At 43.5% G+C, this 139,885-nt stretch overlaps 10 protein-coding genes and 5 long non-coding RNA genes across 23 annotated transcripts in view; 5 read left to right on the top strand and 10 right to left on the bottom strand.

Moving 5' to 3' along the window:
• Window positions 1-19,587, top strand: part of top2a (DNA topoisomerase II alpha) — a 22,184-nt gene extending 2,597 nt beyond the window's left edge. The window contains exons 3-35 of one of the 2 annotated variants that reach the window (XM_060052114.1): window positions 434-524; window positions 680-743; window positions 1,010-1,155; window positions 1,276-1,373; window positions 1,469-1,681; window positions 1,907-2,080; window positions 2,303-2,404; window positions 2,675-2,812; window positions 4,077-4,215; window positions 4,320-4,477; window positions 4,753-4,878; window positions 5,654-5,764; window positions 6,028-6,133; window positions 6,263-6,372; window positions 7,263-7,355; window positions 7,463-7,577; window positions 7,943-8,064; window positions 8,228-8,376; window positions 8,888-9,119; window positions 9,331-9,465; window positions 9,995-10,195; window positions 11,122-11,317; window positions 11,413-11,501; window positions 11,825-11,971; window positions 12,283-12,366; window positions 12,926-13,126; window positions 14,635-14,734; window positions 14,893-15,048; window positions 16,109-16,279; window positions 16,432-16,563; window positions 17,047-17,174; window positions 17,250-17,375; window positions 19,227-19,587. In XM_060052114.1, coding sequence (XP_059908097.1) covers window positions 434-524; window positions 680-743; window positions 1,010-1,155; window positions 1,276-1,373; window positions 1,469-1,681; window positions 1,907-2,080; window positions 2,303-2,404; window positions 2,675-2,812; window positions 4,077-4,215; window positions 4,320-4,477; window positions 4,753-4,878; window positions 5,654-5,764; window positions 6,028-6,133; window positions 6,263-6,372; window positions 7,263-7,355; window positions 7,463-7,577; window positions 7,943-8,064; window positions 8,228-8,376; window positions 8,888-9,119; window positions 9,331-9,465; window positions 9,995-10,195; window positions 11,122-11,317; window positions 11,413-11,501; window positions 11,825-11,971; window positions 12,283-12,366; window positions 12,926-13,126; window positions 14,635-14,734; window positions 14,893-15,048; window positions 16,109-16,279; window positions 16,432-16,563; window positions 17,047-17,174; window positions 17,250-17,375; window positions 19,227-19,379 — 4,506 coding nt within the window. In that variant the 3' untranslated portion in view covers window positions 19,380-19,587. Of the gene's footprint in view, window positions 1-433; window positions 525-679; window positions 744-1,009; window positions 1,156-1,275; window positions 1,374-1,468; window positions 1,682-1,906; window positions 2,081-2,302; window positions 2,405-2,674; window positions 2,813-4,076; window positions 4,216-4,319; window positions 4,478-4,752; window positions 4,879-5,653; window positions 5,765-6,027; window positions 6,134-6,262; window positions 6,373-7,262; window positions 7,356-7,462; window positions 7,578-7,942; window positions 8,065-8,227; window positions 8,377-8,887; window positions 9,120-9,330; window positions 9,466-9,994; window positions 10,196-11,121; window positions 11,318-11,412; window positions 11,502-11,824; window positions 11,972-12,282; window positions 12,367-12,925; window positions 13,127-14,634; window positions 14,735-14,892; window positions 15,049-16,108; window positions 16,280-16,431; window positions 16,564-17,046; window positions 17,376-19,226 lie in introns of both variants that reach the window. The other variant, XM_060052113.1, reaches the window with a different exon arrangement.
• An 11,489-nt stretch (window positions 19,588-31,076) lies between these two features.
• LOC132457792 (interferon alpha-inducible protein 27-like protein 2A) lies at window positions 31,077-32,440 on the bottom strand. Its single transcript, XM_060052143.1, has 4 exons — window positions 32,312-32,440; window positions 32,153-32,185; window positions 31,831-31,992; window positions 31,077-31,234 (listed from the first exon to the last, which is right to left on the bottom strand). Exons 1-4 carry the CDS (start codon window positions 32,319-32,321, stop codon window positions 31,134-31,136), a joined length of 306 nt encoding a protein of 101 aa, XP_059908126.1. The 5' UTR covers window positions 32,322-32,440; the 3' UTR covers window positions 31,077-31,133.
• Window positions 32,441-35,889: 3,449 nt separating this feature from the next.
• Window positions 35,890-40,058, bottom strand: si:ch211-67f13.7 (uncharacterized protein LOC565426 homolog). 3 transcript variants are annotated; one of them, XM_060052118.1, is made up of 8 exons: window positions 39,509-40,051; window positions 39,315-39,427; window positions 38,240-38,346; window positions 37,963-38,134; window positions 37,750-37,867; window positions 37,251-37,330; window positions 37,071-37,159; window positions 35,890-36,763 (listed from the first exon to the last, which is right to left on the bottom strand). In XM_060052118.1, the coding sequence occupies exons 1-8, from the start codon at window positions 39,974-39,976 to the stop codon at window positions 35,976-35,978; spliced, it is 1,935 nt and encodes a 644-aa protein (XP_059908101.1). In that variant the 5' UTR covers window positions 39,977-40,051; the 3' UTR covers window positions 35,890-35,975. The 3 variants fall into 3 exon arrangements, 2 of the variants coding, with proteins under 2 accessions (XP_059908101.1, XP_059908103.1); XR_009525762.1 differs by lacking the exon at window positions 37,251-37,330 and having other exon boundaries at window positions 36,628-36,763; window positions 39,509-40,058; XM_060052120.1 differs by lacking the exons at window positions 38,240-38,346; window positions 39,509-40,051.
• An 871-nt stretch (window positions 40,059-40,929) lies between these two features.
• LOC132457778 (sodium-dependent lysophosphatidylcholine symporter 1-B-like) lies at window positions 40,930-51,048 on the bottom strand. Its single transcript, XM_060052122.1, has 14 exons — window positions 50,737-51,048; window positions 48,750-48,878; window positions 48,032-48,156; window positions 45,939-46,062; window positions 45,200-45,278; window positions 44,844-45,004; window positions 43,887-43,977; window positions 43,487-43,605; window positions 43,291-43,374; window positions 42,672-42,755; window positions 42,450-42,562; window positions 42,193-42,336; window positions 41,643-41,819; window positions 40,930-41,381 (listed from the first exon to the last, which is right to left on the bottom strand). Exons 1-14 carry the CDS (start codon window positions 50,827-50,829, stop codon window positions 41,330-41,332), a joined length of 1,575 nt encoding a protein of 524 aa, XP_059908105.1. The 5' UTR covers window positions 50,830-51,048; the 3' UTR covers window positions 40,930-41,329.
• A 7,883-nt stretch (window positions 51,049-58,931) lies between these two features.
• Window positions 58,932-62,549, top strand: LOC132457783 (protein L-Myc-1b-like). Its single transcript, XM_060052127.1, has 3 exons — window positions 58,932-59,249; window positions 59,896-60,553; window positions 61,137-62,549. Exons 2-3 carry the CDS (start codon window positions 60,004-60,006, stop codon window positions 61,730-61,732), a joined length of 1,146 nt encoding a protein of 381 aa, XP_059908110.1. The 5' UTR covers window positions 58,932-59,249; window positions 59,896-60,003; the 3' UTR covers window positions 61,733-62,549.
• Window positions 62,550-62,775: 226 nt separating this feature from the next.
• Window positions 62,776-76,960, bottom strand: LOC132457798 (uncharacterized). The gene is made up of 3 exons (XR_009525769.1): window positions 76,446-76,960; window positions 71,692-71,771; window positions 62,776-63,465 (listed from the first exon to the last, which is right to left on the bottom strand). It is a non-coding gene; the product is annotated as an uncharacterized LOC132457798 (long non-coding RNA).
• LOC132457784 (cytosolic 5'-nucleotidase 1A-like) lies at window positions 68,551-81,997 on the top strand. Of its 3 annotated transcripts, XM_060052131.1 has the most exons (8): window positions 68,551-68,851; window positions 69,360-69,487; window positions 72,919-73,082; window positions 74,223-74,390; window positions 74,752-74,881; window positions 76,977-77,099; window positions 77,516-77,700; window positions 79,014-81,997. In XM_060052131.1, exons 3-8 carry the CDS (start codon window positions 72,963-72,965, stop codon window positions 79,386-79,388), a joined length of 1,101 nt encoding a protein of 366 aa, XP_059908114.1. In that variant the 5' UTR covers window positions 68,551-68,851; window positions 69,360-69,487; window positions 72,919-72,962; the 3' UTR covers window positions 79,389-81,997. The 3 variants fall into 3 exon arrangements, with proteins under 3 accessions (XP_059908114.1, XP_059908112.1, XP_059908111.1); XM_060052129.1 differs by lacking the exon at window positions 69,360-69,487; XM_060052128.1 differs by lacking the exons at window positions 68,551-68,851; window positions 69,360-69,487 and having other exon boundaries at window positions 72,240-73,082.
• On the bottom strand, window positions 79,871-91,517 carry LOC132457787 (uncharacterized). Of its 3 annotated transcripts, XM_060052135.1 has the most exons (5): window positions 90,868-91,512; window positions 87,984-88,044; window positions 87,823-87,855; window positions 87,496-87,657; window positions 79,871-82,755 (listed from the first exon to the last, which is right to left on the bottom strand). In XM_060052135.1, the coding sequence occupies exons 1-5, from the start codon at window positions 91,357-91,359 to the stop codon at window positions 82,631-82,633; spliced, it is 873 nt and encodes a 290-aa protein (XP_059908118.1). In that variant the 5' UTR covers window positions 91,360-91,512; the 3' UTR covers window positions 79,871-82,630. The 3 variants fall into 3 exon arrangements, with proteins under 3 accessions (XP_059908118.1, XP_059908119.1, XP_059908120.1); XM_060052136.1 differs by lacking the exon at window positions 87,823-87,855 and having other exon boundaries at window positions 90,868-91,514; XM_060052137.1 differs by lacking the exons at window positions 87,496-87,657; window positions 87,823-87,855; window positions 87,984-88,044 and having other exon boundaries at window positions 90,868-91,517.
• Window positions 91,518-97,894: 6,377 nt separating this feature from the next.
• On the bottom strand, window positions 97,895-99,471 carry LOC132457793 (interferon alpha-inducible protein 27-like protein 2A). Its single transcript, XM_060052144.1, has 4 exons — window positions 99,340-99,471; window positions 99,181-99,213; window positions 98,859-99,020; window positions 97,895-98,266 (listed from the first exon to the last, which is right to left on the bottom strand). Exons 1-4 carry the CDS (start codon window positions 99,347-99,349, stop codon window positions 98,166-98,168), a joined length of 306 nt encoding a protein of 101 aa, XP_059908127.1. The 5' UTR covers window positions 99,350-99,471; the 3' UTR covers window positions 97,895-98,165.
• A 3,350-nt stretch (window positions 99,472-102,821) lies between these two features.
• LOC132457794 (interferon alpha-inducible protein 27-like protein 2A) lies at window positions 102,822-106,506 on the bottom strand. Its single transcript, XM_060052145.1, has 4 exons — window positions 106,383-106,506; window positions 106,221-106,253; window positions 105,941-106,102; window positions 102,822-103,161 (listed from the first exon to the last, which is right to left on the bottom strand). Exons 1-4 carry the CDS (start codon window positions 106,390-106,392, stop codon window positions 103,076-103,078), a joined length of 291 nt encoding a protein of 96 aa, XP_059908128.1. The 5' UTR covers window positions 106,393-106,506; the 3' UTR covers window positions 102,822-103,075.
• Window positions 106,507-111,503: 4,997 nt separating this feature from the next.
• Window positions 111,504-113,279, top strand: LOC132457796 (uncharacterized). The gene is made up of 3 exons (XR_009525767.1): window positions 111,504-111,546; window positions 111,705-111,866; window positions 112,926-113,279. It is a non-coding gene; the product is annotated as an uncharacterized LOC132457796 (long non-coding RNA).
• A 3,790-nt stretch (window positions 113,280-117,069) lies between these two features.
• LOC132457795 (uncharacterized) lies at window positions 117,070-122,962 on the top strand. The gene is made up of 2 exons (XR_009525766.1): window positions 117,070-117,546; window positions 122,609-122,962. It is a non-coding gene; the product is annotated as an uncharacterized LOC132457795 (long non-coding RNA).
• On the bottom strand, window positions 119,425-122,356 carry LOC132457797 (uncharacterized). Its single transcript, XR_009525768.1, has 4 exons — window positions 122,061-122,356; window positions 121,534-121,624; window positions 121,280-121,371; window positions 119,425-121,091 (listed from the first exon to the last, which is right to left on the bottom strand). It is a non-coding gene; the product is annotated as an uncharacterized LOC132457797 (long non-coding RNA).
• Window positions 122,963-129,303: 6,341 nt separating the features above from the next.
• Window positions 129,304-130,299, bottom strand: LOC132457799 (uncharacterized). Its single transcript, XR_009525770.1, has 2 exons — window positions 129,396-130,299; window positions 129,304-129,354 (listed from the first exon to the last, which is right to left on the bottom strand). It is a non-coding gene; the product is annotated as an uncharacterized LOC132457799 (long non-coding RNA).
• Window positions 130,300-131,576: 1,277 nt separating this feature from the next.
• Window positions 131,577-134,366, bottom strand: LOC132457790 (MARCKS-related protein 1-B-like). 2 transcript variants are annotated; one of them, XM_060052141.1, is made up of 3 exons: window positions 134,221-134,366; window positions 133,998-134,095; window positions 131,577-132,971 (listed from the first exon to the last, which is right to left on the bottom strand). In XM_060052141.1, exons 2-3 carry the CDS (start codon window positions 134,079-134,081, stop codon window positions 132,435-132,437), a joined length of 621 nt encoding a protein of 206 aa, XP_059908124.1. In that variant the 5' UTR covers window positions 134,082-134,095; window positions 134,221-134,366; the 3' UTR covers window positions 131,577-132,434. The 2 variants fall into 2 exon arrangements, with proteins under 2 accessions (XP_059908124.1, XP_059908123.1); XM_060052140.1 differs by having other exon boundaries at window positions 133,998-134,299.
• Window positions 134,367-139,885: the final 5,519 nt, after the last annotated feature.

Below are 139,885 nucleotides of genomic sequence, written 5' to 3'. Positions count from 1 at the left end.
TGCAGTATGCCGAAGCCAGAAAGGACACACGCACACACCCATCTTATGCAAAACAATCTGTTTTATCATCAACATTCAGTCACTGCAAAGATTTAAAGAATAGCCTCTTTTCCTAAGTTAGTTTTACTTTTTCGAATTACATTCCGTTTTGTGATACCTAACAAACTTTAATACAATGGATAACACTTTAAATCGTTATTACCAACAAGCAAATTGCAATAATTCGTTGGAAAATGAACCCTGCTGCAACACAGCCTTTGAAGCTTTCAGTGCCACCACCCTTTGGTAATAATATTTAGTTATTGAAGGTGTTAAACCACAAAAGTATAGCAATAATAAAAATGAACAGCATGCATGGGTCAATGGGTTTTATTCTTTAGTTTGACCAGAGTTGCATAGTGGAGGTTTCAAGCAGTTTTCTGTTCTTTCTCAGCAAATGTGGGTGTATGATGAAGATGAGGGACTGAACTCTCGTGATGTCTGCTTCGTACCGGGGCTGTACAAGATCTTTGACGAGATACTTGGTGAGTAAAGGACCTTTTTGGAAATGACATTATAGCTATATCTTCATTTTCTCCTTTGCAGTCAAATTTGCATCTTGCAGTGTAAAAGGAGCTGTATCATTAGTCTTTTATCCAAAGGTCATTTGTTTGGCTGTTTGCTCTTCCTACGTTAACAGTGAACGCCTCGGACAACAAGCAGCGAGACAAGGGCATGTCCATCATCAAGATCAATATTGACCCGTACGTATGAAATCTGAAAACTTTGAAACTACACTACCTGTGGAGATTTACCAAATGGAAATCGTAACAAACCCCACAAATAATACTGTTTAAAGAGTCCCCCATTCAAGTCATTCAGCAGGCTGTTTCATGCAAGTTGCTTGCAGAGAATATTTATTGAATATCTTTTCGCCATGTATGAGCAAGTAGGTGTTGCACATCTAGCTCCAGACTGGACACTATTGTTTGTTGTAGTCATATTTAGATGTTGTTCTTTGGTCTCCCAGTGAGAACAACCTGATCAGTGTGTGGAACAACGGGAAGGGGATCCCTGTGGTGCAGCACAAGGTAGAGAAGGTCTTTGTTCCAGCCCTTATCTTCGGACAGCTCCTCACCTCCAGTAACTACGACGACGACCAGAAGAAAGTAACCGGTACGGTCAATAACAATCCAAGACTCTATAAAAAAAATGATATAGTTTGTTTCAGGACATGAACCACAAGTGGCTAGAAGGAAAAGCAACACATTATCTTCTTTACATCCACTGTTCTAGGTGGACGTAACGGTTACGGAGCTAAGCTCTGCAACATCTTCAGCACCAAGTTCACGGTGGAGACTGCATGCAAGGAGTCCAAAAAGAGTTTCAAGCAGGTATGGAACATTCCCTTGCTTTATTGAAAGCGTCACTTTGCATTGATCACCCATTGTCCCCAAGCTAACTCTGCATTAATGTTTTTGCTCCCCAGTCCTGGTATGACAACATGGGCCGGACCAGTGATTCCACGATCAAGGCCTTTGAGGGCGAAGAGTTCACCTGCATCACCTTCCAGCCTGACCTGGCCAAGTTCAAGATGAGCATGCTGGACAAAGACACGGTGGCCCTCATGACGAGGCGAGCCTACGACATCGCCGGCGCCTCCAAGGGCATCCGCGTTATCCTCAATGGCAAGAAACTGCCCGTGAGTTTACCACCAAACATGATCCTCCTGTCTTCTCAGGCTCTCAGTGGCAACTTTTTTAGGATCAACAGCCTTTGCCAAGTAATGAATTAGTAATAAATTGTTTGAAATCTCACCTTTTATTTTTTAAATAGAACCATGGTCTGCATACTATATCCTAATGTGGTACAACCAAACCCTCCAGATATGTGACATCACTCTCACGTCACACTACCTTCTCCCCAGGTGACCGGGTTCCGCAGCTACGTGAACATGTACCTGAAGGACAAGATGGACGAGGCGGGCCAGCCACTCACCGTGGTCCATGAGGTGGTGAACGACCGCTGGGAGGTGTGCCTCGCCATGAGCGAGAAGGGCTTCCAGCAAGTCAGCTTCGTCAACAGCATCGCGACCACCAAGGTGAGGCTGCTGCTGGGGTCCACACTGAAGGTGGACGTGAAAAATCATAATCGTAGCAGCACCAGGGCCCGAGATCGGCTGATTTGTAACCAGATGAAGTTGCTTGTACCGATGCGTCAGGCGTCTTTATCCTGGGGGTGGGGTCTTGAGATGTAGCAATAGCAGCCTCTTGGGGTCAATGGGATAGATTTGAATCCTGATCTCTCTTCCTCTACCATGCAGGGCGGGAGACATACCGACCATGTGGCCGACCAGGTGGTCTCCAAGCTCATCGACGTGGTGAAGAAGAAGAACAAGGCAGGGGTGGTGGTGAAGCCCTTCCAGGTGAGGACTCCTTTCACCTCTTAAGGCTACATTACATTGCACTCTACATTCAGTCCACCACGAACACGCAGTATGAGGGGGAAAAATAATGTTTAGCACTCAAATGATTAATATAATTGCATTTTTATTTAGATTTTTTACTTTCTTAATGATGTCCTGTCAACCAGCTGGTTCACTGGATGGATACTACCAGCTATCTCAAAAGGCAATCAGTTGAGCTTGTGACTCATTTCAAACCTAACGACCCTTCTCCCCGTGCCCGATGTCCAGGTGAAGAACCACCTGTGGCTGTTTGTCAACTGTCTGATCGAGAACCCCACCTTCGACTCTCAGACCAAGGAGAACATGACCCTGCAGCCGAAGAGCTTCGGCTCCACCTGCTCCCTCAGCGACAAGTTCATCAAGCAGGTACGGAGAACCGCACCCGTCAAGCACATGGGCCATGCACAATGCTTTTACTTAGGCAGGGATCACATTTTACTAGATGGGACAGGAACAATTAAGTATAATAAGTAGGGGTGTACGTACGGTAGGGCTGTGCAATTAATCGAATTTCGATCGCGATATCAATTTTGGGGTCAAACGATCTCCAAACTCGTATAATCGAGTTGAAACGATTAATTTGACATTTTCCATTTTAAAGTAGGCCTAGAGAGTTTATGAAAGTTTATGAAAGAGACGCGCATGCGAAAGCATTCAACGCGGCGAGAGGGAGTACAATCTAACAGGCGTGCTGCATCAGGAAGTATGCCGTTGGCAGGAGGCGGGACATGCCAGTGAACCGCCAATCAGCAGCATCGACTGTTGACACATGTTGGAGTAGACCTACCGCGTGGAATCTAAAGTTTCAGTAACGTTACAGTTTGATGAACGATAACAAGCTCCTATAGCAGACTTTAACTAAGAGTTCTTTAAGGCAGAACTGCCAAGTACATCTTGTATATGTATTTCTGTTTAACAACAATATGATCTTTATTAGCCATGTGTTTGTTATGGCTTTGTGACTTTTAACTTTGCTATGGAGAAATGCTGGGACCGTTGTTCTCTAGACATTAAATAGGTTAAGTTAATTTTGGATACTTATACGTGTTTCTGTGATATTTGATTGTCTTAATATATTGTATTCATGAAATGTTTTATAAAAATCAAATGTTAGATTCAGAATGTTGTGGCAGACAGTACACTTACACACGAAAAAGGTTTTATTTTGGATACTTATAATATACGTGTTTCTATGTCATAATTGATTGTATCAATAAATGCATGTTTTCAAACTCAAAAATAATCGTTTGAATAATCGTGATATCAATATTGACCAAAATAATCGTGATTATGATTTTTCCCATAATCGAGCAGCCCTAACGTACGGTATAGAAAGTACACCGATGTGAATTTGCGCTACGGTATGGATTTTTCGTTACCGTGAAACCGGTGTGACTGGTAGACAGTGTTCTGTGTAACGCGTTGCAAAGTAAGTAAAGCGCTAATACAGTAACGTAACAAATTTTTCTTGTAAAAAGTAAAGTTACGCGCAACTACTGAAAATATGGTAACGAAACGTAGTTCCTTTTTCAATTCGGCGCAAAGTTATTTAATAAAATATATAACTATTATAATTGAACTGGTCCTCATGATTTTAGAGTTGTGATTATCTCCCGTTCCCCCTCCTCAGGCGACAGCATGCGGGGTGGTTGAGAGCATCATGAACTGGGTGAAGTTCAAAGCCCAGACGCAGCTCAACAAGAAGTGCTCCGCTGTCAAGCACTCTAAGATCAAGGGTGTGCCCAAGCTGGACGACGCCAACGACGCCGGTAATTTGGAAGGGCCCAATATTGTTGCGTCGACTTGTGTTGGAATATAATGATAAAAAGCTTTACGCGGATGGACGCTGAATGTCCGACATCGCCCTCTGTAGGTGGGAAGAACTCGTCCGGCTGCACGCTGATCCTCACCGAGGGGGACTCGGCCAAGACGCTGGCCGTGTCCGGGCTGGGAGTGGTTGGCCGGGACCGCTACGGGGTCTTCCCTCTCCGGGGAAAAATGCTCAACGTACGGGAGGCCTCTCACAAACAGGTGAGGAGCGCCGCCCTGCTTCCTCTCTTGATGTACTCCCTATAAGACGGCTGCACATCCTTCATGTCCTGTGAAGCCTGACCGTGATGAGGTGGCATCTCTGGCCATTTTAGCCGTGTGGCCTCTTAGGAATAACATTGAAGTCATTTCAGCATTCAGTCATTTGTTTTAATGATCGAAGTAGTCCTATATATGCCCTGTTGTTCAAAATATAAAGCTTTGCCACTTGTGTCCGACCATGTTATGTTGACCTGGCTCCCCCTCCCCCTCTCCAGATTATGGAGAACGCTGAAATCAACAACATCATCAAGATCCTGGGTCTGCAGTACAGGAAGAACTACAGTGACCCAGAGTCCCTGAAGAGCCTGCGCTACGGAAAGCTCATGATCATGACGGATCAGGTGTGCACACGGCCGCCTCCTCCTACTGTAGTCTGCATAAGGGAACCCCCATGCATCTGGAAACTAATGGGAATGCAGCCTAACTTTAGCTGTTTAGTAAAATGTGCTTCAAGCCAAGATATATATTTAAACAATAAATCACGACAGGCTGTGGTATGTGCTCATTATACCACTGTTAAGGGGCGTTGTTCGGCCCGACGCGCAGCAGAGAGCCGGCGGATGGATGGATGGAAAAAAGGATGTGCTAAATGCATACTCTGCATTCAAGAAATTAATTATGCCAGCAGGGGTGTACATGCCCTGTATGCACACTGTAAGGCAGACATTCATCGGAGGAAAGTGATAACAACAATAGCTACACTAAGTGTAGCTATAATGAACAGCTTCTCCGAAACCCTCTTCCAGAAACCCCCAAATTAGCAGATAAGATCAGGGACAGTGCCAGGCCTACACTGCCAGTACCAGTACCTGTACCTGTGATCGCATATCCAATGCAAAGGTGTGTGTTTGTGTGTGTGTGAAAATAAATTAACTTAGTTTAAAAAGTCACTTTAACTGAGTAACTAATATATTTTTTATCTTTCTTGGCATATAGCATATAGCACAGGCCTTCTCATGATAATAGGATATTATGCCGTCATATTTTTTCCGACTTCGGGTAGCTCTCTTTTTTTGTCATACATGTGTTTGCATCCCTGATTCTAGTTCCACCATTTTCAATGCTCGATTGTAAAGCTCATTGTGATGATGATGTTTTGTGGTCTTCTGCTGACAGGATCAAGATGGCTCCCACATCAAGGGCCTCCTCATTAACTTCATCCACCACAACTGGCCCTCTTTGCTGCACCATCCCTTCTTGGAAGAGTTCATCACACCCATCATCAAGGTACTGATCAACAAATGTACCTTCTGTTGATAACAGCCCCTAGCCCCAGTGAGTGCTCTTACTTTGAATAACTTTTTGATCTGTTATTCAAATGTGTAGCCAACACGGTGCAGGTGCATAACACTGCCTTCTGCTGGTAAAACAATGAACTGACGACATTCTGACTTCATATTGTTCTACGGCAGGACACTCATCTAAACTATAAGATCTTTTTTATGTATATCTTGAGGCTTTCTATTAACTCCTTCTATTTATCCTCTTAGGCCACTCTGAAGAAGACAGTGCTGTCTTTCTACAGTATCCCAGAGTTTGACGAGTGGAAGGACAACCAGCCCAACTACAAATCTTGGAAAGTGAAATACTACAAAGGTTTGTCCCAGACCCCTGTGTGGTAGTAAGACCCAACAAGTAAGCCCTCCGTTCACTCGGAACCTTTCAAAAGAGCGTTGTCGTGTGCGTGTGAAAAGCTTTGCCTAACGTAGTTCTGCGGGTCTCCAGGTTTGGGTACCAGCACGTCGCAGGAAGCCAAGGAGTACTTCTCAGACATGCAGAGACATCGCGTTACCTTCAAGTACAGCGGCCCCGAAGACGACGAAGCGATCACCCTGGTGAGCAGGACCCATCCACCTTCTTGGAAGGCGCCATGTAATTCTTACTGCGTCCCACTATGGTCATGTTCTGTTGTTCAGACGACTGAACAGTAGTGATGGGTCGGTCGCAAACGAATCGGTCAGAAGGCACGAATCCCAAAGGTGAACGACGAGAACTGTTTTTTTTAATTTATTTTTTTACGAATAACAAAATGATGGTCACGTAAATAAAATGTACAAACGAACAGAGCTTCGTTTCCCTGCGACCTTATATGGATTGAGTCTAAAACATTCTCAACGATTCAGTCAATGAGAGTACTACAGCAGGTAGCAATCTCGTTGCCATGGCACATGGGTAAAGAAATGGTAAGGCACCACCACACAAGTTAACCAACGATCGCTGTAGGCTTCAATATTTTGTTCTACATCACAATTGCATGCTTTAATAAGTATTGTTTTTGCCTACCATTACGAGTCTCGTTTGGTCTAGTAGGGAATTCGCACAATGGTGCTTCACTTCTTATTAGGGCTTCTTGGAAGGCACCATTTAATTCTTACTGCGTCCCATTATGTATTAATGATATATAAGCTTAATATTTACACTTAGCCTGGGTAAGTGACGTAACATACCATCAGACTTAACGAACGATTCAAAAAAAAAAGAATCGCGATGGTGACCGGAACTGCAAGAACTGATTCCCTGGAAAATAATCGTTTTGCCCAACCCTACTCAACAGAGACAGGGTCGATACTTGACCAATAATATAGACCGATGCCAGCTTCTTTTTCCATCAAGGCTTGATCATCTGTGTGCTGGATAATAACGCGATCCAGTGTCCCAGAGTATCAAGTATTTGTTCAATTTGTAGTGGAAGATCTGACCGTTGTATCCCTTTCCTGCCCCCCAGGCCTTTAGCAAGAAGAAGGTGGACGAGCGCAAGGTGTGGCTCACCAACTTCATGACGAACCGGCGTCAGCGCAGGGAACACAACCTGCCTGAGGTAGTCTCCAAGCCAACCTCCCTTCTTTCATCTGCCTGTTAATGTCAAATATTATAAAGCATAACGCCCCCACTCTGCCTGAGTAACCTGGGCCCTCTCTCGTGCAGGAGTACCTCTACGGCAAGGCCACCAAGTCCCTGTCCTACAACGATTTTGTCAACAAGGAGCTGGTGCAGTTCTCCAACTCGGACAACGAGCGCTCCCTCGCCTGCCTGGTGGACGGTGAGTCACTGGTCACCGCCGTCGAGGCTTCCAATGGTAGAAATGGAAGTCACTGCCAATAAGGACTGTGTGTGCAAGTTATAAAAGAACAACTAGGCAGAGTAGCTGAAGCAATCGGAAAGGTTAGTCTTATTATATTTATTTTTTACTCTAGAATTAGGGGTAGTAAGGTATACCAATAGATAGTGCATCCAAGTTATCTCCCAAGACTAGCTAAAACAACATGATGGCGAGATGTCCTCTAGAAGAGGTGAGTTTATCCTCTACTGCTATTCTAGAAGACAATGGATTGTGCAGAAGCCAGAGGGCCTGGCTATAAAGGTGTAAAAGGCTCACCCAGTATATTATACATTTCTTCCGTGCAGGCTTTAAGCCGGGCCAGAGGAAGGTGCTGTTCAGCTGCATCAAGAGGAACGACAAGCGGGAGGTGAAGGTAGCCCAGCTGGCCGGCTCGGTGGCAGAGATGTCTGCCTATCACCACGGAGAGGTCAGCACCAGCAGTCCTCAGATCTGTTACTGTTATCGCTTATGGTCAAACATTTGCGTTTGAAAAGACATGCCTGAATTGCCATTCGACATCAAAGTAGTTTTTGTGAGCGTTGTGCCATTGAGGTTTCTACCGTTGCCGACGTTGTTGTTATGTGTCTCAGATCTCTCTGATGATGACCATCGTCGGCCTGGCTCAGAACTTTGTGGGGAGCAACAACTTGAATCTGCTGCAGCCCATGGGTCAGTTCGGCACTCGGCTCAACGGCGGCAAGGACTCTGCCAGTCCTCGATACATCTTCACCATGCTCAGGTCAGTGGCGATTGGGTCAGGGTTCGAAGCACACAGGAGTACAGTTGGAAAGACTGCGCCTACAGATCACAGGCCCCCTTTGTTGCTCCAACATTGTTCAACATACTATTACATACAACGTGGCTCTGGAAATAGGACGACTATAAATCAAATTGGAAATATGTACATTTGGTTTTAGTCAAGTAACGCACCATTCTAGGTCCATTATTTTATCTTAGTAATTTTAACGAGCCTGGTGTAGAGGCTCTGGACAATCTGTACTGGTTATTACACAAATTAATAAATGAGCAACTCTTAGATAAATGAACGATAAATGAAATACTTTTTTGTTTTTATCATGCATCTATATTTATCATGGTGATTATGGGGGATAACGTCATGTCAAGTCATATAACGGTGTTTTAAAATAAACGTAGAATTACATTTGTATATTATTCCAGAACTTATTTTCATGGTCATCATCAGGATAAACCCCTGTTTCTAATCGTCTGACCCTCCCTTCTCCCGGCAGTCCTCTGACCCGGCTGATCTTCCCCCCCGTGGACGACAACCTGCTCAAGTACAACTACGACGACAACCAGCGGGTGGAGCCCGAGTGGTACATCCCCATCCTGCCCATGGTGCTGGTGAACGGCGCGGAGGGCATCGGCACCGGCTGGGCCAGCAAGATCCCCACCTACGACGTCCACGAGATCGTCGGCAACCTGAACCGCATGCTGGATGGCCAGGAGCCCCAGCCCATGGTGGGTGGACCCGGGTCCCGTGGGAAGGTTGTCCGGTGGGAAACGCTACCGGTCAACCAGCTGTTTTAATATGTAGCTAAGAGGTCTTTCTCACAATTGGAGGATGGTGGCAAATCATACCGTGATGCACATTTGAGTCCATACTGTCCAGCCCATGGTTGATATTTAAGGAACAAGTTTCTAATCCACAATAATTGTTTTGCATTGGCAGCTTCCCAGCTTCAAAGGGTTCCGCGGTGGTATCGATCAACTGGAGGCCAACCAGTACCTGATAAGTGGAGAGGTGGCCATCCTCGACTCCACCACCATCGAGATCTCCGAGCTGCCAGTCAAAACCTGGACGCAGGTTAGTCCTTCTGGCGCTTATTCTGCTGCCAGCCCACCAGCACTTCTGCCCTAGTTTAGTTTTAGTTGTTTCTAAAAACAACTGTGTAGTGTAACAGGATCAATTTGATTATTTGAGTGGTAGAGGCAGAATAATCCCTGAACACGGAGCAAACACTGGCTATTTGTTATTATTATAACAATTGTCTTATTGTCTTATTATAACAAAAGGAGTATGTCCACAATCGCCTGCGACCCGATATGCAACAATTATATTATATCACAGATATTATATGAACATTTCTATAGATATAGAACATATTTAATAAGATGCTATTTGGGATGTTTGACTCCCAGTAAGGTTCTGTGGTCAAACCTCAACGTCCGCAGCCAACCTGAAGGCATCCTTGAGCATTTTACCAAGCCTCCACCTGTTTATAATTAAAATGATATTGAAGAAAACACAAAGACACTTTGGATGCGGGCTAGATGACTCAGGGGTCCCCTTTGATCAGAGCTCGTCTCACCACCACACTCCTCCCTTTCCCCAGACCTACAAGGAGAACGTTCTGGAGGCCATGCTGATGGGCACGGACAAGATTCCGGCTCTGATCACAGACTACAAGGAGTACCACACGGACACCACAGTGCGCTTCGTGGTCAAGATGGCGGAGGAGAAGCTGCTGGAGGCCGAGGCGGCCGGCCTCCACAAGGTGTTCAAGCTCCAGAACACGCTCACCTGCCACTCCATGGTGAGGAGGATACACACGCCCACTCCCTCCCACCCTGAAGCTCATCTCAAACAATGTAATATATTTCCAGGACCCTTATGAATCGGGCCTTTTATTCATGATACTATTCAGTATGGCTGCACGATTATTGCCAAAATGATTATCACGATTATTTTGATCAATATCGTTATCACGATTATTCATTGGAAAAAAAATCTTTTGAATTCCTACCACCCCTAGTGGTAGGAGCCACACACTGCTCAGTGGCAAATTGCCGCCAGGCCACGCCCCCCCCCCCCCCTCTCCAGGCTTCGCGCCGCTGTGTGCAGGATGGACTCACGCAGACAGGTGTACAGGGAGCGCTTGGTTTGCTTTGCAGCGGAGGTAGAGCGTATACTGCATGGGCGGGGCTCGTCTCTTTTTTGGTTTTCTTTTTTTTGCGGATGCATTATTTAAAAAAAATATCGTGAGAACACTACGTGTCATCGTGGGACGCCAATATTCTCATCCCGATAAAAATTCGATATATTGTGCAGCCCTACTTTTCAGGCCATGGCCTACAGCAGGAGTATTAAAGTAGACTTAAATTAGTCCACAAATGTAAAATTACTTGTAGTGGACGGCCACAAGACAGACTACAGCGATGGTGTCCTTTCCAAGGTCATGGCTGGGAACGACAGGAGAGTGAAGGGAGAGCTTTTTGGGATGGCCTCAACTGATGATTACAACTCTGCTGGAAGGGATCAGGCTTGTGGGGTTTCCTGTTTGATGCCTGGATCATTCAAATCTTGCAGTGTCTTCACTGTCCAATGTCCTGGACTCGGAGAAGGCTACACGCTCGTGTAGGCCCTAGTTTGTCACGGTCATCTCCTCTTTGGAGAAGCTTTCCTGGATTCACGTCTTCACGTACTTCTCTCAACCAACCCAACCCATGTCTGCGCTGCCAGGTGCTGTTTGACTACGCGGGCAGCCTGCAAAAGTATGAGTCGGTGATGGACATCCTGAGGGAGTTCTTCAAGCTCAGGATGAAGTACTACGGCCTGAGGAAGGAGTGGCTGCTGGGCATGCTGGGCGCAGAGAGTTCCAAGCTCAGCAACCAGGCCCGCTTCATCCTGGAGAAGATCCAGGGCACCCTGGTCATCGGTGCGTCGCCCCTAGCCCCCCATTCCACATTTCTGTTCCCATGAATCATGCTATGGTGGTGCTGTTCTTGAACTCGGTTGTGTTTTGCCCTTCAGAGAACAAGCCCAAGAAGGAGCTGATCTCCATGCTGGCAGAAATGGGCTACGACTCAGACCCGGTCAAGGTCTGGAAGGGCGCTCAGAAGGTAGGACTCCTCCCGCTGTTCCTCACTCTGGGATAGAAATCAAACGCCCCAAGCCAGAAGTTAGAATGCCCACACAGCATAGAAAGTGTGCGTGTGTTACAAATGTTTTTTTGTTTTTTTGTTATTGAGCCGCTATCGTGTGAAGTCCACTGGCCATTCTATAGTCTTTCACTCCCTAAATCACTAAACGCTTGGCACCTGTGAATCATGGGGTGTGTTCCAAAATCATGTCGTGCTGCAGCCTCCTGCCTTTCACCATACCTCCCAGGTGCCAATTGGAATGGAGCCATATCGTTTTGCTAATTCTGTGCTTGTGTGTGCAGACTGAGGAAGAGATAGAAAGCAGAACCGGTGATGAGGAGGAGAAGGAGGACACCACTGGGCCGGACTTCAACTACCTGCTGAGCATGCCCATGTGGTTCCTCACCAAGGAGAAGAAGGAGGAGCTGTGCAGGCAGAGAGACGCCAAGGTCTGTGTCCTTCAGGGCTCTGATGTTGAGCTGCTGCCCGTTTGAGTGGAGCTAAGGGTCCTACATTTAAGTGAATAACCCTAACCCTATTGATAAATGATCTGAAACACAGGAAAGCCTAATGTTGTTTTTTACTTTTTAAATAATTGTTCAAGCTAAACAAAGCATTGTTTGATACTTTCTACTTCATAAATTAATGAAACAGAATGATCAGAACAATCAGAATTTTTCTTCACCAGTAAGGATGGATCCATTGGTTTCTTGCTTCATCATCTCTGGTGCGTCTCTGACCTCAATGTTGTATCCCACAGATGACTGAGCTGAACACGCTCGAGAAGAAGACTGCCCCTGATCTGTGGAGAGAGGACCTTGCTGCCTTCATGGAGGAACTTGAGGTACCCAACCGTCCCCAGAACCCACCCACCTACCCTCCTAGAAGAATCGTTAACCCAGACTTTAAATCATCTCGAACAAGGCCTTCTGCTAAAGTGACGGGCACATCCCTGTTATCTGCCTGTTAAATATTCTACTATTTATACTTTTAAATCGGGGCTCAGGACGTTTGGTAGTGTGCATTGGTACGGAAGTGAAGAACAATGTAGAGTTGTGTCGTTTTTCAAATGATTATCGCTTAATAATGAGAAAGCGTTCACGGTATCTTGTAATAACGAGGAAACTCGTAAGGCATTGCCGTATGGAAAGGGAACATGTTCTGTTTGGGCCAGTTGGTAGAATTCAGGTTACGGTTTTAATGCATAAAAATTATATAGCACCATTTTTTTGTGAAGGCATTTTACAAAGTGATGAAGATCAATAACTAATGAATCTCAATGATGGTCTTTAGGCCGGGGCCATCCTTTGAATGCCTCTCATCCAATGGGATCATTGCCTATGTCTAGCACTGTCCTCTTGTGTGGGGTCCACTGGATGACCTGAGTGTACCTCCTCCCCCAGCGTGTGGAGCAGCGGGAGAAGGAGGAGAGCGCCTCGGTGCCGGTGGTGAAGGGCAAGACGGGCCGGGCCAAGCCGGTGAAGGTGAAGCAGGAGACGATGCCCACGCCGCAGGGCCGCCGCGTCATCCCGCGCATCACCAGCGCCGTCAAGGCCGACGCCAGCCGCAAGGCGGGCGACGCAAAGCGCGTTCGCAAGGTCAAGGTAAGCAGCGCTCCTCCTCCAGTCCCCGCTCCGTCCTCCCCCCCCGACCGTAGACCTCTGGACTGAGGTCACATGGGGGTCTGGGGCGACCTCAGCGCTTTCACCAGAACTGATTTCAGATTGAACGTATTGGTCTGGCTTCTAGCGTGTCTTTATGTATCTTGTGGCGTCGAAGCTGCCCCCTGAAGCGGTCTGAATATTTGACTTAAATAAACATAGCGCCTATTAGGGATGGGCATTTGAAGAAATTTTCTTAATCGAGCATCGCTAGAGTTATCGATCAATTATCGATTAATCATTAACTTTTTTCTATGTTTTTTTTCTAATGTTTTTATCAATGAAATCTTTATTCCAACAATAATGTATGGGCCAAAATTAATACAATACAGTTAACTTGAAGACCTACAACTGTTTAACAGTTTTAAAATAATAAATACAGGCATTATAGGTTATAGGCCTATGCGGCGCTCGTAAAGTCCGAACAATGCGCCTACAGGCGCTCTTAAAGGTTTGGAAACGATTCAACAAGACTAAATCTGTAGCCTATTCCAATTACAATAAGTAGCGAACTTATCGGACAACAATAATCAAACAAAGGCAGTAGGCTAAAAGTGGGCATTAAACTGTATAACTGTTATGAAAAAAAAGGGGGGGGAAAGGCCGACATATAATGCCTGCAGTCGGCGCGCGAAAAAGGCTCGCAACAAAAAGATGAGCCACCCATTTACAAACAATTGCATGAACTAGTCTACCTAAAAGCAATACCTTATTGAACATATATAAGGCTGGACTTGTTGCTAAAATATCACAGTTTTGGCAAAATGTAACGACTCCAAGAGGCACCAAGCGGAGCGAGAGTCAACACATTAAGAAAGAAAAAAGCGACTCACATACGGTGGTGACTGTCGTCCATAGCATACAGTAACTCCAGCCTACATATTTTTGTTTAGGAATATAAGCATGTTAACATGCTCGGGGGTCAGACGCGAACGCAGCCTTGTAACTGTCAGTTCAGCAGCAGAAAACACCCGCTCTGACGGGACCGAAGTTGCGGGGATGCAGAGGTATTGTCGCGCTAACTTTGACAGCCTGGGGAACCTTCTTCCATTCACTTTCCACCAGTCGGCAGGGTTATATTCAATTAAATGCTTCAAGACTCACAGTATGCAACACAACGTCCTTTTGATCGATAACAATATAAATTGATCAACGCATTTCTTAACGATCAATTATCGAGCATCGATTAATTATGCCCATCCCTAGCGCCTATTGACGGTGTTGATGTCCTTGCTGTTGATTTGCTATCCATTCAGTTCACTGGTTGGTTAGAGAGTTGAGGAATGTCTCATCCTTCATCTCATCTAGGCAATCTACTTGGATGTTATTTGATTATGATGATTTATACAACCTCATCTTCTTTAGTCCAGGAGTTTTCTCTTTCGTATTCGGCATTCAAGTCAATGGAGTAAAACGTGTTGTCTTGGTCTCTTTGTTGCTCTGGTTTCCAGACTGAAGTGGCGATGAAGATAGAGTTTGACGGGGAGGAGGAGAACACACTAGAGTCCGTTCCGCTGGCTAAACGAGTCAAGGCCAGTGCCAAGGAGAAGGGTGAGGATTACTGCCGTGTAACTCTGGATGCATTCTATTCATTTAAGAATGACAAACATTATTGTATATTTCCATTTAGAAAAGCCTCCATGTATCCCACCACTGACCTGCTCTTCTGAATGCTATGACATTTAAACCACACAATCTGCCCTCTTCAGCTGCATCCAAGACTGGCAAGCAGACCAAGGCCCCCCCCACCAGGAAGAGCCCCTGGTCCAGCGCGGAGCCGTCTGAGTCCGGCAGCGAGATGGAGGTGTCTGCAGAGACGGACGAGCCTGTGGCCCCAAGGGACATGGTTGAGCGGAAGAGCAAAGGTGAGGCCCCCTAACCTTTTTGGTTTTTAATGTTTTTAAATTATTATTATGGTAAACAGATGATCATCTCTTGATCCCACACCCCAAAAACATACATGATGGCTAACAGCCCCAGATTATCCTGATCGTTGCACTCCTACTTGCCTCCCATGTTTCTTTTTTTTCCGTCAAATATTGTGCTATGTATGTTGTGGTCCAGTGGGTCAGGTTTTTTGTGCCACTGTATGTCCAATCCGCTGAATATCCAATACGATCATTCCAGTGGTTCCCCTATCTGCACCTAGCAGTGGCGGTACGCCGCTGCTAGGTGCCGCCCCTATATGCACTATATGCACTATATGCACTATATGCACTATATGGACTATATGCACTATATGCACTATATGCACTATATGCACTATATGCACTATATGGACTATATGCACTATATGCACTATATGCATATAGGGGCCGCCGCGGCTGTTTTTTTTTTTTGCGCTACGTAAAATAATATAACATTCCGTGCGCTACGGACGCTGGATATGCGCTTCATATCCAGGTCAATTCACACACTAGGGGCTGCATATAGGGGCCGCCACTGCTGAATTTCCTTTTTTTTAACAAGAGGAGAGAGAGCTCCTTCTTATCTCTTTAAAAAACTAATGTTACATTATTTTGCGCTACGGACGCTTCATATTCAGGTCAATTCACACACCTCTTGAGTAAAGCATAAAAACGGAGAGGAGCTTCTGTTAAGTTGGAAATAAATTGGCAGATTCTGAGTTTGCGGTTCAATAGATCCTCAGTTAAACATCGTTGCGACACAATTGAGTGTAATAACCTAAAGAACCAGCTACAACATTGTTTTCATCCAAACGAGCCGTCTTTAGCGAACGGTGAATTGCATTGGCTTCTATGAGCTGTCGGCTCTCAGCCGCGAGCTTAGTCTGCAAAGGGCAAAACTGAAAACGACCACAATGGTAAAATGTCAGGCCTCAGTCTGGCGTTGTCTTACGATATCCGTGTGTACGCAGACGTCATTAATACGATCCGTTTGTCCCCCGACGTGGCTCCACCCCAGCGGCCGTCAAATACAGCCTGTCGGACAGCGAGGACGAGTTTCACGACTGGAAGAAGGCCAGCGCCCCCAAGCCTCGGGTGTTTGAGAGCGACGACGACTCCTACCTGCCCGAGCCCAGCATGGCGGTGAGCGGACCCACGACGGTCAAGGAAGACGAGAGCAAGTCAAGCTGTAAGTGATAAACTCTCTTCTGCACACGTTTTAAACATGGTTCCACTGCTTACTCTGCAGGTAACCATAACGACTATGGTTGCTCTATGTAGGGTAAAGTTAGCTGGCTAACAGCCCCTTTAATCTGTCTTTTCATTGAATGCTCCTTCCAGCTCAGTCTCAGTCTGACAGCTCAAAGCCCCCAGCCAAGTCCAGGGCCAAGACGGCAGCCCCCAAGAAGGCCCCTGCCGCCAAGAAGACCCCCGCCACCAAGAAGGCCCCGGTGGCCAGAAAGAAGACTGCAGGTACAGCCTGCTATACCTCGCTGGGCGTTGCTCTGGATTTTAAGGAGATTTCTTAATTATTCAGCCCGCTCGATTTACAGGCAGTGTTCTCAGAGGAAACCATTACCAGTGTTAATGATTCTTCAGAGGCCGTCTGTGTTTATTCAATGTTTGTATACGTTATCTGAAGATTTTATCGTCTGGTCAATTTTGTAGTCTGCAAAGCTTCAACAGAATGGATATTGGACCTGAACACTGTTTATGGGGAGGATTTGGTTAATTTAAGTGAAATATTAAGTCTACTGGGATTTGAGGCGGTATTCTCAGATGGTTGGTGCACCGTTGCCCTTTTGGTTGTCAATGAGCTAGGTTCAGGAAGTTTTTGAGTTAACAAAAAATTCTAAAGTTTGAAATGAAATTACCTGAATAATCCTTTTATAAAGAGTTTAACAATATGTAAGTTCATCATTAATTGTGGGTCCATTGTGAATCTTTCCCCAACAGACGCAAAACAGCCCTCTATCATGGACGCCCTGACCAAGGCCAAAACGGCATCCAAGACCGCAGCCAAGGCTAAGCTGTCGGCCGACTCCAGCGACGATGAGGCCCCGCCCAAGGCCCTGGCCACCAAGGTGAAGCCCCCTGCAAAGCGCAAGCAGATCAGAGACAGCGACGATGAGGCCCCGCCCAAGGCCCTGGCCACCAAGGTGAAGCCCCCTGCAAAGCGCAAGCAGATCAGAGACAGCGACTCGGAGAGCAACGACTCGGGCAGCGAGTCCGATAACCTCATGGCGCGCATCCGCGGCAAGACCACCACCGCCGCAGCCAGTAAGGTGAGCGTTTGAAGAGAGTACTGGTACCATGCTGTCGTCTGGTTGGTTGAGATGTGTTATTGATATCATACATCACTCAAAGGTATTTAATTTAGAATTATTTTTTTACCGAGCTTCTAGAAATATTCCTCTAACAAATCGGTACTAGGAGGCCTAATCTTTGCTCTAACGTGCATGTCCGGTTTCGTTGTACAGACATGCAAACGGCGCGCTTTTTGGCGCGAGTCGCTTTTTTATCATACATTTTGGGGACCTGTGTGGTTCGTGCAGATCCGAAGAGTTTTTTTGTGGGGGGGGGGGGGGGGGGGGTGCGTCGATCGGTGCGCACGTACAGGTGTCAATATTCCGCAATCTGACTGACTGAGACCCCCCGTGCCTTCGAAGTAAAGAAAAGTGATTCCGGAAATGATTTTGTTATGGGACCAATCACAGCCCTTGCCGTCGCGTCGAAATATTGGATGCGCATGCGCACGGTAGAGCTTAGATCGGGCTCAGAAAATCAAGCCCGACCCCGACCCTCTGCACGTTCTGTCCTGACACATTAACTGTAATTATGAGCCCTAGCCCGATTTCAACCCGACATTTATTTTAACACATATGTAACTTTGTACACATTTGTTACTAGGCCTACACAGCTAAATACATATGTAAGGGATAATGTATAGAACAGTACACCGACGCGCAGCGAAGGCGTCTTGCTTCGCCCTGAAGCAAGGGGCTTATTTTCGAAAATGACCGGCAACGTTCTATACATGATCCCGCTTATTACACGGCTACTTGCCAAAACAAAAAAAATTACTTTACATGGTGCGCCTTTTTACAATTTATTTGTTACCAGCATTCATTCATCATTTTTTCACAATGTCTTGTTTTTAAAAGATTTATGATGACTTTATGCTCTGTAAGGTGACCTTGGGTGGCTTGAAAGGCGCCTCTAAATTAAATGTATTATTATTATTATTATTCGTAGTGTTGATCAGCAGAGCAATAATAAATTGTCCGCAAAGACGGTGACGTCGCTTAGCAACAGAAGACACTGGGGTTAACAAGTCACCGGACTAGCTACCAAAGTGAACGGAGTGTTCCACGGCATTGAGAAGACCTGTGTAATAAAGGCCTATAATATTTCTGTTTATGGCATAGATTTCTCCTCAGAATAGGCCAATAAACCAATGATAAAAATAAATAAAAAAATGCTCGATCAAAGGCCCGGCCAGACCCGGCCCGAGGATAGTGGTGGGAAATATCAGAGAAGGATGCACTTATTGTGCAGCAGGACGCAGGGTGCAAGTGCAGTTGGAAGTGGTCATGGCTAAAATTAGAAGCCACGACTGAGGTGAATACAGTGGAGCATAACTTTCCACTGTCTGACTTTTTCAAAAAAATTGAGAAAAGAGGATGTGCTAAATGCACACACTGCATTAAAGAAATTAATTATGCCAGCAGGGGTGTACATGCCCTGTATGCACACTGTAAGGCAGACATTCATCGGAGGAATGTGACAACAACAATAACTACACAAAGTGTTGCATAGCTTCTCCGAAACCCTCTTCCAGAAACCCCCTAAGCAGCAGATTAGATCAGGGACAGTGCCAGGCCTACACTGCCAGTACCTGTACCTGTGATCGCATATCCAATGCAGAGGTGTGTGTTTGTGTGTGTGTGAAAATAAATTAACTTAGTTTAAAAAGGCACTTTAACTGAGTAACTAATATATTTTTTATCTTTCTAGGCATATAGCATATAGCATAGGCCTTCTCATGATAATAGGATATCATGCCGTCATATTTTTCCGACTTCGGGTAGCTCTCTCTTTTTTTGTCATACATGTGTTTGCATCCCTGGTTGTAGAAAGCCAAGAAGTGGGATGATGACAGCTTCAGGGTATCTGACGAGGAGGATGCCGCTTCGGTTGCCGTGGCAGCGAGAGACAAGCCCTCGCGCACCAAGAAGCCTATGTCATACAAGATGGACTCCGACTCGGATGAAGAATTTGGGTTTTAATGGGGATTCTGAATTTCAAAGTTCTGGTCATATAACCTTGTTTTTTTTTTAAAGATGAAATGGCCTGCAATCAATGTTTTGGCCCCCTTACAAATGTAAAAAAAAAAAAAAGGTTTGTAATGGTTTAATGCTTAATTGTTTTCTGTTTAGTTCTTGTAAATATTTCAGTGGTTGTCTGTTTTACACAATAAATTCATTTATACGGTTAGGACTGGACTTCAAGCATCTTGGATTGCGTGCGCCTCTCCATTCTTCCTCCAGACTGCGGGACCTTGGTTTCCAAATGACCTGCAAAATTTGCTCTCATTATGATAGACGACATTGGACGACTGAGCAACAGACTACTCCCTTTTTTCTTTGGCCTAGGTAAGACGTTCTGACGTTTGTTGTTCATGAGCAGCTTGACAAGAGGAATATGACAAGCCTATGTCCCGGATCCGTCCTTGTGTGATGGCTCTTAATGCAGTAGCTCCAGCCTCAGTCCACTCCTTGTGAAGCTCCCCCACACTATTTGGTAGGACGTATCCCTTTTTTTATGAGACTTAAAACAAGTCAACCATTACCTTAAAACTTATCTTTGCCATGCATTGAAAGGCTTCAATAAATAACTACAAGTTAATTGAAATACTAAAGGGCAGACTTTAATCAGCTTTCCTTAAAGGGACACTTCACCCATTTTCATTAAGCTTTGTATAGTTAGAAACCCAGTCATATTTTTGAATGGTCGTGCATCATTCCCTTATTTTCTGGAGAGACTGAAGAGATCCGTATCGATCTCCAACACTTCCTGTTTAAAATGACGCAATATGAAGAGTTTTGCGTAGAAGTAAATAGGAAGTGTAGAGGGGTTATCGGCCGTCATCAAAACAAAAGGGGTAACACTGTTGTTTTTTTTATGAAACATAAGGGGTAACACTCGTTTTTTTATCGGCCGTCATCGAATAAAACATAAGGGGTAACACTGTTGTTTTTTATCAAATAAAACATAAGGGGTAACACTCGTTTTTTATTGCCCGTCATCAAATAAAACGTAAGGGGTAACAGTCGTTTTTTATCAAATAAAACAAGGGGTAACACTAATTTTTTATCAAATAAAACGTAAGGGGTAACACTGTCGTTTTTTATCAAATAAAACATAAGGGGTAACACAGTCGTTTTTTATCAAATAAAACATAAGGGGTAACACTGTCGTTTTTTATTGCCCGTCATCAAATAAAACGTAAGGGGTAACACTGTCGTTTTTTTAATAGAACATACGGGGTAACACTCGTTTTTTATCAAATAAAACATAAGGGGTAACACTGTTGTTTTTTATCAAATAAAACGTAAGGGGTAACACTCGTTTTTTATCAAATAAAACATAAGGGGTAACACTCGTTTTTTTTGATAAAACAAGGGGTAACACTTGTTTTTTATCAAATAAAACGTAAGGGGTAACACTGTCGTTTTTTAATAAAACATAAGGGGTAACACTGTTGTTTTATATCAAATAAAACATAAGGGGTAACACTGTCGTTTTTTATTTCACGTGGGAAATTAAAACGTAAGCGGTTATATGCGGTATGTGTCTGCATGGCTCAGGAGTTAGAGCGGTGTCTTGTAACTGAAAGGTTGCTAGATCGAACCCCAGCTCCTCCTAGTTGTCAATTGAATTATTGACCGCCATCAAATAAAACGCAAGGGGTAACACTTCCGTTTATTATTGCCCGTCATCAAATAAAACATAAAGGGTAACACTGTCTTTTTTTAATATAACATAAGGGGTAACACTGTCGTTTTTTATCAAATAAAACATAAGGGGTAACACTGTCGTTTTTTATCAAATAAAACATAAGGGGTAACACTCGTTTTTTATTGCCCGTCATCAAATAAAACGTAACGGGTAACACTGTCGTTTTTTATCAAATAAAACATAAGGGGTAACACTGTCGTTTTTTATTGCCCGTCATCAAATAAAACGTAAGGGGTAACACTGTCGTTTTTTTAATAGAACATACGGGGTAACACTGTCGTTTTTTATCAAATAAAACATAAGGGGTAACACTCGTTTTTTATCAAATAAAACATAAGGGGTAACACTCTTTTTTTATCAAATAAAACATAAGGGGTAACACTTGTTTTTTATCAAATAAAACGTAAGGGGTAACACTTGTTTTTTATCAAATAAAACATAAGGGGTAACACTCGTTTTTTTTGATAAAACAAGGGGTAACACTTGTTTTTTATCAAATAAAACGTAAGGGGTAACACTGTCGTTTTTTAATAAAACATAAGGGGTAACACTTGTTTTATATCAAATAAAACATAAGGGGTAACACTGTCGTTTTTTATTTCACGTGGGAAATTAAAACGTAAGCGGTTATATGCGGTATGTGTCTGCATGGCTCAGGAGTTAGAGCGGTGTCTTGTAACTGAAAGGTTGCTAGATCGAACCCCAGCTCCTCCTAGTTGTCTATTGAATTATTGACCGCCATCAAATAAAACGCAAGGGGTAACATTTCCGTATTTTATTGCCCGTCATCAAATAAAACATAAAGGGTAACACTGTCTTTTTTTAATATAACATAAGGGGTAACACTGTCGTTTTTTATCAAATAAAACATAAGGGGTAACACTGTCGTTTTTTATTCCCAGTCATCAAATAAAACGTAAGGGGTAACACTGTCGTTTTTTATCAAATAAAACATAAGGGGTAACACAGTCGTTTTTTATCAAATAAAACATAAGGGGTAACACTGTCGTTTTTTTTCGGCCGTCATAAAAAAAAACATAAGGGGTAACACTGTCGTTTTTTATCAAATAAAACATGAGGGGTAACACTGTCTTTTTTTATCAAATAAAACATAAGGGGTAACACTGTTGTTTTTTATCAAATAAAACGTAAGGGGTAACACTGTTGTTTTTTTATTGCCCGTCATCAAATAAAACATAAGGGGTAACACTCGTTTTTTATCAAATAAAACATAAGGGGTAACACTGTCGTTTTTTTATCGGCCGTCATCAAAAAAAATATAAGGGGTAACACTGTCGTTTTTTATCAAATAAAACATAAGGGGTAACACTGTCGTTTTTTATCAAATAAAACATAAGAGGTAACACTCGTTTTTTATTGCCCGTCATCAAATAAAACGTAACGGGTAACACTGTCGTTTTTTATCAAATAAAACATAAGGGGTAACACTCTCATTTTTTATCAAATAAAACGTAAGGGGTAACACTGTCGTTTTTTATCAAATAAAACATAAGGGGTAACACAGTCGTTTTTTATCAAATAAAACATAAGGGGTAACACTGTCGTTTTTTATTGCCCGTCATCAAATAAAACGTAAGGGGTAACACTGTCGTTTTTTTAATAGAACATACGGGGTAACACTGTCATTTTTTATCAAATAAAACATAAGGGGTAACACTGTCGTTTTTTATCAAATAAAACATAAGGGGTAACACTCTTTTTTTATCAAATAAAACATAAGGGGTAACACTGTTGTTTTTTATCAAATAAAACGTAATGGGTAACACTGTTGTTTTTTTATTGCCCGTCATCAAATAAAACATAAGGGGTAACACTGTCGTTTTTTATCAAATAAAACATAAGGGGTAACACTGTCGTTTTTTATCAAATAAAACATAAGGGGTAACACTCGTTTTTTATTGCCCGTCATCAAATAAAACGTAAGGGGTAACACTGTCGTTTTTTATCAAATAAAACATAAGGGGTAACACTCATTTTTTATCAAATAAAACGTAAGGGGTAACACAGTCGTTTTTTATCAAATAAAACATAAGGGGTAACACTGTCGTTTTTTATTGCCCGTCATCAAATAAAACGTAAGGGGTAACACTGTCGTTTTTTTAATAGAACATACGGGGTAACACTGTCGTTTTTTATCAAATAAAACATAAGGGGTAACACTGTCGTTTTTTATCAAATAAAACATAAGGGGTAACACTCGTTTTTTATCAAATAAAACATAAGAGGTAACACTCGTTTTTTATTGCCCGTCATCAAATAAAACGTAACGGGTAACACTGTCGTTTTTTATCAAATAAAACATAAGGGGTAACACTCTCATTTTTTATCAAATAAAACGTAAGGGGTAACACTGTCGTTTTTTATCAAATAAAACATAAGGGGTAACACAGTCGTTTTTTATCAAATAAAACATAAGGGGTAACACTGTCGTTTTTTATTGCCCGTCATCAAATAAAACGTAAGGGGTAACACTGTCGTTTTTTTAATAGAACATACGGGGTAACACTGTCATTTTTTATCAAATAAAACATAAGGGGTAACACTGTCGTTTTTTATCAAATAAAACATAAGGGGTAACACTCTTTTTTTATCAAATAAAACATAAGGGGTAACACTGTTGTTTTTTATCAAATAAAACGTAATGGGTAACACTGTTGTTTTTTTATTGCCCGTCATCAAATAAAACATAAGGGGTAACACTGTCGTTTTTTATCAAATAAAACATAAGGGGTAACACTGTCGTTTTTTATCAAATAAAACATAAGGGGTAACACTCGTTTTTTATTGCCCGTCATCAAATAAAACGTAAGGGGTAACACTGTCGTTTTTTATCAAATAAAACATAAGGGGTAACACTCATTTTTTATCAAATAAAACGTAAGGGGTAACACAGTCGTTTTTTATCAAATAAAACATAAGGGGTAACACTGTCGTTTTTTATTGCCCGTCATCAAATAAAACGTAAGGGGTAACACTGTCGTTTTTTTAATAGAACATACGGGGTAACACTGTCGTTTTTTATCAAATAAAACATAAGGGGTAACACTGTCGTTTTTTATCAAATAAAACATAAGGGGTAACACTCGTTTTTTATCAAATAAAGCATAAGGGGTAACACTGTCGTTTTTTATCAAATAAAACATAAGGGGTAACACTGTCGTTTTTTATCAAATAAAACATAAGGGGTAACACTGTCGTTTTTTTATCGGCCGTCATCAAATAAAACGTAAGGGGTAACACTGTCGCTTTTTATCAAATAAAACATAAGGGGTAACACTGTCGTTTTTTGTCAAATAAAACGTAAGGGGTAACACTGTCGTTTCTTTATTGCCCGTCATCAAATAAAACGTAAGGGGTAACACTGTTGTTTTTTTATTGCCCGTCATCAAATAAAACGTAAGGGGTAACACTGTCGTTTTTTTAATAAAACATAAGGGGTAACACTGTTGTTTTTTATCAAATAAAACGTAAGGGGTAACAGTGTCGTTTTTTATTGCCCGTCATCTATTGCCCGTCATCAAATAAAACGTAAGGGGTAACACTGTTGTTTTTTTATTGCCCGTCATCAAATAAAACATAAGGGGTAACACTGTCGTTTTTTATCAAATAAAACATAAGGGGTAACACTGTCATTTTTTATCAAATAAAACATAAGGGGTATTACTGTCGTCTTTTATTGCCCGTCATCAAATAAAACGAAAGGGGTAACACTGTTGTTTTTTTAATAAAACATAAGGGGTAACACTGTTGTTTTTTTATTGCCCGTCATCAAATAAAACGTAAGGGGTAACACTGTCGTTTTTTTAATAAAACATAAGGGGTAACACTGTTGTTTTTTATCAAATAAAACGTAAGGGGTAACAGTGTCGTTTTTTATTGCCCGTCATCAAATAAAACGTAAGGGGTAACACTGTCGTTTTTTAATAAAACATAAGGGGTAACACTGTTGTTTTTTATCAAATAAAACATAAGGGGTAACACTGTCGTTTTTTATTCCCAGTCATCAAATAAAACGTAAGGGGTAACACTCGTTTTTTATCAAATAAAACATAAGGGGTAACACTGTCGTTTTTTATCAAATAAAACATAAGGGGTAACACTCGTTTTTTATCGGCCGTCATAAAAAAAAACATAAGGGGTAACACTGTCGTTTTTTATCAAATAAAACATGAGGGGTAACACTGTCTTTTTTTAATCAAATAAAACATAAGGGGTAACACTGTTGTTTTTTATCAAATAAAACGTAAGGGGTAACTGTCGTTTTTTATTCCCAGTCATCAAATAAAACGTAAGGGGTAACACTGTTGTTTTTTTATTGCCCGTCATCAAATAAAACATAAGGGGTAACACTGTCGTTTTTTATGAAAGAAAACATAAGGGGTAACACTGTCGTTTTTTATCAAATAAAACATAAGGGGTAACACTGTCGTTTTTTATCAAATAAAACATAAGGGGTAACACTCGTTTTTTATTGCCCGTCATCAAATAAAACGTAAGGGGTAACACTGTCGTTTTTTATCAAATAAAACATAAGGGGTAACACTCATTTTTTATCAAATAAAACGTAAGGGGTAACACAGTCGTTTTTTATCAAATAAAACATAAGGGGTAACACTGTCGTTTTTTATTGCCCGTCATCAAATAAAACGTAAGGGGTAACACTGTCGTTTTTTTAATAGAACATACGGGGTAACACTGTCGTTTTTTATCAAATAAAACATAAGGGGTAACACTGTCGTTTTTTATCAAATAAAACATAAGGGGTAACACTCGTTTTTTATCAAATAAAGCATAAGGGGTAACACTGTCGTTTTTTATCAAATAAAACATAAGGGGTAACACTGTCGTTTTTTATCAAATAAAACATAAGGGGTAACACTGTCGTTTTTTTATCGGCCGTCATCAAATAAAACGTAAGGGGTAACACTGTCGCTTTTTATCAAATAAAACATAAGGGGTAACACTGTCGTTTTTTGTCAAATAAAACGTAAGGGGTAACACTGTCGTTTCTTTATTGCCCGTCATCAAATAAAACGTAAGGGGTAACACTGTTGTTTTTTTATTGCCCGTCATCAAATAAAACGTAAGGGGTAACACTGTCGTTTTTTTAATAAAACATAAGGGGTAACACTGTTGTTTTTTATCAAATAAAACGTAAGGGGTAACAGTGTCGTTTTTTATTGCCCGTCATCTATTGCCCGTCATCAAATAAAACGTAAGGGGTAACACTGTTGTTTTTTTATTGCCCGTCATCAAATAAAACATAAGGGGTAACACTGTCGTTTTTTATCAAATAAAACATAAGGGGTAACACTGTCATTTTTTATCAAATAAAACATAAGGGGTATTACTGTCGTCTTTTATTGCCCGTCATCAAATAAAACGAAAGGGGTAACACTGTTGTTTTTTTAATAAAACATAAGGGGTAACACTGTTGTTTTTTTATTGCCCGTCATCAAATAAAACGTAAGGGGTAACACTGTCGTTTTTTTAATAAAACATAAGGGGTAACACTGTTGTTTTTTATCAAATAAAACGTAAGGGGTAACAGTGTCGTTTTTTATTGCCCGTCATCAAATAAAACGTAAGGGGTAACACTGTCGTTTTTTAATAAAACATAAGGGGTAACACTGTTGTTTTTTATCAAATAAAACATAAGGGGTAACACTGTCGTTTTTTATTCCCAGTCATCAAATAAAACGTAAGGGGTAACACTTGTTTTTTATCAAATAAAACATAAGGGGTAACACTGTCGTTTTTTATCAAATAAAACATAAGGGGTAACACTCGTTTTTTATCGGCCGTCATAAAAAAAAACATAAGGGGTAACACTGTCGTTTTTTATCAAATAAAACATGAGGGGTAACACTGTCTTTTTTTATCAAATAAAACATAAGGGGTAACACTGTTGTTTTTTATCAAATAAAACGTAAGGGGTAACAGTGTCGTTTTTTATTCCCAGTCATCAAATAAAACGTAAGGGGTAACACTGTTGTTTTTTTATTGCCCGTCATCAAATAAAACATAAGGGGTAACACTGTCGTTTTTTATGAAAGAAAACATAAGGGGTAACACTGTCGTTTTTCATCAAATAAAACATAAGGGGTATTACTGTCGTCTTTTATTGCCCGTCATCAAATAAAAAGAAAGGGGTAACACTGTTGTTTTTTTAATAAAACATAAGGGGTAACACTGTCGTTTTTTATCAAATAAAACATAAGGGGTAACACTCGTTTTTTTATCGGCCGTCATAAAAAAAAATATAAGGGGTAACACTGTCGTTTTTTATCAAATAAAACATAAGGGGTAACACAGTCGTTTTTTATCAAATAAAACATAAGGGGTAACACTGTCGTTTTTTATTGCCCGTCATCAAATAAAACGTAAGGGGTAACACTGTCGTTTTTTATCAAATAAAACATAAGGGGTAACACTGTCATTTTTTATCAAATAAAACATAAGGGGTAACACTGTCGTTTTTTATTGCCTGTCATCAAATAAAACGTAAGGGGTAACACTAGTTTTTTATCAAATAAAACATAAGGGGTAACACAGTCGTTTTTTATCCAATAAAACATAAGGGGTAACACTCGTTTTTTATTGCCCGTCATCAAATAAAACGTAAGGGGTAACACTGTCGTTTTTTAAATAGAACATACCGGGTAACACTGTCGTTTTTTATCAAATAAAACATAAGGGGTAACACTGTCTTTTTTTATCAAATAAAACATAAGGGGTAACACTGTCGTTTTTTATCAAATAAAACATAAGGGGTAACACTGTCGTTTTTTTGATAAAACATAAGGGGTAACACTGTTGTTTTTTATCAAATAAAACGTAAGGGGTAACAGTGTCGTTTTTTATTGCCCGTCATCAAATAAAACATAAGGGGTAACACTGTCGTTTTTTATTGCCCGTCATCAAATAAAACGTAAGGGGTAACACTGTCGTTTTTTATCAAATAAAACATAAGGGGTAACACTGTCATTTTTTATCAAATAAAACATAAGGGGTAACACTGTCGTTTTTTATTGCCTGTCATCAAATAAAACGTAAGGGGTAACACTAGTTTTTTATCAAATAAAACATAAGGGGTAACACAGTCGTTTTTTATCCAATAAAACATAAGGGGTAACACTCGTTTTTTATTGCCCGTCATCAAATAAAACGTAAGGGGTAACACTGTCGTTTTTTAAATAGAACATACCGGGTAACACTGTCGTTTTTTATCAAATAAAACATAAGGGGTAACACTGTCTTTTTTTATCAAATAAAACATAAGGGGTAACACTGTCGTTTTTTATCAAATAAAACATAAGGGGTAACACTGTCGTTTTTTTGATAAAACATAAGGGGTAACACTGTTGTTTTTTATCAAATAAAACGTAAGGGGTAACAGTGTCGTTTTTTATTGCCCGTCATCAAATAAAACGTAAGGGGTAAGACTGTCGTTTTTTATTTCACGTCGGAAATTAAAACGTAAGCGGTTATGTGTGGCATGTGTCTGCATGGCTCAGGAGTTAGAGCCGTGTCTTGTAACTTAAAGGTTGCTAGATCGAACCCCAGCTCCTCCTAGTTGGCAATTGAATTATTGTCCCCCATCAAATAAAACGCAATGGGTAACACTTCCGCTTTTTATTGCCCGTCATCAAATAAAACATAAAGGGTAACACTGTCTTTTTTTAATATAACATAAGGGGTAACACTGTCGTTTTTTATCAAATAAAACATAAGGGGTAACACTGTCGTTTTTTATTTCCCAGTCATCATATAAAACGTAAGGGGTAACACTGTCGTTTTTTTAATATAACATAAGGGGTAACACTGTCGTTTTTTATTCCCAGTCATCATGTAAAACATAAGGGGTAACACTGTCGTTTTTTTATTGCCCGTCATCAAATAAACGTAAGGGGTAACACTGTCGTTTTTTATCAAATAAAACATAAGGGGTAACACTGTCGTTTTTTATCAAATAAAACATAAGGGGTAACACTGTCGTTTTTTATCAAATAAAGCATAAGGGGTAACACTGTCGTTTTTTATCAAATAAAACATAAGGGGTAACACTGTCGTTTTTTATCAAATAAAACATAAGGGGTAACACTGTCGTTTTTTTATCGGCCGTCATCAAATAAAACATAAGGGGTAACACTGTCGCTTTTTAACAAATAAAACATAAGGGGTAACACTGTCGTTTTTTATCAAATAAAACATAAGGGGTAACACTGTCGTTTTTTATCAAATAAAACGTAAGGGGTAACACTGTCGTTTTTTATTGCCCGTCATCAAATAAAACGTAAGGGGTAACACTGTCGTTTTTTAATAAAACATAAGGGGTAACACTGTCGTTTTTTAATAAAACATAAGGGGTAACACTGTTGTTTTATATCAAATAAAACATAAGGGGTAACACTGTCGTTTTTTATTTCACGTCAGAAATTAAAACGTAAGCGGTTATGTGAGGTATGTGTCCGCATGGCTCAGGAGTTAGAGCGGTGTCTTGTATCTTAAAGGTTGCTAGATCGAACCCCAGCTCCTCCTAGTTGGCAATTGAATTATTGCCCGCCATCAAATAAAACGCAAGGGCTAACACTTCCGTTTTTTATTGCCCGTCATCAAATTAAACATAAAGGGTAACACTGTCTTTTTTTAATATAACATAAGGGGTAACACTGTCGTTTTTTATCATATAAAACATGACGGCCGATAAAAAAACTCGTTTTTTTATCGGCCGTCATCAAAAAAAACATAAGGGGTCTGTCGTTTTTTATTTCCCAGTCATCATATAAAACGTAAGGGGTAACACTGTCGTTTTTTTAATAAAACATAAGGGGTAACACTGTCGTTTTTTATTCCCAGTCATCATATAAAACATAAGGGGTAACACTGTCGTTTTTTATTCCCAGTCATCATATAAAACATAAGGGGTAACACTGTCGTTTTTTTATTGCCCGTCATCAAATAAACGTAAGGGGTAACACTGTCGTTTTTTATCAAATAAAACATAAGGGGTAACACTGTCGTTTTTTTTATCGGCCGTCATCAAATAAAACGTAAGGGGTAACACCAGGGCCGTTGCACCAAATCCTGGGCCCCTATACAAGAGGTACTGATGCCCCCCCCCCCCCCCCCTAATTCCCCATACCAGCCCCTTGCGCTGAATTGTTGACGGCGGGGGGGGGGGTAGAGAACAATTGTTGACGGGGGGGAGGGGGGGGGGCGACGTGGCCGTGTACGACTCCGCACACTATGGGCTGGTGGATAATTGAATTATTATTATTTATTTTTTATTGCCATGGGCCCCCCCTCTGCCTTGGGCCCCCCCACAACTGCCTCACTTTCCCCCGCAGTCCGTCGGCCCTGCTTATACAATAAACAAATCATGTAAAACAAAACCCCTTTCATTTTAAAATAATAGTATGCAAATATGTTGAATAGGCCTCCATATTTGTTATACTTTTAAAATGTTCCTATATAGCCTATTTTATAGCTTACACACTGATATTTTAAAACAGGAATGCGAAATGTGAAATGCGAAATGCATCCTGGGATATTTAACGGTCCCAAGTCCACACCATGGACATATTGGGCTAGCGGCTAGCCCCACCAGGAAGAAAAATAATCTCTGTTCACTTCAACAGAGAAACACTCTGAGCATGCTCATTTCAATGTTTCCAGTCCAATACACATTGCATTGGGGGGCTGGTGGGGCTAGAGCCCCTCTTGCACCTCCAGACGAACTCAGCCGGAAGAAGCAAGCCAGGGTCGACTAAAAATTAAATAAAAGCGCCAAACTTGTTATTTTATAGTACTTTCTGGGGATATTATTTTTTAAATATATATATATATATATATAAATATATATATATTCTATTTTTTATATATATATTTTTTTTCTTTTTCATTTTCTTTTCTTTTTTTCTTGTGAGAGTAGCGACTTGCCCTTAATGACTAGTCGCCGACCGGGGACATTTAGAATTGTCGGTCCTCCTCATTTAGCATTAAGTTGCAGCTGATTCTAGAGCCTCTTTCAGAGCCAGTGCAGCTGCTGCTCCTCCAGTAGCAGTTGCAGCAGTAGCCACTGCCCCCAGACCAGCCGCACCTACAACCAAGAGAGACATAATTACGAAGGGACACCAAAAAACAACTTGTTTGCCTTGCTTATTAATATATTCTATAGTCCCGCCCAAAAAAGAAACAAATGTACAGACAAAATCTGAGCTATTATCAAAAAGATCCTGCATTGTGTTGAATGGTTTGGGGTTGTGATGATCTGTAGTAGTACCTCTCTGCCTGCGGTCTGACCTAATGACCTAACTGTATGCCCAATGGGCAGAAAGAGCCGGGATAGCCTGGTGCTATGGGGCACCCGTGCTAAAGAATTTAAAGTCTGCTGCTTTGTCATTCTCTCGCCACTCGGTTGGTTTGTACTCTTTGTGCCAGGTTATCTTGAGTCAGAGCTGCTAGTTAGACCTCACCTCAACATGCATGCACCATATACTCCACACACCCACACTGCTTCACTTCTGATGACCCACGTTCATTCTTTAATGTTACTGGTTGTTTTTTGGTAACTTAAGAAGGAAATAAATATCCTATGTAAAGTTGTTTGCGTGAACTCCCTTTTATAGACCCCATAGGCAAATGAAAATATGTGTGGGTGGGTTCGTTTTGAGCCGCTGCATATTATCGGCCTACCTGCTGCCTGCAACACGGCCACTGTGGTGCCCGCTGCCACCGCCCCTCCGTTCGCTACGGCAGCTGCTGACATCATGCCTGCAGCCATTGACCCAGCGGTGATTCCTGCCGCGGTGAAGCCAGCGGCGCCCAGAAGTACAGGGGCAGCGAGCACGGCAACACCTCGTAACAGATGAGCAGAAAAAACACACTGAGCAACATGATCATAATGTGGCTATGAAATTAGAAATCATATTATTGGATATATCCAACCTAATTTAGCGACTTGCAAGCAAATTATTTTACAGGTTTCACACCGCAACAACTTCCAGAGATCGCTTACCAGCACCTACTGTACCAACGACTGCTGCGCATACTAAAAGAAAGAGAAAAATAAGCATTTTAGATGCGTATATCTAAGTGTAGGTCTATCAAACATATTGCATTCTAAACACTTAAACACTTGTTAACTTTGAAACAATGTTAAGGGCAAGCTACTTACGGTAATCCATGATGCAGAGTGAGAGATGCCTCGGATTCGTTCTCCGTTTGCCTTTTATTTGGGTAAATCGGTGGGGAAACGAAAGCTATTTATCCAATGAACGCCTTGTTTCACTAGAAAGCAGAGCAAAGTGCTCTACTCCGATGCCACCTGGCGGTCATTCATTATATAGCTTTCGTTTCTCGATAAACAAAGCATTGATAGATTGCGTTTACATATCTTAAATAAAAATCAGTTCCGAGTAGTTTCTTGCATGGTTTCATTTAAAATAAGTCGGAACAATTAACCTAGATCCCTAGCTTGATTGGAGATGAGTTCATTTCGGTAGAAGGTTAGAGATAAGTTTAGGTATTAAGTTAGAGATGGTGAAGTTGATCATGGTTAAGGTACTGTCTAGTAGGCAGGAGGTTATAGGTTATATGGTTCAGTTTAGGTAGTAGGTTAGGGAAGGTAAAGGTAAAGGTATAACGTTAAGATGGTTCACTCAAAGGGCTAGTTTTAAATCAAACATTTTTTAGCTTTTCCAAAATGTATCTCTGTACAACAAATACAATGATCCCAGTATTATGGTTTCAGATGCCAACTCTTTCCCTGCTTTTCCCAGGGGCCATTGAAAGGATTCCTGGAGGCTTTGGGGAAACTGCAGAAGAAGTTCTATGCCAAAGGCCAGCGGATGGACTGTCCTATTCACACTTACTTGGTGACGGCTCTGGGCGGCTAGCGGAGCTGGGTGTTGTAATGTAACCAAAATAACTTTCATTCAACTAACCTATGGGTTGTCAAACTAAACAAATTGCCAGTGTGGGGTTATTCAACTTAAAAGTGTTTCAAAGTGCTCAATTGATGAGACAGCATACTAAAACATCCCCTTCCATTTCTTCTTATTAAACACCCAGAAGCCTCATCTGAACCACATATGAATGTCCATAACAAGATAAAGCATTAGGAAATTAAAGGTAACCAGTCCAGGTGTTTATTGTTATAGCAAAGGTGTTCAAACTACCCGGCTCTATTCTTGCTGTGTTCAGGACAACTCTGAAATTCAGCCACAATATGCTGAACTCTCCCTCCGGCCTGGAATTTAACATTTTAAAGCATTGCTCCCTTCCTTAAATATTAAATAAATGATCCAAAACAATGAATATGCTGTAATGTTTTCATTGAATTTTGTTTAGATGGCTGCATTGTAAGCATATGCAATGAGAAATAAAGAATTAACTACCAATTTTCTATAGAACCAATGCCCAGCCAACTCGTCCCATGAAGCAACAGTCTAAACTTGCCTGGAATGACCAATCAGTAGAAAATCAATCTCAAGGGCCCAAAATAAAAGGACAAAATATTTATAGATTATCATCACATGCAATGTTGACTTGGAAAGCTTTATTACTTTATAGTAAATATCCTCAGGTGGATGATGAGTTTTGTGTGGAGTTTGGGAGCCATGTATCCTCATGTAATTTATCAAGGTCCTTGATAAAGGTCCTAAACATTCTCTATTTCTGTACAAGACACTGCATGGACGTGACTCACTTGTCTTGTTATTATCAAGAATGTTTTTGTCTCTGATGGGCGTTTAGTGTTGTTTTTTTTAACCGCGTGTACGTGCTGGAAAATTTCCACTTTCCAAATTTCCAATTTCCACATTAGAGATTGTTTAATTTATTTATTTGGTTACAGATCAGTTCATTAGGTTAGAGATGGTGAAGTTTAGGTTGTTTAATTTATTTATTTGGTTACAGATCAGTTCATTAGGTTAGAGATGGTGAAGTTTAGGTATCGTTTCCACATACGTACATTCTCGTATGCGATCCAACCGTCTCCGACCGAAAGTCCATTCATTCCTATGTGATTCTCCGTAATGTCCGTTTTTCCTCCGAGACTGGCTGTTGATAAAACTGAAGTACAATGGCGGAGGGTACTAGATCTGACATAGAAGATGGCACCATGCAAAAGTTCACCATTTCGAAAGAAATACAAACGAGGACTACCGTATTTTCCGCACTATAAGGCCCACCTGATTATAAAGCGCACCTTCAATGAATGGCCTATTTTAGAACTGTTTTCATATAGGGCGCAGTCGCGCACCGGATTATAAAGCGCATAGAATAGAAGATACTGCAGTCAAACGTTTGACTGGGGTTGCGTTATGGATCGACTAGATGGAGCTGTGCTAAACGGAATGTCAACAAAATAGTCAGATAAAGTCAAACTGTATTAAGCGTTCTGACAACTCCGTTCACTCACATGGTAACGTTGTTCAAACGTTAATGTGCATATTAACAATATCTCCCAGCCTTGTTCAGTTGTAAACACGTAAACCGTCTGATACCGCTAATTCAAACGTTAGTGCATAACTCAACATTGTTCAGTTCACGTACAGCTCACTTTTTCAGTTCATTCCCCGTCCACGAATCCCTCGAATTATTTTTCTTCAGTGTCCGAATTTAACAGTTGGGCGAGTACGGCATCCAACATGCCCGGCTCCCTATCGTCATTATCCGAGTCGGTGTCGCTGCTGTTGCCTGGCAGTTCAGTGATTATTCCTGCCTTCGTGAAAGCTTGGACCACAGTTGAGACTGATATATCAGCCCAGGCATCCACGATCCATTGGCAGATAGTGGCGTAAGTCACCCGGCGCTGTCTCCCCGTCTTGGTGAACGTGTGTTCGCCTTCTAAGTCCCCGTCCACATGAAGCCGATTTTTTGGTGAAACCGCAAAGTCTTGTCCGTTCGGCCGACCGTCCAGACGGAGCCAGCGACGGTGCCCGAAACCGCACATTTCTGAAACCACCCTCGGAGGTGGTTTCAAATCTATCCGGACCTATGCGGTTTCGTGTTAGGATTCGTTAACGATTCATGGCATTAGCCCCCCACCAGCTGGGGGACGTCAGAGTTGCGTTACATTTTTTATTTATTTTATTTGTATTATTTTTGTAGTTTTAAATAAAGCCCCTTGATAAATGTAATTACTAACTGTACATTAAAAAGTATTTCTGCTCAATTTAAAAGGTTGAATCTCCTCGTGACTGAATGTTTGTATACAGCGCGCAGGCTTGATGCGCTCCACTTTTTTCTGTGGAGAACCAGCGCCTTCAATATTTACTACAGCGTTTCTACAGCTCGATGCGGTTTCGAAATTACTCCGTCTTTACGGAGATATCCCTGAACCGCATAAAACGAAATCGGATCGTTTTCGTTTTCACCAAATAATACTCTTCACTAGAAATGTTGTGTGAAATGATTTTCAAGCAGTCTTGCGGTATCAGCTTCGTAGATGGAACAGCGAGGTGTCCGATAGGCGGAGATCTAGACCAGCGGGAGTGGCCAGCGAAGCTGTGCATCGTGGTGCATGGTGGGAGTTGTTGTCGTCAATCCACAAGCGCAAAAAGTCACTTTCTGCCTTTTCTCGGTCAAGACGGCACCAAATTAGAATTTTATTTTATTATTCGACTACATATAGGACCCAATTTCAATACATATTCATGCCTCCACCGGTGAAATGCTCCTTTAACCAAAGCACTGGTTATCCTTTTTGATTTAAATTAATGTAAGGCCGACAGTCGAGTGATGCCATAAACAAGTTAAATGACTGCATTTGTGTTATTTTTTTATTGAAATAGATCGGTAGAAGCAAAATAACAGTGAAGAATTATTTACCAACACTACTTCCATGTGAAATACCAAGTCATTTCCTTATCCCTACCAACGTCCGCCTCTACCAATCCATCACCCTGTGCAGCTTTGTCATTTCCCCGTTCAACGTCTGACCCATACCCTTCAACCTCTTCACGTCTCCCTCCATGCCTCTCTCTTCCCCCCTCTTCCTCATGTCCATCATCAGCCCAGGGTTTGGAGGGCGTCTCCCTCGAAGCCACAGTGACATGTGACTCCACCACCTTCTTTTTCTTCAGCAGACCGAGCCCCAGCCTATCACCAGAGAACTTGTGTGCCTTATCTTCCTCCTTCGTCACTGACCAATCCATGGATCCCGACTTGTCGCTCTCCTCCGTCTCTAGTAGGTCTTCTTCGTCTCCGTACGGCAGGACTCCATCTTCCCCAAACTCGTCCAAATCCCAGAGGCCAGACGTTTCCCCATCCCAATCCTTTGTGATCAGTCCCCAGCCAAAGCCCAGTTGGTTCAACCGACCGATGGCTGTGGCACCGTGAACCCAAACACTACTGTCTCCCTCATGCTCGTCGTCTAGCTCATAATCTTCCAGGCTTCGCTGGTCTTCTTTGCCACTGGTTTCAGACAAATCCCTGGTATTGAGCAGATTTTGGGGATTCCCCTGCTCATTGACTGGTTGATTCATTTTGGTCTCAAAGGCCGAGATGTCTTCTAGCTCCCCCTCCGCAGTAGGTCTAATCAGAGGGGGAACGGCGGATGGAAAATGGTCCTCTGAGCGGGGCGACTGAGTTGAGACCCGTATTGGTCCACTGTTGGCGGAGCCTAAAGAAACATGGTTAGATCAGCAGGGATGTCAATGCTATTGGCCTCAATATCGTCCACACCGTGCAACTACAAATGTGAAGCTCATTGTGTGAAGGGAAGGAACCAAAGCACTGCAATCAGACCACAAGGACAAGCTGTGTTCAATGACTTTATGATTGACTTGTTGGTTTTGTTCCTGAAGCCTGATGACTGATTATAAAACAAAGATATGCAACAAAATGCGAGAAGGAGACTACTTGTTAATGAATGTCAATTATTTTCAATAAAAATAATTAAGAAAATTAGACAATAAGAAATTGCTTACCTTCAAACATCGCCCGTTTAGATTTAGATGTCAGACATTGTGATTCACAACAATCACATATGTAGTCATCACCAGAGAGGGCTCTCCACCTATAAAGACAGACTTGTGCTCATCACATTTGCAAAAGCTGAAATTAACATTACTCACTGGTACAGTATTTTTCTATATAAAGAAAAACACCTGTTGTCTTCGTAAGTGCAAGCTTTGTATACAGCACTTGAGCCTTCTGATGACACATGTAATACACACTGGATCTGCACCTAAAAGGTGAAGAAATCCATGTTCTTACTGCCAGGTCGAATGGAGAAACAATAACCATGCCAATATACAAGTCATTATCATGATGTCTTTCATGGTGGATTGTGAACATAATGTCTCATGTCTGCGTTTGAATGCAAAATCCCATGTTGAAATACGACTAAGGTTACTGGCGTCACAATAAAGTGATATGCAATTGCGGATCAAAACGTTGCATGAAATGTGATGAAAATTATCGAGTATAATAAATGTAGATCCCATGTAACTATATAACATTAGCCACCATGAATTGTACGTTAATGGAACCATCTAAAAAACACAGAAAGCAGAGAAACAAGGATACGCAACTTCTAAAAGGATGTTGGCTTTTTTGACAGCCGATATTGAAACATTCTTGGCTTTTGAGAACAGATGGTTCTACCTGAGTTTTGGGGTCAGCGGTGAACTGAAAGGCACGGAAGGAGAACCGAACTGTCTGGTCGTCCTGGGAGGAGACAAACTGAGAGCTCCCTGGGTCTTTCTGGCTCCCCGACATACACCTGAGGATGCCCACCCAGAGGAACCCCCCTACATACGTGAGTCCATGGCAAAGGTGCTTACATTGTGAGGAACAACTTCCATCCCCAATACATACCCAAAGTTATCAATGAGAGTGTATCTGAGGGGAGACGCAGAGCTGTATGGCGTGGCAAAGCAGCTGCTGATGTACACCTTTCCGCCTGCTGGCAGCTGGGAGGCAGACACCTGGAGATTTACCGTCTGCCCAAGAAGGTAGATCTTGGACTTGGCAGGCATGTTCCATGCATCTGAAATGGATAAAAGCACAATTGTAGCATACCAATCCAATTCCCCACAAACATAAAAAATGGTTAGCACTTCATTCAAATGTTATTCAATACACGTCTGCATACCGTCCATTAACTGGATTTGGAATTCGGCAAGGCGCCCCCTTAGCTTTTTAAGACTAATAGCAGTTTGCCAGGTAGGGCGCACAGCCAACTGATAGACGTGGTGGTACCTGTGCAAGAATTAGTAAAATAATATACAATTATTATGATACATTTATGTTATTAATGTAATCATGAGGGGTCATTACTGTAAATACCACGATGTTCTTGCTCATTGAAGACCCACTTGTGTGGGTTCCTCATTTGAGTCTTTCAGAAGTGATTAGTAGGAGTTAGCTGGTGGCTATGAATCATTAGGAAGTCAGTTATATTATACAGGCCATCTATAAGACCTTAAACATTTAATTTTTAAAGATTAGCAAAAATGTTCAATCCAACTCATACACGTCATACTATTCTATTGATTGTGTCAGCACTTCCTGTGACCCCAATGCAACACAGGAAACTCAAAGCAGGGTTCCGACCCCAAGGTTGGTCATTAAAGGTCATGTTGTCATCACTATTGAATTTAAAAAAATAAGCTTTTAAACATTATTTGATAGACAATCGTCTGTGCTGCTATCAATGTACTCCCAAGTGCAATTATACATTTCTTGTCATACAACACACTTGTATATGATTATTTTTATTCACCAATTGTATTGTTCCATTTTATTGGAATGCAGGTTTTGAATGTCGTGGGAAGTGATTTGTCTTTAGGCTAACATTCATTCTTTCTATGCTTTTTTAAGTTTCGGAATTAGCTGATAGATATGATGATGCCATTATTTCAATTGATAACTTATTCCACAATAACTTTAATAATAACCTAAAAAATACTTTATTAGGTGGGAAAATGGGGGTGCAATCGAAGTAAACAATGCGATTTATAGATAGCCTAGTAAACTGCAAATAACCAACCTGTAGAACTTTGAGGGAATAACGAATTAAACAGCGTCACCTTGCGGTAAAGGTTGGCCGTGGACGCTCCAACACAACTTCACTATGCGTATTAATCACCATAAAACTGGGTGTCATGACCCCTCGTAATAATAGCCAATTGTCTCATGCAAAGTGTTAAAACCCCAATCCGTCTCACCTTGGATAACGACACTCGATGTTTACAGCGAATGAATGCGTGCTGCCTTTGCGCCTCTTTGGAGACGGCATATAGCGGAGCAGGTATTTATACACGATATACTCGAGGGACATCTGTTGGAAGGATAATGATTCTTGATATTGAGACTGAATAAGATAACTTAAATAAGCAAAATAAAAAAGCTACTACATTACCTCACGTTGGACGTCGCACTCCGTTATCCGGTAGGTGAAGAGAAGGACGCCGTAAGGTCCGAGGGCGCCATTGCTCTTGCACGTCCTCCCCAACCTCAGCTCCTCGGCGTTTGCGCCATGTCCGTAAAATACATTTTTGACCCGCACGACGAAATCCGAATTAGAACAGGTCACAGAAACATCTGGTAGGTACGCGAAATGAGGTTGACTCCTTGTCCCGTGGCCCCCAGCACCCTGCGATCTAGATATTAGCTCTAGTTCGGTGCCCGACGATACCGTCTCGCTGTGAGTGGTGAGCACATGTACGGGCTGTGTGGCGGTCTCTGTCTGTTGTGTTTTTGATTTGAAAATCGTTTTCCGTCTGGATGGACGGCGTGTGGACGGGGAATCATATTTTCCTGCTACATAGTTACCTATACAAAGGGAAAATACACTCCATAAAATGTAAAAATTCCACTTTGTTTTCATCGCAAGAGTCTGATTTCCTACGTCCCTGTGGATATGCGCGCGCGTCAGACAAACGATCACAGGTGCGCTGATAATTTGTGGCGCGAAACGAAACGCTCACGCACCGTTCACCCATAGATGGTTTGGTTGTATTTTATTAGTTTCCATTTGGTTAGCCACTCGTTCACATCTTTGAACATGAATATGTTCAATATTTTGTTGATGGAAAGTTCGAAAGTTGACGTTGTTTAATCATATTAATGTCTTAAGGTAGGATGCTCCTGCCCTGTAGGCTAGGTAGGACAACTCGCCAAAGAAATACAGAATAAAATACAACTCTTAAGGAGTATTTGTAGTAGGCTATGTCTGTCGCTGCTGCCCTGTAGCCTATAGAACTACTTACCAAAACAATAGCGGGACCCGTATTCATGTTGGTTTATTGAGGACTTTAGTTATCTGTGTACGCATAATTTAAATAATCCACATATTGGATAACGAAGACTTGTATAATTTAGAAACCAATCAACCACTGTACAAACCTCAGAAGAAATGCAATGTACCAATTGACCAATTTTGCATAAACAATATTATGTAATAGCAGCAAAGAAACAGACAACTAAAAAAATACATTGATTAAAATAAATGAAGACATCTATATAGAATAAAATTGGGAATTGCATCAACTGACCATCTTCATGTACATCATTCAGACAATATGATTATGTTATGTATATTACTACAAGCACTACTGTCACCAATCTATAATATCAATATAGCCCTAATCCCTTAAATGATTGTTTTTGAATAAATATTAAAAGCATTGTTCCTCCCATGGGAAGGTTACATTGTTTTTCTCTGAAAGAAATTGCACATGTACCTCTGTATTCATAGAAAGTACATTATCATCACAATTCTTAAAAAATACAACATTTAAATTAACAAAAATCTCATTGCAACTAATGGAGCCAAACGTATTCTTTAAAATAAAAGTATTTATTGACCAAGATTACTCAAACCCAATGGTTGAAGTTACAAGGCCTGTTTCACGAATTCTAGGCCTACTCATTGTACCTTTAGTCACTTAATGTGAGCAGAAATTCTCCATCACTGATGGCTCCAATTCTCCACTAACAAGACAAAGAATAACTGTATTTCTGTCAAAGCTTCTTTCAACATTAAACCACGTTGTGCACTGCACTCGAAGGCTAGCCGTGACCAGGCGTCCGTAGGAAGGCTGACCACAGTGTGGTCTGTGGTCTCTCCACTCGTAGTCCAGCTACACTGAAAACCCACAAGGCCCGTCCAGTCTCCCAGGTGGTCTTGTGCTTCATCATGCAAATACGCAGGACGACGTTAGCGTCCCGTCTGAACCGCCTACACAACGCTTCCGAGTGCTGTAGTTTCGGACTCAGAGTCTTCAGTGTCCCTGTTTAAGGATGGGAGAGGGACAAGAATGAGACGCAAAAGTTAAAAGATGTGCAATGCATTGACCTTCATGGAAATAAGGCATGCTTAGAAATGTTATGAGTTCAAGTCTACAATTAAGGATGTCAGAACAAAGCATCAATCGGGATCTGTGTGTATGCCTGCTATTGGCTCATGAGACCACCAAAGCTAATGTTTGTTTATTAACACAAACAGGCCACACGTTTGTCCTGTCATGTTGTGAAGGAATAGCCTCACTCACAGCAGCTCCTGCAGCAGCTTGCGATTACTCTTCCTCTTTTCCTCATCAATGGGGTAGGTCTTCAATATCAACAGTCCGATGGCTATGAGAGCCACAGGGACCGGAGAGACCAGCACCTTTAGAGTTAAGATGACCGACTCGGGTTGGTAGCAGCCCCTGGACACATACCCGGCAAAGCTGCTCAACAATGTGGAAACACGGAGAGGGGAGGGGGGCAAAAGAGTAAGTACAGTTGGTTATGAGAAAAGGGTTATGTTATTTTAAAGCCACATGACCACTGGCTCCTGCTCTGGATGGTAACCTCCTACATACAGCAATGATCAAATGGGCTCAAATGATCACTAACTCAGGACCTTTGTATTTGCTAAGTTGCTACATTGTAGAAGCAGTAACTGTTGAACCAAAGTCAGAAAAGGGAATTTGTGAATCATGTTGACGACTAGGCAAGACAGATGGAATGAATAAAAGTGGTCGACAATGCGATTATTAATGCACTTATATTTTAGTGACCGCAGTGTTGCCCGTTGCAAAGTAAAAAACAATAACTTACTCCAGGCTGAGCGTGGAGATGCCCAGCGACACGCCCGATGCGAACTTAGTGAAGAAGACATAAAAGGAGAAGAAGATGGCCTCGTAGCCCCGGATGTCTGGGTTCTTCAACTTGAAGTCGTCCACGACATCTGGGAGCATCGACCTGCGGCGACAGACACGACTTACCTAACAAAACTAGCCATGAAATCAGTTGGAGGACCAAGTGGTCACCGTGGTAACAAAACCAGCCACGCCCTAAGGTCTGTCCATGCTCACCACGGCAGGAGAAAAGCTACTGCCACGCTGGCGCCGGTCGCCACGGAGACCATATAGGAAATCACCAGATTGCTCTTGATGCACACCATCAGGATCATGAAGGGAACCGCCCACTGTTGGGGAGAGAGGGGGGGAGCACAATGAGTCGGGTACGGGGGAACCCTATCCACAAAGATCACCTCTTTGAAAGGAGGCAATTTGAATTCTGTGGTCGCGTCTCACCGTGATGCCCAAGTACACCGCCGTCTTCTTTCCGAAGCGGGTCAAGAACCACTGCCAAAACGGAATGGAGATGGTGCCCGAGAGCTGTGGAGGAAGCACATGGTAGCATGAGTTAATGATTCTGCAGTTTAAGCAGAGATCAGTGTACTATAAAGGCTGCTTTTACAGAAAACTCTAAAACTGCATTCTTTAATGAGCAGATATATTTATTGGGGCAAAAAGTTAGTATTGGCAAAACCGGTTCTAATTTTTTATTTTGAGGCGGCAGGGGGTGTTGTCGCAGCTAAATGTAACTAATAAAGTAACTTGTAATCTAACTTAGTTACTTTTAAAATCAAGCAATTAGTAAAGTAACTATGTTACTATTTTAAGGAGTAACTAGTAATCAGTAATCTGATTACTTTTTCAAGGTAACTGCCAACACTGTGTATCATTGTCTCTTCTACAATAAACCGGCTGTCAAAACCACCACCCTGCGTCCTTGTGTTTGAAGAAGCCAAGAAGAAACAGCTAGGTGGAGTGTGGCATGGACTTTGCTACAATGAATACATATTTTTTGTTTTACAATTCCGAAATAGATATCTTGACAAAGTCTGTAAACATGATTGATCACACTCACCATAATGACTAAGAGAATATTCTGGAAGTCGTCTCTGTGGTCCAGTGCGTATGTGAGGAAAAGGGCAAAGTTTCCCTCCATTAGCTGTGCCAACAGAGAAAAAATAAAACCATTAACGCGACTCAATGAACACTTGAAGTTTGTGATTGATAATTCACTGTATGACATAAAGTTGGATCAGATCAGAATGTTGTACCATGAAGGCGAGGGAGATGAAGAGGAAGCCCAGGACTAGTTTGACATATGGTCCGTGCCCCATCACCAATCTCAGGCCTTGGCAGAAGGTTATTGGTTTGGCCTTCTTTTGACTAATATCTGGAGATACACACGGTACACACAACCATGGTGGAGTAGAACAGAGGGGTAATGAGTTCCCAGGGACCCAGATTATGTGCTGAGCATTCCAGCAATTCCTGCTATGATGTCTGCAAAGCAATTCATGAAGGATACGTATTCAGAAACAATGTCTCTCTGTGGAATTCCTTCAGAGGGAGATTTTAATGAGGTAACGACCTCTAAGGATAACAGCCGGATCTGAGAGATGTTGAAAAATGTGTGCTCTTTTGTAACGACCATGGATGCAACTAGATTCTCACCTTTCTGCTCCTTGACCCCCACGAACAAGATGGTGGCACAGAGCACGTAGATGGCACAGATGACTCCGGAAGCTATCATGTACGCCTCTTTCTTTCAATGGGAAGACACAGAGGAAGCATTAGCTTATTGCAACTAGTGAAGTACTACTCTTAGTAGGGGTGTGCCAAATAATCGTCATGACGATGCATCGCGATTCTAATTTTCACGATCTACTGCATCGATTGTTGACGCCAAGAATCGATTCTTAATTTAAAAAAATGAATAATTAATTTTTTTTATTTTTTATTTTTTATATAGTTTTATAAAGCCTATTCACTTTTTGTGGCATCAGTTTGTCCTCTTATGTTTATGAAATGATATTGTTGTTATAATGGCAGCTACTTCCAAAAGGGGAAATGTTTGAATGTTTTCATTTCATTGGTTTAAAGGACCACTGAGGCCATGTAAACGGCACTGATTATCCTTATTTTGTTATTTTAAGTTTTATAGATCCTTAGCACTTCTTGTCAGTGTATCCAGTAATAGTCGTTTCAATAAATACAGCTATGTATGAATTGAGTTGCTTTGAGTTATCAATTGAACACACTATCCAGATCATACTCAGCCACTGGTAATGGCTTAATTTTTTTTTAACAGTGTTCAGTGAAAATTCGCAATGCATCGCAATGCATCGCAATGCATCGCAATAATTCAAGTATCGCGATGCATCGTGATAGAATCGCATCGTGGCATGTGAATCGTGATACGAATCGAATCGTGACTTCTTTGGCAATACCCACCCCTAACTCTTAGTATAGTAATATACAATTTAATAAAGAACATTACACTGATGGAGTATAAGGAGTTGTTTTTTTACAAAAAATGATCTTATTAATACAAATGAAATTGCAGAATGTCAATCTCAGTGGACCTGCATTTTAATGTTTTTGTTAAATAATGATGCATGGGGGTCTCACCGTGTCGTCCAGTGAGCGAGTTACGTTCCTCAGCGGCTGGGTTCCGTTGCCATCGCGATCCAAATCGTACTCTGTGGGGATGCAGGGGGTGGTGGCCCCGCCTACGATCTGGCCCTGGATGGCCGTACCGACCACCGAACCCAGCACTTCCACGGTCATTCCTGGGTGCGAGGATGGAGAAGAGGTGATAGGAGAGGGGAGTCAATGCGGATATGTCAGAAAATGGTAGGCTCTATCAGAGGCCCTGTTTGTATCTCTGTAATGGTAGAGACTTAATTTCTTATATGGTAATGTAGAAATGTACAAACCTGTACAATTGTGTGTGCGTGTTTGTGTGCGTGTGTACCAAGACTTACGGTAGGCAGTGGCCGAGTCTCTTTCCTTCTGATCGTCACTGATGAACATGGTGAAGGAGGAGTAGGGCACGTGGAAGCACTGTGAACCCACAGAGTAACACAGTGAGCCCTCGTGGTGTACTGGTGTGCGTGTAGAATACAGGTGTCATGAGGTCAGTGCATCTGAGAATTGCTCGTTCGCATTTTCAAGTAGGATGTTGTTTCTCAACAAAAGCAATATCTTACTACATTCGTTATGCAAAAAGTTGTGGTTTGTTGCCTCCGTATTGGCTTGCTGTGTATACATATTGTACACGATTATTGCATCAGTTGTTGATACAATAATCGACAAAGACAATATTTTATTACATTCGCTGTGCAGAAAGTTGTGGTTTGTTGCCTCTGTATTGGCTTGCTGGGCATAAATATTGCATATGAATATTTAATCAGTTCTTCAATGTATCCATTTCTACCCATTTCTATCCAATGCACACCTTTCATGAGATGAAATGTATGCAACATCACTATATATATATATATTCATATATTCACATACATGTTGTGTTTCTATCCAAATGGACACCTTTCATGAGACAAAATGAAAGTAACATCACTATACATATATAGTCATAACATCCCACGTTGAACGGTGCCACCCCTGTGTCTGCTGCGCTACACGTTGAACGGTGCCACCCCTGTGTCTGCTGCGCTACACGATAGCCTTTCTCCAGATTCCCTTCTGGCCCGCGGCGGTACTGACCGTCTGCAGCGACTGGAAGAAACAGTAGAAGACCAGGTACCAGAGGACCTTCCCCTGCTCCACCGCAGGAACGTACCAGATCAGGAAGTAGCACGTCACCGCAAAGGGCGTGGATAGGAGGACCCTGGGGAGGTAGCGGTCACGGGTCAGACCGGACGTCAGACATGTGCATGGCATAAGGACTGGGTTTCATGTGGGGTGAAACCCACTTACAGATACAGGTTACTTTATGGATTCAGTGAGGAAATGTTTTTATTGCAATATATGCAATGGTCATTGTTCATAAAGATCCTCATTGGTTGATTATCTTGATGTTTTATCTTTAGTTTATCAGGAATCCTCTCACTCCTCTTCATTTGAAACCAACAAACTGCAATCCCTGGTTTATATTATCTTTTCATTCATGTCAAACTATATGGATTTTCCCCGTGTGATAGAAGCAGCTGCATATCTTGGACTCACTCTTGGATGTAGCAGATTGATGAAAGCTTTTATAGTCAAGTTGTTGAATTATTCATTCATATTCTAACCTCCAATCTTTTTTTAGGGTTCTCTATTAATTAACTTTAGTAAATGCAGCAATAAGTATTGACTAAAAACACTTAAATAATGGTCTCGTAATCATTTACTAATGGTGTTCAATTTTACTAATGGTGTTCATGTTAACTAAGGTATTCATTTAGACATTTAAAAGTTTAACCTAACCCATCGCTAATGATATATAATAATGCTTATTACTGTATTAACTAATGTTAATGGTTATATAACGTTCCCTTATTGTAAAGTGTTGCCAAAAGGTTTTCTTGTGGTCTGTGAAATACTGGTTATGAGGAGAGACGTCTGTCTATCTCTCATGGCTGATGGAATCAGGTTAACTGAAACTGAAATTGAGGTCACATTGCATTTTGTAGGGCTGGGGTTCACACACAGTCGCAATTCATTGCGACAAAGACATCTCATGCAGTATTATAGTTTGCAGTTGTTCTGTACAGCAGATACCCCATCCTCTTTCTAACCATTATCTTTATAATTTACATTTAATCAATGTAGGATCTTGTGCAAATTTCACCCCTTCCCCACCTGCGTGCTCTGAGACTCCCTCACAATCTTCTCTCCTAGGCACTGCACCATTTGCCATTCGAGCCAGCCTCATTGGTCCAAAACGGTGGTGTGTTGCGGCTGGACCAATGGCAGCTGGAGAAGCTCGGTTTTCCCCCCGACCCCTAAATCACGTGCAGCTTTACGCATAACCAGCCTTCTTACGCGGATGCTGAGGTGACTCAGTCAGTATTTGTTGCGGATCATAGAATGTTACATTTGCATACTGAACATTCTCTGTTTGACTGGCTGTACTCTTCCTGTTCATGAAGTATAGATAGCTACTATATAGCATGCAATAAATGGCATGCACTACATAGACCCTGGCTACTTCCTTCACTATGTGTGTGTCCTCATATAATGCAGAGGTTAGGATGAATTGCCCTCTCAATATTGCAGCTAAACATTAAATCACATTTAATCACCAATGTGCTATATAACAGTTCTATTCAAACAGGCACTGTAAGTCTGAGGTATCCACGTTGGTTGAAGGTAGCAGAGGAAGAAAGTATTCCACTCGTCCTCCATGTGAAATGCCATGCTGAGTTAAAATGCAAAGTGCGTCAGAAGAAGGCCCTTTTAAGGAACCTTTTCTGTCATCTTCCCTTTCAAAGCATCAACAGTTCAAATAATTCTTTCGCTGATAAAATATGATTTTGTAATTACAGTTGTATTTCTTAATTGTAAAAGCACAATGAAGAAGAAATAAGAAATCATACATAGTACAATGACGATGGAAAACTGCTTGAGTGTCCCTGTCGCACACCGTTGTTTCTTCTTTTTGTCATAGACATATATAAACGCTAAATATGATACTTCCCCCCAATCACTAGGGGAAGTAGAGCCAATCTATGGCTCATCTTCCAGCAAACTCCTGTCACTGTTACTCCCAGAGAAAGAAAACAATATATATTGTTTGTGTGTGTGCATGTGTGTGTGTGTGTGTGTGTCTGTGTGTGCACGCGTGCGTGGGTTTCAGGTGTCAGGTCCCCTACCAGGGCATCATGCGACCGAGGCGGGTCCACTTGGTGCGGCTCACCAGGAACCCCACGCAGGGGTCGGTCACTGCATCCCAGGCCCGGCCCACGAACAGGATGATGGACGCGTAGAAGGGATCCAGCTAACCACGGGGAAGAAGGACCAGAGACAGATCAACACCCTGATGTGGAACAGCCAAAGGCATGAAATGTGTCCCTGAATGTTCAGTGGAGGACAGATGGGAGACTGAGTTGTCCTCCACGAAGGGCTCAATGGGAGGAATATCGAGATAAGGAGAATACCAAATACATGAGAATTTCACATTTCTACCTTCTCGGCGCACCAGGTTCAGGGAACAAATAATGCAGTGAGATCATGCTCAGAGCTGAGTGAGGTGACTTCATTGGCTTGTTCTCCGTTGCAGTGAATCCTGCTAATTGGACACACTGACTAATTGAGCGTTAAATCCAAACAATAGGGGTTTGTGGGACTACATGCCAAGCACTGTTAAATGAATACCACCAATCTCAAAGGGGTGGAGTGAGTATATGGGTGCACCCCCTGGAATATCATTGATATATAGCTGATAACAATATGATAGTTATTTAAATTGCTTATCTTCACTCAAAAATCTGATAATCTTGCTTATCTGGGTATTATCTGTAATATACTTTTTTTCTTTTTAATTCTCTTCTCTTGTGGCTCTGATGACATGGGTTGAAACTCCCGCCTCACCTGTGCCACATCCAGTAGGTAGATCTGCAGGAAGAAGCCCAGGGCGCTGCCAGTGATCTGGTAGGGTGCGCCACCGACGGCGTAGCACAGCTTGCTGCAGACGGACAGAGGTTTCCTCCGCTCCTTCGTCTGCGAGGTAGGCCAAAAAAAGAGACCCAAGATGCTTCACACGCACCGAACCCTGTGACTCACCGGTTCAGTAGGGTCTCAATGTGCACGGACTGCATTTCTACCTGAAGGGGGTTTCATAAGCGATGGTGCTTTATAGGATTATGATATGATCATGTTGTCCCTTCCGACACACAGATTTGCTGACACACACACACACACACATGCTGACACACACACACACACACACACACACACTGATGCACACACAGACACACACACACACACACACACACACACACACACACACACACACACACACACACACACACACACACACACACACACACACACACACACACACACACACACACACACACACACACAGCCTCTTCTCCACTTTCCTACGGAGTCAATTCTTGTTTGGCCGCCTGCCCATCTGGCCTCTGGTATCCAGAGTCAGCCTCCCTACTATCAAACACTTGGCCTCATTCATAGCATTAAACCTCCACCTGTTACAACCAGGGACCAAGTTGGCCGGCTCTTCTCACCCCACATGTAAAAATGTCAGATTAGACTCAAATCCCCTACAGCTGTGGAGTCTACGACCGGGCCTTTGCTGCAGCTTAGAAAGTGGTTTGAGGGTTTTAAATGACTTGAGTTAACACACACACATGCCAATGCACTTTTTCCCGACACTCACTCACCCACTCACTCACCCACTCAAACACTCACACACACACGCATATGCACACATGCATTAAGGCCGGCCCATGGATGGATGGATGGATGGATGGATGGATGGATGGATGGATGAACAGAGGGATGAAGGGATCATCACGGGATGGTAAGACTTGAGCTGACAGTAGTGATAGTAAGAGCATCCTGAGCGGTAGCATCCTGGTCCTTAGTGTCTTTTGCCTGTATAACTGCAGGCATACCACCACCCACCCAGGGGGCATTTTTTATTTCTAGTAATTAATGTCGTAAGTTACTTGAAATTGGCTGGACAAAACGTTTGACTGAAGAAAAGTGGAGGCTCACTGTCAACCCTTTCAGAAGACGCAAAATGGTTTATTCCACCAAAACACTACCTCAGCTAATCGTGTGTTGAGTCACTGCTATGGCTGGAGCGCTAATTTGCAACAAAATAGTCATGTCTGTCCCCAAGAAAGGGAAATCAGGGTCACAAAAAGGAAAAGACTGCAAGCTGAGGGAAACAACTAACTGATTTCTTTCAAAAGAAAGGTGAGCTCAAAGGTTTAAGAATGGTTTAAACTGATTTCAGCAGTTTTTTAGATTAAAGGCTGTGAGCAAGGAATCTAGCTTGGAGCATAATAGCATTGTGTAACATAAAATAATCAATAGCATATATTAATCAGCATTAGACCTACAATGTCATGACCTATATAGCAAATAAATAAAATCTCTAGCAAATAAATAAAATACCTAGTAAAGGTTAACATCATGAATAAAAATAAAGATGTGTGAGATAGATGGATCAAGAGAGAAAGGGGGCCCACGGCGACTGCTTTTGTATAGGGCCAAGAATTATGTGGTAGGCTACACCCCTGCTCACACCTTCTCACACAAGCACCTGAGTCTGCGTATTCGCGCGTTCAGGGAATCACCGTGGCATGGTGATTCCCGACACAGCAGAAAATCTAGAGCATCTAAATAAAACGTCCAATGCATACGTAGGCTATAACAGGCTAATATAGAACCGGGCAGCGATTAGCCCTAAACGTTTAAATTGTTTAAGTCGCTAAAAGCTGTCGGGATGTGCGTAAACGCCGGTTTGAAATGAATGAAACGTCCTAATAATGCAATCATGTATTCCTCCCAATCACGTTTCCCATAGCTGTAGTAGTTATCTTACCTTCTTTTCAATTTTGACTCCATCTGCACTTAATGGTTTTACTGGTAATAAACTTGTCGCCGAATACTGCTCTGCACCATCCCCTCTTGCCATTGCCTTGACGAATGTGGATGAAAATGCTCGGAAGACAAATAGCACATTGAAGATAAATGTGCTTGTGCGGTCTGTTAAGGGCGTCTTATTCCTCTGCTCGGCTTGTCAAACGGGTCCCCCCCTCCTGTATCATTCATCCACGCTGCTTGGGTTTGAACCCTTAGCCTACTACGCTTCTGACGTGATTTCAACGTCATACCTGACGACCGCTGACGACTCGACGTAGGTCCAAGCATCCACACATCCTCATGTTGCCTACTCTCATCAGTGCTGCTGTCATGGTTCTGTTCTGATATTTATCAAGGTAAGACATACAATTATGGTTGCCGTTTATAATTTTTAATAATTTACAAAAAAAAGTCGATCAGGTGCGGCTACATATACATTTTTACTGCTGTTTCTCACATAATAGGTAGACCTATTCATATGACAGTGAGGGACCTATTACGCCTAACCTTAGTTTACCCCCATAATTTTATTAAAAGGATGTTATCTCATTAAACAATATTGATTTAGTCCATTAATTTAGTACCTTTTGGAGATTTAATGGGATCAATTATAATTGATTAGTATTCGGCTTTTGTCCAAATGTTATTATTCTAAATAACACTTGAAACATATAAGAAAAACAAGATTTTTTCTTTTGTTTAAATATAATACAACATAAAACGAAAACAACATAGCCACATAAATCGCGTTATGTGGCTTTACTTATGTGACACAAGTTGTCACATGTCGGCGTGTATGTAGGGTATACAATTCAGAGCAAGCAGCAAAAATATAAAAATGTACCTGCATAAGTCGATCTCCACTGGAATGCAAATGTCAGTTATACATGGTGTGGCAAAAGCAGACAATCCCTCCCTGCTGAGGGACACACAAATATTGGCCTACACAGTTAAAATTAATCCATCTGATCCATCCGCTCCCACTGTCCCAATAGGAACTAATGGTCTGCCTCTCCCAGTTGATGTCCTAACTATTGGGTAGACACCAGCTATTATTGAGGTGGTTAGATGAGTGGTTGGAGAACACAAATCCCTGGGTCTTTTGCTTGACCTTATCCTTCGGTAAATAAAAAAGTACCAATGAAGGAACAAACATTCAGATTTGATAAAAAAAATATTTGACATAGGCCTAGAACTTTACGTTGCCAACACAACAGAAGAGTCGTGTCACGTCAGTGATTACAATAGTTTATTCATTGGTTTTAGATACAGAACGTTGTGTGTGCATTTTTGTCAACTGTCCAGAAGGGGGAGCCAAAAGGTTACCTAGGTCAAGCTCAACCTGCTACTAATTAACAAGACGATCTAAGTTGGACCTCTTTCCGTGCGGTCTATATTAACCACACAGGAAGAGTTAATTGAGAGGGCATCAAATTAGTAATACCTGGCATTTTGTTGGACGAGCGTCCGACACACAAGCCCCATGAAATCGATTGTCTTGTGAAATTAGCTTACGATTCGTCATTTTTTTTCCAAAACAAGACTATTTTATGCAAAACATACTTTTTTAGTAAGCCTGGCAACCTTCTTACCTCTTGTAGATTGTGATTCATTTTCTCGTGGTGAACACTAGAGTTCAGCTTCTAACTCTAAAGCCCCAACCCATCATTGTACTTTACAAGGCTGTACGACAGATGGTGTAGATGGCGTGTAGATGGTGTGTAGATGGTGTGTAGATGGTGTGTAGATGGTGTATAGATGGTGTATAGATGGTGTATGGCAGGGATGGGCAACTTTCATGATAAAGAGGGCCACATTTTTCATCATAACCATCGGAGGGCCACATGACTGCACACTTCAACTAAACGTGAGCTGAGAGAAGCTACACAATTTTGAATTTGGTAGATATGATTTCCTGTATTCTGGTGCATTTTGGGGATGGCCACTACCTAAAAAATCATCCAGAATCATAACCTATGTCATCTCATCTCATTTTCGACCGCTTATCCGGGGGGAGCAGCTCAAGCAGGGGGCCCCAGACTTCCCTTTCCCGGGCCACATTGACCAGCTCTGACGGGGGGATCCCGAGGCGTTCCCAGGCCAGTGTTGAGATATAATCTCTCCACCTAGTCCTGGGTCTTCCCCGAGGTCTCCTCCCCACTGGACGTGCCTGAAACACCTCCCAAGGAAGGCGCCCAGTGGGCATCCTTACCAGATGCCCGAACCACCTCAGCTGACTCCTTTCTAAGTAAAGGAGCAGCGGCTCTAATCCGAGTTCCTCACGGATGGCTGAGCTTCTCACCCTATCCCTAAGGGAGACACCAGCCACCCTTCTGAGAAAACTCATCTCGGCCGCTTGTACCCGCGATCTCGTCCTTTCGGTCATCACCCAGCCCTCATGACCATAGGTGAGGATAGGAACGAAGATCGACCGGTAGATCGAGAGCTTTGCCTTGCGGCTCAGCTCTCTTTTCGTTACAACGGTGCGGTAAAGCGAACGCAATACCGCCCCCGCTGCTCCGATTCTCCGGCCAATCTCACGCTCCATAGTACCCTCACTCGCGAACAAGACCCCGAGGTACTTGAACTCCTTCACTTGGGCTAAGGACTCATTTCCTACCCGGAGTAAGCAATCCACCGGTTTCCTGCTAAGAGTCATGGCCTCAGATTTAGCGGTGCTGATCCTCATCCCAGCCGATTCACACTCGGCCGCCAGCCGATCCAGTGAGTGCTGAAGGTCACAGGCCGATGATCCAATGAGGACCACATCATCTGCAAAAAGCAGTGACGAGATCCTCAGACCACCGAACTGCAACCCCTCCCCACCACGACTACGCCTCGATATCCTGTCCATGTATATCACAAACAGGATTGGTGACAAGGCGCAGCCCTGGCGGAGGCCAGCACCCACTGAGAACGAAACTGACTGGCTGCCGAGAACACGAACACAGCTCTCGCTTTGGGAGTACAAAGATTGGATGGCCCTGAGGATAGACCCCCTTACCCCATACTCCCGCAGCACCTCCCACAGTTTCTCCCGGGGGACCCGGTCATACGCCTTCTCCAGATCCACAAAACACATGTAGACCGGATGGGCATACTCCCAGGCCCCCTCCAGGATCCTTGCGAGAGTGAAGAGCTGGTCCGTAGTTCCACGTCCGGGGCGAAAACCGCATTGTTCCTCTTCAATCTGAGGTTCGACGATCGGCCGAACCCTCCTTTCCAGCACCTTGGAGTAGACTTTACCAGGGAGGCTGAGAAGTGTGATACCCCGGTAATTGGCACACACTCTCTGGTCCCCCTTTTTGAACAGGGGAACCACCACCCCGGTTTGCCACTCCTTTGGCACTGTACCCGACTCCCACGCGATGTTGAATAGGCGTGTCAACCATGACAGCCCCTCAACACCCAGAGCCTTTAGCATTTCTGGCTGGATCTCATCAATCCCTGGGGCTTTGTCACTGCGGAGATGTTTGACTACCTCAGTGACCTCCACCAGGGACCATAACCTATGTACGGTATGTTAATTGAACCAACATACATTCATTTCATGTTTTCCATGCTCAAACAGCCACATGAATGGTCAGTATTTGTATCAGTGCAAAGGGCTCACATACATCATCATTCAATGAAGTCAAAAAACTGAAAAACAGTGGCCCAACATTAAGTGCAACAACTCAATGAACTCAAACCCAACAAGCAGTTGTAGTAGTTGTAGTGGCGATTTAAGTGGATATCTTTAATGACTGATATCGCTTCTAAGCAAACTAGACGCATGGGTTTGCCTTAGAATTCTATGAATTCTTCTCATCTTTCTTGACCGAGTTTTCTGTAACTCGATCAATTATTATTATTCTTTTTTTTTTCTTTTTTTTTTATGTGTGGGCCGCACTGAGTGAGGATGCGGGCCGCATGCGGGCCGCAGGCCGCCAGTTGCCCATCCCTGGTGTATGGTGTATAGATGGTGTATAGATGGTGTGTAGATGGTGTATAGATGGTGTGTAGATGGTGTGTAGATGGTGTGTAGATGGTGTGTAGATGGTGTGTAGATGGTGTGTAGATGGTGTGTAGATGGTGTATAGATGGTGTGTAGATGGTGTATAGATGGTGTGTAGATGGTGTATAGATGGTTGATGGTGTGTAGATGGTGTGTAGATGGTGTGTAGATGGTGTGTAGAGGGTGTGTAGAGGGTGTGTAGATGGTGTGTAGATGGTGTGTAGATGGTAGATGGTGTGTAGATGGTGTGTAGAGGGTGTGTAGAGGGTGTGTAGAGGGTGTGTAGAGGGTGTGTAGATGGTGTGTAGAGGGTGTGTAGATGGTGTGTAGAGGGTGTGTAGAGGGTGTGTAGAGGGTGTGTAGATGGTGTGTAGAGGGTGTGTAGATGGTGTGTAGATGGTGTGTAGATGGTGTGTAGAGGGTGTGTAGAGGGTGTGTAGATGGTGTGTAGATGGTGTGTAGAGGGTGTGTAGATGGTGTGTAGAGGGTGTGTAGATGGTGTGTAGAGGGTGTGTAGAGGGTGTGTAGATGGTGTGTAGAGGGTGTGTAGATGGTGTGTAGAGGGTGTGTAGAGGGTGTGTAGATGGTGTGTAGAGGGTGTGTAGATGGTGTGTAGAGGGTGTGTAGAGGGTGTGTAGAGGGTGTGTAGATGGTGTGTAGAGGGTGTGTAGATGGTGTGTAGATGGTGTGTAGATGGTGTGTAGATGGTGTGTAGAGGGTGTGTAGATGGTGTGTAGAGGGTGTGTAGATGGTGTGTAGAGGGTGTGTAGATGGTGTGTAGAGGGTGTGTAGATGGTGTGTAGAGGGTGTGTAGAGGGTGTGTAGATGGTGTGTAGAGGGTGTGTAGAGGGTGTGTAGATGGTGTGTAGAGGGTGTGTAGATGGTTGATGGTGTGTAGATGGTGTATAGAGGGTGTGTAGATGGTGTGTAGATGGTGTGTAGATGGTGTGTAGAGGGTGTGTAGATGGTGTGTAGATGGTGTGTAGATGGTGTGTAGATGGTGTGTAGAGGGTGTGTAGGTGTATAGATGGTGCAGCCGCCAGGGCCACTGGCAGAGAGGTGCCCGTCAGGAAGGAGCCTTGTACGGTAATGGGTCCTGAGTTGGCCTAGGCCTGCACATGAGGTTCAAGAGAATATGGGGTCTGAGGAGCGGCAGCCTGGGAAGTACTCTCCTGTTTTGTTTTCCAAAAGGGTACTCCCGCCACACTTTCAGTTTGGAATTAATCAACATGATATTTGCTCTGTTGAATTGCTTTGTTGACTTATTTTACCCAATAGTTTGCGTTCCTGGGCCTTCTGGTGTTACATGCACCAGTATAAAACTTGCAGGATGAACATAAGACTATGGTTGCTTGTCACATTGTTGGTCTGTTTGGTTGGGGCTGCTCTTGCATTTTCGTTGTTGTAGTTATTTCTTCTTTCCATCGCTTTCATACGCACACAGCTGTTCACCAATCGGACACCAGGTGGCAGCCTCGTTCAGAAACAATATCTGCTGCAGTGTGGTAAGAAGATGTTGTACTATTTCGGGTTTACCACTTACATGTTTTAACTAAACTGATCTTTCATCACATGTTCAACCCACACACACACACACACACACACACACACACACACACACACACACACACACACACACACACACACACACAGTGCAGAATTTAAAGTGGTAAAAGTAAAAGCTTTGTGTACAGAAGGTAATTATAAAATTACCATCCGTACTAATATCAACACTAACCGCAGAAATCGGCATGACAAAAGCGCAAAGGTGCAACATTGATAAACACAAACGCTGTTTGTCACAGCAAAATATTTGCAACCTGCTGCCTACAATGGTCAGGCCTTCTGAGGGCGTGTCACATATGCTGTTGACCATCCCCGGGGAGCCATTAAGGTTTTCAATGAGTTGTATTCCCTTCCCTTTCTCTGTCCTCCGCACTTCCCTCATCGTAGCATATGAGCACCATGCCTTTTGAAATGTGCCTCGTAAAGAATAAAATATGTCCAGACTGGCTGGAGAAAAGGGCAGAGGTCAGGAGATCGATGACCCCTGTGTCACAGAGGCCGTGTGGGATAGGAGTGTTGGCTGACCACTGCAATCAACCGTGAGGATGATTCCACTCAGTACCTCCAAGTCAAAGTATTGCCCCCCCCCCCCTAGAACACTCACACACACACAGTCACACAAACAAATTCCTCCAGTCACAGATTCCCCAGGGTGACTGAGTGGGATGTTAATGTCCGCTGCATGAGTGCCCCCCGTTAATACCTCCTGGCCGCATCCCCTGTTTTACCGATGTCTTTCTCCCACCTCACTCATATGCTACTCTAACAATGGCAGACAAAGCAGGGTACTTGAATTTAAGATGGAGATGACTTGGGGAGCAGGCTATTGTTGGTGTAAAAGCATTGTTACCGCAACAATGATATTCCCGGTGGGAGAGGTTCAGGGTTTTCAGTCCTCCTGAAGGTCCTCATCTAAATTTTATGGGGCCAAAAGTTTTTCTTTTTGTTCCTACTGGTCAGGATGGAGGCATTTGTGAACGTGGCAGATTTCAGGGTGGCCTGTGGTGGTTGGTAAACCGTGCAAGGTGGCCGGTGTAGGCACTGCTTTGTCCCATTAAACAACCTCCCATTGAACAGATGAATTATTTTCAGTTCTACGCCGTCATCCAAGACAGCCGACATCAGTGTATGTATAGACCTTCTTACTCCTGCTCCAGGAACTATAATGAAATAGTAGGGAAAAGTTAAATCCATTTAAAACCAAATTATAGTTTAGATCAGGTATGCATGAAGGTGCATTTCAGATTCAGGGCTGACACCTGACTCAGTGGGACAGCTTGATGGTTAAAGTCTTCTAGCCGCAATAAGAATAATATATGCCCCACAAAACAACAAAAATTAAGGCCAAAATAAACCGATATAGGCCGAAATACAAAAACACAGGGCGAAAAAAAACACTATATTGGACCTTCGACAAAAAACACAGTACCAAATAAAACAAGTTTGTCCAAACTACAAAAACACAAGTCGAAATTAACCGATATAGATCCAACTACAAAAAAAACACAGGCCAAAATAAAACAATTGAGTCCAAACTACAAGAACAAAGGCTGAAGTAGAAAAATGAGCTCTCTCCAGTATGAAGCAACACAGTCAGACATGCCACGGGCCAGAGGTGTGTTCAACCTCAGACGCCATCGGCAACAACAGCTGTTTATCAATAATCAGCTCGCCGCTCTCGCTCTGCGTCCCTGAGAAGCTTCCAGAAGGGCTACACTGATCGATGTCCTTCGGGGGTTTGGCCGGGGGGGGGGGGGTTGCTCTTCGTCTTGGTCTGCCCTTGCCTCTTCTAGGAGTCGTTGGCGAACTTTGACCTCTGACCCGCATCCTGGCCCGGTCGCCTGTCCACACCAGACAATGCGGCATCAAATTAGTTTACACCTCCACTTAATCATTGCCTGGTGCAATATGGCCGCAGCGTGTGTATGTTTAAACCATGTCTGCCTGGAGGTGGACCTTTACAAAGGTCAAGGATGCCTTTACCTCAAGCTGTTTTATATCCAGAAGTGCTTGGACCCAATAAAGATGTCCGTAAAATTATATAATTTCGTTAGGGGGATCCCTGCTGGGTACACACTCCTGCAGCACAATGAGGCCTTGTCACGTTAAGGAGACAAAGAAGAATGGACTAGACACCGTTTTACTTGTATGTCCATAGACCAGCAGATGTGGAGAACCAAACTCCTGGGTGTCACTGGGCGTCTTGTGGAGCGATCATATTATCTCTTATTCACAGATCTGTCTTTCAGGATTCACTACAACACAGACCACTGTGGTTTATGTAAGTTCAGTCATTTATAAAATATGCATATTTGACTGTCATAAAAAAACAATTTTCCTTTGCAAAAAACAATCCAGCTTTTATGAATTAATGTATGAATTCATTCATTCAGTAAAATTCATTCTAAACAAATTCTGGCTTGCAGACATGGTGATGTAGGGAAACCAAGGTTTAATTTAATTGTCACCACGGATTTCCACCAGACTATTTTGGTCGCGTTTTATTTTCTTCTCAAACCCTAGTCATTCCAGTCGAGAAAAAAGAACCGTCAATGACTTTAAAAGGCTGGGCAGGACTGAGCACATCCCCCGCCTTTTATGTAAATGCCCAGGCTTACCCGGATCAACCGCTGCAGATATTTTCGAGGCTCCTCCCTCAGTTTTATCATCATATAACAGGATATATCAGTGGCGCGAAAAACGCACTGTGTGGCTGTGACCGACAGAGTTGCAGGCTGGAAAGCGTTTGAATAAATAAGTGGTTTTAAATCGTTCCACCCTCACACCCAGAGCTAAGTCGCCGTTCGGCACCGGGTGTTTTCCGGATCCCTAACTGTGGAGTTTGCCTTTCCTGGAGGAATTTTCCATCTCCTCAATTACGCATTGTGGTTTGAGGATAACCTACTAGGGTGAGCAGCGCTTCCTGTTTTGAACGGTTTTAACTAATTACAGCATACAAAGTTTCTACCGAGGATGTGTAGACGTGCACTCCGGGTATCTGGGAAATACTCCTGGTTTAAAAAGTCGTCTTTTGGGGCTAATTTGCGTCGGAAGTCTGTTATTTGGGAAAGCGTGTGTAACAAAGCGAGACCCTATATCCCCGGTTCCCATGTCAGCTCGGAGCCGTCTGTACAAAGGGCATTTAAACATTACAAAGAGCATTTACACATTTCAACGGGGATTTAAACATCACTTGGCGCATTTAAACCACCAAGGTAGGTGATAACCAGGTCATATAGTAGGCCTACTGTAAGCGATAAACAATAATAGTAGAAATGGTAGAGAAACGCTCCGAGTTCGCTACCATTAGTAGCCTACTATTGTGTTGCAGTGCTGTACGACGTGCTCACCATCTGCCTTGATGGTGGTTGCCTTGCTGCAGAGAGCGGTCATCCGCAACATGCAATCAATTATTAACACTGTCCTATTTAGACAACGTGGGCTAGGAGGATGTAGGGTTCTGGAGGGGTTGCATGGCGCTTTTTACATAGGAGCCCACATCTAAAGTGAATGCGCAGGTCTGTTGACGCTGATTGCGGCTGTTTTGTCATGCAGGTGGTGTGCGGTCTCGAATGCAAACTACTTGTAGTATCGTCGCTCATCGGGATACAGGAGTTGACGCCAGGTGGTAGCCTCTGCAAACTGAAGGACTTTTGGGAAAAGATGGAGTTCGACTGTTATCAACCGTATTTTTTCGAAGATTTCGACACCAAGGAAGACTTTTACAAGTCCACCGCTCCCAGCGAGGATATATGGAAAAAGTTCGAGCTGCTGCCCACCCCTCCCATGTCGCCCACCCGGACGCTCGGTGGTGCGGCCATGCTCGTTTCCCCGGGCGACAAACTCAGCTGGCTTTCCAAGTTCCTGGGCCAGGACGACGAGTACGAAGGACAGTTCATCCCGGACACGGAGGAGCTCTTTGGCAACCTCAGCTCCATCATTATCCAGGACTGCATGTGGAGTAGCTTCTCTGCAAGGGGCCAGCTGGAGAAGGTCAATAACGACCGACTGTCGGCCATCCAGAATCGAGGACTACTCCCCGCGCCCCAGATCACGGGGAGGGCCACTAAAGCGCAGTGCGCCTCACCTGATGCGTCACTGGCCACTGCCTTGGCGACAGACTGTGTTGACCCCGCGGCGGTTCTCACAATCCCAACAAACAGCTTGAGGAAACCGGCTTCGTCGGGCTCAGAGTCTCGGACGGATTCCTCGGGTAAGAACCCCCCACAACCAATTCTTGACTATTGCATGTACCCATCTAGTGTATTGGAGGACACAGAACATATCTAAAGTAAAATAAATGTGGACACTGCACACATCAGCATATATACCCCGGTGTTAAACACTGCGCCCGTATCGCAGTTATACTTGATGTGTTATTATTAGAATGATAGTGCGGTAGAAGAAGGGCGGGGTGATGGGTGTTCTTGGTGATGTATTGCTCTCTAGGAGGAACTCATGAAGGCCAAATTAGCACTTGCCAATTTACATAAGATAGGTGGATCTTGTGTTAATTGTTGAGTATTGGCCATTCTACCTGACCACATATCTACGTCTTTATTTCTGAATTAGCATGGGTGTCAATGGCCCTATACGCATATCTTGATTGTTATTCCACTTAAAAGCAGTTGAACCATTAACATTTTTCCTTTAGTGAAGAATGTCAAGGGTTGCTGCTTGCAATCTTACGGTTATTTTGCCAGTGGCAACTGACGCCTCAGCACCACTTTACTGTTTGAAATGTTTAATATTGTGAATATGAAGACCTAACCATTTTATCTGTGATTGCTGCCCAGACGATGACGAGGAGGAGATTGACGTCGTTACCGTGGAGAGCAAGCAGAACCGCGGGCGTGTAGCGAGGACGCAAAAACCCGAGACCCTCACGGTCCGTGCAGACCCCTGTCCCGCCCGCTTCCACCTGTCCGTCCACCAGCAGCAACACGACTACGCCGCGCCCTCCCCGGACAGTGACGCGGAGCTGGACGACGAGGATGAAGATGATGATGATGATGACGACGGCGAGGAAGAGGACGACGAAGAGCCCCAAAGGAAGCGCAGTTGCATGGAGTCCTCCTCTGCGTCCCTGGCCGGTTCCTCCTCGGACACGCCCGGCAGCTCGGACAACGAGGACGTGGACCGCCGGCGGAACCACAACTTCCTGGAGCGTAAGCGGCGCAACGACCTGCGCTCGCGCTTCATGGCGCTGCGCGACCAGGTCCCGGGACTGGTGGAGTCCGCCAAGACCCCCAAGGTGGCCATCCTTACCCAGGCCACGGAGTACCTGGACCAGCTGCACCAGCGCGAGAAGCAGCAGGCCCAGGAGAAGAAGAGGCTGAAGGGGCGGCAGCAGCAGCTGCTCCGCAGGCTGGTGGACCTGCGGCGCACGTGAGACCCAAAGAGGACCGAGAGGAGCCAAGGACTTTAGTGTTTGTTTGATACTTTGGGGGGGGGGATCCTATGACTACTTGCCTTGTGTACAAAGCATTGGACTTTAGTTTGACAAAGTGTGTGTGTGTGTGTGTGTGTGTGTGTGTGTGTGTGTGTGTGTGTGTGTGTGTGTGTGTGTGTGTGTGTGTGTGTGTGTGTGTGTGTGTGTGTGTGTGTGTGTGTGTGTGTGTGTGTGTGTGTGTGTGTGTTGGATATATAGCTATGACCAATGTTTATTCCCGGTATGCTCTGTATAGTTGCTCAAAGAACCTATTTTGAAAAGAAAATATCTTCATAATTCACCTGTGCGTTAGTGTGAATATCTATGTACCCTATAGTGTCTGTGTGTGTCCAAACTTAATTTTCCTTGATGAAATGACTCTGCATTTCTTATTGCACACTTGGATTGGAGTTAAGTGTAAAAGCCATCGTCATGTACATAAGAATGAACGGGTGATTCTGATTTAGTTAATTGTTCAAATCTCTTCTTTTTTTTTTTTACTCACGTTTGTCTGTAATTAGTTCATTACTCCCTGGGAAGGAGGCAAAATCAAAACTTGTAAATTAACTTTGTTCCCTATATACCATGCCGACTGGCACGTAGAGCTTCTATTTTGTTAAGAAAATGTAAACGGGGGCAAAAAGAATTAAGTGGCACTATTGTACTTTATACACAAGTCACTTTGTGAAATTCCGAATGCTTTTTCTCCTGTTTGATTTCGACGCATACTCATATCGCCAGCTCATATTGCATTAAATTTTGATACATTTGCATATAATATTTTGTATTCATCTTTCTATTGTGTGTTGGAGTATTACACTCTCAAGGTCTGTTTGTATGTGTGAGCCATACAGGCTTTCAATTCACATGACGAGTTGTATTTAATACATAATTTATTAGCGCACTCTATTCCCCCACAAGAACCCAACAACTCTTGTGAAAGTGAACTTGTCTCGCTCCAGCGGGCCGTATGTAAAATGAGCCCAGGATAAGAGTGAGCCCGACCTTCAGCTGCGCCCTTGAAGTGTACGAGCGGTACCTCAAGAGGATCCTCCCATCTGCAGCTGCTGCAGCAGCATGCTTGGGTACCTGATGTTCCTTGAACTAGGTTACACTGACACGCACACAGGGCGAGGCATCTTTAGAACAGTCCTTTGGTAACGGGAAGGACTGGGATCACGCAAGTGCCATTGGATGCGTCGACCATCGTGAGTTATATGGTTTAACTCTGCTAAAGTTGTTTTAAAATAGAAGCAGGGAGTTGTGAAGTTGTCAAAGCTACTCACTTTGTTATATATAGAATTACAAATTACATATTTATTGATCGAATTGAAAAATATTAAACATTTGAGGCGTCTTTAAAAAAACACCAAACCTAATGACCGCGAGGGCATTCGTTGAAACGGCCCCATCTGTGAATGTACAACGGTGAGATATAGCACTGATGGGGTAAAGTCAGACCGCAGAGCTGGATGCAGGTAACTCGATTATCTGTTCTGCATTTTTGTTTCACTGAGGAACTCGTTTTCAACGATACAAAAGTGGTCTAGAAAGCTCCTCTTGTGGGCGTGGAGCTGATGGTTCTGTTATTGGAGTGCTTTGACGCAACTTGAACTGGAACTGCTTGCTTACCTGTTGAGGCGACCCCTCGCAGACGCCTCCAGAATCCAGGCCTCATCCGACTCGATCCACGGCTGTTGGAACAATAAACACAAAGACCCATTTTATTCAAAAACAGCCAGATAGAATTGCCAGACACACCCTGAACCACAAACTGTCTCACACCTTACCACCCTTTGTTGTGACTGGCATGGCCGTGGTGTCGTACTTTTATTTTCCGCCACGACTGGGGACAATTCCACCCCCCAGGACATTCTTCCCGCCTGTGAAATTCCCTTTGGATGTGTACTTTTTGATCTCAGGAGGATACGTGGCACACACATCGCACCAGACCCGCATTTAACACGTGTCACCCCCCCCCCGAGTTCAATATAGCAGCCGCACAATGCCTCTTGTCGTGTGCAAGGGGACACCTGCACCACTTCTGTTAACCAAAGCATCTACTGCATGTCTAGGTCTCAAGGCCCAGGAGAACATTCTGTAACGGCGGTTTATTCTCCACATCAGGTATTACAGGCCTGACCTAGATAGTACAGGACCGACTACAAAGTTTGTTTTTGTATGGCAGTTGAGGTGACAGTAAAAGGAGGAGATAAGAGCGATGACTTTGTGATCGGGGCAGGTGCTTGGCTTATCCTGCTGCTAATATGCAGATCTAGGAAGTGAGAGCGGCCCTGCTTATCAGATATAAGTCCTCCCCCCGCGGATCAGATAGCAAAAGCCTGCTCGGTTTCCTTTTCCCTAACCCGACCAGATATTTTAAGCATTACACTACTTCCGTGTGCGCTCTCCAAGAATGGTGGAGAGAAAGTTCTAGGTGTCTTGTAGGAATGCAGTGCTTTCTGAAAAGGTCTCAAGATGCCTTTCGTTTATTGTGATTATAAGTGTTTCCACATATAATCTCTACATATAATGATACAATGACTCACAATCCTATGAGGATCGGTTTGGAATTCATCAATGTGTGTGGATGGGCTTTGTTTCTCTGACTCCTCCATGCCAAGCGCACCAGGGGTTAACTACTGGTTGACTCAAGTTTCCTCTAACACCCCCTGAAAAAGAGAAAGAACATGGGATCTCTTCCTCAAGGAAGCGTGATGTAAGGGGATCCCTTTGTGCTCGCGAGGTGTGCCGGTGTGTTTCAGGGCAGGCTGACAGTTGAACTCGTCCGACTCGTCCGACCTGATTTTCTGCTCCAGGGGCCTACGCAGCGCCTACGCAAGGCCCCGCTCCACCACACATGTGTGATCAATTTTACACACATGTGCAGCCTGTGTGTGGCTGCTGTTTGCTCCGTGCTACACTACCAAAGAAGAAAAGTGTTTCATTCACTCACATCTGCGGTTCATTTTCCATGTTTTTTTTCTTTGTCATGGCCCCAGACCATGTGTGAGTGGGGGTGTGGTGTGTGCTACCTCCTCAAAGAGGCCTCCGCTGTATGTTCCCATGCTTGAGAGTGTATGATGGCTTTACGGCCGGGCTAAGCCTAAGTGTGTGATCAGGGTGGGACTGTGGCAAATCGATTACTCGGCTGGCTTGTGTTGTACCCGCTAGCCGTTTCTCCGTCTCCCTGCATATCTCTCTTCTCCCTGCCTTTATCACTCTCACTCCCTCTCTCCGTCTCTCTCTCTCCCCCTATCTCCCCCCCTCCCCCTCCCGCTCTTTGATTCATTCATTTTCCTCTCACTTGTTCACACGCTAGTTCTTGTCAGCAGTTGCAGCATTGATCGCCCGCCAGCGATTATTTGTCTTCCTTATTACCTCTGTGTTACACGATAGACAATAAGTGCAGCGCGGTGGAGCGAATGAGCTGAGCCAACGGTTTGATCCATTCACTTTGACACTCCATGCTTGGTAGATCAGAGCTCAATGAGTACACAAGATGATAGGAAACCTGCTGCCTTTGTCTGTCTATTGTCTGTCTGTGTATTTTTCATGAGACGCTGAAAAACATAACAATCCCAATGAAGCACTAATAAGAAACGTAAAAGTCGGTGGGGAGAATGTCATTCTATTTCACAGATAACCAGATTCATGTCCAAGGTCACTCAATGATCAGTTTGTACGGAGTGTGCATGTATGTGACATGTTAAACGAACGAGGTTGCCCTTGAGCAAATACAGGAGCTACGTTCCTTGATGACATGCATGATGTGAACATATGAACCAACCAAAAAGCCTCACCGGACCCAGCCATTACTCTTATGCTTCTTTGTCTTTCAACTACCTATAAGATTGGTGTGTGTGTGTGTGTGCGTGCGTGTGCATGTTCCGTTCAAAACACTTCAGCCAAAGTGTTATGAACTGCAATATTGTAATTGCCCCATAACTCATACCTCTTGAGCAACCTAGTGTGGGAAAAAACAAGTGCATCCTTGTTCTTGAAAATGTACGAGGACCCTTTCGCAATTGGACAATTCCTGGCTGTCACTGCGATCATCATTGTCCTATCCTAATGCTGAACAAACATTGGCTCGAGAGAGGTTGAGCAATTTCTCTAAAGCCATTTGAGCTGGTAGCTAGTGCTGCAGTGGTGTTAAAAGTACACACTGTACCAAAGTGCAAAGCTACACTTCTAGTTCTCCTAGAGACGGCATTCCTCCACGCTAGAGTCCCACTCCCGTCTCCGTCTTTTACACAGTTAACGTCTGTCGTGCGCGATAAGCACCAAAGGATGCACCAAGGGCCTGTCTTTTCTGTGTGTTACTGTTCAATCGGTCTTGATGTAAGGAAGTGCAATGATGCAAAACCTAAAAATAATCAATCATTTAATTCTGTTTGTACACAATGAACCGGCGATTCGGACTGAAAACCTGCAGCACTGTATCGACTGCTGCCGTATACGTTTAGGTGTGTTATGTAACTGTCGGAGCTGCAGAAGGAATGCAGGGTGGTCTCTCATCGGCTCCTGACTCTCACTTATTTTTAACAATCCTCCGTTCCATAATGCAACTGTCAAGTGGCTGACAGTCAGCAAAAGGAGTAACAACCAGCAAGCATTCACACACACCCAACACACTTACACACTTACACACACACACACTAAAACACACTCCGACAAACGTATGGAAACATTCCGTGATTGCAGTGCTCCATCTCCCTGACCACTGGCCTACGTTTCGGCTGAGGTGTGGACTCAGCTAGTGTCTATCTGACCTTAATGAGGCTCTAGACATAGACCTATTTGTGCATGTGTGCTTGTGTGTGGGGGAGTAGCTTGTATCTTGTAGTCTTACACACACACTCAAACACACAAACCAATGGGGAGTGGCACTGTGGCCACATCATGGACATGCAAGTCATGCAAGTGTGGACCAGATGACTTATTCTGCTTGGTGACCTCTCGCTCTCTTGCTCCTCTTCCTATTATCGCTCTATCATAATCTCTATTATCGATTCGTAGTCCCTTCTTTGACAATCCCCCCCCCCCCCCCCCCTACTCCGGCACCTTATAAATGCTCCAGTGTCTTTTGCCCTTCCCTCAGGTGCTTATCTCTGCCATTCCCTGATGTAGGTCACTCCGCTTAGATCATTCCCGCTCCTGCCTGAACCCCCGCCCCCCCGTTCTCAGGCCGGTGTTACATAACACCAATGATTCAGTCGGAACGCACTGTACTCTCTGTCTGCATATGGCTACAGCAGACTGCTGGCCCTCCGCAGCCCGACCGAGTAGAGACGCATAGGGCATCGCTGCACACCAACACATGGGCCTCACTAAGGACAGAGAAGGGCGGCGTTTCATGACGTTTGCTGTGGTCTGTTGACCTCCGCTGAACGGCCCTCGGTCATCCCCGGGCGCCACCCCCGCACCAGTCGGTCAGTAGGATCAACGGAGACGCGCTCCTCGTCGTCGGGGCGGTAGGAGTTAGCGTCGCTGCGTGTCAGGACGCGGCCGCGTCTCGCCTTGACGGAGGCCCCCTTCGACTCGCCTGACTAATCTGGCAGCTAATCCTAATCCCGTTAGCGTAAACACCGCTGCCATCTGTGCCCAGCACACACACACACCGCGACGGTGATTACAATGAATGAACCCGTCAAACCCCCCTCCTAGCGGCTGTGCACTGTGAGCAGTGCGGGGCTGGGGCTGACCCGGGTCCAACGAATGCGCGAGTCATGCTAAGTGCATACAGACGGCTGGAGCGGTTGACTCCAAGCCGGGAGGTACTCCATGTCCAAGGGTCTGTCTTCTTGAGGCAGCGTCTGTGGTGAGCGTCTGTGGTGAGCGTCTGTGGTGCTTGGTTTGTATTTAAAGACTGTAACAAATTAGTTTTAATACGCTTTTACACTTTATATTTCCAAAATGGTATGGTAGCCATGGTAATGATCCATTAAGTGCAGCAATACTGGACAACAAAGTGGGGGTAACAGGGCCTCCACACTACAGCCGCTGTGTTGCCCTCACCCTGGCAACCCGGCATGCACACGCACGCAGGCACGCAGGCACGCAGGCACGCACGCACGCACGCACGCACGCACGCACGCACGCACGCACGCACGCACGCACGCACGCACGCACGCACGCACACACAGAACGGGTGAGGCAGGTTAAGACGGTTTGCGTCAATACAAGATTCATGAGAGTGACTGCACCGCTGCCCTTAATTCATAGTGTTTTAGCACATCAAACCCCATTTGATAATAAAGCGAGTAAAGGGCACGTATGCATTGAAAAGCCCCAGCGTCGTTTGATCCGTGAATCTGTCCAAACCTGTTGCCCAGAGCAGCGCACCGCGCTCCGCCTGAGTAAACCCGTGCTTTGTCAGCGAGCAGATGTTCCATTGTTTCGCTCGTGCTCCACAGTATAAGGTTGCACCGGTTGAAGTTGAGACACTTGCTGCATCTTTTGAATTTGCTCCCATTGAGGCCCTACTCCCCCCCCCCCCAATCCCTCCCCTAACACAACCATCCCCCATTGCCACAGTGACCTAAACCCTGCCTCCCCCGCACTCTCCACACGCCCCTCAAGCTACCCAGCGGGGCATTGCCCCTCCCCCCTCAATAGTTAGGGTTACCACTCCTGAAGAGATCTCCCCCCCCTCCCCCTCACAGCTGAGCGGGACAACAATGTTGACGCCCACCCCCCCGCAGACCCAACTGTTTTACAGCACTGCCGGACCACCATTCCCACACAACTTTCCCATATGACGTAACCGGGCCGGAGCAACCCGCCGCATATCTGTGTCCCACACAAGCCTCCCATTATCCAAACACAGATCGCTGCTTGTGTTTTGGAAAAGCCGCTTGCTGGTTGCATTCCCTTTCCTCTGCCCGGCTCCGTGGCGGAAGTACATTAATCAAGCGTCTCTTTGTGGTGGCTAATGTATTTCACAAGACGAGGGGGAAGGATGCATCCTCCGTGGTGGAGATACGGCGATGTAACGCTGGAGGAGATGGAACAGCAGCTGTCCGTCTCGCCGAGAGTCATCGTTTGCTCTGGAGACGCCTAAAACTCATCTGCTAAGTAAACTTCTAAATCTTTAGCAGTGCAACCCCTCCCCTCCCCCCCCCCCCCCCCCCCCCCCCGACTCCCCCACACACAAGCACACACACACACTAATTCAATGGCTAAGTCCTTTGACTAATTACCAGTGTGTGTGTGTGAATCGGAATAAGCATACAAATGTTTTCCTGTCAATACACATCAAGTGCTTCTGCCTGCTCTCTGTGAATCGCACATAGGCCCCACACATCACATCAGCTCTTTCACATCCTTGAATGTATAGCATGCAGATGCCATTGTCTTTGTACTGTGTGTGTGTGTGAGAGTGTGTGCCCCCTTCTCCGGTCACAAGTCTCTCTTTTCAGCCCACATCTGAATGTGGCTGCTGTTATAGATCAGGGCCTCAGATCTGTAGACCGGCCAGCACCACCACTGTGGCTGCTAGGGAGTTTATGCAATAATCGATGCCCTTGTCTCTCCCTCTTTCTCGCTATGTGTGTTCCTGTGTGTGTGTGTGCGCATGAGCAAGAGACAGACAACGAGAGAGCAGAGGGAGGGAGGGAGAGAGGGAGGCACGGGCGGCATAGACTTCCTGTTTTTACATTGGACTCATTGGCAGCAGGAAATAAGGAAAGCACTGCTTTGTTCTATGTCGAGGTAACATTCTCCCGGAGAAAAGGATTCCAGCAACTACCTACTCACTAAACAACAAACCACACTATAGAGGTTACACATGCTATAACCATAAGATTAAGTGTAGGGGCACCAGGTACAGCTCTCGCTATGTATAGTATGTTCATGGCCTTCAGTCTATAGGATCATTCTAGTCATGGGCAAAACCCCACCCCTGTTGATGTGTCCATTTTCTCCTTCAGCTAGGGAGGGAGTACTCAAACCCACAGCATGGCTGCTGTTTATTTTGGCAGTTGAGAATGGCGCCGCTTGGGTTCACTGATCAGAAGGCGTGTTTATTACCTTACGGGGCTTCTGATTGGGTGCAATCCACCTGACAAGAGGCTTTTCTCGTTCTAGCATTGCCCCTCCTATTAATCGGATAAAGTAATTCATGTAGTGTGCCTTGTGTTTGCCTTTGACCCAGAATGACCTGTGTATCAGTCATTTTGTTATATCAAATTCATTCATTTAATTAATTTGATATCATAGTACTTTATTGTCAGGAAAACCTGTGTGGTCACTCAGTAGAATAACCATATTTAAAATGGTTCTGTTTAGGCCTTTTACTGCAGAGATAAATTTGCTTTTATTTTTGCAATAATAAACAGAGCCGAAAAAGTTGGTCCGAAATCTACTGCAAGTGAAGAACAAAGAGACCGGCAACCGCTAGGCCAGCCTTTCCCCTCTGAAGGTCTGACTGAGGTTGTAATAGTCATCTGCATTGCCTCTACCCTCCAGCCGGCATGTGTGTGTGTGTGTGTGTGTGTGTGTGTGTGTGTGTGTGTGTGTGTGTGTGTGTGTGTGTGTGTGTGTGTGTGTGTGTGTGTGTGTGTGTGTGTGTGTGTGTGTGTGTGTGTGTGTGTGTGTGTGGGGGGGGTCCTTCTTTGTTCCGTCCCTCGGCACTCATGACTGCTTTTGTCCCCACCCCCTGTCTACCAGAAAGCTTTATCTCTCTTGCTGTCTCGCGCCAAAACGGGGCGTGTGTGTGTGTGTTTGGTGTGGGTGGGGCGGCTGTTCTATAATCTTTCCCCTTCTTCTCCTATTCCTTCCCTTCCTCATTTCGGCGCCTTCCCGCAGGTTTCTAAAAGCAGTCCAATGACAGCAGGCAAGCGGTATTTGTAGAAAGCCTCTTTGAGTCTGAGTCTAGCCACTGCAGTCTCCCTCCGGCGCGCTCTCTCTCTCTCTCTCTCTCTCCCTCTCTCTCTCTCTCTCCCTCCATTGCTCTCTGGCTATTTCCCGCCACTCTGGGTGCATAGGGGAGGAGCCATTGGCTGCATAAAGAAAGACAGGCTGTCTCGCGCCAAATGCCGGCGTTATTCAAATCAGCTCAGTGGGTGCGGCCCAACTGCCTGTGTTCCTATTAACCCATTCAGTGCCCGGGGCTGTTTGGAACGCACACAAAGGAAACGTACGGTTGAGGCCTTTTGCTAGATAAGGTCCGACCATAACCAAAAGGCATGAGGCAAACTATTATGAGTAGAAATATGAGTCCTATGACTCAATCCTAGATTTGTTTGGGATTCTAACAATCACCGTTCAGTTTAATAACATGCATTAATTTTCGGTGACACAAGCGAGTGTTGTTGTAGCCTTCTTCAAAACCCCTTTTTGTTAATGACACAATTGCTTCAAAATGCAGAGTTTCAAAATAACTTCCCTTTCAAAACTGTCAATTTGTTTCACATCCTCAATGTTTTCTGTCAGGATGCCTTCTTATATACTGAACGTCAAGCTTTATCTATCATCTAGTGAACTCTAGTGGCCATGGATGGATGTGACTGCCATAAAATGCGTTTAAAACAAATTATGCGGCAATATTTACATTTTGTTTCCAAACTAATAAAACCCAACCACTGAATCCACATACTTTAAAAATGATGTTGAGTAGTTTGAAAGCAAAGCATATATTCACTCTATAGTGGAAGTCTTATAGGATATATCTAATACAACCAAGCTAATACCACAAACAAGCTTATAGCAATAGTGCGGTGATATAAAATATCACCGCACACATTCTCCAGGGAGCCTACAGGAAATTCTGGTTGCAAGGACATTGAAGGTGACCATGTCCCCTGCTTCAGATTGACATCTAAAAATGTTTTCCAGCATGTTCCTAGTTTGGATGTGATGGTATTCAGATGTGTAATTTGAAAATGTTGAGTTATTTTATGGCTGATATGACAAACCTTTGTCAGATGCAATGGCGCCCTCTGGGTGTGAACTGAAGGAGCCGGGGTCCCTTCATGATCCTCTCCCCTCACTCCACCTAAACACATTTTGATATCAGTATATCAGAATTATATATTAAGATGTTGGTCATTATTGCCATGTGAATTCTAATAATATTGGCAATTGTTCTTTCAGGATATATATATTATATTAATATATTAATTAACATGTATCTATCATGTTAATCCAAACTTTTTCATTTCATTACCCGAAATGTAATTTAATAACTATTTAATACTGCTAGCTTTCAATATGCTTACCGTCCCCTGACTAAATATGATAATATGATGCGGGGGCGGTACTGGGTGTCTGCATGATTGTTTTTTATTGTGGCTATAGTAGAGGAGAAAGACTATAAGTGGTTTAGCTATCAGCATCCCAGTTGTAGCTGAAGGATATGCATCACCTAGACGACCAATAACTGCCTGTCTTCATGAAGAGCATCCATTATATCATTACTCAGTCATGTCGCTCAAAGGGAAAGCTTAACTTGATCTCGTCCCTACGCGCCGGTCTGATTGATAGGGAGGGGGAGGGCTCTTGGAATATCAACCAATCAGATCAGAGGTAACCCGAGCAACCCCCGCCTCCCCCCGTTGCTTGGCAACAGAGGTGGCTGATCCGAAATTCAATCGGTGGAGTGGAGGCTGTAAGTGCACGGATGAAGAGACATATTACAACATCATCATGATGACTAAAGTGGGTATAGTCAATGACCGTGAAAGCAGTCCATTTCCACACAGCGGCAAACCTGCCTCACATGTCACGACTTTGACAATGTGTCCGACTGTCCTCATGCAGGAACTGGGCAAGGTTAAGAAAAGGGGGAAGAGCCACAGAATGCCTAGAAGTCATTAAAAAAGGATGAGAGTGTGGGAGACACAGAGCACATCGGAGTGAGAAGAAACACACACAGAAAAACACCAGATATGAGTCGTATCTCCCCCTCCGAAGCTCCCCGTCTTAATGACATCCATCATCTCTCCCGCTCCCAACCCTCCCTGCTCAGGGGAAAGTGCTGAATGGTTCTGCTAGAGCGGTTTCCTGGTTCTCTGCTCAGTGCACCACTGGGGAACCTATCGATGAGCGGATCAGAACCGGTATCACCGGCCCTGTCAAGAGAGAGCAGGGAGGAGAGAGAGCGGGAGAGAGTGTGCGATTGTGAATGCGTGTGTGGTTGTCAGTGTGTTATATGAGGAGAAGCTGAGGAGGACGCAGGAGAGGAAGGATGAGCTTCAACAATGATCCCAGGCAGACGGTCGCAGAACGGGGGTTGGTGAGAAACGGGAACAGTACCACAGTCCAGAATGCATCCAAGCCTTCAACTCCCACTCGGAAACCAAAATCAGTAAGTGTATCATTTGCTTCTTTAACATAGGCTGTCAGGACCGAATAAATCTAAAGAACGCACTTAAGAATTGTTGTTTGTTTTCCTATCCTAGTACATGCGGAAGTATTTAGAAAACAACACTAGCCTACAAAAAATGTTATGTTTCAGAAACTGTTCAATAAAATGATGATTCATTTAACATCATAGGCCTATAGGTAGGTGTATTTCCCCAGTCAGGAGATTATCACCAACACATTTAGTCCAGTCAAGTGTCTTGGAGGCAGCAGCAGCACACAGGTTTTGGATTAATTAGATTAATCGTGGTGGTGGCCGAGTGGCGCACCATTTAAGCAAAACTATTATTGAAATAAAGAAAAATTACATCCATTTTGGATTAATGACTAGCACACTGACCACTCAAACAGTCCAGGGCGACTTTTAGCATTGCAAACCAGGAAAACCGATGCAAGCATTTCTGCAGTCTGCAACATTCAGTTTCCCTGGGATGGCAACTTCTACGGAGAGGATGCTTAGAAACTTTTCCATTCTATTTTTGCGACCTATACATTCATACCAACCTCTCGGGCGATCACAATAACAATAGTTTTCATATGCAGCACAAGATAACAGCCTGCATGTGTGAACAACAATAGACTCCTAAAAAAAACACGAACATCCCCTCTGTGGGAGTGTGTGTGGATGATGGCGGGTTTAAGCAGCCTCACCTTGCCCGAGTCAGACCGATTGGACTCTTGGTCTGGGTGAGGCTCCACACTGGCAACATGGAGCACCAGCTCATGTATCATCGGCTACAAACGTTAACACTAAACCGGTCTTCCAACACCACCACCACCCTGCATCCTTGTTATGGAGGAGCCTAATAAAAAACCCTAGGGTGGAGCATGGCAGCCACCTCGGTGGCTTGTAGCATCGACACATGGTTCCAAACATATACAGGGTCCGCTACAAGCAGTGCGCTTCATGCCGGCGGTGCTGGGTCCAGCAGCTTCAAACGCCTCAAACTATTCAGGCAGCGACGGATCCGTCAGCCAATCAGATCGCGTTACCCATACGTCAGACAAGCCCTCCGTCCTCCGTCGACGGACATGTACTATGTGAACGCGTTGTGACCCGCCTCTCTGTATCCAACCTCCCAAGCCCAAGCCGGAGAACGCGGTCACCATCGCCGTGTCCCCCAGGGTGCTCTTCCACATGGAGGAGGAGCAGCAGGTCTACGAGACGCAGGGGATGGAGGACTACATCCGGTTCCAGAAGGAGCACGAGACGGAGCCCTTGAGCCCCGGACCCGCCTTCTCATTCGTCAAGGTCCGTTAAAGTAGCCCACAGACGGCATGTGTGCTGCACACCCCTCCGCTACCCCGGGGGAGGGTCACATGTACCCTATCCAGCACCCCCCCCCCCCCTCTTCTCATGCAAAACCACAAACCCTGTTTGTCGGCTGAAGGTTGGTGGTACTGGGTAGTGGGACTTCAGGTGACTCATATAGACCCATAAAGCTCTTGCAGCCTTCAACTCGGAATTAATGACGGAATAAATACCATAATGCTACATAAATAAGAGTCTACATTGACTGACACAACGAACCCCCACATAGACACTAGGACCGAGCTATGCACCTAACGTCTCCCATACGGATTCGTGTTTTGTTTCTGGGTGTCGCCGGCAGGCTCTGGAGGCGGTGAACGTTCGCCTGAGGGAGCTCTACCCCGACAGTGAGGAGCTCTTCGACGTGGTGCTCATGACCAGCAACCACGCCCACGTCGGCTTGAGACTCATCAACACCATCAACCATCACCGTGAGTGACCGATTGACAGATACACTGAAAAGAGTGAAGATTCTCTATCGAACACGTGGGTGACAAATTAAGGTCTATATGGTTCTGTGTGAGGTGCAACAAGGCATTAAGGCAGAAGCATGGTTCTGGTTACAGCTGTCTGAACATCCGACAATAGATCAAATATTATCGATGTTACGCAGGCACACACAAGGCTGCCTGGGGAGGTCCTGGTAGACGAGGGAGCAGCGAGCACCGTGGTGGAGTTAGTTTGATGTTGGATCTTCGACAGATATTCAGATATTCATTTCGGCTTCATCAGCAGTTCCTGCTGTGCTTTCACTGTCTTGGCAGAAAAAACAATACGACACCCATATTATCCAATTTATTTCCTATGGAAAATGGCTTTTTGTTCAATAGCTTCCGAGTTATGGGACCCAGACACCCCAGATCAATGCAGACCTGTCCTGCTATCTGGTACTAACCAGAAACACCTCATTAAAAATTTATATTTTGCACCTCCTATTTTATTTGAATTTTTTAAGAATCCCATTCATTTCCTATGGAGAACCGCTTTTCGCTCAATAGCTTCCGAGTTATGGGATCTAGATACGCCAGACCTGTCCTTCTATGTGTTACTAAAAATGTAGATAAAATAGGAGGTGTACAATATGAATTTTTAGCGAGGCGTGTCTTGTTAGTACCACATAGCAGGACAGGTCTGCATTGGTCTGGGGTGTCTGGGTCCCATAACTCGGAAGCTATTGAGCAAAAAGCCTTTTTCCATAGGAAATGAATGGGATCCATAAAAAATTTAAATCAAATAGGAGGTACAAAATATGCATTTTTCGTGAGGTGTGTCTTGTTAGTACCACATACCAGGACAGGTCCGCATTAATCTGTGTCTGGGTCCCATAACTCGGATGCTATTGAGCAAAAAGCAATTTTCCATAGGAAATTAATGGGATAATTTATTAATTGTCCCTATAAAACAAGGCAGTAGGAGCAAATGGGTGTCGTATTGTTTTCTGCCAACACAGTGAAAGTAAAGCAGGAACTGCTGATGAAGCCGAAATGAATATCCAAATATCTGTTGAATGTCCAACATCAAACTAACTTCACCACGGTGCAGCGAGTTTTGTTATGGCGCTTGCTAGCTGGAGTCCTCCATTGCCACAGTGGGGCTGACCCCATGACCCACTGCCAAACACACACACACGCTCTGCAAAAAGCAAAGAGGATAGGCTATAATAAGTCAACAAGCCACTTCTACATTGAAGTGAAGCGAACACCAGGGGCGCTATGGAACATAGAAAGAAGAGTGAAAGGATGGTTGACCACTAGTCCTCCTCATGTAGGCCGACATTTATTGTTGGCGACTGTGCCACGACGGTTTGCAACCATGACTCGTGTAAAGCGCTGTCGCCTTGGTGCTGCCCCAGCCGATCGTAGGCCTATCTGATAAAACATGCCAAAGCACACATCAACTAAACTATCCCCGTAGCCGGTGGGTAGACGCGCTAAAACGTCCTGTCCGGACACCAGCGTGCTTGGACAAAGTGTCTGTCAAAGGTTGAAATCAAACCTTGGTTGTAGACTGGCCAAATAGTTTTGTTAAAATCATCTTCTGAATCCTCCATCTTGTCAAACTTGGTTTCTTTCCGACGAGAACGGACGAGAATCGCCGTAAAATAACAGGAAACCCTGCGTAACTCCGCCGCAAAGTAGGCTATGTTTTGCCTAGAAGATTCCTAACTGAGTGAAATTATCTCCCCTCATCTTATTGGCTGATGTTATGTGGTACACCCCGCAGAGATTTCTGATATTTCTATATTATGCTCTCTAAGTTTGGTCATTTATTAGACGTTCAGCCCTAGCACTGCGTAACTCCCGGGACTCTGATGGCGTTAAATGTTAATATTACAACATGGATTAACTATTTAGTTATGGTACATTGGTACATTCCACAAATACCTACATCAATATGCAGTTTCTCTAATATATTTCAACATTGTAGTTGATATATGGTAAAAGAGCAGTGATTCAAGCTTATGAACTCCTGACAAAAGCATTTCATTTTTGGTTTGCTTCATGTGTTTTTTTTTTTTTTTTTTAGAGTTGTTCATTGAGCGCTTCTGCATGACTGGAGGAAACAGTCCTATTGGCTACCTAAAGGCCTATCACACCAACCTATACCTGTCAGCCGACTCAACCAAAGTTAGAGAGGCACTGGAGGAAGGTACGTTAGTATGAATGAACTGTCGGGGGGGGGGGGGGGGGGGGGTGTGTCATTGACAACTATTGACAATTCAACTTAGTGTCGTTGATGTGTAGTTCTCTTAGCTGGACTTTTAATTGTAAAGCATAATAGCGCCAGCAAATGGCCCCAAGCGAGCCGTACCTTCGAAAAACTTTTATGCATAAGCTACAACGCCCGTTTTCATTACACAACACGTCGAATTAAAAGTAATTGAGTACAATGATCTCATCAATGTTTCAGAAAGACGTTGAGTCATGTGGATTTATGGATTATCCAATTTAATTGGCAACATTTTCATGCCCCTGTGGAGTTTTAGGTCCCAGTTGGCTTTTTAGCAAAGAGTTGATCTGATCAACTGGACAAATCTGTGTGAATGTTCCGCGCCTCTCCACCAGGGATCGCTGCGGCTACCATGTTCGCGCCGGAGAAGATGACTGAGGTGTCGGAGGCCCAGCTGCGCGTGGCCTTCGACGGAGACGCGGTCCTCTTCTCCGACGAGTCCGAGCGGATCTTCAAGGCCCACGGACTCGACAAGTTCTTTGAGCACGAGAAGGCCCATGAAAACAAGCCACTGGACCATGTATGGCCCGAGGAATATATTCAGTACCTTTTTATTAATAATGAAAATGTACTGCAAGATTTAACATGAGATTACTCACCGCTGTTGAACCTAGAACAATGAACCTAGAGCCTTGAAGTTAGTTAACATAAAAAAAGTCTTTAGTGCACATTTCAAAAGCAACATTTTTGCATTGTGAGCGAAGTTGGCCTAGGACGGCAGTACATCTCATGAATAATTCTTAAGAAGATTTGACATGACACCTCGCTGGTTTAATCCAAGTTAATGAAAATGTTGACACTGCTGGTGATGACCACTGAATAGCGCGTACGATTTTGGTTCGATTCCTATCTCTTTTTCCAATGCAATTTGTTACAATCAAGTTAGGTTAAGGTCTAAATTAAAAAATTGGAAATGGTTAGATAAGGTATTGATTAGAGATTTGTTAAGTGTAGGTATACGGTTAGACATGGTTACGTTTAGGTAGTCAATTGAAGACGGTTTAGTAAAAGACAAAAGTATGTTAGAGGTGGTTCAGTTAAAGGGTAGTTTTAAATAAAATATTTTGCCATTTATTAAAGGAGACATATGATGGTGTTTCCTCAACAAGTAAACATAGTATTTCAGTTCCAGAAAACATGTTTTTGAAGCTGTTTGATGGAAAAGCTTTTAGGAAGAAAAACTCACCTACTGCTATTCCCCTCTGTTTCAGTCCCTTCAGAATGCGCTGTTTCTGGCGTCTGTAGCTTTAATGCAAATGAGCTGAACCACAGCATGGAGGTGAAGGGATTGCTGCCATTTGCGGACTCCTGGAGCTCTATATCTATATAATATTATATAATATTATAGATGGGTGTTTATATAATAATATATCTAAAATATCACGGCCAAAAGCTATGTTATCATTCGATATTATCAGCAGTCCGGCAGCTCCGGCGGGGGGAGCTCGGCGGCAGTCCGGCAGAGAAAGGAATTCCCCCCGCCGGAGCTGCTCGTCCGCTGGCCCACAAAATCTTAGCTATCGGAGTGGGGAAGTGGGAGGCAATATTCAATTGTGCCCCTTTCGTACGTAGGAGGGGTCGCCGAAACTGACTCGCTCGTTTTTTACCGTAGGCGGGGTACTTTCAGAAATGTATTTCTCACTCAAATAATAGTACAGACCATTTTCAAAGTTTGTATGTGTGTGGGAGCACCAGAGACCGAAAACAACACCCAAAATCCCAGGGAAAGTGTCGTTTTCATAATATGTCCCCTTTAAATACATCTGTACAACGAATATAGATTGATCCGAGTATTATGGTTTCAGGCGCCTACTCTTTCCCTGCTTTTCCCAGGGGCCGTTGAAGGGATTCCTGGAGGCTTTGGGGAAGCTGCAGAAGAAGTTCTATGCCAAAGGCCAGCGGATGGACTGTCCTATTCGCACTTACTTGGTGACGGCTCGCAGTGCAGCCAGTTCAGGGACCCGGGCTCTAAACACTCTTCGATCGTGGGGCCTGGAGATCGACGAGGCTCTTTTCCTGGCCGGGGCCCCAAAAGGGCCGATGCTGGAGAAAATTCGGCCCCACATATTTTTTGATGATCAGATGTTCCACGTGGAGGGAGCAGCAGAGCTGGGGACAGTTGCATGTCACGTGCCCTACGGCATCGCTCAGAGAGTGGGCCCCAAAAAGCAGGTTAAGGACACAGAGACCCCTATGGCAGCCATTTAGTGTGGAATTAAGAGGAAGTCGTTTTCCTATGTTCCTATTTATTTAAAACATGAATGATAATCGTACATGGACTGGATAAGGCAGTAATGATGTTCTTTGACTAGCTATTTGAACCATACTCAACATGCTTATATAGTAACAGTATACTTTCTGCATCCATCCATTTTGATTAAATGAAAATGATTTAAAACCCATTTAAAAATGTTTTTCTCTCCAACCACTATGTGGCGTCTCACCAGGTCTTAATTGCAATGGTGAAAAATTTCAGAGGAAAAAAGTTCCAGCAGTGTCATTACCTTCGACAAGTATGGTTGTCTAATGCTCCAACTGACCCATAACAAAAAACATTATGGTCGTTTAAGTATAAAATTCTGATGACATTGTCAGTGTTTAATCATCGAATGCACTGAAGGTCGATAACATAGTGTCATATTCAATTCTCAGGACATGGCCAAAAAAGATAGAAAATATTATTTTAGGCAAGGCAAGGCAACTTTATTTATATAGCACTATTCACAAGGCAGACTCAAATTGCTTCACATATAAATATTGTCATACAATACAATAATAGATAAGTAATGTATAAATACAAGACAGAATAACCAATAATTGTTGATTGCCAAAAGAAAACAGCTTTTTAATTTGGATGTCAAACAGGTGGTCTGCACCTTAACTCAAGCACAGGGGTGGATTACTGGATTACAAAAAACTGGATTACAGCCATAAATTATACTTGCTCATTTTATATCAATCAATGTGTCGATTCAACTAACCTCACGTTACTAAGGTGAAAAATTTTAGCCGACTTTTAGACAAGACGTCTTGTCATGGAAATGTTTACCAATACCTGAGAACAAGCTCTGTAGATCTTTCAGTGCGTACGTTTGCTGTCATGGATATGCAAAGCATAAGGCTGTTTGGGAGGGTAAAGCAGATTCATTTAAATTACCCCCTTGATTGCAACAGCACATTACGATGTAGGAGAGTGTTCGTTTCCGCACCAAATAAGTTATTTTCATGTTTTAAAATGCATTTGTAGTGTGTGAGGATGGGGTGTGTGAGGATGATGTGTCAGTATGATTAGACTCTGGGGGCAGGTGAGCCCTGCACACCTGTTGCGCATTGAGCAATCAGTGTGCCCATGTTAAACCAGCCATCGCCACACACACTCAGGAAGGTCTCTTACATCGCGACACGGAACAGTAGGTCCGGAATCATTGTCTGCAAACTGTTACACTAAACCGGTTTTCCATCATAATCCTGTGCCCTTACCTGGAGGTGCCCAGAAGTCAGCTAGGTGGTGTGTAGCATTGTCTTTGTTACAGCATTATAGCATAAGGGATCTAACTATCCAGCTCTACTCTTGCTGTGTTCAAGACAAGCCAGAAATTGAGCCACTATACGCCTTACTTCATTAAGGCCTGGTATTTAACCTTTTCAAATTGCATGACCACCGACTTTCCATCTTCTCGTCCATAACCATAGCAGACCTCTCAAATACTCGCCACCATGAAATCCTCCACCTCCCCCCTGGACCCCATGCCCTCTGAACTTGTCAAAGCCTGTTTCACCTCTCTTGCCCCACAGACACCATCAACTCCTCCCTAAACTTTGGCCCCGTTCCCCCACCTCTTAAGCTTGCTGCCATCACCCCCTCCTTAAAAAACCTGGCCTTGACTCAGACGACACCAACAACTTCATACCCATCTCCAACCTCACATTCCTCTCAAAATGACTGGAAAGAGGCGTCGCAACACAACTCAAGCAATACCTCCTCTCCAATAACCTGTACGAAACATTCCAATCCGGCTTCCGTTCCCACCACAGTACTGAAACAGCCCTACTTAAAGTCACCAACGACTTCTTACTCTCCTCTGACTCCGGCTCCCTCACTATTCTCCTCCTCCTCAACCTCAGTGCTGCCTTTGACACCGTCAATCACTCCATCCTCCTCAGCCGTCTGCAATCCATTGGCATCACTGACTCCTTGCCCTCTCCTGGTTCACCTCCTAACTGTCTGAAAGATTCCAATACATCTCCATCAACAACCACAAGTCCCACACCATCCCTGTCTCACACGGAGTCCCCCAAGGCTCAGTGCTTGGCCCAATCCTCTTCATCCTCTACATGCTCCCACTAGGTCACATCATCCGCCTCCCAAGGTCTTCAATTTCAATGTAACGCCAACGATACCCAACTGTACATCACCACCACAGCCATTACTCCTGCCATCCTCTCCACTCAACAACTGTCTCACTGACATCAAAACCTGGATGAACCACAACTTCCTCAAACTCAACGGAAATAAAACTGAAATGATCATCTTTGGCCCAAAATCCATCCTCCCCACCTCCCAGAACTTCTCACTTTGCATCGATGGTCACTCTGTCACTCCCTCCCCCCTGGTCAGAAACCTCAGCATCATCATGGACCCCACGCTCTCCTTCAAGTCCCACACAAACAATGTCAGAAAAACATCCTTCTTCCACCTCCGCAACATTGCACGCCTTCGACCCACTCTCACATCCTCAGCTGCCGGAACACTAATCCACGCCTTCATCACCTGCAGACTCGACTATTGGAATAGCATTCTATATGGCCTCCCCTCCCCTATTCTTCAAAAACTGCAATATGTACAAAACTCTGCAGCCCGACTACTTACTCACTCGCCCCTCCAGAGAACACATCACTCCCATCCTCCGTCAACTTCATTGGCTTCCCATAAAACAACGCATCAATTTCAAGATCCTCCCCACCACCTTCAAAGCGCTAAACAACTTTGCGCCCTCATACATAACAGATCTCCTCCATCGCCATTCGCCACACCCCCACTCGCCGCTGATGCCAACCTTCTCACCCCAATCAACAGGACCCAGTACCGCACCCTGGGGGACAGAGCCTTCGCCATCGCCGCCCCTAGCCTCTTCAGGACCACCTACAACATCTGACAAATCATCCTCTGCCATCTTCCACCCTCTCTCTCTCTTAATATGTTGTCTATTGTTGTGGTGATGTTTTTTTTTTTTTTTTTTTTTAATGGGATATAGTTTAGATGGCTACATTAATCTTGTTAGCATCAAGCAATTCTGTTTAACAAGGTCAACTGACACATAAAATGATAGTCACTCACTCCATTCTGTTATCAAGGATTGTTAATGCACATGGGGAAACTTGATGAATTACTTGTACACAATTCACCCAAAAAATTCAATGCTGTTTAGCCTAATGCAAATAAGTAAAGCTTAATTAACATTGTTTGTTTGTACAAGTGATTTTATACCATTTATAGCTCCTTTCAGAGCCAGTGCAGCTGCTCCCCCAACACTAGCAACTGCAGCAGTAGCAGCTGTTCCCAGACCAGCCGCACCTACAACCAAGAGAGACAAAATTATAAAGAGACACCCAAAAACGACTGGTTTGCATTGCCTATTATTCCATTATTGTCCCACCAAAAAGGAAGTAAAAAACATACAAAATATGAATATACGATTGACGTATACCGCTGCGCTGGTATACATCAATCGAGGCCCGCAAACGCGAGCCCAGCCCCCACTACCTGTAGCGCTCTAGTCTAGAATGTTTACTGCAGCAGCCTCATACTGTTTATCACCTGAAGTAGCCTAGGTTTTTCAGCTAACTTTTTGTTAGCTAAAAAAAAAAGGCTAAACGGAAGGTGGACATTGAGAACAGGGTTTTTCAAGAGAGGTGGGAGGCTGAATACATGTTCACCGATATGACGGGCAAACCCATCTGTCTTGTGTGCGGGGCAGATGTGGCCGTCACGAAAGAGTACAATTTAAGACGGCACTATGAAACGAGACATCAAGACAAGTACAAGGATATGAACATTCAACAGAAGCTACAGAAGGTAGTGGAGTTGAAACGAAGTTTGGTGTCACAGCAGATTATGTTTGTTAAAGCCAAAATACAAAGTGATGCTGCTGTAAAGGCTAGTTTCATTGTGGTGGATGAGATTGCTAAATCCGCCCGGCCCTTTACCGAGGGAGAATTTCTAAAAAACTGCTTGTTAAAAGTTTGCGATGTCGTGTGCCAAGATGAAAGACAAGCCTTTTTAAACGTCAGTCTGAGCAGAAACACTGTTGTTGATCATGCATGTGAGCTCTCCACCAATTTACAACAACAGCTGACGGAACAGGGGATTCATCGCATACTCCCTCGCTGTGGATGAGAGCACTGACACATCAGATACGGCCCAGCTGTCAATCTTCATCCGCCGAGTTGACTCGAGCCTGCGCGTTACAGAGGAACTTTTAGGACTGAAATCAATGCATGGCACAACTACCGGGAAGGATCTCTTTGATGAGGTGTGCAAATGTGTGAATGAAATGGGTCTGCCTTGGGATAAACTTGTGGGACTAACAACGGATGTCGCGCCTGCGATGTGCAGTCAAAAGAATGGATTGGTGGGCAGGATTTGGGAGTAGATGCTGGAGGTGAACGGCGCAGGTGAGCTGACAGCGTATCACTGCATCATACACCAGGAATCGTTGTGTGGCAAAGCTTTGAAAATGGATCACGCAATGAGAACTGTAACACAAGCAGTTAATTTCATTAGAGCCAAAGGTTTAAATCACCGTCAATTCAAGTCTTTTCTGGTGGAGATTGGTTCGGAATATGGTGATGTGGTCTATCACACAGAGGTGCGGTGGCTAAGCCGGGGGAGGGTGCTGAACAGATGTTTCGAGTTGCGTGAGGACATATGTCAGTTCATGGAAATCAAAGGGAAAGACACAACAGAGCTCCGGGACATAGGGTTTTGGTGTGAATGGGCGTTTCTGTGTGACATTACAAGCCATCTCAATGCGCTCAACCTGCAGCTTCAAGGGCGGGATCATGTGATCACTGACATGCACGCTGCGGTGAAGGCATTTAAACCCAAGCTGCGCCTGTGGGAGATGCAAATCCTGCGAGAAAACCTGGGCCAATTCCAGTGCTGCCAAACTATGAAAGAGCAGGTCATGGTGTTCCCAAGTGCACAATTTGCTGAAAAGCTCGGCATACTTAGCGCCGACTTCACACGCCGATTTGCCGACTTTGAAGCCCAAAAGAGTAGGTTTGAACTAGGGGTGTGACCGGGTACACGTGTACACGTGTAACCGGTTAGTAAATCATAACCATTTAGGAAAAATCAGTAAACGAAAACCGAAAAAAATAAATAATAATTTTATCAAAAATAACACATAGGCTACTATTTATTTAGCGATTAATAAAGCTATATAATATAATAGTATATAATATAATATTTGTATATATAATATCACAGCCAAAAGCTCTGTGCGCCTCCGGATGGCCGTAGCGCGGGTTGCTCTCATAGGGATTGGGCTTCTCGGGGCTTGTTTACAGGCGTTGCTATGTTTCCGGTCTTGTGTGTTCCAACGGTTTATTAGGTAGGCCTATCTAATAAATCTGTCTATTCAATACTTCATTCACTGCCTCTTCCGTGGTCATTACAATATTATGAATATACTGCGTATATTAATATGAACATATCTCAAATTATCCCACAATACATGTCCTCATATTTTCTGCGTGGGCCGATATGAATATACTGCGGGTCCTCCGACGTCTCTCCCTCTTCCACAAAAGGTAACAGGACACCGACGCTGTGCGTCGGTGTCCTGTTCGCCCTGTCTGTGCTTATTTTCCCGATAATGACCGGCGTTCTATACATTAACCCTTAGCCTACATATATATTTAGCAGAGTAGGCCTAAGTAACAAATGTGTACAAAGTTACACATGCATGAAACCGGGCTTGGGCTCATAATTACAGTTGAATCTCAATCCTTTGCTCGCTTCAAAATCTCAGCCCTGACCCTCGCTGTTGCGCGTTCACGCGCCGTGGAGCCGTGTCCCAATACCAGTTTAAAGGTAGCTTAAGGGGTCGGGGGAGGGCTAACATCCCCTCAAAATTGAGATTTTCGATGGGCACCCTCAAAGCGCTTCAGTTCTGACTTGCTCCCACAATACCTTGTGAGAAAACGGAAAATCAAGAAATATCCTAGACAAGATGGAGGGCGAAAAGATGCGACAGGATTGGAAAAACACAAATGTAAGTGTTTTCTCTGTAATTAACTATTAATTATTTTATTGATTATACTCTGCAGCCCAGCCGCGGTCTTCGAAGCCCGGCCGCGGACTCTCGGAAGATCGCGAAAGTCCGATCACGGGCTCTGCAGCCCGGCCGTCAGACTTTCGCGGGCCGCCCGACCCCGGTTCTCGGGGTCGGGCTGGATATCATGTCCGGGCTGGATATCATGTCGTATGATATCCAGATCTTCCATGTTCTAGTGACTCCAGGTTAAAAATAAGCTTTATACTAATATATTATATTATATTAGTAACATTCTATAAGTAATATTATATATACTAATATATTATATTATATTAGTAATATTACATGGTTAATCTATGTAATTTTTGGCAGTACTATATTGTGTACATAGCTATTATATATTGTACGTAACATATGGCCATATCACCCAGTTCTGGCATATAATTCCTAATTCCTTCTTATTCGTTTTCTTTCAGGACATCGCTGAGTCCACTGCCACCAGCCCCCCCACCTCTCCCTCATGCTCCTCCACCCCAGGCACCTCTTCCACCACCCCAGACACCCCTTCCAAGAGGAGAGTGCCAGGGAGCAGGCGAGGCATGAGGAGAGCGAGGCAAAGTTGGCGGAATGGTGGAGAAGATGTGATTCTCCACCATTCTCTCAAAAGCTGAGAGAGGGTGTGTGTGTGTGTATTTTTAGGTGTGCGGTTCAGTGTTTCTTGTGGGTCTGGTTATCTGCTAGGGGGCACGGGGAGGCCATGATGACGTCACAGGGTAGGGTTGTCCCATTTTTTGTAACCGTTTTTTTTTTGTAACTTTTTGTTTTTTGTAACCGTTTTTTTTTGTAAGTGTTCACACCCCTAGTTTGAACTGCTCAGTAATCCGTTTGCAGTTGACGTGGAAAGCGCACCAACCAACCCTCAAATGGAGCTGATCGAACTCCAATGTAGCGACACACTCAAGTCGAAGTATGACTCTGTTGGTGCTGCACAGTTTCCACGTTTCATCCCTGACACAATGCCCAAGCTGTGTGCTCAAGTTGCTCAAATGGTCTCTGTTTGGTAGCACATACCTATGTGAACAACTTTTCTCTGTAATGAAGTTGAACAAACCAACACACAGGAGTTGTCTCACTGATGAACATCTTCACTCAATCCTGAGGATTTCCTCAGCGCAGAGCCTGACCCCAAACATTGAGGAACTTGCGCCGAAGAAGAGATTCAGGCACCAGGGCAAATCACAGTGCAGTAAACTGAGCTTTAATGTAGCATAGGTTTCCTTTTTGCACTTTTGTATAAATTTGGATTTTAATTGAGGCATGTAAAATTAGTGTATTTTTTATTTTATTTTTAAATTTGATCTGAGTTAGATTCCTTGTTTCAGATTACATATCTATTTATATGTGTAAAACTAAGGCTGAGTTCATGTTTAGGCCTACAAATGAATAGCTAATAAGCCTAAGCTTTAGGCCACTTTCAGATTCAATATGGGTAAAACTTAAGTTCATAATAAATATTGAACATGTCCGGCCCTCGACTTGGACCCAGTTTTTTATTTCGGCCCACTGGGTATTTGAGTTTGACAGGCCTGTTGTAGATTGTAGGTGATATGGTGCACCGGTGCTAAATTATTTAAAGTCTGCTGGTTTGTCATTCTTATGCTCTCCTGTTGGTTTGCGCTACCCTTTGTTCCAGGTTACCTTCAGTCAGAGCTGTTGGTAGTTTGACCTCACCTGGACACGCATGCACCATATACTCCACACACAGCAGAGCTGTTGGTAGTTTGACCTCAACTGGACACGCATGCACCATATACTCCACACACTGCAGAGCTGTTGGTAGTTTGACCTCACCTGGACACGCATGCTGATGACCAACGTTCATTCTTTAATGTTACTGGTTGATTTTTGGTTACTTAAGAAGGAAATAAATATCTTTTTAAAGTTGTTAGTGTGAACTCCCTTTCATAGACCCAATAGGCTAATGATAATCAGTTAGGTGCGTCTGTTTTGAGTCGCCACACATATAGGCCTACCTAGTGACTGCAACACGGCCACTGTGGAGCCCGCGGCCACCGCACCTCCGTTCGCTGCGGCAGCTGCAGACATCATGCCTGCAGCCATTGACCCAGCGGTGATTCCGGCCGCGGTGAAGCCAGCGGCCCCCAGAACGAAAGGGGCAGCGACCACGGCACCACCTCGTAACAGATAAGCAGACAAGCATACTTGACAACATGATAATTACATGGAAGGATTTCAACACAAAGCATATCCGATATCAAAACGATTTGATTTAGGCCTACAAGCAAATTGTTTGACGGGCTTTATTTTAAACAGGGCAATGACTTCCAGAGATTGCTTACCAGCACCAAGTGTACCAACGACTGCGGCAGTTACTAAAAAAGGACAAAAACAATATTATTAATAATATTATAATTTTAAAGTTGTATTTCTCTTTCGTATAGGTCTATTCGAAACGCTGAATAAACCCTTCTACCAAAAATGTTAAAGAGAAGATACTTACGCAGACCCATGTTACGGCTGTCTACAAGTTTTTTTTTATTGGGGGTTGAGGGGGGGGTGGACTGGGGAAAGAGATAAATGGGAAACGGAAATACATAAGTACAACACAGCAAAGCGTTTGTCACACGTATACAGTGAAATGAAAAAGGGACTACTGCCACCTGGCGGTTGTTCATTATTTATCGAGGTAGGTTACCATGAGGAAAATAGAGCAGAGCCACTTGTGTGTCCGATTTCCCTTGAATCCTGTTTAAAATTCTGCTTAAAACATATTTATCTGCCAGCAGATTTTGAAAACACACAACTCAAATGGTCCTACCCCCTCTCCTTCAACGCTGACTCTGATTCCACCCATTCCAAGTACATGGACGCGCAATCATGCACGAGCGCGAACACAGATGCGCGAGAGCGAGCCAGGCTAGCTAGGTTGGAGTTTAGGGTTGTCTCCTAGTGCTAGGTCCAAATGTGGATTAGCTAGTTAGCTAGCTCCAGTAGCTACCGCAGGATAACAACAAACAGAACCTTACTCTGGGTCACGAGCTTTGAGTACTTGCACGTGCACAAAGGGGTCACTCGTGGGGAGCGGGGGAGGGGGAGTGCAGTACGACCGTTTGATTGACGTACTTATTGTCCAACAATGCCACTCGGTGGTTCTGAAAATCATTGGCTGGAGTTTTTCGAGCCCTGCCCGTTCCACAGATGATTGACTTATTTAATTTTCATGTCAGGCTACTTCTAACTCAGTGGCTGCAAGTGGGTTATGATAAGGATTTCAAGTAATTTTTAAGTAAAAATACACCGTCAGAGCCAGGGCGTCAGACTGGGCTGTTCTCAGCACACCACAAAGAAATTAAGAGGGTTCAAGTTCCAGTCCCCAAATTCAGTTGAACCACTACCTGGACATTTGTGATGGACAGAGCTGCCTTCAGTTTTGGGCCTATTCACATAATGGTTTTGGAATGTTTTGATTAGTTTGAGTTAGGGCTGGGCAATATATCGAATATATGCGATGTATCGCGAGATGTTCTCCAGGGGATATATAAAATGCCCCAGTCACGAACATCGAATACAAATTGGCACGTAAACTGTTTATTTTTGCCGCCGCCGGCATACTCATTGTGCGTTCACACCAAAAGCGACGGGGTGAAAAAATCCCATATAAAGTGAACGTAGACGCGTATCGGGCGAATTCTTCGCGAGAGAAAACCGGCAACAAGTTTTGATTTGTCGCGCCACACTTTCGCCATGCACAGGCGAGCGCGTTCACAAGGATTTGTGGCGCGACAAATTCGTTCGAGTTGAAATGTATTTTAATTTCTCGGGATGACAGCCAATCAGCGTTCAACAGCGTGGCCACTGAGTGACATGTCTAACGTAAACAGCCAATCAGCGTTCAACCGTCAAACTCAGTGCAGTGCAGTCCGGGGTGAACTGCAGCATGGAGGAGAAAGTGATTGTTGCCGTTTGCGACTCCCGGAGCACTATATATAATAGTATATAATATAATATAATTGTATAATATCACGGCCAAAAGCTCTGTGCGCCTCCGACGTCTCTCCCTCTTCCACAAAAGGTAAAGACATGCAATGGCACAAACACACTCACTCCCCCCGCCCGTTGCGAGTCCGCGAGATTCTCATGGACGCGCGTGTGTGACGTAGTCTGGACGGCGCGATGCTGTAGGTGTGTGTACCTCTGACCGGTGAGTGAGAACAGCCAGAGAGAGAAAAAAGGATGGAAACTGAGGATTTGGTTTTGAAAAAGAATAGCATTGGATCCGTTGTCTGGCAGTGTATATATAATAATTATTATGCAAACATTTAATAAATAATTAACGGTTTGAATAAATGCGAGATATTCATTTTGGCCCATATCGCCCAGCCCTAGCCCTAGTAGGCTACATGCATGCATGTTGAACATTTATTCAATCATTTCATTGACCAACAATATCCCGTCACACTTGGTATGGGCCGAGTTGTTCGGCGCCGAACTTAAAGGAGAAAGAGGGTGTGTGTGTGTGTGTGTGGGGGGGGGGGGGTCTTGAAGTCTATAACCCAAGCAACCATGTAAATCCTTCCACTGTCAAACATATTGGGCTCGAATTTGCGCCCTCTGTCTGACGTATATTGGGTCATGCCATTCGATGTGGGGCCACTCATATATCCCCCTACATTTCCGAAAATAGACTTGACCTGTTTGGCAGAGCAATCCGCGTGTCTGGCAGAGCAATGGGCGTGTTTGGCAAGTGGCTCCGGCTGCAGATAGACCTAGGTCACTAACCTTTGAACTCCAATCCACGAGGCTGTAGCGCCCTCTAGTGGCTAACATAGAAATAGCCATATCAACTCACAACACATCTCCCCCCTTAGTTAGTTTGCCCAACAGGCTTATAACAAACATAATGATGCCACTTCTTTAACACAAGTCAAGTGTAATAACAATTGGAAATCGTTGCAATGTTTAAACACAATTACATCATTTATTGCTTTACAACTGTATTATTTTCCGTATTTCTTATAACCAATATTGTCTCTCACACCCCTCACTTTCCTCCTTTTTTTTAAGAGGGTGTTGTTGCATTAAACCGGAAAATAAAAATGTCAACATGATACACATTCACAACAAAGGAGATAAACGTCTCTACTTTGAAACATAGTCCTTGAACCGGACAGTTTCCTTAACCTCTTTCCCTGCGAAGGTTCTCCTTGGAGAAAACCGCGGGTTGATGGGTACTACTGTAGATGGAGTGTCAAGGGGCAACAAGAGACGTGGAACCCGTGTCACAAGAAGAGTCATGGTTTAGGTCATTAGTCCCTTGTGCCACCTGTAGCATGCCTCTTCTCAAACGGCTTAAATTGCTTGAATTTGCGTGTGACTGCACTTACTTGACGAGTCATGCTGATTGCTTTTTCCAGAGTTAAATCCGATTCCAGTTGAAGCTTCTGCGACAATTCGCTATCGAGTATTCCAACGACGATGCGATCTCTTATGTGTTCATCCTTTGCTATTCCAAAGTCACAGTATTCAGCCAGTTCATAAAGACGTCTCACGAACGCCTCCACACTCTCCCCCTGTAGCTGGGAACGTCTGTGGAAACACGCACGTTCGTGGATGGTGTTCCGCTTCGGCACAAAATGCACGTCGAACTTGTTAATTACCTTATTGTAGTAATCATCCTCATCGTCTCCGAACGTGAACGTGTTGAATATCGGTTCTGCATCTTTGCCCATAGCATACAGAAGAACGTTTACTTGCACATTGTCGTCTTCTAGGTTGAGTTTTGATGCAATCCGACAAAGAGAGAAACGCTGTCTCCAGGCCGGCCATGCCGCGGGCTGGGTGAAGTCGAACGGGTCCAGCGCGTGAAACTTCGCCATTTTGCCGCTCCAAACGTGTCCTCTCAGGCCCGTCCACACGAAGCCGATTTCATGGCGAAACCGCAAAGGTCTTGTACGGTTCGGCCTTCCGTCCACACGAAGCCGGCGAATCCGCTGACCGAAACCGCAAACTTCTGAAACCACCCTCGGAGGTGGTTTCAAATCTATCCGGTTTCGTGTGGACGACTGAAACCGAAAACCATGACGTCATCGCCCCACCCCTCGACCTCCTAGCCAATGGCTCTTAAACCCGCGGAGTCAGGCTGCATCCGAATACCTAGTACATACTATTTCTGTCTAGTGTCTACCAGAGCTGGTGGTAGACATTTGGTAAGTCATTTTTTTGGAATAATAATAATACATTTACAGTTATTTGTTACTCCGTGAAAAAGACGATTGAAGTTAATTTTTCCTTTTTTATTGAACACACACACACACACACACACACACACACACACACACACACACACACACACATAAAAAGCCGCTGTTGGTGGTGTCGGGTCAGCCATCTCTTCTTCGTTTGTTACCGGGACTCTCTAAATCGACGCCACTTCGACCTGGGCGGGACTTTACGTCCTACGTCACTCGGGTGTGCATGTGTGCGCGTAGCAGTCACTCGCGATGGGTGTGCATGTGAGAAAGGTTTTGGCTTTTAGTGTCTATGGGTTGGTAATAACGGTTCTGATGATTTTTCTGATGGAAAAGTGGTCTTTTATTTCCATAATCTTTGTTCAGTGAACGCATAAACCCGTTTGTTAGTTAGCAGTTAAACAAAATGCGATCTCTTTGTTTACAGTTACCAACGACCAACGTTTAAAGACTGATGATTGGGGGTTCGATTCCCTAGTGATGCAAGGTTTTTTCTTTCATTTTGGACTGCACACACATCGCGAGTGAAGGATACTCGCACAATGTACACACATCACTGTCTTTACAATTTCTAGGCAACCGAAGTTTGAAGATTGTCAAGTGGTTAACTCTTGAACTAAGACCTGATGGGTTAGTGGTCAGAGAACAACTCATTGACGCGGGGAGAAGGGGTTCGATTCCTTAATGAAGCTAGCTTTTTTCTTTCATATTGGACTGGATGTTTGTATGCCATTTTGCGTAACTTGTAGTTTATGATGAAGAAATGTTACTGGAGTTAATGTTAGGGTAACGGTAAGGGTAAGACACAAAGTGTTTTTGCAACACAATATTTCTTGCAATAACAAAGTTCAAAGTTTTGATGACTCCAGTAGGAAACTTAAGATACCTAGAGAAATGCCTGAGTGCTCACAAAACATCAACAAGTCAGCAGTGTGGTACAGGGTGATCATTTCTGATATACAGTACAAAAGCTGAAACTATTAGCCAGGAGTGGGAAATATGCAGACGCAGACGTGGGAAGCAATAAGACACACCAACACACAGTTGCCTGTTGCAAAGTGGTTCAGAGCTTAATATAAATAGTTAGGGTTAGCTGGTATGGCGTTATCTGGTATGGCTACTCTAATGTTAGCTTAGTTCGTGTTGTTTCGTCACGTCATTTGTAGAAATATAGCCTATCATCACAGACTGTAGGAATGTCACCCACCCTCCATCGCGTACGACACTGACGCTCGAGTTCGTGCACAGATCCCTGAGACAAACGGCTACGCGCACACATGCACACCCATAGCGAGTGACGTAGGACGTAAAGTCCCGCCCAGGTCGAAGTGGCGTCGATTTAGAGAGTCCCTTTGTTACCAGACTCCGGTTGAATTGTGGGATAGCGTAGTGTGGTCCGTGGTTCACTTGTTTTTTTTTAGTCACGCCCCTTCCGGTAGGGCTCATGGGACCTATGAGATCGAAAAATATGAATGGGTGTCAATGGAGAGAAAATAATTATTTTCTGGTCCCGGTCTTTATATGCCCTGGATTACACATATGTTGTTTATGGATTTAAAGGATAATTTTTCATGCAAAGAGTTCGACCGTTTATTGTGCAATTGTTCAGATAAAGGCTGTAGAGAAAACACAACGAGAAAGACTACACGGCTCGTATGTGACGTCACGCTCCCTGCGACTGGCGTGGAGAAGACGACAATCTTCCCATCGGCATAACTGAAACTCTGCACGTGCCCCGACTTATAATGGTTTTCACCTCTTTCGATGCTTTTATCCTCCCCTTGGAAAAAGCGGTGAAGTGGGGCAGAGAGATCGCCATCTCTGTGCCGAGTTCCAAGGGCGGGTGTGGTGACGTATATCATATGCGTCGAGAGCAGCGAAGAGCTGTAGTTCACAAAGCGGCCTCACATAAAACCTAAAATTATCAAACTTCTTCACGAACATTTTTAGTTTTCTTTGCATGAAAAATTATCATTTAAATCCACAAACAACATATGTGTAATCCAGGGCATATAAAGACTGGGACCAGAAAATAATTATTTTCTCTCCATTGACACCCATTCATTTTTTTCGATCTCATAGGTCCCATGAGCCCTACCGGAAGGGGCGTGACTTCGCCACTATTATGTCCATGGGTAACATACAGGAGCGATTTGCTTCCGCGGTATGTGGCCAGGACACGTGACCTAGTCCGTGACGTATCGGATGCAGAAATATAGAACTGATACCGTAATGCACCGCTTCTTTGTCTTTGGATCTTTTGAATAAATGGATCAATACATGATGAATCACAATGATCGCAAGCAGAGGACCGTGAGAGTTATTGAGCAGCAGATGAACCAGTCCAAAAATCGGACACGTTAACGGAGCACTGAACTAGGCCATCTCGGATGCCATTTGTTTCACGAGGACTCCTTTCAGCTGCACACCCCTCTTCCCCAGCGAGATAACGGCTAATAAAACGCTTGAGGTGATGTTTTGAAAAGAAAAAACTTAAATTTTTTTAGGACATGGCATGAAGGTAATTATGAGCCTTTGATTGATATCCAGACATTTTTTGAGGAGACACAATCCTGTTCCCTACTTGTATTGGAGTGGACGGCGATATCTACTTCTGGGCCGCCTGAAATGACGGACCCCCGTCCACAGCCAGCTTAAACAGCTGCAATACCAGGCTTGGCCTCTGAGCACTGGTGGATTGCGGAAGTATGCGCCTATCCTGGGGGCCTGGTTCTGCAGCATATCATGTCCCTTGTTGGGTTGCTAAGCCATTATTTATTGAGAATCTAGTTCGCCATCGTAGAAGAGCTGTTTGTTTGTGTTGTTAGTGGTTCGGGGGGCAGCCTTTATGCGCATGCTCGCCTCTTCTTCTGGATTTGTGTACCAGAAGCAGCGCCCCTTATGGGCCTGGAATGTTTACTACAGCGTTTCTACAGATCTATCCGGTTTCGCTTGGCTTCGTCTTTACGGAGATACTTCTAAACCGGATAGATCGAAACCGTAACGGTTTCGCCCCTTTCATACTGAGCTACATCATGTGACTCCAACAGGTAGGTAACTAACCTGTGAACTCCCATCCACGAAGCTATAGCGCCCTCTAGTGGCTAACATAGAAATAGCCATATCAACTAGAGTGGGACCAAAAAGCAGTACCCCATGGCAGCCATGTGGGATCTCGGTAGCATTGGGAAATTAAGAGGTAACAAGTCGTTTTCTTGTTACGTTTGTTTTTTTTGGACTTTGTTGCATTGGAACACAGAAAATAATCCACTTAATATGTTGATGTCTTTTATTTGAACATATTGCGCTAATATGGTAGGATATCTGTCATAACCCGGCTCAAAGGCGATGACAAAAACGGGAGAGACGGTGCATTACCAATATAAAATAAAGGTTTATTTCCATACAAAACATAACTTAACAAAACCGCCAACGAAAACCCCAAAAGGTGTGGACGCCTGCAAGGAGGGCCAATGAGTAGCGCCCACAACAGGCAATCAGCTGCTCTTTTATTCGGCTGGAGCACCGGTCCCAGGTGCTCCAGATCCAGCTGATGTCATCAGCTGATCACCTTAATGAAGATAGGTAGTCAATAAGTAGGCGGGGTCGTCACACCCCCCCCCATAAAGTCGGTGTACCAAAGGGAACACCGGCACATATTAACCAAATTGACCTGAAATTATCCTCCCCAAAAATAAATTAATTCAAAGACAAGACAAATCTAAGAAAGAAAACACATTCCACCCTGGCCATGTCATGCTCCTTTTCCACCTGACCTCAGCAACCCTGGTACCTGGAGAAGCAAATTAAGAGAACAGACAGAAGAACACAACACAAACAGCATGAAATGGCACCACTAGTCACATTCACTCATGGCAAAGGAGCACTTGACAGCGCGTCGGCAATGACATTATCCACCCCTTTGATATGCCAAATATCAAGATCATATCCCTGCAGAAACTAAACCCATCTCATCAACCCCTGATTCGGACACCGCAATGACCTTAAAAAGGTCAGAGGATTATGATCTGTGTAAACCACAAGGGCCGCACCTCCTCCCACATACCGACCAACTCATCTCCATACCAACCAACTCATCTCCATACCAACCAACTCATCTCCATACCAACCAACTCATCTCCATACCAACCAACTCATCTCCATACCGACCAACTCATCTCCATACCGACCAACTCATCTCCATACCAACCAACTCATCTCCATACCAACCAACTCATCTCCATACCGACCAACTCATCTCCATACCGACCAACTCATCTCCATACCAACCAACTCATCTCCATACCGACCAACCATCCCTTTTCCATACCAACCAACTCTTCACAATACCTGGTGCCTAGCCTTTAATGCAGGGCAATCTGCCTTCCAATGTCCCTCCTCGTGACAATAGTTACAGCTTCTACTGCTGTCAAAACTGCTCCGTGAGTGAGACTCTGATCTAAGCATGCCAGACTTCCCGGAACGCATCTGGTCAGCCGCCGCAACACCTCGCCTGTTTCCACCCCAGCCAGAATCATTGCGGCCGGGTGTGCGCTCTCACATCGCCCTTATGGAGCAGCACGTACTCATCTGCTGACACAGCCGCTTCTGCAGCAGAGGCAACCTTCCGTTCACTAATGTAGGTCGCAATCAAACCAGGTAGCGTATTCTTAAACTGCTCCAAAATTACTAACTCACACAACTCATCAAAAGTAGATATATCAAGCGCAGCCAACCAACGTTTAAAATGGGTAGTTAAATCCCGAACAAATTCAACATAGGTCTGGCCACTTTCCCTTTCCCAAGCCCGAAAACGTTGGCGATATGCTTCAGGCACAAGCTCATAAGCCTTCAGCACTGCAGATTTTATTTTAACGTAACTACTGCCATCAGCCGCGCTCATAGACGAATATGCCCCCTGCGCGGCTGCGCCTTACCCGTGAGGACGCACTGGAGCAGCAGAGCACAGTCCTCATCAGACCAACCCCTCGCCGCGGAAACACGCTCAAAAACGCTTCACATTCAGCCATCTCAAAACCACCCACTAGGACCAAGCAAAACACACCGTTATGCCCGAACCGGACCAGCAAGACAGCGAAGTGTCCCCGTGCGCACTAAGAGGATGCCAGTTTGGAGTTTCCCCGCTAACTAAACATCAACCCCCTAACTAAACTCCCGGCTAGTCTTCATGCAGCGGGCAGTGGCGGGTACTTATGCACTAGAGACCGCTGACCCGGGGAAGCGACTAGCAAGCCAGCAACTCCCCCGAAATCACGGACATGCTCCCAAGACAATGCTTTAACCACTATGCCGCCACAACACTACCACGACCCCCGCAACGAACCCAAAGGCGAACGCCGCTATGCCTACCAGGGAAAACTCCGCACCGCACTAAGACCCACACGCTGAGGACAACACTTGTCAACCGGCTTTTGTTAATGGCATAAATTAAATGAGCGACCCAGATACTCACCCTGATCCGTCAGCCCATATGCACCATGAACTCTCCCCTTAATTACGGAAAAACACTCGCAAAATGAGCAACAACCGTTTTACCCTTAAGGCAAACAAACAAAGGCAAAACAAAATCTACACTCAACTATTGCGCAAACCGAATGGACGTGCCCCCATTTGTCATAACCCGGCTCAAAGGCGATGACAAAAACGGGAGAGACGGTGCATTACCAATATAAAATAAAGGTTTATTTCCATACAAAACATAACTTAACAAAACCGCCAACGAAAACCCCAAAAGGTGTGGACGCCTGCAAGGAGGGCCAATGAGTAGCACCCACAACAGGCAATCAGCTGCTCTTTTATTCGGCTGGAGCACCGGTCCCAGGTGCTCCAGATCCAGCTGATGTCATCAGCTGATCACCTTAATGAAGATAGGTAGTCAATAAGTAGGCGGGGTCGTCACATATCTCTTCTGCATTTTCAATTTGAACAGGCATAGCCATAAACTGTACTTGCTCATTTTATATAAATCAGTGAGTCGGTTCTTAACTATCTTACCGTTACCTACTGAGGGGAACATTTTTATTTTCCGAGTTGTTTTTTTACTTGCAAAGTAAGCCACTATATGCTTTACTTCCTTCGGGCCTGGTGTTGAACCTTTTAAAGCATTGTTGCTCTTCTTAAATACTGAACAAATGAGCCATGATGTATATGCACATTCCTTTTTTAATGGGATTTAGTTCAGATGGCTACATTTTGTTAGCATAAAGAAATCAGAATTATGTTTTAACAAGGTCAAATTCTTAAGATGGTAGTCAATCGCCCCATTCTGTTATCAAGGATTTTTAAAGCAAATGGGGAAACTTGAAGAATTACTGGTAGGCTACACAATGCAGCCAAGAATTCTGTTGTGAAGCCCATTGCAAATAACTAAAACCTAATTAAGAAATCTGCTTGACAAGAGGGGAGCATATCAATTAAGTTGCAGCTGATTCTAGAGCCTCTTTCAGAGCCAGTGCAGCTGCTGCTCCTGCACGAGCAGTTGCAGCAGTAGCCACTGCCCCCAGACCAGCCGCACCTACAACCAAGAGAGACATCATTATGAAGGGACACAAAAAAACGACTTGTTGGCTTTGCTTATTATTATATTCTATAGTCCCCGCCCAAAAAATAAACAACAACATCTGAGCTATTATCAAAAAGATCCTGCATTGTGTTGAATGGTTTGAGGTTGTGATGATCTGTAGTAGTACCTCTCTGCCTGTGGTCTGACCTAATGACCTTATGGTATGCCCAATGGGCAGAAAGAGCCGGGATAGCCTGGTGCTATGGGGCACCCGTGCTAAAGAATGTAAAGTCTGCTGCTTTGTCATTCTCTCGCCACTCGGTTGGTTTGTGCTACTCTTTGTGCCAGGTTATCTTGAGTCAGAGCTGCTGGTTAGACCTCACCTCAACATGCATGCAACATATACTCCACACACCCACACTGCTTCACTTCTGATGACCCACGTTCATTCTTTAATGTTACTGGTTGTTTTTTGGTAACTTAAGAAGGAAATAAATATCCTTTGTAAAGTTGTTTGCGTGAACTCCCTTTTTATAGATCCCATAGGCAAATGAAAATATGTGTGGGTGGGTTCGTTTTGAGCCGCTGCATATTATCGGCCTACCTGCTGCCTGCAACACGGCCACTGTAGTGCCCGCTGCCACCGCCCCTCCGTTCGCTCCGGCAGCTGCTGACATCATGCCTGCAGCCATTGACCCAGCGGTGATTCCTGCCGCGGTGAAGCCAGCGGCGCCCAGAAGTACAGGGGCAGCGAGCACGGCAACACCTCGTAACAGATGAGCAGAAAAAACACACTGAGCAACATGATCATAATGTGGCTATGAAATTAGAAATCATATTATTGGATATATCCAACCTAATTTAGCGACTTGCAAGCAAATTATTGTACAGGTTTCACACCGCAACAACTTCCAGAGATCGCTTACCAGCACCTACTGTACAAACGGCTGCTGCGCTTACTAAAAGAAAGAGAAAAATAAGCATTTTAGATGCGTATATCTAAGTGTAGGTCTATCAAACATATTGCATTCTAAACACTTAAACACTTGTTAACTTTGAAACGATGTTAAGGGCAAGCTACTTACGGTAATCCATGATGCAGAGTGAGAGATGCCTCGGATTCGTTCTCCGTTTGCCTTTTATTTGGGTAAATTGGTGGGGAAACGAAAGCTATTTATCCAATGAACGCCTGGTTTCACTAGACAGCAGAGCAAAGTGCTCTAATCTGATGCCACCTGGCGGTCATTCATTATATAGCTTTCGTTTCTCGATAAACAAAGAATCAGATAGATTTACACAGTGGTGGCGCCAGGGGGGGGCTAGGGGCAGTGGCGGCGCCAGAGATTTTTTTCTGGTGGTGCTATGGGGGTGCTCGGCGTTTTACTGAGGGTGCTATGAAATTAGGGTGATAGCATATGAGTCTCATTTTTCTCTACTACAACACCTCCCCACCATATCGTCACATATGTTTACACGTTTGCTCTCTAACGGGTCTTTGGGGTACATAAAAAGCGCCATTCAAATCGATCGTATTATTATTGTCATTAGGCTACTTCTGACGGACGCGCACAAAGCCGCGTTCATCTCCGACGGTCAAAATGGATGCAGCATGTTATAGATAACGTAATCCCAAATACTTCACTTACTTCAGTGTGTGGATTAAAGTTTGCGCCAGATGACTACCAGGTCACCACTACCATGAGCGACAAATTAAACTAAACATACCAAGTTCAATACACTTCTAACTAAAGACGGCAGATTAGAATGTCAGATAGAATTAACTTAAACAGGCAAAGAGTCAGAAATGCTTTCAAAAAGAGTATATTATTTTAGGTCACAATCAAAACATGAATGAAACCAAACAGGCACTCAAAACCACAATAATAAGAGATCATAAAGTGTATCAAAAAGTGCACACAAAACTATGCTTAAAAATCCTTAAGAAAAACCAAAATCCAGGCAAGCCAGCAGATCAGGTGTCAGTTTCCACCTAAACAAGAACAATGTGACAGTAAAACACGACGCTGAAGTTGGCATCCGATTCGCAGCATCCGATTCGGCAGCTGGTCCACTTTAAATCGGTCCTGATTGAAAACCACTACACCTAGACTCTTCAAATCTGGACTAAATTTTCACAGTGAGGCTATACATTATATAAAACATAGTTACAGATTTGTGAAACCTTTTTTCTATTTGTGAAAATGCAATACAGGCTCATTTTAATGCTTTTTAGGGGTCCAGACTGCATTAGAACGGGTCCTGATTGAAAACCACTACACCTAGACTCTTCAAATCTGAACTAAATGATCACAGTGAGGCTATACATTATGTAAAACATAGTTTCAGATTTGTGAAACCTTTACCCTATTTGTGAAAATGCAATAAAGGCACATTTTAATGCTTTTTAGGGGTCCAGACCGCATTAGAACTGATCCTGATTAAAAACCACTACACCTAGACTCTTCAAATCTGGACTAAATTATCACAGTGAGGCTATACATTATGTAAAACATATTTTCAGATTTCTGAAACCTTTACCCTATTTGTGAAAATGCAATACAGGCTCATTTAGGGGTCCAGACCGCATTGCATTTTCACAAATAGGGTAAAGGTTTCAAAAATCTGAAACTATGTTTTACATAATGTATAGCCTCACTGTGATAATGTAGTCCAGATTTGAAGAGTATAGGTGTAGTGGTTTTCAATCAGGACCGATTTGAAGATTCGAAGTGGTTTTCAAGCCGAATCAGATGCTGCGAATCGGATGCCAACTTCAGCGTCGTCAGAAAAACACATTGTAAACCCAATTGCAAAAACCCAGCAGAATGCAACAGACAACACGGGAAAATCTTTCACTTACCTACGTCTTCATAACAGGACAATGCGCCTTTTGTTGTGGTTGAGAGCGAAGGCATCTATGATCCTGTCGATGTCCAAGGCCCGTGCTCGCAGAGGGTTAATCGCCAGAAGTGCAAGGTCACTGGTTCGGCCATCCCCACTGCTATTCCTCAGGTAGCTCTTCAAGCGACGCAGACAAGAAAAACTGCGCTCGCAGCTCGCAGATGTTACAGGCAGGGTCAGAGATATGGAGATCAGTTTGTAGAGGTCCACGAAGGCGTCTTTGTAAGGCCGCATAAGGTATAGGAAGGGATAGGCGTTCATGCTTAAGTCACCCAGGGTGCTAGCATCATGGCTAGCAGCGCCCTCAGTAGAGGTGAAGGGTTGACTTGGACCAGGACGTTCCTCTTCTTCTACATCAGAATCAGAATCCACTACCTCTTGCATTTTTTCTTCCTCTTGAACGTCTTCTTCAACTCGAGGAATTTTTCGGATCAAATACCGATCTATTTTCGTGATTTTGTGAACGCTTGACTTAAAATTGACCGATCGCCAGGATTACTGTTACTTAGCCTACTACTCATTGAACAATCACGTTCACGCACGCAACGTGTCTATGTCGTGCTACGTGAACAATCTGTTTATTTCAATCTGTTATTTTCTTTTGTGATTAAAATATTATTATCACACAATACATTTTTTTAAGAACTCAGAATGAAATTAAATAACAATAATAAATAAACCATTATTTTCTTGGGGGTGCTATGGGGGTGCTATGGCCAATCTAGGGGGTGCTCTAGCACCCCCTAAGAAATAAAAATCAGTTACGAGTAGTTTCTTGCATGGTTTCATTTAAAATAAGTCGGAACAATTAACCTAGATCCCTAGCTTGATTGGAGATGAGTTCATTTCGGTATAAGGTTAGGAAAAGTTTAGGTATTAAGTTAGAGATGGTGAAGTTGATCATGGTTACGGTACTGTCTAGTAGGCAGTAGGTTATATATGGTTCAGTTTAGGTAGTAGGTTAGGGAAGGTAAAGGTAAAGGTATAACGTTAAGATGGTTCACTTAAAGGGCTAGTTTTAAATAAAACCTTTTTTAGCTTTTCCAAAATGTATCTCTGTACAACAAATACAATGATCCAAGTATTATGGTTTCAGGCGCCTACTCTTTCCCTGCTTTTCCCAGGGGCCATTGAAAGGATTCCTGGAGGCTTTGGGGAAACTGCAGAAGAAGTTCTATGCCAAAGGCCAGCGGATGGACTGTCCTATTCACACTTACTTGGTGACGGCTCTGGGCGGCTATAGCGGAGCTGGGTGTTGTAATGTAACCAAAATAACTTTCATTCAACTAACCTTTTGGTTGTCAAACTAAACAAATTGCCAGTGTGGGGTTATTCAATTAAAAGTGTTTCAAAGTGCTCAATTGATGAGACAGCACACTAAAACATCCCCTTCCATCTTTTCTTATTGAACACTCAGAAGCCTCATCTGACCCACATAAAATGAAAGTCCATAACAAGATAAAGCATTAGGAAATTAAAGGTAACCAGTCCAGGTGTTTATTGTTATAGCAAAGGTGTTCAAACTACCCAGCTCTATTCTTGCTGTGTTCAGGACAACTCTGAAATTCAGCCACAATATGCTGAACTCTCCCTCCGGCCTGGAATTTAACATTTTAAAGCATTGCTCCCTTCCTTAAATATTAAATAAATGATCCAAAACAATGAATATGCTGTAATGTTTTTATTGAATTTTGTTTTGATGGCTGCATTGTAAGCATAAGCAATGAGAAATAAATTTGGCTTCAGAATTTTGTTTAACAAGGTCAACTGACATATTTAAAATGATACACCAGCCCCATTCCAATGTTAGCAAGGATTGCTAAGAGAAATGGGGAAGAAAATGTTTTTAAAGGCCTTTGTGTAATGTAGCCTAATACAAAAAATGAATGAAAGATTCGCTTGGACAAGTTCCGGCTGTCGTTAGATGAGAAAAGCCAGTAGAGCTGCCGTCGCTCCTCCTGCACTAGCAGTTGCAGCAGTCGCAGCTGTGCCCAGACCAGCCGCACCTACAACCAAGAGAAACATAACAATTCTGAAAAAACAACTATTATTTGTATTTTCTATACATTTAGAAATTCAATTATTGTCCCGCCAAAAATATAATTAATCTACAAAATCTGAGCTACCATTATGAAAAAGATCCTGCTATGAGTTCAATGGTTCAAACTTTGAACCATTGAACTCTCTGTACCTCTCTGCCTGGGGTCTACCTGACCGTTTGGCCAATGGGCAGACGGAGGCGGGATATCCAGGTGATAGTAAGGTGAGATAGTCAGGATGGTGAGAATGACAAACAGATTTTAAATAGTTTTAGCACAGGTGCAAAAGCACCATACCTTGGCACAGTTGCAAGTATAAAAGTCTGCTGGTTTGTCATTCTCTCTCCACTCGGTTGGTTTGTGCTACTCTTTGTGCCAGGTAACATACAGTCAGACCTGCGATTAGCTTGACCTCACCTCAACATGATGCATGCACCATATACTCCACACACATTGCTTCCCTACTGATGATCCACGTTAATTTGGTGAGTGCTGCATGCAGAGCTCAACTATTGTTCTTAGTTATATTATTTTTCTTCCTTCTTCTTTATTACTCTCTAAATATTTTGGGACCTATCTTCTGCCACAATTTTTTACCTAGGGAGTCCATTCCAATTTTTGGATATTCTGATTAGCTTGGATTCCTTTCAGATTTTTTAAATATTCTAAACTTAAAATTTAAATTTAAAATATAATTTTTTACAGTGGAAGTCAATGTCGTCCACCCATTCTCTGAAACTTTAAAGGTCATAGCATGATAATCTCACTTTATGAGGTTTTCTAACATTAATATAAGTTCCCTTAGCCTGCCTATCGTCCCCCATTGGCTAAAACTTGCGTTCGGTGTAAAACGAGCACTAGGTATCGTGCTCGCCTTTGGAAAAATGGAAACTCAGGCGAGCTGATTTGGAATGTGTCCCCATGTCATCATAAGGGGCCAAGTTACCTCCCCTTTCTCTGCCTTGCCCGCCCAGAGAATTTGGCCTGCCAATGAGACAATGAGCTACGACCGTGCGAGGACCACGTGTGTGTGTGTGTGTGTGTGTGTGTGTGTGTGTGTGTGTGTGTGTGTGTGTGTGTGTGTGTGTGTGTGTGTGTGTGTGTGTGTGTGTGTGTGTGTGTGTGTGCACACACTGTAATGCAAGTGTTGTACACTTCTTTGTTATTTGGATAACCGTTCTGCGGTTAGTGTTATGACGCATAACACGTCGGTTCTTTGATGTCTCTGGTATTTCCCCGGTTGAGAATTCCTTCTCAACCATGGCTGAGATAACCCCAACTACAGTCTCGTTGTGGAAATACCAGAGAAGTTATGCGCCATAACACCACCAGCAGAACGGTTATCCAAATAACAAAAAATTTTACAACACTTGCGTTACAGTCTGTGTAATCACACGCACGCACGCACGCACGCACGCACGCACACACGCACACACACACACACGTGGCGCTCGCACGGTCGTAGCTCATTGTCACATTGACGGGCCCAATTCTCTGGGCGGGCAAGGCAGAGAAAGGGGAGGTAACTTGGCCCCTTATGACGACATATGGGGCCACAGTCCAAACCAGCACGCCTGAGCTTCCATTTTTTCAAAGGCGAACAGGATACCTAGCGCTTGTTTTACACCGAACGCAAGTTTTAGCCACTGGGGGACGATAGGCAGGCTGGAGGAACTCATATTAATGTTAGGTAACCTCATAAAGTGAGATTTTCATGCCATGGGACCTTTAATCACGTTAGGCTGGAAAAATTAGCATTTGGTGGGTACACGATTTGGGCTGGTTTTGAAAAAAACTGGTGGGATTATTATAATATTTATTGCCAACAACAATCAATACCAATAGATGAAGTTGACGTTTCGATTTTACCCCATAACGTTAGTATTAAGGAGTGGGAGATGGGCACCTAGTCCAAAAGTAATTAGGGGCGAGGGAGGGCCATCAGACCTGTCACTCAAACCTCTGATGTGATTCATAATGTATTAGGGGAGCTTGGGAGGATTGTACATAGTTCTCTGGTTTAGGTTATTTAAATTCTTTTTTTTTTCTATTTCAAATGGAAGTTCTTCAAAATGTAAGATCATTTTGTGCTTTACTACCGGTACTTACACAGTTGACTTATTTTAGCCCATGTACCAAACATACATTTTCTGTGGCAATTAGGTTGCATTCTTAATTGTGCTCACCATTGCTCTTTTACATGTGTGTTCTTTACACCTTGTGAGGTTTGTGTGTGAGAGATAGATGAAAGGTTTCTTGTTTACCACACGCCATATTAGTTGGTCTGGAAATTACCAATCCGATCTGGCAACACTGTCTACAAAAACGATATGGCATATAAAATCGGAGACTCAAATTAGTCTAAAGGTATGAGCCTTTTCATTTTGTGAGCCTATTTCGATTAACTGGCTGTGAATCCCAAGTAACCACACACACACACACACACACACACACACACACACACACACACACACACACACACACACACACACACACACACACACACACACACACACACACACACACACACACACACACACACACACACACACACACTACTGACGCACCCACATTGCTTCACTTCTGATGACCCACGTTCATTCTTTAATGCTACTGGTTGTTTTTTGGTAACTTAAGAAGGAAATAAATATCCTATGTAAAGTTGTTTGTGTGAACTATAGATCCCATATGCGAATGATAATGTTTAGGTTTATTTGTTTTGAGTCTCTAGACATTATCGGCCTACCTGCTGCCTGCAGCACGGCCACTGTCGTGCCCGCTGCCACAGCCCCTCCGTTCGCTACGGCAGCTGCTGACATCATGCCTGCAGCCCATGACCCAGCGGTGATTCCGACCGCGGTGAATCCAACGGCCCCCAGAACGAAAGGGGCAGCGACCACGGCACCACCTCGCAACAAATCAGCAGACAAACACACTTAGCTACATGATAATTATATGGCTACGGATTTGAACACGTAGGATATGAATACTATTTTAAGACTCAATAACTTCGAAAGATGGCTTACCAGCACCAAGTGTACCAACGATTGCTGCGGTTACTAAACAAAAGAAGACAAAAACAATCTTTAGCTTTGTATTACTCTTAAGTATAGGGCTAGTACCAAACATATTCCATTCAAAACCCTGAACAAACATTTCTACCCAAATGTTAAAGACAAGCTACTTACAAAGACCCATCTTGCAGAGAAATGACGAGGACGCAATCTCTTTCCCCTTTATATGGGGAGGCAGGGTGTGAGAAGGGAGAAAGAGGAAACGAAAGCTATACCAGAGAATGTCTAATATGAGGAGAACTGGCACTCGCGGGTTAGTTCCGGGTTTCTGGACTGGTTGCAGTAATAATCTTTGACCACGCGGGGCGCTCGTAGGCGAGTCCAGAATGAATGGGAGCCAACGGGGTTTTATCCTCAGAATCCACTTTTCTCACGATGTAATTTTTTGTCAAGTAATTTTAAAGTTGCTATCAAAGGGTGGGGCTAAGATAATAAACTCAGCTGAATATTGCATTTTTTAAGGTCACGTATCTGTTCTAAAAAGGCGTTAAAAACATGCGATGACGTCACACACTGTAATACTGTCAGAGGTACTACTTTACGGCAGTTTCTAAAGCACTTCCCTTGTCCCGCAACGTTAACACCAGCTGTTGGAGGTAAGGCTTTTTTTTTGCCCTAGTTACAGAGTTTTAGTGAGCTAATGTAAAAAAAAGAAATGCGCGAATGTTTTACATATGTATGTTACTTACAGAGAGTGTTTTTTCTAATCCTCACTAGTGCCGATGATAAAGCTTTTTTTTTTGTAACGATTATGAGCCATTTCTTTCTCCTAAAATAGAAACCTGGATTAGAATCATAATTTTAAGACTGCATCAATTTAGTTTACATCAGTAAACAATCTGCTAGAGAGCAGTGTTCTGTTGTTCTCCTCATGCCTCTTCCTTTCTTGATCTCTACAGTCGGACCTTGATGCTGTGACAACGGACAAGTCTTCTTCCTCTGTCCTTTTCCCCTACCTCTGTTCAGTATGTTCAGTGTTGTTAAATCATTTATCTTTTTTTTTATTAGTTACTGTTCTTATTGTGTTCTTGTTAGTGTGATGTTTGAATAAACTTGCCTGTTGCAATGTTGGTATAATGTTTGTATAATTACTGTTATACAACTGTTACTGTTTCAATGTGATCCAGACCATATTTCTCATTTAACAAACATGTGTAGCTTATAATGTGTTGCATGGCAGAGCAATTACGGTATATTCAATGGCTTAAAACAAACCCACCTGTAAAGATCAGTGAATGCATAGAAATCAATGACAAGTGGTGTAGATGTGTTTTCCCTCTGTGCAAGGTCATTAGCCCAAGTCCTACAAAAAAATAACGACTGTAATAGCAGATGTTGAAGTTGTTAAATCGTTAACTAACCATTTGTATGGAACAATCGGTTAAGGTAAGTTAAGTGCTTGAGTCTCGACACTTTAGAGAATGTCTAGCGCGCAACTTGAATAAGCCATGTGCGATATTACCCGGGCTCCAGCGCAACTTTCATTACCAGGTGAAGCCTCAGGTAGCCTAGGACCATTCATACAGGAGCAAGCAAGAACGTTACCTTTTTCTGTCCTTGGTAAACGAAAAGACGGACAATCCGTTTCCAATGTAAGTGCAGTTTATCATTGCACATTTACGAGGCATTTCTTTTTTAAACTATCTTTATTTTCGAAAAATAGACAATGACAGATTAAATGATATTGAGCGGGATATTGACTGTATTATTTAAGGTGGTCATACCGTACCTACCATGTATATAACACATTGAACATTGAACGAAAGAAATTGAAGAAATTCCATTTATGCCCATGTAGCCTACTTTCACCATACTATCTAAAAAATAAAGGACCTGCAGGAAAATATAAATACAGTACTCAAAAATTGAGTTAACACGTTTCTGATTGCTCTTCAGCTTCAGATGCCGTAAGAGGGGTCTCTCTCTGGTCGTAATCAGTCGCAAATCCGTCCCTGACCAATCAGCATTCATTAGCAGAATGCTAGCGTGTATGGCCAACAACGGCCCAAACTGTAAGAAATCGAAAGGACATAAGTACTCACTCATTTGACTTTTGAACCATAATCTATATTGAACTTGCGGAATCTACAATAAAATTTGCGATATTTCAACGACAAGCAGGTGAAAGAGGCATAATTAGCCGTTTAGCCCCATAGACTCCCATTCAATCTGGACTCGCCCGCGATCACCCCTAGTGGGTGTCTCATGGAACTACAACCAAAATCGGTACAATGGGGCGTATAGGGAGTGCCCAGGCTCTTCGTAGACGGGCTCTGGCTATACCAAAGGAGCGCATGGTTTAACTGGATATGCACAACATAGCAAAACGCTCTACCCTGGTGCCACCAGGCGGTCATTCATTATATTGCTTTCAAGGAAATGGAGCAGAGCCACTTTTGTGTCCCTTGACTACGTAACCTTAAATCCTGTTCATGCTTAAAATATAAGATGACTTCAGAGACATACAGATAAAGAAAGCATACAGGTTTCTGAGAATGTTGGTGTGATAAGTAAAAAACATAAATTGCGTTTATCTATTATATCAATCTATAAAATCGGTTTCAAGTAGATTCTTACATGGTAGCATTTCAAATAAATCAGGGACTTTAAGCAAAGCATTCTTTGCTTGTGCAGACAGTGGAAAGATGAATAATTGAAATGAACTGTAGGCCTACCTATTTTTTCTTACAGAACTAATGCAGAGCAAACGTGTGCAAATTACTAATCTTTTTAAATCAATTGCAAGGGCATGAAATAAAATAACAAAATATATAAAATATATATTAAGAATCCCATATGGAAAACAGCTTTTTGCTCAATAGCTTCCAAGTTATGGGACCCAGACACCCCTTATTGACGTACATCATTTAAAAATTGGCATCATAATAATGTTAAAGGCCAGGGAAAAAAGATAGGTCTTTAAATTAAGACTTAAAACTACTGATAGTACAGGAGGGTTTTATATGAATAGGGAGGTAATTCCAGAGGCAGGGGGCCGCAAAGACCATGGGTTTTTACAAGTTATATTTGGGTTCTAGGCAGGGCCGGCGCTGACCTTTTCGGTGCCCTAGGCGACTCGACATTAAATTGCGAGCGGGGGAGGGGGGGGGGGGGTCCTGCGTACTACGGTGTGGGTTTCAGTGCGCCCTAACATTTAGTCCCCTTCTCTGTTCCATTTGGGAACATGTTTGGTTTCATTTCGCTTGTCTCGTATATTTTTATTAATTAATTAAGGGCGCCACCAGAGGGCGCCACCAACACATTTGCCGCCCTAGGGGCCGTGTCCACCAAAAGCCTTTTTAAAAGGCAGAGCGCCTGTCTGCAATGCATTCTCTATGGCAGGACGCGCATGCAGTGCGCCTTTTAAAAAGCCTGCCGGGGCGCGGAGTTGAAAACAGTTGAACTTTTGAAGAAAAGCGTTTTTCGAACGACCAACCAAAATCGAGGAGGAGGCAAGGCTAAAAGTATCAACTGATGACGCGTATTAATGACGTAAACGAAAAACGCTCCGTGCGCCTTTTGCGCGGCGCGCACAAACGCGTTGAAAGCAGTGCACGGAGCGCTCCGCCTTTTAAAAAGGCTTTTGGTGGACACGGCCCCCTTGGCGGTCGCCTAGGTCACCCATGCCAAGCACCGGCCCTGGTTCTAGGGATATTGTAGACATATTTATTGCATAAAAAGTCAATTGTTAGGGCCCGATTTCTCTAATATAAAGGAAATTACAAGCCAGACCCATATCGGTAAGATATTGGGTCTGGTCTCGTACGGTGGCAGTGTTGGCTGGATAAACGGTTGTCCTTCAAGTTCCTTCTGCACGCAATAGGATAGCGCTAAAACCAATCAGAGAAACGAAGGTGACGTAGTCAGAGCAACAGAACTTTCCATGGGGAAGTGTTGCGAAGGGTGGATTGAGAGAATGGAGTCCAACGACGAAACTTTTACTGTATCCGGTCGGCAAAATATAATACATCTTTCTTTTCCAGGAAAGACTTCAGTGCAGTTCTTTGTTCATTTCTCAAAGAAAATGATGACTTCAAGTCTTGAAGAGTCGCGGCCAAAGCGACTAAAAAATTCATGTAATTATTTTATTTGCAGACAACAAGAAAGACTACTGGGGGCAGTTCATTTCAACATCAACATAAGTTAGCCTCTTTTTTTTCACATGTGAATTGGAATTCAAGTGGCCTAAAATATTCCCGTTGGCCAAGTCCGACCTAAGTGATTCTCACTGTTGGCGATAACCTGATTGAAATCATTATGACAAGAACGTATGGATCAAAGAGCGCTTGGTTTTTGTCAACCTTCGGAAAATTATAGTTTCACACTAGAGACGCCAGAGGTCAGCAATACCCGCCGTCGCGCAATGACGTCGTTTAGGAAGAGTGGAGTCAAATTCATTTTAAACAGTGCAGTCTTTACCTATGTTCGAAAGGAAGCACCTTTCATCTCTCCTTGACCCGATGACGTTTTCCTCAAAGGTTAAGGAAAGGAGGCATAAAGGTTAGGAGATTTTACCATTCGTAGAGGCCCCAGGTTCATTTGGTCGGATAAATTGCCATGGTTACTTAGCGGAGATTCCCTCAAGTCACATTGATGGAACGCAACTCTAGCTTCAAGTTGCGAGGCCAAGCAAAATAAGCCCGGCTTTGCCTTTAGCTTGGTTAATGGAATACCGCAGGCTAGGGAGCCCCTGGTCTAGAGTTACTTACCACAGCTTGATAATGGGCACTGAGAGAAAACCCTCAAGACATTTCATGGTAAATAGATCAGAGTGAAGCCAAATAAACACGTAAAGAGTGGAAATTTACCAGCACCTGCACACGGTCAAAACAAACAATGCATAGTTAACACTTAACTGAACTCCCATCAAAGACAAAACCATTTTTGATCGTATCAATCACGCATAGGAATGCATGTTGTTGTTACAATGTGAGTGAGGTCCATGCACTCCGTACAGAAGTAGAGAATGCCGTTAGCCTGGTCCTACCCGACTCTCTTACTTAATTTAATTTGTACTGAAGTAGTACTTAGGTACTCAGGCGGGCGGAGCCAGGCTACCCTCCTCCCCATAAAAAGGGAAAACGGATGTCCTGGACATCACTGCAACATGGGTCTCAGTAAGTAGCTTGTCTTTTACATTTTCGGTAAAAATGTTTATTCGGGGTTTCAAATGGAAGATGTTTGGGTACTAGCCCTATACTTAAAAGTAATACAAATCTAAAGATTGTTTTTGTCTTTTCCTTAGTAATCGCAGCAATAGTTGGAACGCTCGGAGCTGGTAAGCCATCTCTCGAAATTGTTGCGTCTTAAAACAAAACATGAAAAATAATTAGCTTGTAAATCAAATTAAAATAGTTTTTATCGCCTACGTGTTCAAATCCTTAGCCATATAATGATCATGTTGCTAAGTGTTGATGTCTGCTGATCTGTTACGAGGTGGAGCCGTGGTCGCTGCCCCTTTTGTTCTGGGGGCCGTTGGATTCACCGCGGCCGGAATCACGGTGGGCTCATATGCTGCAGGCATGATGTCTGCAGCTGCCGTAGCGAACGGAGGGGCGGTGGCAGCGGGCACTACAGTGGCCGTGTTGCAGGCAGCAGGTAGGCCGATAATGTCTAGACGCAAAACAAATAAACCTAAACATTATCATTCACATATGGGGTCTATAAAAGGGAGTTCACACAAACAACTTTACATAGGATATTTATTTCCTTCTTAAAGGACAATTGTGGGACCTTGTGCAGAAGTTTATATGCGGTTGTGAGAAAAAATAGTTTCAATTAGCAACTAACACGGATGGAAACCATATATTGCGCCGATATTTATTTTTTTAACTTCATGAATGCCACTAACCACTCGATTACTTGCACATTTTTGAAAACGAACGTTTAGGGTTGCTGGGTTGACAGGTTTGTGTATGCACACAGACAACCATTGTGAAGAAGGCAGGAGCGATTCAAAATGAGCCAAATACCCGAGAAAGGACTAGTAGTTCAAATTTCGGTGTCACCCACTCTATTTCATCCTAAACAAACCAGAAAGGGGGCTCAATGTTCAAAATACCGGAATTGTCCTTGTCCAAAAAACAACCAGTACCATTAAAGAATGAACGTGGGTCATCAGAAGTGAAGCAGTGTGGATGTGTGGAGCATATGGTGAATGGTTTGGTCAAACTACCAGCAGCTCTGACTGAATGTAACCTGGCACAAAGAGTATAGAACAAACCAACCGAGAGGAGAGAGAATGACGTACCAGCAGACTTACATACTTTGGCACATGCACCTGTGCCAAAGTATGTGTGGTTTTGGACCTGTGCCAAAGTATTTAAAGTCTGTTTGTCATTCTCCCCATCCTGACTATCTCACCTGACTATCACCTGAAATATCACCTGGATATCCCGCCTCTCTCTGCCTATTGGCCAAACCATTAATTCAGGTAGACCTCAGGCAGAGAGGTACATAGAGGTCATCAAAAATTCAAACCATTGAACCAACAGCAGGATCTTTTTGAGAATGGTCGCTCTGATTTTGTATGTTGATTACATTTTTGGCAGGACAATAATTCAATTTCTCATTGTCTAGAATATACAAATAACAAGCAAAGCAAACAAGTCGTTTTGTGATGCGTTTCCATAATTGTTTTGTCTCTCTTGGTTGTAGGTGCGGCTGGACTGGGGGCCGCAGCTACTGCTGCAACTGCTACTGGAGGAGGAGCAGCGGCCGCTCTCCTGGCTCTCCTCTTCTAAAATCAACCGGAACTTAATAAATATGCTCTCCTCTTATCCAACCGATTTGTTGATTCGTTATTTGCATTAGGCTACACAATGGCATAAAAAATATATGTATCCCCATTTCCCTTAGCAATCCTTGCTAACAGTGGAATAGGGCTAGTGTATCGTTTCAAGCATGTCAGTTGACTTTGTTAAACTAAATTCTGGAGCGAAATTTGTTTCTCGTTGATTGTGCTTATGCAATGTAGCCATCTAAAAAATTCAATAAAAACATTACAGCATATTTATTGTCTTGGATAATTTGTTAAATAATTAAGAAGTGCAAGGATGCTTTACCATGTTAAATAGCAGGCCAGAGGGAGAGTTCAGCATATTGTGCCTCAATTTCAGAGCTGTCATGAACAAAGCTAGAGCTTGGCTATCAACTTTACAACCTCTGACCTAATTCCTAAACATACCATCTCTAGTCTTTCGCCGGAACTTCGACATTTCTAACCTCACACCTAAACTTACCATAACCCTGAACGTTACCATCTCTAACTTACCTAAACTTACAACCCAGTGTCAGAAAGTCACGAAAATGAATCTATTCAATCATGTCCCAGAGCACGATTCTCCGACCTTTTTCAGGCTACACAGAACGACATTTAAACCCATGCTTTTTGTAAAGGAGCATTTCTCTGACTTATTCGTGCGACGCAGAAGGACATTTAAACCCATGCACATCAATTGGGAGATTTTCTTAGACTTCAGAAAATGGGGGCGGTGGGCGCAGATAGTGCAGTGCACCCTCTAGTTATGTTTACGTCAAAACAAGTTCAAGGGTAAATGCTGTGTATTATTGATACTCCAATTTTTCAGATTTCTGCAGCCGACCTCATCAGAAACTGAGACTAATGTCCCTTCAACCCAGTTTCACACCAAAATAAAGCATAACTACGCTGGTCCACAACGTATTAGTTTTAATTTTAGAGCCGTTATTTACACTAACAGCTCATCAATAACAGACATACTTACATTTTCTATGGTTGCTGGTTGCTATGGACATTGCTATCGCTGAAACAAAACATGGATGACATTAATTTGATTATCAGTGGAAGATGCAATATTAACATTGTTTCTTCAACATTGTCATAAACTTAATTCCGGGATTGTATATGATGTAAGGGATAATGGTTAAGTCATTATCGGGAAAGTAAGGTCTTGCTTTGCCCAGAAGGGGCTTATTTTCCTGATATTGTGTTCTATACATATCCCGCTTATTACAGGGCTACTTGCCAAAACGAAGAAATAACTTCACACAGTGTGTATTTTTACAATTACCATTTGTATCATTGAGAAAAAGTCTGCGAAAGACGTTGACGTCGCTTAGCAACCGAATACGCTGGGGTTGATAAATTACCGGACTACTTGCGTAGTGGTACCACATGTGAATCAGAGGCAAAAAATCCACTTTCCTTGACAGCTGCCATTATATGCTTAGCAACAGTCAATTATCAAAAAATTATTCACTGCCGGAAGTCGGGAAGGCCCATGCAAGTGAACGGAGCGTTCCACAGCATTGAGAAGAGCTGTGTGATAAGTTTAGTTAGTCAACTGGTCGTGGCGTTTTTCATTCCTATTTGGGGGGTTTTGAGGGACTATAATCAGGGTTAGGCTATATTCTGTTTTAATAAATAACCTAAATGTAGGGCTACTCGATTATGGAAAAAATCATATTCACAATTATTTTGGTCGATATTGAAATCACGATTATTCAAACGATAATTTTTGAGTTTGAAACCATTAAAAATGTATTCAGCATTTCCCTCCAACAAACACTTTCTAACTGAGTACTTCCCCTTAAAAAAATACACAATTTTCAAAAAGAAAAAGTTTGATGAGGATGAGGATGAGAAGGTATCACCTTTATAGTGCACCTAACTCATTCACTAATTTAAGATAAATGATTTAGCCTGCTTTTGCTCCTTAACAATTGCTCTGCTCCAAACCACGTCCTTAAACTAGGTTCGGCTAGCAAGGAAATATACAAATATAATAAGGTGCCCCAGACAGAACAGCGCCTCCCCGAGTGTCGCCATGGCAATGTCCCCCTCATGTGTGAGAGGTTATAATTCATCATTATGGTCGCAAATTATAGGTTGTGGCCGGTTGTACTCATATTGCCCATTTTTATACAAATGACGGCATTTGCTAAAATGACATGTTTGGAGGCTCAAGCAAAACCGGAAGTGATGGACTTGGTGGGTTATATAGGGGTCTAGTACACCTGGGTATTAGCTAAAGACATGCAGGGGTTCTTTATAGAAAAGGGTTTACAAGATTATAAATTGTATGGTTCTAGGCCAACCGGAAGTGATGTAATTCCTCCCTCAGGTATTACATCACTCATACGAAGATGGAAAAAAACACACCATTAATGGGAGCCAGAATGAGTTGTGAATAAGTTGGAGACATCTGGTCTATTTTATATGAATGAGAGCATAATGCTCTGCTAATATTGCTATGAATTAGAGGGGTTCTAGCTCCTCAATGAGCTTGGTGTTTTACTTTCTCGAATAGGTTATCGGCTGTGTCACTACCAAATCTGTCTGTGCGCATCTCTTGGAGCCACCAGACAAAAGAAAAAAATGTCACATTGATTACAAAAGTTATTTATTAATCACAACAAAACTCTGTTAACCTCGGGTGGCCCTCAAAATGCACCTTACTTTATGTGTATATATTTCCTAGCCATCCAAACTTATATTCCCGAGCTCCTGAGCTCCTGAGCTTCCTTTGCGAAAGGAAAGGAGATAGTGGTATCCCATAATCCTTTATGGCTGCAATATTTAAAGCAACATGCCACGGACGAAGTTTACCGACACTACGCGAAGACGCATGAGATACGCGGTAAAGCAGAAGAATCGAAGATAAGAAAATACAATTGATAATAATGGATACCAATTCCAAAAACTTACTTATTGAATCTAAATGAATTAATTTATTGGTGGTTAGTAAGCACATAAAATACACCATAAGAAAAGATAATGCCAACTTCAAATTTAAGAAAGACTACTGGGTGCAGTTAATTTCAACATCAACATAAGTTAGCCTCTTCTTTTTCACATGTGAATTGGAATTCAAGTGGCCTAAAATATTCCCGTTGGCCAAGTCCGATCTTAGTGATTCTCACTGTTGGCGATAACCTGATTGAAATCATTATGACAAGAACGAATGGATCAAAGAGAGCTTGGTTTTTGTCGATCTTCGGAAAAATTATATTCACACACTAGAGACGCCAGAGGTCAGCAATACCCGCCATCGCGCAATGACGTCGGTTAGGAAGAGTGGAGTCTAATTCATTTTAAACAGTGCTGTCTTTTCCTATGTTCGAAAGGAAGCACCTTTCATCTCTCCTTGACCCGATGACGTTTTCCTCAAAGGTTAAGGAAAGGAGGCATAAAGGTTAGGAGATTTGACTATTCGTAGAGGCCCCAGGTTAATTTGGTCGGATAAATTGCCATGGTTACTTAGAGGAGATTCCCTTAAGTCACGTTGATGGAACGCAACTCTAGCTTAAAGTAGCGAGACTAAGCGAAATAAGCCCGGCTTTGCCTTTAGCTTTGTTAATGGAATACCGCAGGCTAGGGAGCCCCTGGTCTAGAGTTACTTACCACAGCTTGATAATGGGCACTGAGAGAAAACCCTCAAGACATTTCATGGTAAACAGGTCAGAGTGAAGCCAAATAAACACGTAAAAAGCAGAGTGGAAATTTACCAACACCTGCACACGGTCAAAACAAACAATGCATAGTTAACACTTAACTGAACTCCCATCAAAGACAAAAGCATTTTTGATCGTAACCATCACGCATAGGAATGCATGTTGTTGTTACAATGTGAGTGAGGTCCATGCACTCCGTACAGAAGTAGAGAATGCCGTTAGCCTGGTCCTAGCCGACTCTCTTACTTAATTTAATTTGTACTGAAGTAGTACTTAGGTACTCAGGCGGGCGGAGCCAGGCTACCCTCCTCCCCATATAAAGGGAAAACGGATGTCCTGGACATCACTGCAACATGGGTCTCAGTAAGTAGCTTGTCTTTTACATTTTCGGTAAAAATGTTTATTCGGGGTTTCAAATGGAAGATGTTTGGGTACTAGCCCTATACTTAAAAGTAATACAAATCTAAAGATTGTTTTTGTCTTTTCCTTAGTAATCGCAGCAATAGTTGGAACGCTCGGAGCTGGTAAGCCATCTCTCGAAATTGTTGCGTCTTAAAACAAAACATGAAAAATAATTAGCTTGTAAATCAAATTAAAATAGTTTTTATCGCCTACGTGTTCAAATCCTTAGCCATATAATGATCATGTTGCTAAGTGTTGATGTCTGCTGATCTGTTACGAGGTGGAGCCGTGGTCGCTGCCCCTTTTGTTCTGGGGGCCGTTGGATTCACCGCGGCCGGAATCACGGTGGGCTCATATGCTGCAGGCATGATGTCTGCAGCTGCCGTAGCGAACGGAGGGGCGGTGGCAGCGGGCACTACAGTGGCCGTGTTGCAGGCAGCAGGTAGGCCGATAATGTCTAGACGCAAAACAAATAAACCTAAACATTATCATTCACATATGGGGTCTATAAAAGGGAGTTCACACAAACAACTTTACATAGGATATTTATTTCCTTCTTAAAGGACAATTGTGGGACCTTGTGCAGAAGTTTATATGCGGTTGTGAGAAAAAATAGTTCCAATTAGCAACTAACACGGATGGAAACCATATATTGCGCCGATATTTTTTTTTTTAACTTCACGAATGCCACTAACCACTCGATTACTTGCACATTTTTGAAAACGAACGTTTAGGGTTGCTGGGTTGACAGGTTTGTGTATGCACACAGACAACCATTGTGAAGAAGGCAGGAGCGATTCAAAATGAGCCAAATACCCGAGAAAGGACTAGTAGTTCAAATTTCGGTGTCACCCACTCTATTTCATCCTAAACAAACCAGAAAGGGGGCTCAATGTTCAAAATACCGGAATTGTCCTTGTCCAAAAAACAACCAGTACCATTAAAGAATGAACGTGGGTCATCAGAAGTGAAGCAGTGTGGATGTGTGGAGCATATGGTGAATGGTTTGGTCAAACTACCAGCAGCTCTGACTGAATGTAACCTGGCACAAAGAGTATAGAACAAACCAACCGAGGGGAGAGAGAATGACGTACCAGCAGACTTACATACTTTGGCACATGCACCTGTGCCAAAGTATGTGTGGTTTTGGACCTGTGCCAAAGTATTTAAAGTCTGTTTGTCATTCTCCCCATCCTGACTATCTCACCTGACTATCACCTGAAATATCACCTGGATATCCCGCCTCTCTCTGCCTATAGACGGGTTTCTTGTGTACAAACAATACTATGTGCGCGCGCAGCCAGGGGGCAAAAGCCTGCTTCGGAGTGAACTGATATCAATGTAGATGCCGTATTGCTTGTAAGTTCTCCCTGACACAGTTGCAATAAAATGTAATTTTACTGAAAAATCGCTTTGTTTTTCATTGCATCACAAATCATAAAAACACTTACTGAAATGTCCGTGAATTTCACTCAACTTACCAGGTTTTGACGGTTGTTTTAGATGTTTCCAATATCAGCAGCACGATCGTAATGTTAGTTAACGCTAACAAAGTTAAAGTAAAAATGTTTACGGCGAGGCTACTTTACATGCAATACGATGCCACAGATCTTACTGTACCCGCTGTCATGTGGGGAAAGCAAATGGAGGACACAGCACGTAAAAATTATGAAACAGAAATGAAGAAAATACACATGAACTTTAATGTAAAAGCAGTGGGTCTAACAGTGAGAGCAGATGAGCCGTACCTGGCTGCTTCTCCTGATGGGGTATTCTCCTGTGACTGCTGTGGAACAGGCCTGCTAGAGATAAAGTGTCCATACAAGTACAGGGAGGGACTAGAGGGGTCAGAGACTGATGCATCCTTTTGCCTTGATGGAAACTATGACTTGCGACCCACCCACCCATATTACTCACAGATCCAGTTACAAATGTATGTTTCTCAAATGGACATGTGTGACTTCATGGTGTGGACGAAGACAAGCAGCATCATTTTCCGGCTACGGAGAGATGAGCCCTTTCTACAAGAAACTCTTCCCAAGGCTGAATCTTTCTTCATGGACCACCTCCTCCCAGAACTTGGGTCTGCCGCTGCAAAGACCCTGACCTGGCAGAAGAGATCAAATGTCTACTGCAAAAAGCCAAGCTTTGGCAAAATGATCAAGTGCACAGACTGCTGCCAACACTTTCACTATCCATGCGTGAACATTACCAGATACTCCAAAAAATGGAAATGTGGATGCAAATAGATACATCCAACAATGGTAAATACTGGATGCTGGACAACAGCATTTAAGAAAAAACTGATGTAATGAGCAAAGATGGATAGGTACACCACCTGACAAAATCTAACTGACTTCATTACTGTCAACACAACAACAAACAAACAACACATCTGACTCTTTAAGTGTTCATTTATTTTTTTCTGAATGTACATTTACGTAAAATCACAAACAGCACTGATATATATTGTTCATCGCCAGAAAGAAGTGCAGTTTGAGTTCGGCAGACAATGATAATACTCAAAACGTAGTTGAAAGCTAGAAAAAAAAAAAATGTCCAGGTATAAATGTTAAATGAGTTCATATAGTATTAATTATGTACACTCATTCATTGTTGAGATGTACATTTAATTTTAATTGCATTGCCTTCAATATATTGCATTTACAACATTCAGTTCATGTTCAATATTTGCCATGTCAGCTTTAAACGCAGTTTCTCCATTATCATAAATAAATGAAATAGTTCTGCGTGCGTGGTTCTCAACCTTTTTGTACTCTGAATGATCCTGTCTGATCAAATTTAGTTATTCATAACTGTTATTAATTTTATAGTCAGAGAGAAAGAGAGTGATGAGTAAGTGAGAGACAGTGAGAGCAAGTAGTAAGTGACCACCATTGCCCTCATTAGCCCTTAAAAGCCTGACACAATCATGGAAAATAATGTACACCTCCTTGACTCTGAACACAGTTATCGCCGGGCCACCACAGCCCCCCTAAGGTTCGTAAGACCAGCACATATGGTCAAAATGTCATCTAGCATATCGACTTGGCTGATGGGTATGACAGTGTTCAGTATCTTAAAGGTTTTAAGCTGACCAATAACTCGTTCCACATGTATGCGGACTCTTTACAACTGACGTGAAGTGTCAACACAAGAACCTGGCAACTGAGATTTCCCCTTCGTGAAACTTGGTATTCTTAATGTTGCTCCTACACTGGCCAAATCCTCTCCAACAAGGAAACCTCTATCAGCAAGGATCTCGTCACCATGCTCAAGTTTACCCAAAAAGGCAGAATCTAAAGTTATTACCTTGTCAGAGGCACGACCTCCCCACCCACTAGACAAAAAAGATATAGCTCCTGCTGGTGTGATTCCTATTAGATATTTCATTGTGTTTTGGTGCTTATAATTTGACCAGGTTTCAGCCCTTGCTTTAAGATTGTGTGTTCTTTCTATAAAGATTTCAGTACAGTCTACATCGACAATTCCTAAATTTGGGTTTAAAACACTTTGGCATGTTTGCTCTCACTGCATCCTTACTAGGCCACATTATCAAAGGTTTCACTATTGAGGACAACATGGGTATCCAGTCTCTTAGTATTTTTGATACAGTTGAGAATGGAAGCCCAAATCTGTAGGCAAGGTCTCTGTTGGTGAGTCCAAGTCTTACTTTCATTAGAACCAAAAGGAGGTGGTTCTCCCAACTTAACCCACCCTTAAGCACAAGTGTGCTTCTTTTTACAATATCCAGCAGCCACATAACCATTTGTAATGATTGTAAACCAGTAAAAAAAAATATTTTAGCATTTGTGTCTTTTATGGAATCAAACCCAAACTTGGACTGCTTCAGTTGCTCCTTCAGATGTTTATTTTCTTCCTGTGTGGCATACAGTTCTCTTTTCAGAGCTTCATAATCATCACGGAGCTGGTTGTACTGCAGGTTGAGTTGGTGCATCTCTTTTCTGGACACAAACTTACATTCATCTACAACACAAAAAGGAGATAAATTAACTCATGTGCAACACATCAGCTTTCATACACAGACACACACACACACACAACACACAGACTATCTGTCTGGTTCTCTGTCACTCTACTCACCTGACCACCAACCAACCAATCAACCAACCAACCAACACAAACACACACTTAATAGTATGACTTGTGCATACCTTCAGAAGAATCTGCAGTATCTGCTTCAGGCTGGCTTGTGGGGCAGGTAGCAGGGGCCTTATCTTCATCTCTTATTCTCTTTCTTTCATATCTAGGACAAACAGAGTAGAGTTAAGTTAAAAACCCAAAATAATCAACACATTAAGAGATAATACAATAACATAATAAAGAAAGACACACAAGAATATCTTATTTGCTCAGATAATTAACAAGCTACCAAGAAATTAGAAAATTTCAAATACATGACACTGACCTTGCCACCTTTCCCGAGATGTCTCAGTTGCTGCTGTGTGAAAAAACGGATGGAACAAAATCTGGACTATCACAATCCATGGACGGTGACCCTGAGAAACAGAATGAGATTAGCTATGCTTATTGTTTATTTTCACATTTTTTAACCTATTTGCTAATTTACGAGCTCAGTCATAATGAGCACCAATGAGCACCAAGCATTTAAGTTACGGGTTCAGAGTTAAAGAAAATCGTACACTGTAACATTAGCTGTGTGAACTGTGAAGACACTTTCTTGTATGACTTTCAGCCTGAACTAAGAAACCTACACCAGCCATGCAGCTAATGTTGGTACTTACAGTAACAACAAAAGCTAAACTTATAGGTTACGACCGCGAGCCAACGTTAAACTTTACAAACTCAGTAGAAGACGGACAAATTTGTTGGCCAGTTAGTCAGTAAATTACACTAATATATCCTCATTAAGTATGGTAAAATCACACGCAGTCCTACTCATTATCCAGCTCATGTTGGAAAAGACAAACATACCAGAAACGAAGTGGGCGCTGCACAGACTCTCGCCGCCTTTAGGACCTTCGGGACGGCCAATCCGCCCTTTTAATGGCCTGGAGCCACAATCTTCTTCTTCTCTTGGCAAAAGGATGAGATCCTCTCGGGATATTAAACCGTTTCCATCCATCCTTTTGCCGATTCGTGCAGTTTACAGCACAACAGCTCCTTGTCATTTTCGTTCTCCGCTGACTCCGCTGGTAAACAAATGACAAATGTCCCGCTTTCTGCCCCCTGGCTGCGCGCGCACATCTGCGATGACGTTGCACAGAAACCCGTCTATTGGCCAAACCATTAATTCAGGTAGACCTCAGGCAGAGAGGTACATAGAGGTCATCAAAAATTCAAACCATTGAACCAACAGCAGGATCTTTTTGAGAATGGTCGCTCTGATTTTGTATGTTGATTACATTTTTGGCAGGACAATAATTCAATTTCTCATTGTCTAGAATATACAAATAACAAACAAAGCAAACAAGTCGTTTTGCGATGCGTTTCCATAATTGTTTCGTCTCTCTTGGTTGTAGGTGCGGCTGGACTGGGGGCCGCAGCTACTGCTGCAACTGCTAGTGCAGGAGGAGCAGCGGCCGCTCTCCTGGCTCTCCTCTTCTAAAATCAACCGGAACTTAATAAATATGCTCTCCTCTTATCCAACCGATTTGTTGATTCATTATTTGCATTAGGCTACACAATGGCATTAAAAATATATATATCCCCATTTACCTTAGCAATCCTTGCTAACAGTGGAATAGGGCTAGTGTATCGTTTCAAGCATGTCAGTTGACTTTGTTAAACTAAATTCTGGAGCGAAATTTGTTTCTCGTTGATTGTGCTTATGCAATGTAGCCATCTAAAAAATTCAATAAAAACATTACAGCATATTAATTGTCTTGGATAATTTGTTAAATAATTAAGAAGTGCAAGGATGCTTTACCATGTTAAATAGCAGGCCAGAGGGATAGTTCAGCATATTGTGCCTCAATTTCAGAGCTGTCATGAACAAAGCTAGAGCTTGGCTAACCCTAACCCTATCAACATTACAACCTCTGACCTAATTCCTAAACATACCATCTCTAGTCTTTCGCCGGAACTTCGACGTTTCTAACCTCACACCTAAACTTACCATAACCCTGAATGTTACCATCTCTAACTTACCTAAACTTACAACCCAGTGTCAGAAAGTCACGAAAATGAATCTATTCAATCATGTCCCAGAGCATGATTCTCCGATCTTTTTTCAGGCTACACAGAACGACATTTAAACCCATGCTTTTTGTAAAGGGATATTTCTCTGACTCATCTTGCGACGCAGAAGGACATTTAAACCCCTGCACATCAATTGGGAGATTATGGAAAAAATCATTACATCATTACAAAAAACATTATTCAAACGATAATTTTTGAGTTTGAAACCATTAAAAATGTATTCAGCATTTCTCTCCAAAAAACACTTTCTAACTGAGAAATTCCCCTTAAAGAAATACACAATTTTCAAGAAGAAAAAGTTTGAATCGAAAAAATTTACAAAAATGCTTAAAATCGTTTCAACTCGATTATATGAGTTTGGAAATGGTTTTACCCAAAAATCGATATCGCGATAATTTTTTAATTAATTGTATAGCCTTAGCTAAATGACATACTTAATTACACAACATGTTCTATAAACAAGTGAAAAATTGAGCTATATTTTGGCGCCCCCAAGTTATCTTGTGTATTCATATGCGTTGTTTACGACATATGGCTATAATTTCCTTTTCTGTAAAATGTACGCATTTATATCCTATATTGTGTTCATATAACATATTCTGATCGACCCCTGAACATAATGACTGTTGTATTTTTTAAATTATAGGGTGTGGCCGGTTGTACTCAAATTGCCCATTTTTATACGAATGACGGCATAAACTAAAATTACATATTTGGAGGTTGCTGTGATAGCAGCGGGACGCTGTGATAGGGAACATTAATATACACAATGTAAGCATAGTTCTTTGTGTTGCAAACAAGGTTATGGGTCCTGTGTAAAGTGTAAATTACATAAACCTGGATGAGAAGGTATTACCTTTATAGTGCACCTCACTCATTCACTAATTTAAGATAAATGATTTAGTCTGCTTTTACTCCTTAACAATTGCTCTACTCCAAACCACGTCCTTAAACTAGGTTCGGCTAGCAAGGAAATATACAAATATAATAAGGTGCCCCAGACAGAACAGCGCCTCCCCGAGTGTCGCCATGGCAATGAACCCCTCATGTGTGAGAGGTTATAATTCATCATTATGGTCACAAATTATAGGGTGTGGCCGGTTGTACTCATATTGCCCATTTTTATATGAATGACGGCATAAACTAAAATGACATGTTTGGAGGCTCTAGCAAAACCGGAAGTGATAGACTTGGTGGGTGATATAGGGGTCTAGTACACTTGGGAATTAGCTAAAGACATGCAGGGGTTCTTCATAGAAAGGGTTTACAAGATTATAAATGTTATGGTTCTACGCCAACCGGAAGTGATGTAATTCCTCCCTCAGGTATTACATCACTCATACGAAGATGGAAAAAAACACACCATTAATGGGAGCCAGAATGAGTTGTGAATAAGTTGGAGACATCTGGTCTCTTTTATATGAATGAGGGCATTATGCTCTGCTAATATTGCTATGCATTAGAGGGGTTCTAGCTCCTCAATGAGCTTGGTGTTTTACTTTCTCGAATAGGTCATCGGCTGTGTCACTACCAAATCTGTCTGTGCGCATCTCTTGGAGTCCCCAGACAAAAGAAAAAAAAGTCACATTGATTTATTAATCACAACAAACAATACATAATGAACACTTGAAACGCCCATCAGAGACAAAAACATTCTTGATAATTCAAAAGACATGCGAGTGACGTCCATGCACAGTGTCACAGTGTCAAAGAGAATGTTTTGACAAGGACCTTGATAAGTTACATAAGGATAAATGGCACAACTCCCAATGGAACTTAGTATCTGCCTGAGCAGTTTTACTATTAAAGATTTCGAAGTCAACATCGAGTGTGATGTTAAAGGGGACCTATTATGCTTTTTCGACTTTTATGACCTATAAACGTTGTTATAATGATTGATAGTCATGTTAAACCATGCACAAAAAACTATGTAGATTTTCGGGAAACTATTCCTCTCATCTGGGCGCTTTCAGCATTCTCTGTCAATCGGTTTCGTCCTTCTCCGCCCCCTCGCCCCCCTCCTGCCAACCCAACTTTTCTGAAATGTGCATTATACTTTGATCTTCGCTCGGTGAATGTGAAGGATGTTTGGTTTGATAGTTATGATGAAGAATATTTCAGGTCTCGACAGAAACATAATAACATAAACCCACCCAAAATCCTCCCTGTTAAGGCGTTGAGGGTGCAGGCAGGCAGGTAGGACCCAAACGCAGACGGTTTCAGGAAACGGCACTTTATTCAGGCCTAAAGGCTAAGGCACAGGAATCAGGGAACTCGGGAGACAACTCGGAACTCGGGAGACGACAGGGAACTCGGGAGACGACAGGACTAACAACCACAAACAACCACGGACAACCACAATGACAGCACAAGGAACAAAGGAAAGACGAGGGCTTAAATAACAAACACAACGAGGAACAGCTGAGACACATTAGGGGAGGGAACAGTAATCAACACAGGAGGGAAACACAGGGAAACACATACACCCTGACACTCCCCTCACCCAACTCGAAGCCTGCATCTCTACAAAAAAAGCATGGCTGACCCTCAACTCCCTCAAACTCAATAGCGACAAAAACAGAGCTCTTCCTCATAGGCACCAAATCCACTTTCAAAAAAACTGGACCCATCTCACTCACCATCGACGTCACGCCCTCCCTCCTGGCCCGCAATCTTGGTGTTATCATGGACCCCACCCTCTCCTTTGTTTCCCATGTCAGCTCCATTGTTAAGACCTACTTCCACCTCCGCCGCATCTCCAAAATCAGACACTGCCTGTCCCCCTCTGCTGCTGAATCCCTTATCCACGCCTTCATCTCGTCCCGTCTTGACTACTGCAACTCCCTCCTCACTGGCATCACCTCTCATTCCCTCTGCTGCGCGCCTTCTCACTCACACCCGGTGTCGTAAACACATCACTCCTGTTCTCTTCACTCTCCACTGGCTCCCCATCAAACAACGTATCAACTTCAAAATCCTCCTCTTGACTTTCAAAGCTCTCCACCACCTGGCCCCGCCCTACCTGTCTGACCTCCTCATCCCCCATCGCCCCTCCCGAACCATCAGATCCTCCTCCACTCTGACTGTCCGACCATCCAAACTTAAAACCTTCGGTGACAGAGCCTTCTCAAGAACAGCACCCCGACTCTGGAACTCTCTCCCCCAACCTGTCCGTGACTCTCCCTCGCTTCTCATATTCAAATTCCGTTTAAAAACCTACCTCTTTTATATATATTTTTTTTTCTGCCAATAATGTCATTGAAAACAAACAAAATCTGAGCTACAATTATTAAAAAGATTGTGCAATGGGTTCAATGTTTGAACTTGTGATGATCTGTACCTCTCTGCCTGGGGTCTACCTGACCTAATGGTTTTGCCAATGGGCAGAGAGAGGCGGGCTAGTCAGGTGATATGGTGCACCTGTGCTAAAGTATTTAAAGTCTGCTGGTTCATCATCCTCTGTTGGTTTGTGCTGTCCTTTGTAGGTTACCTTGAGCTGACCTCACCCCAACATGCATGCACCATATACTCCACACACGTTTGGGGAGACTCGGTACTCACCCGGAAGGAAAGAGTCTGCGCTACCAAGGCGCTGGCCGCCTGATCGTCGGCGCCAGCCCCCTGGACACGTGGGGCTGGGTGTTGGGGTTCTCGGGGACGACCCCTTAAGCGTGGAACACACTGACCCAACCGTTGGCCATCTGAAACGTTTGGGGAGACTCGGATCAGTTCGGGCACAAATCTGTTCCATGTGTTGGAAGCTTTTGGAACCACGGGGACAGTGTCTGGTCCAATTCAACATGCAAGGTCTGAGAGGGTATGCGGTCCGAGGATTGGAGCCTCTGATTGGTTGGGTGCTGCTTGCACACAAAAAGCGAATCAGCGTGGTGTGTGGGAGGGGCCACCAGACTAGCGCCACGAGGCAAGCCGATATGGAGACTTGTGTAGTTGTGTAGTGTAGTTGGCAGTAGTCTTCGTGGTTTCAATGCAACTTTTCTGCCGAACGGTCAGACGAGATGTGAGTTGCCGGATGAAGGCCAGTTTAGGTGTGTGCTGTGAGTGGGCCCCTTTCGATGGCTGTGTTGGGTCACCGATGTGGGCGCCTAGTCCGAGGCCGTAAAGGACCCTGGGAGGGTCGGCAATCGGCACCCCCACCGAAGTTGTCGTGGGTGTGGGCGGGGTATTTTGTGTGTTTTCGTGTTCGAGTGTGTAGTCATTCCCGTGCTGCTCGCCACAATATTGTAGCGTCGGCGAAGGAACCACGTCGGAGTCAGGTTTCAGACGTGAACTACAGTTCTTGCACGCACCCCCTTCACCTAACGACTACGAGAACTGCCTTTATTGGACACCACAGAACACATGGCTAACCCAACACAGGGCTTATCCCACCACCCCTTAACATCACAGTGCTGCACTATATCCCCCAACTCCACCTTCACCTGGTGTACACTAGTGACTGCACCACTTCAACCACCTAATGTCAGTGCCGCAAAGGACCCAGGAGGGCGCGTGAAGATCCAACTAACGATGGTTTGGACCCTCCAAGGAAATTTGCGACACTTGGGATCGGCTTCCAAGCCCACAGTCGCCACTCAGCCCCCAACTAAGGGGTCAGTCGTCCCGACGACCCCAGTACCATGCCCTCAGGGGGCCGGCACTGAGGACCAGGCCACGCTGCTGTTGCGTAGCAACAGCAGCGTAGGCAGCTCCGCCCATTGACCCCCCCGGGTGTGGACGCCCGCCTCCGGCAGTCAGCAACAGAGGAACGTGCACACAGAATATATGACACAACTTGTATTAACAATATAAACAATATAATAATAACAAAGGTTATAAGATGCAAGAAACATGCTAAACTATTGGGTTGGAACCATTGCGAAAAAGTTTGCAATGGTTATAGGATGAGTAATTACGAAAAGTAAACTGAAAATGAATGGGAAATTCACATCCGGAACCAGAGCTGTCAGTGTTACACTGTACTCTGGCGCCACCGAGTGGTCATTAGATATGCAGCTTACGTTTCTCACATTTAAAGGTGCAACAGTCAGTGACACGTGTGTCCTTTTTTACTTCATTACACAACATTAAACCTGTCTATGCTTAAACCAACCCAAAATGATGACAGAGACACAAAGATAAAGAATGCATACAGGTTGCTGAGAATGTTGATGTATTTACTACATTCCTTAAGGTCTGATCAATAGTCTCAATATGGCTATAATAAAAATTCAGTTTCGTATAGATTCTTGCATGGTAGCGTTTCAAATAATACAGGGACTATAAGCACAGCATTGTGTGCTTGTGCAGACAGTGGAAAGATGAATAATTCTATAGAACCGACGTAGAGTAAACTGGTCCCATGGAGGAACAGTCTAAACGGGCCTTGAATGACTAGAATCTGTTGAAATCAATCGTAATGGCATGACATAAAATGATGAAAAAATGTATACAATAAATATTAACATCACACATAATGTTGACTTAGGAAGTCATATCATCAGCCAAATGATAGGTTCTGTTGGGAGTTGTGCCATGTCCCCTCATGTAACTTATCAAGGTCCTTGTCACAGCATTCTGTACTTCTGTACAAAACACTGTGCATGTCACTGCACGTGTTTATTTTGCTTCACTCTGAACCGTTAAAACTAGGCTCTCTTGAAGGTTTAGTCTCAGTGCCTTCAAGCTGTGGAAAGTAACTTTCTAGACTCTTCACCAGAAATGCAGACTCGAGTTTTCGAGTTTTCAACGATTGCTACATGAAAGAAAACCAAACATATTGGCCAAAACATATTTACAGAGACTAATTGCATACAACCCTTGCCCCGTTAACATAAACTCTGAAATGTGAACATTGCAGGAAGCTAGAATGTGTTCCAGGCCTGAAGCTCCAATGCTTTTTAGCTTTGGAAAGTAACTGTCTACTCTGGACTCTTCACCAGAGATGCGTACTCGAGTTTTAGATTTGAACTTGACTCGAGTCATACTTATGTCGAACACACAGTGACTTGAGACATGACAGGTTTAAAAGTTGTATACATGGACTTCCATTTTGGGGGGCAAATTGGCTCTTTCACTCGCCCCAAATTATCCTTAATGACTTAATGTGACACATTTGGGGACACAAAATTCACTGCAAGTCAAGCCCACTGAGAAGAGGCTACGCAAGATAGCTGTCACGCCATACAGACACCTTTTAGAGTAGCAGATTACCAAGGCATGACTATTGTGATTTCTTTTCCCACCCTAAATTCTGAAGTCTTGTTTAAACAAAAGCACTTTTAACTGCAGCATTCATTCTGAAGTATTGGAGAGTATTTGGTAATGAAACCACAAACTCTCTAATTAGCTCAGATTTCTTTACCCAGCACCTGACTAATCAGGACCTTGGGTTAGTGGTGTTAATGCAGATTAACACCAGAGGGCATTTCAGAACAATTCAAAAATAGCCCCAAAAACGAATAGAACATCATATGGCCTACTATTAAAATGGAAACCTTTGAAAGGTCGGTGTACAATAAACTTGTACAATTACCAAGTAAATTGGTTTTAACTAGAGCTGTCAGTTAAACGCGTTATTAACGGCGTTAACGCAAACCAATTTTAACGGCGTTAAAAAAATTATCGCGCGATTAACGCAAATATTTTATTTACAAAAAAGCAGTAGGCTCAAAACAAAGAAGCAGTAGCCTGACTGCTATGTTCAAATGACATTTGTTCAAAGCAGTCGTTTAATTGCACTATAAGCTCTTTTTTTGTATCGTCCTGTTTTGATCAGTATATGCCAATGTTGTTATCAATAAAAAATCATTTGCACAAGACAAGCCGATGCACTTCACCATGTTGATAAGAGAATTAAAATGAGAAGAATTATGGGACAAAAAAATCAAGGGATATTTAGCATAGAAAAATAATTTGCGATTAATCGCGATTAATCGTGAGTTAACTATGACATTAATGCGATTAATCACGATTAAATATTTTAATCGCTTGACAGCTCTAGTTTTAACCTTTTTTTGCCTTGCCTACAAGGAGAAAATTCCTTTAAAAAAAGTAAAATATGCAAATGCACCAGCAGTTGGTCTCTACCTATAATTACACATTTATTCTTGGATTCTATGAATTCTTTAATGAAAGTATTTTTAAAAAATGTGCAGATGTTCTCTAATCGCATAATTCGTTGTCGAGGTGTGAAGCATTTGTATTTCATGTTCATCAACTCAAATCAAAGAGTGCCTTATGCACGATATCTAAGAAAGATCCAAATGTCAATGAGAATTGAATATCTGTAATTTGGCCTTACTGGAGTATGTCTATAGAAATAAAGAAACCCTGTTCCTTGTATGGGTTTTCTTTATACCACATAAGGCCAAAAAAGGAACAAAACATGGGTTAAAAAACAAAAGCACTCTTTCCAACACTTGGCAGTACCAGAGACTGCATCTTCTGTTGCTATGCTGAAAAGAACCAACCCCAATTTGAGTCAGTTTATGCAGCACAGTGGATTTAGTCCATCATTGGCTTTGGAAGAATTAGACTGATAATTTATAGATCTAGTTTTCTGCAGACAGCCAACCCCCTTAAGGCATTCTGCAAGTACATTTTAATTATACCGCTACATAGATATGTATCGCTTAAATTTATATTGCAGTCATTTGCATGTAGTTATTTATTTTGTATCTTTATCATTTATATTTAAGTTGCCTTTACTCATCCTGCTGTGACATCCAAATCAAGTAATACAATTTATCTTAGATGGGACAGACTTTCTGAACAAGTGTCTTTCTTTAAAAAGCTACTTGCAAGAAAAGAGTTAAAAAGGTTAGGCAACTGCTCAAGGATGCTTATGCGGCTGTTTGGGATCGATCAGAGGAGAGCCAGATATCTTCAACATTGTTCATAGCTAATAGCAAGTTTTAGATATTTTTGTATCAATATTCCCACGGGCCTCCAAAGACTAGCTGTTTTTTCTCTAGAGAATAGCTAGTAACTTCTCTAGTTGAAAACACTCGATTATGTGGCTTTGGATTTTGGTCTATCGCTGAAACTTGGTTAGAAATATTTTTTGATCTTAAAGTTGTCCTACTCTTAACAATTTGATGCCTACCTGCAATAATTCAATATCCTTGGCATGACTAAGATACTGAAAGATAAACAGTGATATTTAAATATTGCTCAGCAATAAATAAATTAAATTATAGACAGACTGACTTTTTCAGACTGTTAACAGTCAATGCATTCTATTATATCAGATTGTTTCTGAAAGGGAAATCATGAGGCATAACACAGACAGAGGGGATCAAGCATTTATTTACCCTTATTAAAAGTTACAATAAAACCATTGACATTTTCAACAATAGCTAAATGAAAGAAAACCAAAAATATTGGCCAAAACATATTTACAGAGACAAATTGCAGATAAAAAGCTCCCATCTTGTATACAACCCTTGCCCCGTCATCATAAACTCTGAAATGTGAACACTGCAGGAAGCTAGAATGTGTTCCAGGCCTGAAGCTCCAATGCTTTTTAGCCTGAAAAGAACCAAAATTTAAAAATGTAAAATGCACGAACGAGACATAGCTGTATCCAACTGCCCCTCCTTATTTTCACTTTTCTTTACAGCACAAAATACTTGCAAATTTTGGGGTAAAACATAGGAATGTTGAATTCTAAAAATTAATAAGATCATTTGAAAGGTTTATGTGTCCGTGTGACAGTCATTTCGAGTAAAGGAGATGGTCTGCCCTGCTCCATAACCGTTGTCAAAAAGGTTTATCTCAAAAAGAAAAATGCTATAGGGCTGCCACGCTTTTAGAAGGATGCTTCTCCATGAATTGGGGAAAATAAATCAGTAATCCTGATCACACATCCAATCCATTACCTTCCCCATACGCCAGTTCATGTGTGTACCAGTAGGGGGCGACACAAGCCATCACTTGTCATGAGAGGGCCCGGTGAGATCCCGTTTGTCGAAGAACTAATAAAAGGCAGTGAACTGGTGGTTGAATCAGCAAACGTGTTATATCCTTTGTCGTCTTCTTCTGTAGTTTTGTTTATAACTTGTTAAGAACGTGGCACGAGTCTCTCATATATATATTTATATATTTTTTATCTTGGAAAGTCAGTGGTGGTGCCGTGGACGGGCGCGGTCACTCAGCCTTGGCCTCTCCCTCGGGTGTCGTGACCTCGGCGGCAGGGGGGGCGGCGGCGGCGGCCTCCTCCTCCGCGACGGCGGCTGGCGCTGCCTCCGTGGGCGGGGCCTCATCCACGGCCTTGGCCTCTGCCTCGGGTGACGCCGCCGCCGCCTCTTCCGCCTTAGCCTCGGCGGCCGGCGTCTCCTCTTTGGTCTCCTTGGCCGCGTGGCCGTTCTCCTCCGGCTTGTCCTCCGCGGCGGGGGAGGCCGCCTCCTCCTTGGCCTCCTCGCTGCTCTTCTTGGTCTTCTTCAGCGAGATGCCCTTGAACTTGAAGGAGTTCTTCAGGGAGAACTTCTTCTTCTTCTTGCCCTCCTTGGCCGCCTCGCCCTCGGTCTTGGCCGCCTCGCCCTCCGCTGCAGGAGCCGGCTCTATGGCGTCGCCGGCGCTCACCGCCTCGCCCTCCTTGGCCGGCTCGGCTGTCCCGTTGCCGTCCGCCACCGCTTCGCCGGGCTTGGCCGAGACCTCGCCGTTGGTCTTCACATGTCCGTTTTCCTAGGAATACAAAAGAGACGTTTAATATATGAACATGCTACAATATAATTACTGGTCAAGTGTGACATGGTGGTGTTCAGGGGGATAGTTAGTTTATTTCCTAATGACGCCTTTATGTATATCTGCTGAGTGGTTGTGGTTGGCGTAAGTGAAGCCAAGAATGCAACAGCAAAGTTCAACAGCTGATTGCAATACTGTTTTCTAACACTTGGGGGCAGTCATGGCGCGTGAAAGACGCAACAGCAGGCAGTTTTAAAACAAAGAGATCCCCTAAAACCTGCGCGTTATTCTCTGGGCTACGCCAGTACTGGGATTAATTTTTAGGCTGTCGTACCCCAACAACTACAGTTAACAGACGATACGACTTGAATGTGGAAACTGCACTTTTGGCTTCAAGCATTAGAACTTAAATATATCTGCAAATCAGACGACTATACAAAGTTTCTGGTCGAACATTAATTAAGACCGTGGGCTTCCGTCTAAGGATTTTGATAGAAAGGAGGGAGTAATTTGTCCAATTATAAAGAGATCGTAGCCTCCTACGTTGTGAAACGTAATGGATCTCTTAGAAGTTTAAAGATGATTTCAGAGTAGTGTTTCGTGCGCGCTTTGTTTGCAGCTCAGCAAAATGCTTCCAAAGCATGACCGCATCTGCATCACCTTTGTTCAACGAAAGAGAGCTACGACTGCGCGATGCATTATAGAATATGCAAGAATTGCCTCACATTACGATTTTTGAGTCACTAACATAAATGAATAGTATAAGAATGAGAGGTATCGACCCACATACTGGTGAATACGTGCCAGTGTTGAGACATTTGAGTTTTTGCGGATTATAGCCTAATTGTTGGACACAATTAACCGCATTTTCCAACAAACAGGTGTTTTTGGTGGATTTGCACACATTTTGATATATACAACTTGATGTCTACGCCTGACCTATTTCGGCGAGAGATGAACAGAGGACCGGTATGTGGGCGTGGGGCTCCATGTGAATGGAGCAAACATTAACCTTAGATTACTCACCTGGCCATTAGTTTTGGCAGCAGCGGGGTCCGCGACGACTTTACCCTCCACAGCTACTCCACCCTTTGACAACTGGCCTCCCATTTTCCTTTAAGGTTCTTTTTTTTTTTAACAAAAAGAAAATCGAAAATGAAAAACCACAATGGCGGTTCAATTTAAAAATCCAGCACAGGGTTGATAAGGTCTTGTCAAAGCAAAAGTCCAAACGGAACGCTTTCCTTACGTTTGCAAAGTAAACAGTTCCTCTCCGGAGATGCGAAGCTCACAGCGGCTGGGCTCGAATTAAAGAATGTCGGGGGTACAAGTGTGAGTATTTCAACCGCGCCTCAAAATCGACCGGAGTCTCCACCTATGGGCGTGGCAGTAAGCATTTGTCCAATCTGCAATTGTGGGTGGGACTCCCCCCCCCCCCCCCACACACACACACACAAACACACACGCACAATCTCTCTCTCTCTCTCTCTCTCTCTCTCTCTCTCTCTCTCTCTCTCTCTCTCTCTCTCTCTCTCTCTCTCTCTCTCTCTCTCTCTCTCTCTCTCTCTCTCTCTCTCTCTCTCTCTCTCTCTCTCTCTCTCTCTCTCTCTCTCTCTCTCTCTCTCTCTCTCTCTCTCACACACCACTCTGCCTCTCTCTTTGCATCCCTTGCCTGTCATTGCAACAAAAAGCCGATCAAACACAGAATGTGCGACGTTTACCAAAGTAGCCTGTAGTCTGTACCTTACAAGTAGGCCTAGGCCACTTATAAACTCCAAAGACTGTTGCTTAACTTCAACTAGGCTATATGGACAATACCAACAACCAGATGTTTAATAATATTTCCTTAAAAGATTTCGATTTTTCTCCCAGCCTATATGTTTGGCTTAACTAACTATTTTGAGATGGGTTCACCTTATAATGATCCAAATCTTTCTTTCCTTTGAACAACAACAAGTGCTTTTCTTCTTCCATGGGAAACATGGTGACTGAAACAGCTGGGCTACTTCTTAGTAAATCCTCAAATTATGTTGTTGACCAGACATTGCAGCGGAAAAAAACAAGGTATTTGGGAGATCTCGCAAAGAATTTTCATTGCCTTAACCTAATTAAATGGCAGGCCCCTCCTTCTGTTATTAAATTCGCTCAATTAACCCTTCGACCAGCGAAGCAGTCAGTGCCCGGATGACGATGATGTGTTGTAATCCGCTGGACAGATGGTCAGTCTGTCATACAGACGTGAATGCCATCCTAGGACTGCAGGCTATATGAGCATCCAGCCCAACGGGAACACCATGTTTCCGTTAATAGAGAGGTCGAAGGTGGTCTTCGTTCGGTTTCTTGCTTTGAAAGTGTCAACTAGTCTTGGTGAAGATAGTCTTTGTGTGTGTGTGTGTGTGTGTGTGTGTGTGTGTGTGTGTGTGTGTGTGTGTGTGTGTGTGTGTGTGTGTGTGTGTGTGTACGGTGTGTGTGTGTGTGTGTGTGTCTGTGTGCGTGTGTTTGTGTGTGTGTACGGTGTGTGTGTGTGTGTGTGTGTGTGCGTGTGCGTGTATGTGTGTGTGTGTGTGTTTGTTTGTGTGTGTGTGTGTCTGTGTGTGTGTGTGAAAATAGAGAAAACAGATGTTTTGAATTCCAAAGCCTGCAGATGCATGGTGTAGAAAAGGCAAATAATGTACTTTTCTGTCATAACTCTTAATACTAGTTATCTGGACTGAAACATCCGTTCCTTCCCATTTATTTTGCAAGAGGTGAACACATTGAGCTTCCTCTGGCCGTTTCACGTTTATCGTGTTTCATTCATTCAGTTATTGTTTCCCTTTAGAATTTGTTTTTTCATCTAAATCGCAACTCAAGTGAGATAAGCCCAACTTTCCTCCTCTACTCTCTTAGAGACACCCCTGAAACACACACACACACACACACACACACACACACACACACACACACACACACACACACACACACACACACACACACACACACACACACACACACACACACATACACATACACATACACATAAACACACGTCACATGTCACAGGAATGGTATGCACGGCATGCGTACCCGACACAGAGAACTTTCAATGGGCTGATCTTCGCAGTTCAACACATCCTGAGGGTTCGGAATTCCTACTTTTTCCAACGTCATCTGGCCAATTGGAAGAGACGGAAGGATAAGTTTGTGTAGCGTTGGCCTCAACTTGTGTTTTATTTCATTCATTTCGTATTTATGTGACACCGTGTTGAGGACAGCTACCCCCCTCTGTCCTTTGAATGTTTAGGTGTGTGCAGACATTGGCTCTATTTTAAGTTGGCATAAGTTAGCATTCTCACTCTGTGTGCGAGTCATAAATGGGTGTTCAATTCAACATGTCTTCGTCCATTCTCAAAAAAAGAAGGGTTGTAACATGTTAAACTGGTAGTACTGCTAGCTTTGTTGTGTTTAACTTGACCTTTGCAGCGCCATGTTCAGAAACATAGCATTGCGGGGAAGATGATCACTTATCATTGCTCACAACCAACATTCGCAGGATTTTAACCTGGGTCTCTAACATACGTAGCATTGCGGGGAGGGCTCACTGTTCAAAGGGAAAGTCACTTCGACATGCATGCACACAATGTCTTCAAACACACACACACACACACACACACACACACACACACACACACACACACACACACACACACACACACACACACACACACACAGTCACACTGTCAAGGCCTGGTTTGCTTGTGAGAAAAATATTTGATTGTGGCTAGGGGTCTTTCTCCGGCCTCGACCTGCCTTATTATTCCTCTCCATTCTAACATGGTGCACGTCACACACACACACACACACACACACACACACACACACACACACACACACACACACACACACACACACACACACACACTCATGAGCCACTCAATGCATCTGATTGTGGTGTGGCCCATATTTCGTACTCTGACATAAGATGAACCCTCCGTTCCACTCAATAGACCGCATTGTCTCTCTCCCTACCATGAGGGCAGAAACATACGAGGAAAGAGCGGAGGGAAGGAACGGTTCATAGGTGATTTTTTTAAATCCTGCAACATTTCGGCTTGAACTACGCAATAATGCTGATGAAAGATTGGAGATAAGAACCCATGTCGCTATAGTCATGCTACTCCCTACATGTGTTTTTGGTATGGGTGTGCATATTAAAGTATACATTACCGAGCCCTCATGTGATCCGGGAACACACATCACATTTGCATTGACAAGCACCCTCCTTTACGGTGACTCAGGTGTAAAGTGGTCGTCATCATGGGCGTGAATAGGATCTCAAGGCCTTCAACAAAAGGCCTTGACAGTGCCAACGACACTGATCAACTGGCTGATTGACTGCAAAACGGCCCTCACCACCGCGGCTATGGCCCGGGCCCTTGGGGAAGAGGGGGTTGAGTGGTGGCCCAACGTTCACAGAGGGCCCCCTGACTGGACATCAGCAGGGTGCAGGGTTGATCTTCCATGCTGCAGGTCTGAGTTCAGTTCAGTGTTCAGTGTGTACGTGCCGCCATCGGCAGCAACACGGCATTTATTTTGCCGCGTGCCAAGGTGGCAGACAATTCTCATTCTCTGTGACCAGACTTGATATCCCCCCCACATTGTTGGGTGTGCAGGCACACTATGGAGCCGGTTGCCATGGCAACTACTGTATCTATCAATAAATCGGGTTGCATGTCCATGTTGTAGGGCTGTGCAGCGGCGTACTGTTTCTCTTTGGTAGAAACGACAGGAAGGGGAACCTGTTTATTTTTTTATCTTTAGTTTTAGCGGTCAATTATTTCTTTGAAATGACATTGATAGGAATGGAGTCAGACCATAGAGGTTGTATTCCTTTCCTCTCCAGAACAGCGGGATGCGTGTCGGAAAATGGCCTGCCTTCCACTCAACACACCCTACCTCGCCTCGATCTTCCCTTCATCTTACTCAGCCTTATCACGCTCCCTCCGTCTCTCCATGTCTGTTTACTCCCTGTGAGCCTGAGTCCTCCTTATCTCTGTCTCTTGCTACACTTTCGGGATGGGCGCAGCACAGCATAACCTGGTATGTGCAAATTCAACAAGCAGTTGTTGGATCGTATGTTTGCCTCTGTTGTTAAACATGGTGGGGGGGGGGGGGGGGGTGGTGGGGGGGTTATGCTTTGCTCTTTTACGAGGGTTGAGATGAATGACGAGAGATTTGACTCCATAGGAGTCATATAAGTCACATAAGAAAAAGTTTGGTCTGCATTAATATAAATTATACCTGTGTTGACATAGAAGATCTAATTATATCTGCTCAATATACATTTTGTACAGTGATTGATGTATTTTGTATAGTTATACCAACACAACTGATCTGAGAGATATGTAAACAGCCATTCATTCATTCATTCAAATCTAAGGAGTAGGAGTCTAGGTTGAAAAGTCAGTGTCACTGTTCAAGAATGTATAGACCTTGTTGTATCTCCGTAGCTTTAGTTTAACCATACTAAATATATTTTGTTTGCTATATTGTAACAATCCAGTGTGAACACATATTTAAAGCCATCTTCTCTAGCACACACTAAAATGAATGTTTTAGAATAGCATAAATTGCAATGCTGAAGAATGTGTGTGTCTTTTTAGGATACAGCGAGAGATAGAATGGCCCTAGAATGCATCACTGTTGGTGTGCTGACAGTTATCAGTGAAGATAGTCCTCACGAGGGTCCAAGCTCAGGCCCCGTCCACACGAAGCCGATTTCATGGCGAAACCCGCAAAGGTCTTGTACGGTTCGGCCTTCCGTCCACACGAAGCCGGCGAAACCGCTGACCGAAACCGTAACTTTTGAAACCACCCTCGGAGGTGGTTTCAAATCTACCGGTTTCGTTTTGGATTCGTGTGGACGCCTGAAACTGACTGAAACCGTAAACCATGACGTCATCGCTCGACCCTCTAGCGGCTAGAGGGTCGAGACAGTCATTGGCTAGAGTCTAGCCAATGACTGTTGAGCCCGCGGAGTCTCACCCATAGATATATATAGAACACTCTATATATATATTCTATATATAGTGTTTAAATGTGGTCGATAGGGTTAACATGTTTAAATGTGGTCGATAGTGTTTATATATGGTCGATAGGGTTTACATGTGGTCGATAGGGTTTACATGTGGTCCATAGTGTTTAAATGTGGTCCATAGTGTTTAAATGTGGGCGATAGTGTTTAAATGTGGGTGATAGTGTTTACATGTGGGCGATAGTGTTTACATGTGGTCGATAGGGTTTACATGTGGTCCATAGTGTTTAAATATGGTCGATAGTGTTTAAATGTGGTCGATAGTGTTTACATGTGGTCGATATTGTTTAAATGTGATCGATAGTGTTTAAATATGGTCGATAGTGTTTAAATGTTCTATTCCCTCACTCTCCACCTCATCCCTAACTCTCCACCTCAAGCTGGTGTGTAGTGAGCGTTCTGGCACCGATTGGCTGCCGTGCATCACCCAAGTGGGTGCTACATATTGGTGGTGGTTAGTGAGGTCCCCCCTTCACTTTAGGCGTCTTTGAGTGTTATTAATTATTATTATTCTTCATGTTTAACCTCTGTTTTCCTTTTATTCCTAGTCTGTTTTACATAGTTTTGAATGATGACTATATGCTCTGTAAGGTGACCTTGGGTGTCTTGAAAGGCGCCTCTAAATTAAATGTATTATTATTATTATTATAGGGTTGGTTACCGTGTTTACATGTGTATTCCTACTGGTATCTCGCAATTGGGATTAGAAAATCAAAAATCGGGCGAAAAAAATTAAGACCCACCTCACACAGGTGCAGGCATATTTTCCCCAAATCAAGTGTGTTGCCAGTAGGTTGTTAGTGGACATTTGTGTGTTTGTGTTTGTGTGCGCGCATGTGCA

Source organism: Gadus macrocephalus, chromosome 5 (assembly GCF_031168955.1).
Source record: "Gadus macrocephalus chromosome 5, ASM3116895v1".
NCBI lineage: Eukaryota > Metazoa > Chordata > Actinopteri > Gadiformes > Gadidae > Gadus > Gadus macrocephalus.
Note: the sequence above shows the minus strand (reverse complement) of the source record. Positions and strands in the feature narration are given on the sequence as shown.

Coding starts and splice junctions, on each gene's coding strand:
- LOC132457784 (XM_060052129.1), top strand. CDS start 72,963: ATGAGCTTCAACAATGATCCCAGGCAGACGGTCGCAGAACGGGGGTTG. Junction 73,083..74,222: donor CCACTCGGAAACCAAAATCA/GTAAGTGTATCA, acceptor CAACCTCCCAAG/CCCAAGCCGGAGAACGCGGT. Junction 77,701..79,013: donor AAAACAAGCCACTGGACCAT/GTATGGCCCGAG, acceptor TGCTTTTCCCAG/GGGCCGTTGAAGGGATTCCT.
- LOC132457794 (XM_060052145.1), bottom strand. Junction 106,103..106,220: donor CGTTGGTACACTTGGTGCTG/GTAAGCCATCTT, acceptor ATTTGTTGCGAG/GTGGTGCCGTGGTCGCTGCC. Junction 103,162..105,940: donor GGCCGTGCTGCAGGCAGCAG/GTAGGCCGATAA, acceptor TCTTGGTTGTAG/GTGCGGCTGGTCTGGGCACA.
- LOC132457790 (XM_060052141.1), bottom strand. CDS start 134,081: ATGGGAGGCCAGTTGTCAAAGGGTGGAGTAGCTGTGGAGGGTAAAGTC. Junction 132,972..133,997: donor CTGCCAAAACTAATGGCCAG/GTGAGTAATCTA, acceptor TTGTATTCCTAG/GAAAACGGACATGTGAAGAC.
- LOC132457792 (XM_060052143.1), bottom strand. Junction 31,993..32,152: donor CGTTGGTACAGTAGGTGCTG/GTAAGCGATCTC, acceptor ATCTGTTACGAG/GTGTTGCCGTGCTCGCTGCC. Junction 31,235..31,830: donor GGCCGTGTTGCAGGCAGCAG/GTAGGCCGATAA, acceptor TCTTGGTTGTAG/GTGCGGCTGGTCTGGGGGCA.
- LOC132457783 (XM_060052127.1), top strand. CDS start 60,004: ATGGAGTTCGACTGTTATCAACCGTATTTTTTCGAAGATTTCGACACC. Junction 60,554..61,136: donor GTCTCGGACGGATTCCTCGG/GTAAGAACCCCC, acceptor ATTGCTGCCCAG/ACGATGACGAGGAGGAGATT.
- LOC132457793 (XM_060052144.1), bottom strand. Junction 99,021..99,180: donor CGTTTGTACAGTAGGTGCTG/GTAAGCGATCTC, acceptor ATCTGTTACGAG/GTGTTGCCGTGCTCGCTGCC. Junction 98,267..98,858: donor GGCCGTGTTGCAGGCAGCAG/GTAGGCCGATAA, acceptor TCTTGGTTGTAG/GTGCGGCTGGTCTGGGGGCA.
- LOC132457787 (XM_060052135.1), bottom strand. CDS start 91,359: ATGGCGAAGTTTCACGCGCTGGACCCGTTCGACTTCACCCAGCCCGCG. Junction 87,856..87,983: donor CAGCCGTAACATGGGTCTGC/GTAAGTATCTTC, acceptor GTCCTTTTTTAG/TAACTGCCGCAGTCGTTGGT. Junction 87,658..87,822: donor CGTTGGTACACTTGGTGCTG/GTAAGCAATCTC, acceptor ATCTGTTACGAG/GTGGTGCCGTGGTCGCTGCC.
- LOC132457778 (XM_060052122.1), bottom strand. CDS start 50,829: ATGGCAAGAGGGGATGGTGCAGAGCAGTATTCGGCGACAAGTTTATTA. Junction 46,063..48,031: donor CTCGGTCGCATGATGCCCTG/GTAGGGGACCTG, acceptor CTACCTCCCCAG/GGTCCTCCTATCCACGCCCT. Junction 43,375..43,486: donor TCATCTCCCTCGCCTTCATG/GTACAACATTCT, acceptor CTGTTGGCACAG/CTAATGGAGGGAAACTTTGC.
- si:ch211-67f13.7 (XM_060052118.1), bottom strand. CDS start 39,976: ATGAAAACAAAGTGGAATTTTTACATTTTATGGAGTGTATTTTCCCTT. Junction 38,347..39,314: donor ATCGAGTGTCGTTATCCAAG/GTGAGACGGATT, acceptor ATTCTTGCACAG/GTACCACCACGTCTATCAGT. Junction 37,331..37,749: donor CCGCTGACCCCAAAACTCAG/GTAGAACCATCT, acceptor TTCACCTTTTAG/GTGCAGATCCAGTGTGTATT.